The sequence below is a fragment of the Pogona vitticeps genome, chromosome 2 (genome assembly GCF_051106095.1).
Source record: "Pogona vitticeps strain Pit_001003342236 chromosome 2, PviZW2.1, whole genome shotgun sequence".
Taxonomy (NCBI): Eukaryota; Metazoa; Chordata; class Lepidosauria; order Squamata; family Agamidae; genus Pogona; species Pogona vitticeps.
The window spans coordinates 195533135-195668266 of NC_135784.1; the positions used below are offsets into that span (position 1 = coordinate 195533135).

Consider the following 135132-nt stretch of genomic DNA (forward strand, 5'->3'; position numbering starts at 1 on the left):
AGGATCTGTCCTTCCATTGAGCACTCAGGGTTGATTTCCTTCAGAATGGATAGGTTTGTTCTCTGTGTAGTCCAGGGGACTCTCAAGGGCCTCCTCCAGCACCACAATTCAAAAGCATCAATTCTTTGGCGGTCAGCCTTCTTTATGATCCAGCTCCCACTTCCATACATCACTACTGGAAAAACCATAGCTTTGACTATGTGGACCTTTGTTGGCAAGGTGATGTCTCTAATTTTTAATATGTTGTCTAGGTTTGTCATCGCTTTCCTCCCAAGAAACAGGTGTCTTTTAATTTCGTGGCTGCTGTCACCATGTGCAGTGATCATGGAGCCCAAGAAAGTAAAATCTGTCACTGCCTCCATATCTTCCGCTTCTGTTTGCCAGGAGGTGATGGATCCAGTGGCCATGATCTTAGTTTTTTTTATGTTGAGCTTCAGACCATATTTTGCGTTCTCCTTTTTCACCCTCATTAAGAGGTTCTTTCATTTAATGTATTCGCGAAGGCTTTAATTCCTCCTCACTTTCTGCCATCACAGTGGTATCATCTGCATATCTGAGGTTGTTGATATTTCTTCCGGAAATCTTAATTCCGGCTTGGGTTTCTTCCAGTCCTGCCTTTCAAATGATGTATTCTGCATATAAGTTTAATAAGCAGGGGGACAATATATAGCTTTGTTGTACTCCTTCCCCAATTTTGAACCAATCAGTTGTTCCATATTCAGTTCTAACTGTTGCTTCCTGTCCCACATATAGATTTCTCAGGAGATAAGGTGGTGAGGCACTCCCATTTCTTTAAGAACTTGCCATAGTTTGTTGTGGTCCACACAGTCAAAGCCTTTTGCATCGTCAATGAAGCAGAAGTAGATTTTTTCTGGAACTCTCTGGCTTTCTCCATAATCCAACACGTTAGCAATTTGGTCTCTAGTTCATCTGCCCCTTCAAAATCCAGCTTGTACTTCTTGGACTTCTGAAGCCTACCTTGTAGGATTTTGAGCATAGCCTTGCTAGCATGTGAAATGAGTGCAATTGAATGGTAGTTGGAGCATTGTTTGGCACTGCCCTTCTTTGGGATTGGGATGTAGAGTGAGTGATCTTTTCCAGTCCATAATCCAGCACATGTTAGCAATTTGGTCTCTAGTTCCTCTGTCCCTTCGAAATCCAGATGTAGATTATCTTTTCCAATCCTCTGGCCACTGCTGAGTTTTCCAAACTCGCTGGCATATTGAGTGTAGCACTTTAACAGTGTCATTTTTTTAAAGATTTTAAATAGTTCCATTGGAATGCCATCACCTCCACTGGCCTTGTTGTTAGCCATGATTTCTAAGGCCCACTTGACTTCACTCTCCAGGATGTCTGGCTCAAGGTCACCAACCACACTATCTGCGTTGTCCGGTATAATTCCTCTGTGTATTCTTGCCACCTCTTCTTGATATCTTCTGCTTCTGTGAGGTCCCTACCATTTTTGTCCTTTATCATGTCCATCTTTGCACAAAATGTTCCTTTAGTATCTCTAATTTTCTTGAACAGATCTCTGGTTTTTACCTTTCTATTCTTTTCCACTATATCTTTGCACTGTTCATTTAAGAAGGCACTCTTGTCTCTCCTTGCTATTCTTTGGAATTCAGCATTCCAATTTTTTTAACTTTCCCTATCTCCCTTGTTTCCCTCATCTTCTCTGCTACTTGTAAGGCCTCGTTGGACAGCCACTTTGCTCTCTTGCATTTCCTTTTCTTTGGCATGGTTTTTGTTGCTGCCTCCCGTACAATGTTACGAGCCTCCATTCATAGTTCTTCAGGCACTCTGTCCACCAAATCTAGTTCCTTAAATTTGCTCTTCACTTCCACTGTGTATTCATAAGGGATTTGGTTTAGATTATACCTGAGTAGCCCAGTGGTTTTTCATACTTTCTTCAGTTTTAGCTTGAGTTTTGCTATAAGGAGCTGAAGATCAGAGCCACAATCAGCTCCAGGTCTTCTTTTTGCTGGCTGTATAGAGCCATCTGGTGATGTCCATGTGTAGAGTCCCCTCTTGTGTTGCTGGAAACGAGTGCTTGTGATGACCAGCTTGTTCTCTTGACAAAACTCTATTAGTCTTTGTCCTGCTTCATTTTGAACTCCAAGGCCAAATTTACCTGTTGTTCCTTTTATCTCTTGACTCCCTACTTTAGCATTCCAGTCCCCTAGAATGACAAGAACATCTTTCTTTGGTGTCAGTTCTAGAAGGTGTTCTAAGTCTTCATAGAATCAATTTCAGCCTCTTCAGCATCGGTGGTTGGTGCATAAACTTGAATTACTGCGATGTTGAAAGGTCTGCCTTGGTTTCGTATTGAAATCATTCTATCATTTTTGAGATTATATCCCAGTACATCTTTTCTCAATCTTCTGTTGACTATGAGGGCTACTCCATTTCTTCTACGGGATTCTAGCCCACAATATTACATATGATAATCTTCTGAACTGAATTCGCCCATTCCTGTCCACTTTAGCTCACTGACACCCAGGATGTCAATGTTTATTCTTGCCATCTCCTGTTTGACCACCTCCAGCTTCCCGAGGTTCATAGATCTTACATTCCAGGTTCCTATGCAGTATTTTTCTTTGAAGCATCAGACTTTCCTTTCACTTCCAGTAAATACAGTAAATACATTGCTACTATCACAGTGTTTCACATTAATAGTGGCCAAAAAATACCCTTGGCTAGTACAGTACTGAGTCCATTAAAATGAGTTTTAAACATATGTATTTTTTTATCTCAGCTGTATCTTTCTGGATTCTTGCTCTGTAATTTTTGACTGAGCCATCCAACCACCTATAGGTTATAATACTATTTGCTTATACAATAAGAGAAGGGCAACTGCATAAGCATATGCTCACTTACACACGCCTGATCATGTACTACCATCTTTCCCCGAAAATAAGACAGTGTCTTATATTAATTTTTGCTCCATAAAACACATTAGGGCTTATTTTCAAGGGATGATTTTGTGTTTTTTTCCTGTATAATAATTTATGTTTATTCAAATGCAGTCATGTCATCTTCTGGTTGCTGTACAATGGTGGAGGGCAGGGTTTTACTTAACTGGAGCTTATTTTGGGGGTAGGGCTTATATTACAAGCATCCTGAAAAATCATACTAGGGCTTATTTTCAGCTTAGGTCTTATTTTCGGGAAAACAGGGTAGTTCTCCTACTTCACTGGAACATTGCCAGGATCTTCCACAAGGGGTCACCAATGTGTTTGTGAAGTCGCATTTGGTAAAGCTGTGCTTAATGGTGCTCATTGTGCTTCTGGATGCAGAAAGCAGAACATCGACTCAAGAGCACTTTATATAGTGTTATAAATAAGTTGCATCCATGCAAGAGATAGTACATGATGGCTAATGCATGGTTTTGTTTCCTTTATAGGCATCAACTCGATTGTGGCCATAGGGAAACAGGGTAGTTGTGAAACTGGGCATGTGATCAGTTGTGTATTCAATCCTGTGAAAATCAGCCCATTGAAAAAGGAAAAACTGCTGCACAATTACCTTTACCTGCACATATTAGGAAACATATTAGAGGGTGTGACGTTCGCCCTTCGTGGCCCGTTTTTCTCCCCAAACACAGAGCTCAGAAAGGCAAACCAAAACACCTCATGACACGCTGCCACCAGTTGATTTCCTTATCAAAGTACTTTACTTAGAAAAGATGAAGGTCCATTCAGTACTGACTTTTAATAGAACACGTTTATTGATTACAGATGGTTTCCGGGATAATTCATAAGCACATTCTTCAAGTTTCATTAAGTTTCAATATTAATCTTTTATAATCTTCTAAACATAATTGTTTTATGAATAATTTTATTGTGAGCTGCTCTGAGTAGACATAGTCTAGAAGGGCAGGATAAAAATTTAATAAATAAATAAATAAATAAATAAATAAATAAATAAATAAATAAATAAATAAATAAATAACCACAGTTCTCACTCAGACTAATCACTCCTCAGACTCCAGACTCCTCTCTCTGATTCCTAACTCTGACTCAGACTCTCTCTGACTGACTCCTCTCTCAGGCTCCGCCTTTTTAACATCTCGTGTGGCTCCGCCTCTCAACCACATTAGCATAGAACATGAATAATACATGACTTATACTACCTAACAAAGGGTGAACGCTACAGAGGGTAACTCCTCTGGAATTGCAGGACCATGAGACTTCAGGAGGCATTGCAATATAATCATTGACCAGTGGGAGGCATTGCTGGGCCATACTAAGTAGGAACAATTTCAGCTATTCTGGGAGTGCTTTACAGTTTACACAACCAACCTCTAGCAAGAGATTAACAGTGGTTTCCAGAGCAAAGAGTTCACCCATGTGCGGGCAAAAAGAAAAGTGTATGCCTTAGATAACACAAGGATTGTTTTGCTGTGAGGATAACAAAAAGCCATAACACTTTAACCTGGAGTCATGTTGAGATGGACGTTTTCTCTATATGGCTGATTTAGATAGTGCAGTGCAGTGGGAGAAAGGTAAACAATGAGCCAAGAAAAAGGCAGAGTCAATGCAACAACCTCCCTCTCCATTACTCTGAAACGTCAATAGCATACAGTAGAATTTTGTACCTTGCATGGATCCTTCAAACAATATGAAGCCAAATTCTCTGCACTAGAACATTTTCCTAATAATTCCAGATGAATTGCTGTGCCACTATATTGCGTTTGCTCAGTCATTAAAATTTTTTTAATTTAATTTTTTAAATATTTTTTTAAAAAATTAAAGCCCTCTGTACATGCTCAGCAATACCCTGTTTTCCCTAAAATAAGACCTAACCTGAAAATAAGCCCTACTATGATTCTTCAGGATGCTCGTAATATAAGCCCTACCCCCAGAAAAAGCCCCAGTTAAGTGAAACCCCACCCTCCACTCTTGTGCAGCAACTAGAAGAAGATGACATGATTGCATTTGAATAAAGGTAGATGGTTATACATAACAAAAATAAAACATCCCCTGAAAATAAGCCCTAATGCATTTTTGGAGCAAAAACTAATATAAGACCCTGTCTTATTTTTGGGGAAACAGGGTACTTTAGTATTTACAAGGATTGGTCTGAGGCATTTGATGCAGGCACTGAAGCCAGATTGTGGAAGCAAATCCTGGCTAGGTGAACAAAGGAGAGAACCCAGGAGCTCTAATGTCTTACTGAATATTCTTTTCCTGCCAGGAGAGATCCACAGGACTCAACTTAAGTTCTATAGTTAAATCCTGGCCGTAGGAAACAGAAAGGTTATGTCTATATCATACATTTTGAGTCAAAATGTTTTCCCAATTCCTAGTAATGATGTCTAGTAGTCAGGTTTGATGTCTTAGTATATTGCAGCAGCAGCAGCAAACGATCCTTGTGAACCATTACAGACTCACAAGTTTAATTTAGCACTAAGAAATGTACCCATTTTGTCTCCATTAAAAACACACTGGTTCCACCTGCCTCGCCCTTTTCTCTCTCTTCTTTCTCTTATCTTTTGAGGCAAACAAGCATTTGAAAATATTTATAGAATTGCTTAGTTTGTAACCAGAGGGAAAGGCTCTTGTAACTGAAGTTTTTCTCTAATTTATAAAATATTTCAGCATATCCCAACGATCAAATGCTATTTAAAAAAAACCTTGCTATCAATAGGGATGCAGGAGGAGTGAGCCCATTTGGGACATAACCAACCCAGTTATTTAAGTTGGGACGGTATTCATGCAAAATTTTATGTTTCTAGCTCTTACAGTTTCTGAGATCTTTTGGAACAACAACAAAAAACCCTTTCAAAATATTTATAAGACAAGTCTTCTTTAACTTATACGTGATATTTATCAAAGCTTGCTTCTTCAGATGCACCTGATATGAGCAGCAGTCCACTAAAAACCATGCCAAATAAAACTTGTTAGTAGTTAAGATTCCACAAGACTCTTCATTATTATTTTAGGGCTAGGGTTGCTATAAGTTAATTATGACTCGACGACAGAGAACATACTCACACGTCATCCCAAAATCTCTGTCCTGTCATAGGTCCCATCTGTGCCCACAGATTACACCACAGAAATCATGGATCTTTCAGTACATGGTTTTGCAATGGAAGAAAACCATGCCTCCAAGGCATGGCTCTTCATACATCCACATAATTTTTAAGCCATCATCAAGTCATAAGTTATATCTGCACACACAGACTTTGAAGGTGCAAGTCTGTATACCTTTGAGCAAGCAGCACAGTACCAAGGTTCTCATAAAACATGTTTATGAGAAATATTTTGTCATGGATCCATTTATTTCTTTTATGTCACTCTTACTAAATAACTGTCAGATCAGAGGTATCTTATATGAGCACAGAATACGTACATTTCTCATTTCCAGGGAATGTAATGATGCAGTGACATGTATCCAAGGTATGGATCTTCATGGATCCAGAGGATTTCAACACATGTTCCTTCTGAACTCACCTAGAATCATGTTTCACCTGTCCACACAGACTGAATTATAAGAATCACAGATCACTGTACTTCCCTGGGTCACCATAAAAGAAAATAATGGATCCAAGCTGCCGATATACATGAACCTGTAGAATCCTTGCCTGGATTCTATGGATGTCACCCATGCTTTGTACTGAAGTATGAAAATCACAGATAGTTCACAAAAATATGAATCCAAAGCATGGATTTTCCAGGATACATGCTTTGCCAGACCACAGTCTCTTTTGTTTCATGATGCCAGCATGGGATAATAAAATGGAGCCCAGACACACGTCTTCATGGACCCTTCTGTTTGTTTGTTTTTTCATTGTCATATACTATATACTAAATCACCATCTTAATCATGATCAAGTCACATATAGCAAGCATATTCCTAAACTAGCTCATAAAAATAAGTTTCCTCATTTCCCGGCACGACTACATGTATCTGAGGCATGGATTTGCATGGATCCATATGATGTTTACATGGGATTCTTCTCAAACCACCACAACTTGTATATCTCTTCCATGTATGCACAATGATTAAAAAAGGAAAGAAAAAACCCACACAACTACCGAACTACAAATGTGCCATGGAACACAAAGAACTTGGTGAAGATTGTCAATGATCTACATGAATCTAACATAGAATACCTACCTAACCGCCATTTTGTTAGGGGTCCTATCAGTGTACACAGTCAAAAAAATTGAAATCATGTGTCCCTCAATGCATGTCAGCATTGTGCAAGATGATCTTTTAACTAAAATATACAACTTGTCCCTTAAAAAGGCTACAGTGCCAGAGGACTGGAGTATAGCACATGCCACGCCAATTTTTAAAAAGGGAAGGAGGGGGGACCTGGGAAACCACAGGCCAGTTATCCTAACGTCTGTTCCAGGGAAGATGGTGGAAAGCTTAATCCAAGATAAAATCTTAAAACCCATAGAAGAACAAGCCTTGCTGAGGGAAAATCAGCATGGCTTCTATAAGAGTAAGTCTTGCCTCACAAACCTTTTAGAATTCTTTGAAAAGGTCAACAGGCATGTAGATGCGGGCAAACCAGTGGGTATTGTCTATCTTGATTTTCAGAAAGCGTTTGACATGGTCCCTCACCAAAGGCTGCTGAGAAAACTCCACAGTCAGGATAAGAGGGCAGGTCTTCTTATGGATTAAGAATTGGTTGAGAATCAGGAAACAGAGAGTAGGTGTCAATGGACAATTTTCACAATGGAGACACGTGAAAAGCAGTGTGCCCCAGGGATCTGTCCTGGGACCAGTGCTTTTCAACCTGTTCATAAATGACCTAGAGAAAAGGATAAGCAGTGAGGTGGCCAAGTTTAGAGATGACACAAAACTTTTCCAGGTGGACTCTCCAAACTGGGAGAATGGACGGCAAATATAAGAAAATGTAAAGTAATGCACATTGGGGTAAAAAATTCAAAACTTTATCAGCTAATGGGTTCTGAGCTGTCTGTGATGGATCAGGAAAGAGACTTTGGTGTGTTGGTGGACAGCTTGATGAATGTGTCAACCCAGTGTGCGGCAGCAGTGAAGAAGGTCAATTCCATGCTCGGTACCATTAAAAAGGGCTCGTCTTATGTAAGTGCCTGGATCTGAGCCTCTGGTTCTTACAGAACCCGATTGGACACTCACTCTTACAGAACCAGATGACTATGTGTATCCAAAGCACAGGGTTTTGTCGATCCATACAATCATTATATGGCATTCCCATGTAAGGAAGAAAAAAACCAGCCGCTCACCACATGGCATTTTCATGATGGGAAAAAAATTGTGGCACAGATCCTTGTGGACCACATGAGTTTAAATTGGGATCCTACCCAAACTATGATCAAGTTATGCATCCCATCTCTGCCAATAGACTGAACCATCAAAATCCCAAATAACCAGATGAGCCCAGTACGTATCAAGCCTCTTGAACATGAGTCCTGGGCAAAGATTAATATTGACCAAGATTTTCTTGATGAAGCACTCACACTAACTTTCATGCTCAAAGAATGAACCACTAAAACCCACAGGTCTTATACTTCCCTTCACTACTAGAGTGGGAATAATCTTAGATCCCTGGCAAGATTCCTCTTGAATCATCTTTGTCTTCAGAGGGAGCACCTGTAAACATGCTGAATCACTAAACACATCTGTGTCAATAAACTTCAGAATAAACATCACATATAACTCAGTTCATAGCACCGGTATACAGTAATGCAAAAAACGTGGGCATGATAATCTAAGGTGAAAATCAAGTGGATCCATGCGCTGGATCTATGTTTTGCGCCATTGCAGAGTCATGCACTGAGGGACCCACAATGTCTGTGGTGTGATCTGTGGGTGCTGATGGGGCCTATGATTGCACAGTGGCTTCAGGATGATCCTATGTAAATACGGTAGCAAATGTGTTCGGCCCATGTGTTTGCTCTGCTGCAGAGCCATGCACATGATTTCTGTGTTGCAGTCTGTGGACATAGACGAGGGTTTCTATGATGTGAGGGTTGTCTGGGGAGGATTTCATCGAAAAATCATATGAAATCCTGCGGATTCGTGCCTTCTCTACTAAATTTGTCCAAATCCGTCTTTTAACGTCGGTCAGCCTGGCTTGGCACACATGAGGTGACCCTGGCAGTGTCACTCGCCCCCGCCAATGTCCCTCCAGAACCCGGTACCGCCGCATTCCTTTGGTCGACTCGAAGTAGGGATCGCACAAGCACTTTCTGTCGGCATCCAAGCGGATCATAATTCCTGTTTAGGGCGCCTCTCGCATTCAGGCACGCCGGCCGACGGGCGTGGAGCGGGGGTGGAGTTTCCCGCCCCGGGTCTTTCTTGCTCGCCTTAACCCAGCAAGTAAAGCTCCAACCCCGGCACCAAGCAGTGCCAGCGGCAGCGTCTCCTCCGTTCACTATGTCGGGTCTCTGGTTCGCCCCGTCCTGCCTGCTGCTCCTCTGTTACTGCTGCTCCGCGTCCCCCGGGGAGCCGAACGGCACCGGCTGCCCGCCTTGCGCGCCCGCCGAGTGCCCCGCGCTGCCCGCCCGAGGCTGCCCGCTGGGCAAGGTGCGCGACAGCTGCGGCTGCTGCTGGCGCTGCGCCCGCGGCGAGGGCGAGGCGTGCGGCTTCGGCGTCTCCTCTGGCGGGAGCCCCGTCGGCTGGGGACGCTGCGCCACCGGCCTGGAGTGCCGCCGCCGCCCCCCCAAAAGCCGGGCCACCGGCGTCTGCGTCTGCAAGAGCCGCTACCCGGTGTGCGGCAGCGACGGCCTCACCTACCCCAGCCCCTGTCAGCTGCGGGCGGCCAGCCTGCGCGCCGAGAGCCGAGGCGAGCGCCCCGTCGGGCAGCGCAGCAAGGGGCCTTGCGAACAAGGTAGGGCCCGGGTCGGTGGGTGGGTGGGCGCGGCGCGCGCAGGGAGCAGCCCGGGCCGCCGCCCTGGGCGCGCGCCCTCCTTTATGCGCCCAGGGCCCACGCGGAGGGACTTGGCGCCAAGCAAAGGTGCGGAGGGGGGGGGGCGCCGCGCAGGGGCGAGGCGGTGGCCTCTCATCTAATCTGGCTTCTCAAGCAAGGTCTGTCAGGGAAGCCGGTCGTTCAGAAATGCTTACTTTTAAAAACTACAAATACTGTGGGAATAGTAACAGCAAGAATAGTAAAAGAGCGTTTAATCTTGTGCACAATAGGGTGCTACTATACTTACTACAGAAAAGTCAACGAAACCTCAGAAACCTCTCAGTATCCGCTTCTGGGCGTGTTTACATAAAACCCACGAATGCCCCCCTGCTGCACACCCTGGATAGTGGTGGTACCTCAAGCAGGATTGTTACCGGCATCAGGTGCAATCAAGTTGCATTCAACTTAAAATAATAGTGGTGTGCCGCCAAGTCAATTCTGACTTTCGGCAACGCTTTTCAGGGTTTTCCAGATAGAGAATACAGTACTTGGAGGTGGTTTTCCATTGCCTTCTGCACAGGCTGGCTGTACTTGCAAGAGATCATAGTAGGGAACTGATGGCCATCCAAATAGGGTTTTCAGTTTATGCGACATATATAGAGAGTGATTCTATCCCTGCCATTCCTTGGAGACTTTCGATGGCAGAGCAAGGATATGAACCAAGGACTCCTCCTGAGTTGTAGTCTGTCACTACACCACACTGGCAACCCTGGTTGTTATTATCTCACACAATGTTAGGGCTGCCCACAGGAGGTTAGCCAGCAGTGGGAAGAGTTGGTGCATGTCTTGGGTGTTCCATTTAAAACAGTTATCGCATAATTGGCACGGTGCTGAATAGCACCAGGCATCGTTTGGCACCACTTCAGCGTCCCGCCATGCTCCAGACCAGCGTTGCAGCAGGGATGTGGGAAACTAAAACTGCAGCACCAGGCATCTGTTTAGAGGACTGCACCTTATTGCTTGTTGTCCCAGTGATATGGGAGCCTGAGGGAGGCCAGTTTGCTGAGGATCCCTTGGCACTTGAAGCTGGGCAGTGAAAGGGTTGGCGCTGTGCGCTTGTCTCAGGCTGAAGGAGTGCCCTCCCCACCCTCAGGCACAGTCTCGCCAACTCTGAAAGCTGAAGTAGCAAGCAGGCCAGATTCGAAAAGGAAAAGATGCTCCTGGAGTGTGAATCGGTAAAGTCTGGCCTAAACTCCTCTGTATGCACTAAAAGGCACTTTACATTCATGGTTCGCTTGGGCCAAATGCAGTCTCTTAAGTGCAGAGATTGAGACCTTTTACCTTAGAACAATAAGAGAACAGCAAAGGGCACAGAGCAGTGTTGACAGTTTCAGCTCTGAAATTCCTTTCCACTTGTGATTTGTTCAGGCATCCTTTATAGTGGCTAGACTTTGGGGAGAATAATTAAGATATTCCATTGTTTTCCCAGATCTGTTGGGATGGCATGTTTTGTAAACAGCATTACATTGTCAGCCGATGCCCCGTTCTTCTGCAAACATAGGTGTGCTTATCTCCATTGAAATGAATTCATTTCAACACTTCTGAAATAGTGTGTGATTTAATGTTATACAGTGTATGTTCAGGCAATGAAACCTGGAAATTAATAAGGATGCAAGGCTCCTCTGATCTCCGACTTCACAATAAAGGTTGGCGAGCTTATTGTGGCAAATGAGGGAAAAGACACTGCTCCCAAACATGACAAAAATGTGTGACGGAACTAAGAGGTCCATAACAGGAAAGTAAGAATTGTTCTCATAATAATACTGTCAAGTTGATTCCAATTTATAGCCACCAGGATTTCCTTGGTGGAAAGTACACAGCACTGATTAATTCTGCATTCTGGTGGCACTCCAGAACCATTCAACATGCCTAGAGCCACACAGGACTTCATCACCAGATGTGCTGGTTGGGGTTTCTGGGAGTTGTAGTCTGAGAACATCTGGGTGACCCAAGTTTGGGAACCACTGTTATAGATTACAGATCTCATCATCTCCAGCAGACATTGCCAAAGGTCCTGCTAGCGGGTGATGAGATGACCATAGTAACTCAACACAACTAGAAGACAGTGGATTGGAAAACACAGTTTTAATAGGACTGCTTCCACTTTCTGTGTGTTTAGGATGAGACTATGTTTGAACATGTGGTTTCCAAAGAAGTCTATTTTAGCATGTTGCCAAAAGAAAAGAAAACTGCGGAGAAGCATCTGCTTCCTCAGGCACAGCAGTGCAAATACTGTCTATTTGCACAATATTCCCATGAGCAGATGAAGATACGGATAATAGACAAAGTGAAAATAGTTTGTTATCATGCTGTTAATAACTTTGGCAGGTCCTAGCCAGGGTTTCACCTGTACGCCAGTTGGACATGACTCTCATAGGAATTCTAAGTGTTTATGGGACAGAGATTGACCAGGCCAGATTTGATTTAAATCAGCTTGATTTGAAATCATGATTTCTATTTTAAAGAGTTTTTAGTTTTTTTTTCTGGCAATTTAAATCAAAATCAGTTTTTAAAATTAAATGTTGATTTAAATCAAATAGATTTTTTTTAATCATTGATCTTTATCATTCCTACCAGAAGCTGTCTTGTAGCCACCTACCGCTGTAGTTGGCAGGTACCGTTGTTTGTAGTCTGGGTTTCAGAGCGCAGTAGTGGTGAAAGAGATACCAAGAACCATTGCATGCTCTAAGGGTTTAATTAAGTGTCTTAACTGTTTAAATACCAAGATTGTGTTCTCAGAAATCTGTCAAGGAAGTGTTTAGACCTTTTATCATAGAAAAATAACCTTGGAGGCAGGAGGTTTCGGAAAGGGTGTTTATTCCTTTAGCAGAGAAAACATGCCCACACATGAGCATGTACTGTAAGTATGGAATCCAAAGTGATAACTTACAGGTAGGCTTTTGTAGAACAAACAAAGATCAGTGGGAGAGGTATAAAAAGTCATGATTCTTTCAAGCAAGCATAGCTGAGGATGGAACTTAAAACAAGACATTTCTTAGGCATTTATCTGTCAGCCCAGATTGTCATGAGCTTTGTCTTTTCTGTTTTGAGGACCAGGAATACAGTATTCTTGGCCTGGAATAGAACGTTAACATGACAGTGTTAATTACTTTATTCGAATTATAGCAGAGGAAATGCAGAGACCATGTTTATGATGGCATGTTTTGCTTTTTCATACGTTGAGTTTTCAGTAATATGCTCTCTATGTTCATTGGTTTAATACTGAATATGTTAAAGAGTGCTGCTTTAACGAAGACCAGTAGCAAAGGTATAAATGTATATGTTAATGAGGTTCAAGGAGGAGAAACTCCTTAGAAGGGTGTTCTCAAGAATGGTGGGGGTTAGGCTTGTACCAGAGCCCTACTTGATGTTCTGGGAAGAAGCCCTGTTTTTTTTTTCTTTCTTCCAAGCATGTGATGATAGGCTGCAGTTACTCCATGCTGGGTAAAAAGTGCAGGCAAGCCTTTCTTTATTCAATCATAGAGCTGTGTGTGTCTTTCTTTAAAGCAGAGGTCTCAAAAGAAGTGGGAATGAAGGGATATGGTTGGAAGAGGTGGAAGACTGGGGCCACAAGAACAGCCGTTCTCCAACTTTTTTCTTGACTGACGTCGGGATCATCTACACTCGCTCTTTTGAAGCAGGCCTTTGCAGTCTAAATAGAGTTTCTTGAGGTCAGGGGGAGGTGTGATATGCCATTGGGTGCAATCCTAACATCCAAATAGAATCTAAACTGAACATTTCGCCTGCTCCTCAGCAGAGGGGCAGAGGAAGTGAAATTATTGTTATTTTCTCTGTTGCATTATTGCTGATGCACTCCATCACTTAGATTTTTTAAAAAAATTCCTTTGCCTTGCTGAAAGTGCTGATCGAGAAGCTGCCCACAGCCAAAACCACTCACTTCTTGGTCCATTCCCAGTTATTGCATGTGCTGGAAACAGACCAAACTAGGGCGAACTTACCCACACCACAAATAGAAATCCCTGACGGGCTCAGTAAGGCATTGTAAGGAGTACTCGGAGGACAAAATGGTTCACAATAGCAATTACATTGTCTGATCATCAGGGGCGGCGGGGGGGGGGGAATCAGCCTATCCTCATAGCACACCAAACAGCAGAAATGTCTGTCTGATCGAGCCCTCAGAAATATACTGCCCCTGAATGTGGAAATTAGATTCATTTGCTGTGATTATTAGCCATTGAATGGGCCCATCCTCCATGTATGCATGTAATCCTTCACACAGTCTTCTAAAAGACAGACACTTCCTGGGGGAGTAAATTCTCTAATTTAATTAGAAATTGTGGGGGCAAATATTTCCTTTTGTTTCCCTTGAGTTGCAGCTGTCCAGAAGGCCTGTTTTAAAATGTTGAAAGAGCTAATATTCTTCCCATGACTTGGCACTAATGAAGCTAAAGGCAGAGAGAAAACAGTTCAGCCAGAAGAGCACTCATATCAGTTGGTTAAGAATGATAAAATTTCTTAAAGACGAAGTGGTATTAAATTATTTCACCACAAATTCACATCATTTTAATTTGAGTCACATTGTTTCTTTGTAGACTTTGTTGGCATTGTGCATATATATCTTTAATAAGACTCATGTTTCATTACAAATGTCAGAATCTGGAGGTTGAATAGTTTAAATCATTTATTTCTTGTTAATTCCTTGGCTTTTGTGATTCAAGAACATCTTCTGTGCTAGTGTCTTATGATTAGTTAGTTCACAGGTACAGATCCACAGACTTTCGTCATTTCTTGTTGGTGCCTCACTGCAACTCTCCACAGCCTCTATTAACTAGTATCATAGGTAAAAGCAAAATAGAAATAACAAGTTTTTTTAAAAAAAATGTGGTGGCACCTTAAATACTAACTTAAGTATATGTTTTTTTATTTGAGCTTTCACAAACAAGTCCACTTCATCAGACTATTTTGCTCTTGCCTATAATGCTTGCACAGGCTAACATGGCTACCCCTACAACTACATTTATTAACAAGGTGTGCCATGCTAAGCCTCACTTAGGGGCTGGGAGTTTGGCCAGAGAAGGAGAATGGTTTGAGGACTGAGGAGAGGCTGGCTATTGAAAGCACTTGGGGGAAACTACTGTATGGTTTCTGTTGCTGGGAAGGAGCAAATTGGTCTGATGTGGCAAACTTGCCAGTGCAATTGTGGGAAACGCTGCATGACTGCCTGTCTTCATGGTACCATGAGCTCTCCATTACTAAAACCCTTTTGCTTAGCATAATAAATAGCATTAGAGAAAGCCCATGAAATCAATGTGGATATAGTTCTGTTGATTCAGATAGGCATACTCTAACTGTGACTTACTTTAACATAGTAATTTGCCATCGGAGTGGGCCCATTTAAATCAAAGGAGCTTACAGAGGAGTTGATTCACTAAATCCCCATTCATTCAGTGGGCCTGCTCTACTGCCCATTGAATCACAGGATTTGGGCCAGTTTGTATTTCACTTGAGGTAGCCATCTGATCCACACAGTGTGTCCTGAAAATATGTATTTCTCACTTTTCTGTCAGTTCATTTGAGTGGAGAGGAATGGGGTAGCTACTCTACTATATTATCATTTTTTCCCCGTGTTTGCCTTACACACAAACAGTGCATATGTGGATATTTGTCACGGAAGGTTAACATTTTTCTCAGGGGTCACCTGATCTAGTTCTGTTCAGTGAGATCTGTAAGGGGACATTTAACAAGAGAAAGTCATCCAAAACACATGGCAGGTTAGACATCGATGTTCAGGAAGACAATGAATTGAGTCAAGGGCTTTCCTTCCAGTTCCAGTGAACCTTGGGGAGCTCACTGGCGTTCGTATTTTCCACAGGAAACATGACAGATTAGAATGTGCAGACTCTCTTTATGAAATAAATAAATCCCTTTCTTCATTCACGCTAAGCTGCCTGTCATGCTATGAATTTGAAACAGCAGCCCACACTGGAAGGATGCTGCCGAACTCTTGGAAAGCAGCATTTCCATTTGGCCACCCATCAAATGTTCATATTTATGAGAGCTGGCTGCCCACGAAAGCGAATTTAAGTAATTCACAATCTGTCTCTTAAGCAACATGAATAAAGCTGGATTTTACCCAACATTGGTAGTGCCTTTTTGAAATAATGAAGGAAGTGCAAATTAACTTTGGGCAAAATCCAATTGTCAGCGTTAACTAGAAGAGGCCTATTATGAATGGGACTTGTTCATTCACAACACACATGCAAGTCCCATTGATGCCATGAGACTACTTTTGTTGGGATTGCCAATTGGATTTAGCCCTTTATCTTTAATAGAGTCAAGGCCAGGAGCTGGCTTGTACACAATATAATGGAATGGCATCCTTAAACCAGAATCCAGACTCAAGCCAGAGTGATTAATATCTTCTTTGATTTTGTTTTTCATTCACATTTAATGCAAGTCTACCTAATCAACTGACACAACCCTTGTGCCAGTACTTGAGCATAGCGCAACGTCAGGTGTCAGTAGTAGGAATTGTGGTGTTTTGCTCTGTGATCTTGTCTGGCTATTCTTGCCTTTAAAAATGATTTTGAAAGAGAAATTCCTGTATGGCTATCTGTTTGTTTTCATCCTGTTGTTCGTATGTGTGAATTTCCTTATTGTTAGTATTGAGAGATGTTTGTGCACTGCGATGCCATCGAAGATGAGTGGGGAAGATTGTCCAGATCAGAAATTCAAAGGAATAATTACTATGACGAGTTAAATGCTGGGTTTAAGGCAATGCAGATTTGCCTTCCATAGTATTCTTGCTATTTGTATTTAAGAAGAAAAAGTTTATGACAATGGAGATGTACCAGTTAATAAGTGTGCATCTGATGGCCCTTCCTTGAGCATGACACTGAATCTTGTATTTGAGGATAAACTGTAAGGGAGATTTCAAGCATCTTCTCACAGGGTCCAAGTAGAATTCTTGGAGGTGGCATTTTCAAAGTGTAACAAAATAAAATTAGTGCTCATTGTTAAGTGTGTCCTGAAAAAAATATACAGATCAAAGGAAAATATGGACAGGACCACACAAGCTAGAAATATGCTTGAAAATGGCCAAAGAAAGGGGCCTTGGAGAACCTTCAGTATCTAAGCAGAGCAGTAGCAAGTTTTATTGCTCACAATAGGTCAGTAGTGACCTGAAAGTGGGAAATCTGCTAGCAGTGTGAGAGACTTGAAGTCATGACTGGTGAGCCATTCTGGTGGTACATAAGAACATAAGAAGAGCCCTGCTGGATCAGGCGAAGGGCCCATCTAGTCCAGCTTCCTGTATCTAACAGTGGCCCCGTCAGGTACTTCTTAGACGGCGATCCGTCTGCCTCACAGAGCTAAATCTCCAAATCTTTTACCAGTTCCAGGTCTCAGACTTGAATTGGTTAAGCAGTAATACCAAGAGGATAAATCTGTTCATATGTAACTTTTGGTTGCCTCATCCCAATGTAACCACTAACAATCTTTGATTGGGGAAGACAGGCTTCAGGCTTGAGAATCTGGCTCCCAGAGTGGTTCATGAGGAGCCTTGAGACTCTGATAAATGTGGAAAGAATAATCACTGTCTTGTTCTTTATAAGCAACAAACAGCGTCACAGCACATGTAAATCTATTGCATTACCAAAGGTTCAACAGAATAACACGTTAGTGTCATACTAAACTGTGATCTCAGTAGCTAAAGTGGCAATACAATTAAAAGCGAGATCAATTCAGTGATTAGTACCTCAGTATTATTACTAGTCAGAATCTAAACTCATCCAAGAGCTTCGTAAACAATAGCATCCCAATCTGAATGACTGTAATGGATCACTAGAGCCTTCATTAGCATCCCTGCAGTTAGATTACATGTAATTAGTTTGGCAGACATGTGTGTAATACTGTACAGTATCTGTATTGTGGTCTTTTGAATATAAATGCAAGTCAGCATCTAATAGTTACTTAGGCATTTTGTAGCCATACTAAAATTGTAATAACCTGTTTAGTAGGTCTCTGTATAGTTGGTATAAAGCAATAGAAGAGATGATGGCACAGAAAAGACAGAAAAGTTCCTGCAAAGTGTGACACAACATCTGGTTGTGTTAATATTTTAAGGTTCAAGATCCTGCAATGCAGATTGCTAGGGAGAAACAATCACATTTAGCCACCTTTTAATTTAACAGTTAGGATTGTTAATGTTTTGGGGAAATGAAATTGCATACCCCTGCAAGTCAGAACCTGCACAATGGCTCATAATTATTATTGTTTTGCTTTCAGTGGTCACCCCCACCAATCTGGTCACTTTTTATTAATGCCCCTTGTAGATCCCCTGAGAAAGATAATAAACACAGTTCTTCAGGTTGCAGCACAGGTTAAATGTACAGTAATTGAATTGCCCTCTACGTTGGCCCCTCAGATCACTCAGTTTAAAAATTTAAAATCCTTTTAAATCACTTCTGCTCAATGGCACGTAGACATGCTGCAGTCCACTTTCTGTCCTGCAGATGTCTTGTGATGTTATCCCTCCCACAATAAAAATAAACATTCCTAATAAAGTTGGAAGAAAGTCGGAATATGTGCCTTGGCTAGCTATCTCTGTGGGAAACTTTAGGTTAGATATTGCTCAACAAAAATTGGGGGGGGGGGAGAGCCATGCAGTCACTGTACACAATTTAAAGATGAGAGTAGGCAAAACCTGTATTAGGCCATTTAAAAAATGTACAGCCGAAGCTAGCTTTCAACCTGTACATGTCTTCCTCAGTCGGGGCACCCCATTGATGTGAATAGTGCAGGAAAAGAAATCCATAAAAATGCCAAAAATCATGGTGAGGTCCACAGGCCAGGTTCCTTTATTAGAAGTCAGTTTCAGGAGGAGGACTGCAGAGTCCAAAGCTGGAAGTGTGGTTTCAGTTTTCACCTCTGCTGATCTTGATTGAAATGTTTCTCTCTGTCCTGCTAGTTAGAGGGTTGCCAGTCCTATAGCATACCACTCCTTCCCCCAACGCCAACATCACCCTATATTGAAACACAAGTTTCCTTTCCGGCTAGGGGCTGAGGCACACAGAAACGAGGCAAGCTTCCTATCAGAAAAGGTAGGAAAACATTTATTACACCCTCTAGGTGAGCCAACTGGGGCCAGATTAATCACATTGCCTATTGGCTGGAAGGAAGATGTTGCTCTTGGGTCACAATCCCACTTGAGTGGTGTTAAAAATCCATGTTTGATTGTATATGGTGCTCTAGTTGGCTATCTTCCATCACTGAACAAAGGGTATCTTCCATAGCTGAACAAAAAAAGGAAAAAGACATACAGTATTTTTGCACACAATCTAAAAATGAGTCTGAGTGATATTAGACCACTAAAGCAATGTTGGATTATGGAAGAGACCCCAAATAGCTATAAAGAAAATTGTTAAGTGTTAGGCTTGTTCCATCCCGTTATCAAATGTGCCACATCATGTAAGATTTGGAATTGCAAATATTATAGGACAAGATGAAATAGCAAAAAGATAAGTTCGTCTTGAAATGCACTTAACATTCAAAATGTATTAATTGGCAAGGCAGGGTTCAGAAAATGTTTCAGATTCCTGAGTATCAAAAGAGGGATTAAAAATGTTTTGAATCTTTAGGGTCTTTAGAGATCAGGCACTTTAAATTCTTCTAAGTTTTTGTCAAGGAGCTTAATGAAATGTTTCATGTTCAGCAGTAAAAGTCTCAGGATCAGTTTCCATGTGAGTATAAGATGCTTTTTGTTTGTTTGAAATATTTGTTAATTCACAAGTGTATTGGTTTAGCAAATGGAAAGCAAAAGTTGTCACAGAGAACAGAGGAATTGTTTTATGAAATATGAACAGAGGAGGACTCAGATCTTCATAATTTTTCTAGTGTTGATGTGTATAATCATATTTTTAAGAAATATTGCTTGTAACTTAAATAGGATAGAATACAGTATTTTAAAAGTCCATAAAATGATCCTTGAAAACTCCCAAGGAGCAGATCCATTACACAGTACATACTTAACTAGTCCATCAGAGTAGAGATAGAAAGGATGTCTACCACAGACTTGTGTCTTGAGAGGTAGGTTTTCTCTGAAGAGCAGTCAGACGGTGGGAAATCCAGATGATTTCCAACAGAATGCCATGGTTCACTAGCAGAAGGATTAACATTTCAGGGCTCTGTGATTTTTGAAACTGAACATGGAGCCTTTGCTGACACCTAGGTATTTTTCTGTTTGGTAACTGGCCTGCTTTTACAGATGATTGCTGATGCTGAATGTCTTGTCCCTCTGGGTTTGTTCTATCCTGTTGTATAATAACATTCATTGGGGAGAAATTGTAGCAGAGAAATAGACGGAGCTTTAAAATAGATTGTGGTTTGATTTCTTTTGAACTATGCCTTGTAGAATATCCCAGCCGGCATAGATGCTAATTGGAGACTTCTGAGAGTTGTAGTCCAAAAAAATAAATTATCTAATCTCTGGAAAAGTTACTTGTGGACCAAGCTTTATCCTACCTGACACTGCCCTTGAGCCTTCCTGTCAGTCCTCTCCTGGATCACTCTGTCCCCACCCAGCTTATTTCCTGCCTCCTGTAGAGTAAGGGTGGAAATTGCACTTGGTGATAAATACGTCAGAAATCCTGTTGCATAGTTAGGCAAATGGCATAACCTTTGGAAGCAAATTGGCATAAGTTAAGACATCTCTGTAGATGTTACCTGTTGCATATTGACTTACGTACCTCAGCCTGAAGCAGGCAATGCCTTCAGTGATTTTTTTAATTTATACCAGTTTGCAGCTGAAAGCTGTGCTGTTTCCATAACTATGTGATCAGTGGCGGGTCTACATTTTTTTGTGCCCTGAAGCTGGTTGTGAAGGGGGCTTCGCCACCAGAAAGAAGGTGTGGGTAATCACTGCTGTCTTCTTCAATGGGCATGTTCCACAACAGATTACCACAATTTTTTTTTTGTTAGTGGGCTAAAGTCATTTCTGGGGCCTCTCTAAGTTAAGGAGCCCTGAAGCTTAGTTTCATAATAGATCTGTCCTGATTTGCAATAGGATTTCAGCCATTAAGTCACTGAGCTACCATTCTCTGCCCGTGATGTATAATCATTACAAATCGTATTATTTAATTGCATTGTGTTTCCTTCCCCTTGTCCAGCAGCTAGTGATACAGGGTGGGAACTGCAAATGCATGGCATTACGGTGCAGAACAATCGTAATGATACCCCCATTATCAGGCTGGAGACAAAGAGTGAGACATTGTACAGAATTGCTGTTTGCAATCAACCTAAGAAGTTCCATGTGAAATCCTTTCCACAAACCTGATGATATTAGCCTAACAGAGGGGCAGAAGAAAATCATAAGCCTTTTAACGACCCCTGACTGTTGTATAATGCAGTTAATGCCTTATCACTCAGGGCAACGAGGCTTTGCTTCCAGTAATCCTCTAAACATGTGCTTTCGCTCTAAATGTTTTCAGGCAAGCAAGCATGTATCCTTTGCTGAATCAGGACTTTGGAATGATGCCCAGTGCACAAGCTCCTTGAGGTTATTATAATAATATTGTTCTTTCTTCTGCATTTAATCCATTCTTAATTTTTGTTGGGACTAAACATTTAGTGCTTTGGGGGAAAGTATGTAAGAGAAATTACCGATTTTCTGCAAAATTGGCCAACATTCTGTTCACACAAAGTACTTTTTAATTAGTTACAGATCAAGAGATCTCCGCGCCCCCCCCCCCAGTATCCTCCAGCTTGCATGACCTGAGGGGGCGGTGTTTTGATGGACTCGACCTCCCAGGTGCGATCACATAGTTTCACAATAATGGGGCCCTTGCATGTTAAATCTGCTGCTTGTTATCCATGGTTCACAAGATAGGCTTGGAGTTCCCAGGGATCCAAGGTCGATGAAGTAAGCAAAATAAATTAGTTTGCTAGAAAAAGTCTTGTTGACCTCAGCAACTGGAATGCTTTCTCAAAGATACATGGCCACTCTTAGTGAGAACCTGTATCTAATACTGTATACAGTATTTGACAAGGAGTTCCAGCAAGTGCAATGGAAGTTTATAACTGCATCACTGCTGATGATTTTCTGTCATGTCTGTTTCCTTGATGCAGATTTTTTTTTACAACCGTACTATAATTTTTGGCTTTGTAAATGTAGCTGCAGAACGTGGTTCAAACTGCATGTGCCGTTAATCCTCCTGCACCAGACAGTTTTGGGTACAATTTTTGCTTTATGTTAGGAAAAAAATGGCCATGGCAAATAGCTGGAACTCAGAGGCATTTTTTACAACTTTTCAGGTGGCAGTATCATGGAACACCAATGACCAGTTTAGTTAGTTTGTTTTTTTATGAATTCTGCAACAAAATTCTGGTGGAATTAATTTCAGTTCAGTCACAAAATACCTCAGAGCTCACTCAAAACGTTGGGTAGAAGGAACTTTTCGTTTTATCTTGATGTATTGTTCAATATGTATTGTTGCTTTCCTCTTATTGCTTCTGTCAACCAGCAGAAGTTCAGCACAGTATTGGATGGAATTATACTGAACATTCATCTAGCTCTAATGATCAGTTTGTCAAGGTGATGAAAAGATCATCCTGACTGCCCGTGCTCTGATGATAAAGAACCAATTACCTCCAAGGGTTAACATCAGGAATAGGCACCCAAATGAATAATTACTTTTCATAATTTGAATAAAATCGTTTGAGTTAGAACCATATTGGCTGGGCAGCATTTCATTTCTCCAGTTTCAGAAGCTAAAGGAGACAGTTGAGTAACTCATGGAGGAACTGAACATGTCAGGAAACAGTCAGAAGCCTTGGAGATTATTAAAGTGGTTTAAGAATGACCCTACTAAAGGCCATACTGATGCAAACACTTCACCAAATCCAATAGCCCATCAGTCCTTCATTAATAGCAGATCTGAACATCGCCATAAGAAATCAGGACTTAAGACTTGGAAGGAGCAAGCAAGTGAAGACTAATCGCAAGACTATTCAGATTAAGCAAATTGGAAAAATCTGTTTGTAGCTGCAGAAATAGCAAGACATCAAGCCTAGATGATATCTGTGTAGAACAGATAAAATATTTTGACAAAGTAAAAAAAGGGAGGCTGCTTAATTTTTTAAATAACTGTCTTGACTGTCTTAGGATCCTGAAAATTTGGAGGAAGTCATCAGTGGTTGCTGTTTTGAAACCTGGTGAAAAACTCATAGATTAAAAAAAAAAAACAGGCCAATCTCACTATTTTGTCACATTGCAGAGTGTTGAAAATAATGATTCTCAAGAGTTTAATGGAAGAGGTGAAACCACTCCTCATCTTACAACAAGTTGACTTTAGATGTCAGAAGAATAGTACAGCACAAATCCTACAATTTAACACAACATATTGAAGATGGCGTTGAAATTAGGGAGATCGTGGGGATAGCTTTTGTTGACCTCTCAGCTGCCTGTGACACTGTTCACCATCTAGTATTACTGCCAAAAGTCTGTAACCTAACCAAGATTATAAGCTGACTAACACAATAGCAACCCCTTTTGCAAATCAGCAGATTTTTTTTGGTTAATTTTCAAAGACAATGAATGCAACTGATGGAGGACTTGAAAGAATGCTCTGCTCCAGTGGCTCCCAACTGGGGCCCACAGATGTTCTTGGACGACAGCTCCCAAGAATCCTGACCAGTACAGCTTAGTGGCAAGGGCTTCTGGGAGTTTTAGTCAAAGAACGTCTGGGGACCCAAGGTTGGGAACCACTGGCCTACTACCCTAAGGCAGCTTGCTGGCTCCTATTTTGTTTAATGTCCACACACCAATGATTGTCAACTTCTTCATGGCACTGAAAGTATTATTTGTGCAGATCATATCACACTTGCTGCTCAGTCAAACAGGTTTGAGATGGTAGGAAAAAATATTAAATGCATTGAGAGAACTTGGTGTATATTATGTTAGAAATCAATTTTACACTCAACCCTGCCAAGACTCAAATATGTACTTTTCATCTAAGAAATAAGCAGCCATCTCAAAATATCTCAGGTTAACTTGAAAGGGTGCCTAACTAGATCAATGCTTCCCCTCTAAATACCTAGGTGCTGTTTTGTATCATATGCTGGCCTATAAAAAAACAATGCCCAAAACAGGAAGCAAAAACCTGCTGAAGGAACAATATTTGCAGAAGCTGTTAGGAACCAGCTAGGACATGCAAACACTGAGAATTACAGCCGCAGGCCCCATGATACTTCACAGGTGAATACACCAGTCCAGTGTGGTATAGTTAAACCCATTCAAAACAAGTAGCCTTGGTTCTCAATAAAAATTGCAAAGTCATTACTGGGTGCCTCAATCCAAACCCCATTGACAAAGTCAATTATCTAGCAGCCATGGCTCCCAGTGACATACAGTGAGAGGTGGCACCTAATAGTGAAAGAGTCAAAGCATCTGCATTGAATGTGTATCCATTCTTTGACTACCATTCTGCCCTTCCCAAATTAACATCAAGGAAAAGTTTTCCCCCCAGAATCTTGAGGCAGAGACTGCCAGAACTATAATGTGGAAAGAAAGTGCTGTCCACCTCTTAAAGTGGATGAACCCCAGGAAAGTCTAACCTGCAGCCCTATGGACAACTGAGTTAAGTGGAAGTCACTTCTTAGGCTACAGAGTGGAGTTGGCAGAACCAAGATGAGCCTGAGAAAATAGGACTTGTGCACTAATGTGCACAAGTGAAAAGTGTAAAGAAAAAGATGCAACCACATCGGTATCAGTGTACGCTATGCCCCTCGACCTGCATCATGAAAGACTTGAAGCTACCTGGCCCAAATACTCTTGATGCTGCCCACTATTGCATGAAAACTACGTAATGTGTTTATTGATTGTACTATGGTGGTTCTGAAGTGAACAAAGAAGAAATGTAAACATAATTTAATTGGATTTGTATTATTAATGGTTAAATTAATAATTTCCCACTAACTTTCTGATTTCCAGTTCTGTGCCTCTGATACTGGAACCAGAAGGTTAACTTTTTTTGTCTGCTCTGCAGACTTTTAGACATATTTTTCTGCCAAACAGGATCATCCTGTGCAGACCTAGGCACTTCCTAAACTCAGAAACCTGTAATTTTCGATGTTGCTTAGTCTGCATAGGATTGCAGCTGATATCATCCTACTTTGGCATAACCTAGGAGCTGTTTGCTTGACTGCAGAATTACTTAGATTTGCCTTGCTTCAGATGGTATTGTTTAAGCAAGACATTGGGCATTTTACATTGACTGTTTTTTTTGTCCTGGGTGGTAAAGGTAAGGCCAGAAATTATTAGAAAACCTTCTAGAAGGCAGGGACAATCAAAATCTCGGACCAGTTGTCACTGAGACCAAAGAGCTTCCGCTTATGTTTCCTGTGTAATGAACAGGAATGTCCTTTGTTGTGGAATATTGTAGCCTTTCACAGTTGGATCTCTGAGCACAACACAACAGGATACAAGTGCTCCACTAACATCCTGCAGTTTTTGTAACTATTTCACACAAACGTAAACTGTAATTGGCATTTCCTGTCCCAAGAACAAGACAGTATTGCTAGGATATTGCTTTTAATGCATGAAAAAATAGCACTTATTTTAAAACATTCCAAAACACTTAAAACAATCAACGTTCATTACAGATCATGGGGTTTCAGCAACCATCTGTGTGTAACTATTTCCTAGCTAGATCCATATACAGGATTTCATTACAGGATTTCTAATTTAGGGGTCCTGCATTGCCTCAAATAGTATAGTAACCAGCATCAAAAGAAGTAGAAACAGCATTTGTCATGCACTGTCCCTTCTAGAGCAGTTGTCATGATGGCCTATTTTTGGGTCATGGTGACCCAAAAGCACACATTGTTGGGAGCACACTGTGTATGGGGCTGACATTAAAAATAGTTTGAAATCTTTGTTTCATCCAGAATGGAGCAGCTAGAAATTGTCAGGTTGTACACGGAGATCTGAGAAGAGAAAACTCCCTGGAAAAGACCCTGGTGCTGGGGAAGTGTGAAGGCAAGAGAAAGGGGGGGATGACAGAGGACGAGATGGTTGGACAGTGTCATCGAGGCTACCAACATGAATTTGACCAAATTCCGGGAGGCAGTGGAAGACAGGAAGGCCTGGCGTGCTCTGAACCATGGGATCATGAAGAGTCGGACACCAGTTGTTTGGGTGCTAAGTGAAAAAAACGAATAAAAGGCACCTCCAGATGGGGGAAGTTGGAGTGGTCTGGTTCACATTTAGAAGATTCTTATCTTTCATGCGATCTATTTCACTTGAGCAAGCCTTCCGTTCACACTGATTGATGTTTTTTCTCCTATGAGAAGGGTCCAGAAAAGTGTTTGTATTACTCCGATTTGTTCCCCTTTCAATTAATGGCAGTTCTCTTCCTGCCCTGACTTTCCCTGCAGATGTTATTCAGCAAGCCATGTTGATTTTCCTTTAAAAAAAAAAGTAAATTATAGAGCAAAACAGCAATATATCTACCTAGCTCGGGTCACATAATACTGCCAGTGTATCTTGTTTATTCAGAATAGCACTGCATCAATAGACAAAAAGAAAAAAACAAAATTTGGAATGGTAGAGTAGATGAAAATAGAGGAGAGGGGTTCTTTACCATTCCTTTCAGTGCCACAATCCATCAAATCACAGGGTTGTCATCTCAGATAACACCACTCACAACTCTATTTTGTGGACTAACCATCTGCATGGACTACAGAGTGAGCTAATTAGGAGCGCTCTGAATCATACCAAAAAACTGTAGCCCTGGCATTGTGCCGCAAAGGAGTAGGACAACTTTAGAAAGGGGTGTGGTATATTGTTCTAAGTCAAAACACACATGGAAGCGGCAATTTGATTCAAACCAAACAGCACCAAAAGCGATCCAAATAGCGTGCTGTACGCCTGTCTGGATGTGTTCTTAGTGCGGAAATGACCCTTCCATCAACTAGCTTTTAAGTACATTTTAAATTTCTAGTTTAGTATTGTTTTTTTCCCCAGATTAAAAGCAGAACAGTGGTTTATTTTAATGTTGAGACAACATTAATAAGAGTGCGAGCACCTCCTGGCCATACTGTGAAAGTGACAAAACTATTGAAAGTGCTCTTTTCCCTGGGAGATTCCCTGTACATGGTTCAATGCACCTCCCCATCAGCCCTTGCTAGGGTAGCCAATAGTGAGAGCTGACAGGAGTCGTAGTCAAACAAAGTCTTGAAGGATACATGTTCCCCTTCCATGTCCCTGAGAGTCTTGCGAGAAATACCTCACCCCTTGTTACTTAAATGCAGTAACCAGACAACTGCAAATACAAGCAGCTCTCCTTTATTGAAAAGCACTTTTGCAAAAGCAGATGTCCTAACTGGGTAGGCACACCCATCAATACAGGTCACATGATATTTATCATCTATTCCTGGCCGCATGGTCCCTCCCTTGTTTCCCCATTGGTTAGGTACTCCAAGGTGTACAGCCTATCCAGTGCGCCTAAACTTATCACAGGAAGTCCCGCCTCTGTTTACATCTCCCACTCCTCTCTTTACTTGGACCCCAGGCTCTTACTTATTCCTATCCTTATTTGGTATATGTTCCCTTTTCCTAACCTCCATGCAGTCATTCTAACTGACTTATTAAGATCCTTCCTTCTTACCTAGGCCTACTCGCTCAGTCTTCTTGCCAGTATAGTAGGGCACCTCCCTTATTTGTACTTTCCTCTTATAATTTCTCATGACTTCTCTAAATTTCTTGTGTTGGCTAAATAATTAACAAAGAGTACATACTGATTATTTTACCATGACCATTTACTCAATCATCCTGTCTTTGCACGGACTTTCAAAAGCAGCGCTGATTCCTCTATTTCTCTCAGTCTGAAATAAGGGGCTGATCTAGACTAGCCGTATATCCCAGTGTCATCCCTAGGATATAATGCAGTGTTTCCTTCAACTTGAAGCTCTCATGGCTTCCTTTTTTCCGCATATGGACTTGCAACTGGTTTTGAAGATGGTGCTCTTGACTCCACTGCAGGTTATGTGGAGAATGAGGAGAGCAAGCAGGCCTTTCCATGGTTAATGGCGTGGCTCTGCATTGTGTTTTTACTTCAGCCAATCACAAGTTTTCTCTCCAGGCTCTTTGATTACTCTGCCTATTGCCTCAGTTCTGGCAATAGCTTTAGCTACCCAAAGCTGATCTTAACTATCTGTTCTCGGTTGACTGGTTTATTTTACTTTAATTTATTTTAAAATTACTGTATGTACATTACACAGTATACATTGTTCAGCAGCCCGAGGCAAAGAGGCAGTCCCAAAACCAGCAAAATCAAGGAGCTGGACGGGGGACAGATTGTACTGTATTTTTGACTGTATACAGAATATGGTGACATGCTAAGACTCAGAAAACCTCAGTTTGAATCCCCACATGTCCATGGAAACCCACTGTGACACTGATAAAACCACTCCTTAAATATCTCATTTACCTTGAAAGCTGTATTAAGCTTTCTATAAGTCAGTTCCAACTTGACAGCACAGAACTCACACATAAAAACATAAGAGAAGCACAACGATTTGAAGTTGCAAAAAAAACTTACTTAGCGGAACAGTTAGGAGGAATTAATGGGTAGTTGAGGATGCCTTTGTTGTTTCAGTCATGGCCCAAATCCCCTGAGCTGTTACTTTGAGTTTCTGCTTTCAACATGAAGACTCATGGTTCAAAACCAGATTCCTAACTTCAGTTACACCTGAACAGCTCAGGTCTCTAAGAGAACCTTATAGGAGACATAGCAAAATTATGAGGTGTTGTTTTTAAAAGTGAGTAAGGTACAAGGAGAACAGGGCTCTTTGATAGTTGGGCAAAAAGAGAATCTTGACTAACATGCCTTTTGTGGTGACAAACGGGCCTGGTGTCATCTTTTGGTTATTCTGAAACAGAAAGGCAAGAGAACCTGTACCCCTAAAACAGTTACATAGAAGGTAGCTTGCCAGGATGTGTCCAACTGGAAATTAGTTTTGCACGCATTTGCAAACCAGAATTTACTATATGCTTGGCTTAACAGTGCATCACATTGCTCTTCAACTATTACCGAAGACATATGGATAGGTGTCTTTTTAATAGGAGAGCTAAAGAAGTATGCAGAAAGTCTAGGACAGAAGGTACAAGTGTCATGCAAAAGTCAGTTGTTTCCAGTGCAGAATCCTGAGAAATTCTTGGTTTCCCAGCCTATGAACATGAAAATTTGAGTTTCCCAGAGGGTCCCAGCCAGTCTGGATTCCTTTCTGCCTCGGGAAAACTCTTCAGTTGCTTGTGTTCTTCTTCCTGATTACAAAAAGGGGGAAAAGTCAAAAGCCCATGATTGGTAAAGAGATGTCTTTAGCTCCAGGGATTAAAGTCACTTTGTAAAAGTAATTTGTTTTAGCTTATTTTGAAACCCCTTCCCTTAAGTAAGTGAGTCATTGCTTCCTGCATTATTGTTTCATTTCATATCTTGGAAGATATCCATCTTAAGAAAATGGCATGGCCTAAAATTTAAAAACAAAATCCCTTAAAAATTGCAGTCAGAACTTTTTGTCCTGAAAAAGCAATGAGAAAAAGTAATAACTGAATTGTACCCATTACATAGGGGAGACACAGCTTTACCGTACTAAGGGCTTGTTGTCCTCCAAAGCAATGTATTACAGGTAGCACTATTACCTGTTAATATGTTGCTTTAAAGTTTAAACCTCTGCTCAGCTGTCTAAAATATTTCACAAATGCTACAAGGTAAATCAAAAGTGGCTTAAGAGCATTGAAGGGGATGTTACCTTGGTAACTACTATCTTTTCAGTATTTGTTGGAACCCTGTGTCTAAATTCCTGAAAACAAAGAACTCTGTGCAAGATCAAAGGAAAATAATAAATAATAAATAAACAAAATAATTTTAAAATCTAAAATATTTCACAGATACAAGCGGGAACATCTGGTGCATTTAGGGCACCCTGATTCTCCTGTAGTACAGTACTTAATAATTAACCTCACCAACTGTAGTGTGCAAAAACATGGCTCTCCACCAGGTGGTGCGCCAAGCATTCATGCCCAGAGTAGAGTCAAGGTGCATCTTTCCCCTATGTAATGATTTAAGTCATTGGCTGTGATAGTGTTGGTTAGTATAGTTAGTTGTAACTAGACTCAGCCCATTGACTTGGTGGGAATATGGTGAGTCAACATCTCTCTAAGTTCCACTGATTCAGTGTGTCTGCTCTAGTGAAATGCTGAAGAGGAAGCTGAATGCAGAAAAATGACACTTCTAGCCATTCAGTCAAGCGGTGAGATACCAGGAGTATGTGATTTAAATTTGTGCCAGTATCCAGTTCAGTAAAACCACATGTGCATTGTGCAACAGACTGTGCTGCAAGTGGTGTGATCTTTTCACCACTAACACAAGGAGATACCTAATAGTTGTTGTAGGTTTTTCGGGCTGTTCGGCCGTGTTCTGGACATACCCAATAGCCTATGAAATTGGAAATCCCATCTGTTCCAATGGGGACTTGCACTTCAAAAACACCAAGCAGGGAGATTATTCACACAGATTTATTGTGCAGTTGGGGCTTTCCAGTCTGCTGGCATTCAGCAGGATGCCAGACCTGGGCATTAAGCAGGCAAGGTCTGGCATGTACTTCCCGTGCCACTAGCATTCTGCCTCCCCTGCAAACATTCCAGGCAGCTTTGTGATGGAAATGCAGAGGATTTCAGAACTGATCCCATTAGCCACGTTTGCCAGGGACCGGTATTGCTAGACCGGAGGCTAAAAATCTCTCACTTGCCACTGAGAAAATTCTGAAGACAAGGGGTAGTTGTGTCAGTCGGTCCCAACAAAAATAATAAAGAGTCTTCCGGCACCTTAAAAACTAATATGTTCCACGTTGCTTAAGCTTTTCTGTCTGGAGGAAATGGCTTTCCGTCCATGACATCATGTCCCCAAATAAGACATCTTCCTCTTTAATGTGACACAGGATTCCAAGTTGCCACCACTAAGAATATCACCACACATTCAAGGTGCCTTGCAACACTGTCTCTTCCCTGTGGGCAAAGCCTTCCCCTGGTTCCTTTCCATGGTTTCTCACATCCTGATCTGCCTCCTCCAGAATCTGACTTTGCTTTTGCACTGATTATGTCTGCATTTGCCTCTTTGGGATGATCACCGATTTCTATGTATCTGGGCACCAGCAGCCTAAAAGCCTGTCTGCACTGAGGTCTGACAGCATTATGTTCTCACGTGGCCATCATAGATTTTAAAAAAAAAATTTAAAGGGGCAGGTACCAGGGAAAGTGCACCATCTGAGTAGTGACTGAATACGTGCTCCATATCTTTAATAAATTAGAGCATTTGGAAGAGAAGATAAGAATTGGCTTCATTAAGCAACACAGGAAAATTGAGATTTGGACAAATCATTAGTCCAGACTTATTAATAATATATCAATGCAATGGACAATGCAAATATTTTTATGTATTTGGACTTCCCTTATTTCTGCAAATGTAAGGCCCAGATCAAGGAATGTGGATGCATTTCTTTGTTTTGGTTTCTACGTACAGCATCCAGACTTGTTGAACAACACATTTCTACATTAATTTCCTTTTAATTTTTTTAATTTTTATCTAAATTCCTGCATGAAAAACCATACCACCCCCCTTTTTTTACACTTCTTCTATAGTACTCATTTTTCATTGGAAAACTTTGTCACAAAATGTGGAGACCATATAAAAACTGAAGGATAATATATACTTCCCACCACCATTTTGTGGTGGTGGGAGGTATACTGTTTATGTTCGGGAGACATGCGCTGATTCGTTCATATTGCAATGCAGACTATACCAGTTTCTCTCTCGTCTTTAACCGGACGTTTGCCCATCATCCACATCAAGTGCTAGTGGGTTTGGGTCCCAGGTCTCAGGCAGAGAAAGGCCTTCCCCTTACCTGACATCCTTTGCAATGGCAGGGGCTAAACTTGAGACCATTGTCTGCCTGTGTGATGGGATTTCACAGAACTTGACGGCATTTGTACACAACTCAGTTCACTGGCAACAAATACAAACGCAAAACAACTTTAAGGAAAACAGAGCATCAGGCTTCCCAGAAATGTTTGTATACACTGTACAGCTGGAAGAGAAATTTCAGCTGGCTCTGGAATCAGAGCCAGGTTTCCCATGAGGGAAAGAGAGGCAGCTGCCTTGGACTGGAGAGCCGATAAATCCGGCCTGCAGAGGAAAAATCCGCTGGGAGATTCTCCTGATCTGCCTTATTAACATGAGCAGGAATTGCCGCAAGAGAAGAGGACGGTTGTGGACTGTGAGCTCCCTGACCTCCCAATTCATAAGTATATGTCAGATGAAGGTGGAACCATTCATACCTTTTTTTTTTCCCCCAGCAGCACTGGCCTTTCTTGGGCCAGCTGGGTCTTCAGTAGCAGGTGAAGCTTAAGATTAGGATGAAGGTTCTTCTCCTAAGCATAATTGCACTGAGGAGGCTACAGGCACTTCTGAGATGGGCAGCTGCCTTTCCCTCTCCAAAGCGAAGGAGAAAACAGCGGACAATCTTGTGCGTTTTTTGGTAAAGCCTCATGTCTCCAGGGCAGCCTCTGTCTGGGACTGCCTGACTCATGGTTTTTGGATGCCTGATGGGGTTGGCAGTACTTCTTCATGGAAAGAGTTGGAGCCGCCTGAAGGTCTGCCTCTTCCCATGGCAATTATGCTCCCTCTGGGATAAGACTTCCTCTTCCGTGCTGAAACAGATCCGAGCAAATGGGAACAAAGGGTCACAGCCTATTGCATTTCGGCTCGCCAGAGCAAGAGGCTCTGTAATGAGACCCACAGTACGAAGAACAGCAGTGTGTCTTATGCTACATAAAGCTTTGGAGCAGGATATTTATAGGGTGTTATTATTCCTAGGGCTCAATGTACAGTATATTTTTAACCTGAAGGCATGGGGAATAGTCATGTATTATCATATTTTACTGTAGCTTTTGATGAGAGAAATCTCTTTTCCCCAGGAATAGAATCAAAATGGAAACCTGATGTTCCTTTGTGAGAATATGCAATCTCTTACTCTCTTTTTTTTTAATGAGCAGCAAACCTCTGTGTCCATTAATGCTTCTAAAAGCCATGTTGGTCTCCTCCTTTGTGCCAAAAATGAGCATGCAGAGGGAGGTGATATCAGAGATTACATCAAAGGGACCTGAAGCATTTGCAAACAGGAAACAGCTGCTCATACTTACTCTCCCCATCCTACAATTTGGTTGAAGTTAACAGTGTAGACTGAAGAAACAATATCCCCCCCCCACACACACACACACACATCAAGTGCTAGTGGCTTTGGGTCCCAGGTTTTAGGCAGAGAGAGACCTTCTCCTTCTGACATCCTAGAAAGTGATATGAGCATTATCTCTAGTGTGCTTGCAAATACTGCTAAGACACCGAATGTTGTCCTACTTGTACAGAATATCAGCCACCCAGGACTGGGGGATAACAGGTCCATGGTGCCCAAGAGCTAAAGACTGCTTGGACGCCTGGGGGTCTGGTTTGGGTTTTGAAACTTTAAAGGAGAGGAAGAAGGGTTCACTCCTTGTCCTCTCCTTCCATCATCAGGTAAAGACCTTTTGTTTTCAGGCCAGCTCTTAAACAATTGTGTCACAGTAATGCCTTGTTTCTTAAACGTAAGAGATTTTTAAATGTGTTTAAAATGTTTTTAAAATTGTTTTTAATCTTGATATTTGTTCAATTGTTGTTTTAAAACTGTTCGAGGTTGTATAGTGTGCGGTTGTGAGCCGCCTTGGGTCCCCTGTGGGGAGAAAGGCAGCATATAAATAATATATTTTTTAAAAAAATTAGCTACATGAATAACTAAACGGTGGGATATTTCCTGAACAGCAGCTGGTTGAAAGAAAGACTCTTTGAATATAGGCTGATGCCTGTGTGTTTACATTCAGATTATACACTATATCTCCCTGAAACAAATTACAGGGACTTCGCTTAATAGGGAAAGTCAGACGGGACATGATAGCTTCTTTACAATGAATGACTACGAGGTATTAACTGTTCACTGTCAGTAGTCAGTGCTTTGGGGAAATGATGGTATTGGTGCATTGGGTTTTGATGGTTTTTCTAATAATTACATGCTTGTGATCAAGACTTTGCAGATGAGGCTGTTGTTGAACTGAATGTTCCCTTCATAATTTTGACCTTTTAAAGCTGATGCCTTAAGGGCAACTTTGTATTTTTCAGCAAAGCCAGCATGTTACACATCCCATTGTCTGACATCCAAAGTCTTGTTTGCCACTGAGAACTTTTCTGCCTGTTTCTCTAATTTTCTCCTGTTTCTGGAGGGGTGCTCAGTCCCCTGGAGTGGCTTTTCGTGGAGGTCTGTGGCATAAAGAGGAAAACTCCAGTGCCATTGATGGACTATCCAACTGGCTTCTCTAGATCAAAATGATTGTTTGTAGGATTATTCTTGCTTCAGACACATCCTGTGGCTGGGGCCCAGAGAAGACCATCTTGGGTTTATTTTTCAGATATCAGAAAAGATAAGGGGGCACACTCCATCACACCCACCTCCCTCAATTACTGAGCCTGTTGAGAGGGCAGGGGGGAGCTGCAAAGCCCTTTGGATCCTAGCTTTACATAATATCACCTCATGCTTCTCCGCTCGCTCACTCCTTTTTCTGAGCCAACATAAGAGTTACTTTTCATTTGTTTGAATGTTGCATTTGGCCGACTCATTACTCTTACCTGACAGCAGATAAAAGAGAATTCTGATGCTGAATTACTTACAAATATATTTATTGTTGGCCAGCTGTGGCTCTAGTTCAGGATTGGATAATATGTGGCCTATGAGCTGCATCTCTTTCCACCACCACCCCAGGGGATGGGGACCAGCTGCCACCTACCCTAGAAAATACTAAAAACTCTCAAAAACTTGTTTTGTGAAAAGCTCTCTGTTAGCTCAGTCTGTAGGGAGTTTGGGGGGGAAATTTTGCCATGTTTTAAGGGTTCCCAGCACTTTTGAGGGCCCCATCATTACCCAATTTTTTTATTTAACCATGAGAGGGTACAGTGGCTTTTTTTCATTAAAAAAACTTCTTAGGGTGCAACTAGATGAGGATTTGTCCTGATGCTTGATCTGAGGATGGATTGGTTTGCTCCTTTTCCCGATCCCTGATGCACACCTACCTGCACCTTTCTGGTTCTGTGGCAGAGACTACTCTTTTTTTTTTTTTGGTGCGGTTAGGGTTGCTCCGTTTTGGTTCCATTCCAGCACTTGTAATTGCTGGGATCAAACCAAAGTGGACGGCTTAAGTTGCTGAACAGTATTGTGAAAGTGAAAGTTTCCTTTGCTCCTCCAAAGAGGAAACAAGGTTGGTTTTTTTTTAAAAGCTTTGTAGGGCAGCACTGATGCACTACTGTATTTACAGTATTTTTTAAAAATGTTTAATTGCATCCAAGGAGGAGGAAGGAACAAGAAGGGAAATCTTTTTTGTTTTATTTTCTTCCTCTTTAAAAGGAGGTGGAACCGATAGGGTTTCTTGAGGTGCAGAGTGGTTTCCTGACCCAAAACCACCCAATCTTTGCATGTCGGTGGAAGGATTGCAGTAAATTCCATACGGAACCTCTATGCGACCGTAAGCAACCCTATTTAGACTGATCCAGCCTACTCCAATTTACCTGTCTAGTCGGATAACAGAAATTTGTTATTGCTATCTTTACAGTACATCGTCAGTCCATTAAAAACAAAATAAAAATATAAAAATATGCAAAATAGTTCCACTCTTCCCCTTTAGCCCCAGCCACTTGTCTTCCTTAGGCTGCTAGCAGACTTGAAGAACGACCCTTGGTTCTGTTGAGATTAGTCATCCCATTCTGTCTGTGCATAGTGGGAAAGAATAGTATCTATTCAAGCATCATTACAACATAGAACTCACACCCTAAAGACCATACTAAAGTTAACCCAAGGGCTTGGGCCTGTCCTAATATTTTTGTCTTTAAATATTTTTAAAGACAAGCCTCAACCCCCCAACAACCCATCTTACTAGCTGCTTCTGAAAGTACCCTCCATTTCAAAAGCAGCTCTTTTCCATGAACTACAGTACCAGCAGAGAAACAGAGGTGTAAGGCCCTGCTTGGCCCATAGAACTGAATCTGTGCCTATTTGGCCTCTAGAATCATATATTTTCCAGGATCCTTAGAGCATTTGTGTTTCTTGTTGAACAAGGTCAGGTTAACCAATAATAAAATGATACCCAGTGTATCTCCATGTTTAATCAGTTTGCACATTTGTTAATTTCAAAGTCCCTCACCTTGATGCCTTTGTCCTATTAATGCTTGCGCTGCTCAGCCTTCTGAAAAGGTTCTCTCCTTTGTAGGACCATCCATCGTGACACCCCCAAAAGACATTTGGAACATCACTGGGACCCAGATTTTCCTGAGTTGTGAGGTCATTGGAGTTCCAACCCCAGTCCTCACCTGGAACAAGGTCAGTGCATGTTGAAGATGGGCCACCAGCAGGTTTTCTGCAAGCCAACCTGAAAGGAATGGAGGTCATGACAGAGAGGCTACCGTGATCTCCCTTGGAAAATCCCATGGAAAGGAATAGGATCCAAACCTAAGCACAAATGTTCTCTCCTCACATGCATTTCATCAGGTCTTGTGTAGGATTTCCTTGTCGATTGTGCTGTTTGCCCCACCAGTGCTTGTCCTTGTGATGGCACAATAGATAATTATTACATCTTGAGGGACGGATGAAGGTGATAGGGGATCGTAGGCAGTAGGAAGAATAATTTCTGAGCAATCAATCATGCTTAAAAGTTCTCATACAGGCATGCCGGACACAAAAAAGGGAGAGGGTTAGAACAAAACAGGGCAAGTTGGGGAATGTTAAATACATTGCCAAAGCAAACACTCTTTCAGAGCCCTCCAAGCATAACTTAAATTTCTATGATTGGTTTTCAACAGTAGTTATAGTATTTGCAAAAGCAGTGCAGCTATATCTTCAAGGAAAACTTAAGATGTAGTTTTTGTCCTTGTTTCTCAGCATGTCTTCCCTCCAGCTCCTTCCCCAGCTCTTAAGTTTTCTGCAAGCTCTGCTTTTTTTTCTCTTCATCCTTATACAACAAGCTCTGTTGCACTTTGCCATATTAGGCTTTCATGGGGAAGAGGAGCTGCATGAAAGAATCTCTTGTCTGTGAGCTCATGCCCATTCCCGGAGGCACTGAAAACATTTAAAGAGGCAGGAGCACCAGCAGTCTCCCACTGTGTTCTGCTGTCTACAGTCCTGCTGGAACCAAGTGAGGGACGAAGCATCTGCAAGGGGAGAGGAATCCAGTACTGCTAGAGAGTGGAACTAGATAAACTCAGTGGACTTGGCTCATATTGCAGTGGCTGAAAGCTTCGTTTTTATGCTGGAATGTTCTTGTTCCTTGACTTCTGTCCAGTCCGTTGTGGTTTCCCTTTTGCCTTAAATAAGGATTCCGCCCCTTTTGGGTGTGGTAGCACTCCTCTTGAAAATCCAGATTTGCAATTGGGAGTTTTCTTGGACGAACCCCTGTTCTTGGATGTTCAGCTAGCAGCTGTATCCTGGGGGGGACACAAAACTCCATTTCCCTCTGGGTTGGATGGCTACTGCACAGTCTGTACAGGACAATTAATATATATATGGACCATGTGAGGTTTTTATATACAGTATATATATATAAAAAATACATGGTCCATAATGCTCCAACAAAGATCCCAATCATCATTGGGAAGATGCTGCGCCTATCTTATAACAACTGCACTGGTTTCAATTTTATTTCTGAGCACAATTCAAAATACTGTTTTATCAACTTTTAAAACCCTAAAATGATTTGGAACCAGGATGTCTGAAGAGATGTTAACTCCTTTATGAGCCTGCTTGATCGCAAATATCCGCAAGGGAAACTTTTTCTTTGCCCTGATGGGCTGTCCTTTCACATGGAGGGACAGGAGAGAAGCAGATCATCCATTTGTTTCAGTGTTGGAACTATCCATGCACTTGGTACCTAACTTGCACAGTGAGGGACAGATACTTACTGTACGTAACTTTCAAGGCCGAAAGCCACAGTCTGTCTTCCTCTGTGCAGAGGTCCTTGGGGACAAATTGTAGTCTGTTCCTCCACATCAGAACAGCATGATCATTTAATAATAATAATAACCTTAGAACTGGAATGAACCTTCTGGATCATCGAGTCCACGCCCTGTCAAGAAGGCACTATGGAGAATCAAACTCCCAACCTCTGGCTCTGCAGCTGGCTACCTAAACCACTGGGCTAGCCAGCAGTTCTAGTCAATGGACAGGATTCAAAGAGTCACTTAGGATCATGAAGATGATTTATATTAATTCAGTTGTTATTATTTTACATTTTCTGTTTGAACAGCTAGCACTTTCCCCCATACAATCTTTCAGGAACTTCTTTCAAAACTCATCTATTTAAAACAGCAACGACAGTAACAACAAAACAAAACAAAAAAATCTGTTTACATATTTTTTAAAGGGGAGAAAAAGGCTCCTGTTTAAGGCAAAACAAAACCCTATGTAAAGTCCTCTGGGCTTATAGAGCTAATTTCGGAGTTCTTTGGGTTTTGTTCAACATTAACAATGTCTTCTCATTGGCCAGTCTTCTAATGAGCTTCCACTAAAGCAAAGCAGAAGATCCTGCCAGCATGATAACATGGGGCCACACGGCATGCCCAAGAGTTGATATTGTGCAAATGGTGGTTTCCATGAAGAAAACCCACCCTCCACTTTTGCAGTGGCAATGCTTCTGCTGGTGGTAGTGATCCTGTGTTGCTACGCTGGTGGACTTTTTCCTCAGCAGAAGTTCTCTCATATACTGCCCATAAGACTTGAACTTATTTAAAGCATGTGACCTGTGCAGGCAACAAAATTAAATACAAGACAATCGAGAGATTTATTTTGAGCAAGGGGAGGAGGGACTAATTCTTTCAACCCTAATCTTTTTCTCTCTCATATGCCAGATAACAAGGAGCCAGTATGGTGTCCAAAGAATGGAACTTCTTCCAGGAGATCGGGAGAATTTAGCTATCCAGACTCGTGGTGGCCCGGAGAAACATGAAGTGACAGGGTGGGTATTGGTAAGTTCCCCCTTTATTTTTATTTTTAACTAGTTGAAACATTTCTGTATTATTTCAATGGAACAGCGATGTGTTTTAAGGAAGTAATGTCATTCTCAGACTTTGGGGGCTGGTTGAGATTAATTATGGCACATTGAGGTGACACAGTGGCAGTCTAAGATGATGCCTTTTTTCTCCTGTCCTTTGGTGTACCCTTTGCTTTGCATTCAGTAACATATAATAAAAATAAACACACCTACGTAAAATGTGCTGTTGAATCCTAGGTTGTGGTACAACTGCAGTTGAATAATTCAGTCCTACATATGTTCAATTTTGTGAACCCTATGCAAATGTTGCATTCACATGATGACATTCAACCCAGACTAGACGTACAGTGGTGCCTTGCATTACGACGTTAATTCGTTCCAGCGAAATCGCTGTAGAATGAAAACGTCATAATTCGAAAATAAAAAGCCCATTGAAACGCATTGAAACCCCTTCAGTGCATTCCAATGGGCTGGAAACTCACCATCCAGCGAAGATCCTCCATAGGGCGGCCATTTTCGGTGCCTGTGCAGCGAGGAATCCGTCGCAGAAAACAGCGCGGAGTCATTTTATTTACCCGGAGGCCATTTCGAAACTGCCGATCAGCTAGAGGAAAATCGTTGTTTTATGAAGAATTGGTTCCCAAAGCAGGAAACCAATCATCACAAAGCGAAAAAACCCATTTAGACCATCATATTGCAATTGCAATCACAAAAAGATCATCGTAATGCGGTTTCATCGTAATGCAGGGCAATCGTAAAGCAAGACACCGCTGTAGTAAGAGCAGGCGTTGGAGCACCTGGCTGCAAAACCAGGGCTGGACAGTTCAGATCCCCACCATGGCTCCTGCAAAAGAGGTCTGTCAAAATCACCTGGAGCTTGTGGGGCTGATGGGGTTACATGCCCTGCTCCCAGTATAGCAGTGGGTAAGCAGTACAGTCCAAGAAGGAAAGAATGGCAAACCATTTCTGAGTGCTTTTTAATCTGCAAAAATAATGTATCCATTTTTTAAGCTGATTCCACAGTGTATTTAATTGTTTGTGTGTGTGTATTCAGCATAACCGTTGGTCTTGACTTGAAGAATGCATTTAGGGTTATTTCTGCCTGACAATAACTGCAGAGGAGTAGGCGATGAATGATTACTTACAGCTGAAGACGGTTCACTCCCAGTTCTCCACAGCTATGCAAAGAGCTAGGGAAGGTCAAAGGTACTGCAGGATCCACACTCAGCTCACCCAGTGTGGTGGGAAAGCAGCCAGACATCCCGTCTTCCACACAGCAGAAAGTATGTTGTGTTCTTATGCCTCTCTCTCTACAAATCTACATCAGCACAGCTGACGTGGTCCCCCAGTGAGTGTGTTGAGTGTCATACTGTCTTCAAAACACACGTGCTCCTAAATAGAGCCCACTCCTGATCCACCAACTACGTTAGGACCGGGGGTGCAGGGATCTGTATTTTTGAACCACACTTCCCATAATTTTGCAAGTCGTGGTCCAAAAACACAAGCCTGCACATCTCTCCTTACAGACTTTCCAAGTTAGGTCTCCCCATAGGGACCTCGACCTTCTGACAGCCACGAGAAGCAAAGTGGTTTGTATAGCAGGCCTTTTTGGTCTTTGGGAGATCTTCTCACAAAGAGGCCCATGAAGCTGACTCTAGGGGAGCATTCAGGAAAATTATTCTTTGGCGGTATGTGTGGAATCTGGCTGGCTTTAGAGAACTTTGTTGGGTTTTTTTAAAAAAACTACTGCCAATTTATTACACTTTGGGAAAAAAATGTGTTTTTAAAATTAGTCTGCTGTTTTTAATTACTGTATTATAAGCTCACTAAAAGCTCTGGAGGGCAGGAACGAGTCCAAATTCCATGCCTACACTGGGACTTTTCCTACCCCCATTCTGTATATATCCCTGGCCCTTCGAAGTTCTGTAGATAGAACAGGGGACGGCATGGAATGGCATATGATTGCAGGAAGGAAGATTCAGAAGAAATGCCCATAAAAATAAATATCTCTTACTGCCCCACGGGACATTTAGGAGTCATACCCTAAAGCGGGGTGGGGGGAGGAATCTGAGAATACATTTTGGGTTTCGATGGCCGGCTTTCAAATCTGATTTGCTGCAGATGTTTTAAGAATAACAGCAATGGTGGCCTTCCAGTTGTTGTTCTGCAGCTCTCATCAGGTCTAGCTCAGACAGCCCATTTTAAAAGGTCACAAGAACTGCAGTTGAGTGTCATCTGGAGGGTCACCAGTTTCCCACACTCATTCTGGGGAGGTGGGGGGGGACAAAACCAGAAACAAATCAAATGCCTTAACCTCTAACAAGAAGGGCTAGTGACTTCCAGAAGTCCTGGGTTGCTCCTTCCAGACACCTGCTGCACTTTGCTTGCATCTGGGTAAAGCTATTTATATGTTTACTAAATTGATGGAATGACAGGAGGGACTATCAAGAGAGATTATTGGGAGTTTGGAAAGATGAAAGGGCCAGCTTTTATTAATGAATGCTTTCCACTAATGAAAAAAAAACAACGATAGTTGTTCCTAACTGGTAACCTGAGAGCTGGACTACAGTGGGTGTGGAGTTAGATTGTCCAGAAGTGTTGAGAACTGGACCAAATACTACACAAGGATGTTGTAAAAATCTTGAGAAACACAACATGTTAACTATGGTCCTGCTTTAACAGATATCTCCTCTGAGCCAAGACGATGCTGGAGAATATGAATGCCATGCACTAAACTCTAAAGGAGAGGCCACAGCCTCTGCAAAGATCACCGTGGTTAATTCTATAAATGAAATACCTACAGGAAAAGGTAATGTTGGTCTGTCTCTCTGTGTGTGTGTGTGTGTGTGTGTGACAGAGAAAGAGGGAGGGAGGGAGGGAGAGAGAGAGAGAGAGAGATCGCCCCCAGAAGAAGGGAATGGTAAACCACTTCTGAGTACTCTCTACTTGGAAAGCCTTGAAAAAGGCTGCCATAGGTCAGAATTGACTGGATGGCATATGATTAAAGTGGTACCTCGACTTACGAACTTAATCCTTATTGGAATGGCGTTCATACATCGAAAAGTTCATAAGTCGAGGCAAGATTTCCCATAGGAATGCATTGAAAGCCATTTAATCCGTTCAGGCTGTTTTTCCTTCGTATGTTGAGGAGCTGTTCGTAGGTAGAGGCATTAGTTCCCATAGGAACTCATGCAAAGCCGGTTAATCCGTACTCTATCACTAGGGGGTGAATTTTTAATTTTTTTTCTTCTTTTGACCTACGATGAACTTCTGTCAAAAAAAGGGAAAAATTTTCGGGGTTTTTTTCTGCCCGTAAGTCGAGGCTCCGTTCACAAGTCGAAGCAACATTTTGCGAATGGAGCTGTTCGTAACTCAAATCATTTGCAAGTAGAGACGGTCATAAGTCAAGGTACCACTGTATTGTTATTAGATGAATCCAGAAGATAACCATGTGATATGGGGAAGGTCAGGACCAAGAACAGTTGGGATGTGGCTGTAGTCCCTCTGTGCCAACATATTTTGAAAAGCTGTTTTGGATTTAATGGAAGATGAAACCAAAGCATAAGTGGGTGCAACACATACAACAAAGAAAGATGCACATCCTTCAGCTTCACAGGCAGATTAATGTTGCACCATACCTGCGCCCCACAGTGCAGACCAGAAAGTGATCTTCTAGTTTCCAAACCCTTGATCTACAAACATTTTCCCTGCATGTTCTCAAAAAAAAAAAGTCCCTTTGCTTTATAATAGGCCTGTGACTTGCCATGGGAATTACCAATGATTGTCAGTGGAAACTATGCTATGTAAAAGATGGACAGTGAAGAAAGACAGGGTGGGATGAAATTAACTCATTTCTGGAGAAATGTCACTGCATTACTCGCAAGTAAAACTGCTTTTTTTACTCTATAATGGTGAACTTTTATTGACCTGTAATTCTTTACATCTTTACAAGCAGGCTCAGTATGATAACAAAATAGCTATTTCTCCCATTGGAGGACCATTGGGTCAACCCTTACAGTCCAGATTATTTCCAAATACAGTGGTGCCTCGCATAACGAGTGCACCGTTTAACGACGAATCCGCATAGCGATCTATTTTTTGCGATCACTAATGTGATCGCATTGTGATGTTTTGAATGGGAAAACATTGCATTGCGATGATTGATAAGTGTTTCGCTTACCGATCTTCGCATTACGATGTTTTTAGAACAGCTGATCAGTGGTTCCAAAATGGCCGCCGGGTGCCCAAAATGGCTGCCGCAATCATTTTCGCACGGTTTCCTCGCTTACCGAGGCGGCGAAAATGGCGGCGCTATGGAGGATCTTCGCTGAACGGTGAGTTTTCGCCCAATAGGAATGCATTAAACGAAGTTTAATGCGTTCCTATGGGGTTTTTAGTTCCGTTTAGTGATGATTCCGCATAGCGACGATTAATCCGGAACGGATTAATGTCGCTATGTGGGGCACCTCTGTAAATGAAAAGTGGTTCGGACTAACCATTCTCTTTCAAGTTAAGCAAGACTGGTCTTTTCAATGTATATGAGCTATTTTAAATCTCAGGTCATTTGGGGTTGCTTACAGTGGGGTCTCTACTTAAGAACGTCCCTACTTAAGAACAATTCCACTTAAGAACAGCTCCATTTGCTAAATTTTGCTTCTACTTGAGAACAAAAATCCAAGATAAGAACAGGAAAAAAAACTTTCCTGCTCTTTTTTTAACCTTAGGTCATCTTAGGTTAAAAAAAGTTCTCCCCCTAGTGGTAGAGTATGTATTAACCAGCTTTCCTCCCATAGGAACTAATGCTTCAATGTACGAACGCACCTCTACATAACAAAAAAACAGCCAGAACAGATTAATTGGTTTTCAGTCCATTGCTTCAAAATTAGCTTCGTCAGAAGTGCTTTTAACACTGTTCCCTGACCTAAGGGAAAAAAAAGAAAAAATATCCCCCTCTAGTGGTAGAAGGCGGAATAGCAGCTTCCCATTAGTTTCTATGGACGGAAAAGAGCAGATACAGATTAAATGGTTTTCAATGCATTCCTATGGGAAATGCAGATTCTACATAAGAGCTTTTCCACTTGAGAACCACCTTCCAATACGGATTAAGTTCTTAAGTAGAGACCCCACTGTATTTCTGAATGGGGAAGTTTTACTTTAAAAAAATCATAACTTGAAAACCTTTATCCAAATGTCTCCAAATTTGGAACAGGGCCAGGGAATAGGACCAACTGTGTCACATTTGATGCTGATCCAAAACCCAGTTTCAAAGTACAGTGGGGTCTCGACTTACGAACTTAATCCGTATTGGAAGGCAGTTCTCAGGTCGAAAAGTTCTTAAGTCGAATCTGCATTTCCCATAGGAATGCATTGAAAACCATTTAATCCGTATCTGCTCTTTTCGTCCATAGAAACTAATGGGAAGCTGCTATTCCGCCTTCTGCCACTAGAGGGGGATATTTTTTTCTTTTTTCCTTTTAACCTAAGATGACTTAGCTTTTTAAAAAAGGGAAAAAAGAGTTCGTAACTCGAATCTAAGTTCGTAAGTCGAGTCCATATACTCCTGTGAGAGCGGTTCGTAAGTCGAAACGTTTGTATGTCGAGCCGTTCGTAAGTCGAGACCCCACTGTAATAAGTTCTTGTTTGGGCCCCCATTTTTAGAATTGCTTTGTAGAATGTTAATTTGTTCTGCTACACATGATATAGGTCTGCTTGATACATGGTGTAGTCCCCTCCCAGACTAGGCTTGTCACTTCTTAAAGCATCTTTCCATTAAAAGGTTGGACATCAGTCATTAAGCACACCACACCCAGTGGTTAAAGGATGAAAAATGATATTCTTTTTATTACAAAGTAACGTCAACTTGGCAAACAGATCTGAGCTTCAGATCCAAGTCAGTTACAACCCAACAGCGCACACCTTCTTTCTTTAGCCCTTCAGCCCCCCCCCACCTCCTTCAAGCTTCAGGATAGGCTGGCCACAAGCACCACCCAGCAGATTGGACAGGGTTTCTGTCACAAATGGCAATAAGGATGGGAATCATGAATGAGAATTCAGAACGTGACCAAGACGTCAGAAAATCAGGTTGGGTTTATAAACAGTAGTTCCTTAATGTCAGATGACTGTGAATCAAGAGGATCCTTGGAAGACACATGCAGAGCCTACCAAGAAGAACAGGATAGACTTCTACTCATATCTGGCTCCATCTTCAACTAACGTCAAGGAGGAGCAGCAAACCAGAGAACTCACTTGCTTTGGTGATTACAGGGGAGCACACAGCCTTCCTTACTGGAAGCAATCTTGTATGAAGCAGCCTGCAGGAGTATTGGCCTCCTCAAGGTTTGCCTTGGTAATCCTAGACAAGTCCTCTCTTCATAAATGCAGTCTTAAATATCTTGGTGCAGGTGTGACTACTGTTCTCTCTCATGTGAAGCATATTTTATTGCTTCTAAGATATATGTTGAAATATTAATAGAGTTTTTCAATCTAGTGGATGTTTCAAGGAAGATATAATCCTATTCATTTTATGGCCTTATACCATTATCTTTGCAGGTGAGAGTGCCGAGCTGTGAAACGTGAAGAGTATATAATGCATTTGAAGAGGTAGAAGCTATTGTCTATGCCAAGTTTATGTTAACCTTGTGGGGAAACTCTACCGTTTACTAAACCATTCAAGCTTCTCTAGTCACTCATTTCTTGTGCAACTTTTACTGAAATACCAATAAACTATTTAACAACTAGACACGATTGAAAAGCTTTTATTTCTATTTACAAAAACACACACCTCACATACTAAAGCATCAGAAAACATCAGCAATAAAATATGTCCATTTAAAGAGACACCTACATCTGGAAAATGCACGGCAGAGATCAGGGAAGAGCTATAACAAGAGGGGATCTTTTGAAGGTTACACACTCATCATTCGAGGTGCAATACTCATTGACATCAGCTCCTGGAAAAGCAGTTTGCAGGCATATGGCATTCTTACCAGAGAAATCTGCGAAGAGATGGTTAACAGATGTTAGCAAAAATACATGCACATTTCGAAATACAAAGCTCAAGTTCACAGCAGTAAAACCGAATTCCATAAATCAGCATTATCCTCAATACAGAGCAAAATAAACAATACAGTGGCTAAAATCTTGTTGTTCAGTGTAGCAAATCAATCTATAGTTGTGTCACTGAATCAACTGGAATTTGGTGAGTCAATTTCTTCATAAGTTCCATTGATTCAAATGGGCCTATGACTTGCTATGCTAAACTGCAGTTTAGCTAGGCCCATTTGAATCAATGGAACTTATGAAGGAGTTGCTTCACTAAATCCTCATTGATTCAACAGGCCTATGCTAGTGCAATTTGATAAGCTCCAGCAGACAAAAAAGAAAACCATCAAATTAAATGTATTCGCGAAGGCTTTCATGGCTGGGATCTAATGGTTGTTGTGGGTTTTTCGGCCCGAAAAACTCACAACGATCATCACATTAAAACCAGTTTCAACTAACGTTCTGTGAAATAACTGGAAAATGACAAACTGCTTAGTGTCAGCACCATGTCAAATTCAGCATTGGGCAAGATTCTTGAGAATGCATTCTTCTTCATGCTACAATTGAGAAAGTCTTTACAAGTCACTATGTGCCTAAAATTGGCAGGGGGACTGAAAGGATGGCCTACAATCACAAATGTGCTATTTTGAAGGACCTGTGCGGGATAACAAAGTGCTTATGTGGTAAGCTTTCAAGCCAATTACAACTTAACAAGGACATCAGATGCATCTTGAAACATGACACCATGCACATCATATTGTTAGCAAATCCATAGGTTACAAGGAGATCTGTTTAGCTAAAGTGGATCCTTTAGAGAGAGTGCAAAACAATGCCAAAGGATCTCAACACCATCTTCCTAGTCTGATAAACAAGCTATCCCAAAAACCTCCACTCAATCTTGACCTGAGTTTATTGGACTTCACCCAGTGATCTAATACACCAATCAAAGTATCGGCTGCCTTATCTGAATCTGATGCAAAGGAGCAGACTATGATTCCTTAAGTTTACATACCCAATAAGTACATTGCCATAACTAGGAAATATCAAATCTGCATTTTATAGTTTGAACACGGCTGTTAAGTTACACTACATTAAGGCTGATGATGTCGTTAGCCACAGCAAATATTTTGGAAACAAAATACTTCTGATTTCTCCCCTAAAGATCTCAAGGCTCCTAAGAAATCCCTTTCATTGCCAGGAAGCCAACAGGAACTGTGGGACAGGAGGAGGAGCTCTTCAGCTCCTGAAAACTGCTGCTGTTGGGATGACTGCACCAGCAACAGCAATCTTCTAAAATTAAAGACACTATCTGCCCCCTGCCTCCGCCACACCATACCAAGGCCCCCCAATGGCTTCCTGACAATGAAGAGGATTTCATAGGAGCCTTGGAACCTGCAAGGGGAGAACTATTTCCAAAATAAATAAATAAATCACCTTGGTGGGTGACATCTTAGCCAGGAAGTGACAGAACAAATACTCTGCGGGTATACAGCAGTTCAATTTTTTTCCAAGTTTCACTTTAATCCAAAAATCTGATCGTCATTATTGTCTCTATACTGCAGATGGGGCCAAGACAGCAATTGCAATTTGCTCAAGGTCTTTAGAAGAGTTCACAGCAGCAGACTATCCTGGTCATTTTGGATGGCTAAGTCATTCATACAACTAAGGTGATACTAGCTTTACGTGAACTCTAAGACCCAAAACGTTTGTCATGTAAAGAAACCCAACACAGCCCTGTTGTGACTAACAGAGAGCAGATAGCACAAAATAGATAAGGCTATGCTCCTCAAGACAAGGGTTTGGTAGAATAAACTGATTTTGCAGCATGCTTTAAAGAGAAAAAGAAATGCTGCCACAGAAGGCCAGAAGGCAGGACCAAGATGGAACTCAAAGAAGCTGGAGAGGACCAACTATGACAGCTGCAGAGTTGTGGCGAGCAGGTTGTGTGCTTCAGTTCTTTGCATACCTGTGTTTTATTCCGGCAGCCTCTGCACTCGTATGTGTGCGTCCGGGTATTTGCTATTGCCATTAAACCACACAAGTTGCACACATGAACCTGATACGGATCTGATGCCTCAAACAATCTTTCCCTTAAGAACTGTGCTGCTCCGTGAGCAATCTGACAGTCTCGTTCCATTTCTCCAAAACGAAGACCGCCATCGCTGAGAAAACAAAAACAAGTTTATTTCCATCTTTTCCCAAACTAGGCTACCCAGTGTGCTGACATCCCACCCCCCTTCACACACAAACAGTCCAGTAATAAACCAACAGAACAGAATCTAGCTTGTGTACAAGGTGCATTTTCACAACAAATGTTCCACAGAATATACTAAAAGCGGCATAAATATCTTTCATGTTATTTGCACTACGTATCAAATGATGTCAGCACAGATGGAGCATGAAGGAGAATCAAAGGGGCGCTTAGTCACACACTTGTGTGTTAAAATTATGTCAATGGGCAAACTACAACTGGGGACAGAGCATGAATTCTGTACAGTAAGTCAAGACTTCTGAATACATGACACTCACACACTCCCAACTGCTTGGGGGCAGTGGTAGGAGGTACCCACTCCTGGGTAGCTCCTTCACTACAGAGAATCCAGGTTATATCCGTTTTCACTTTTGTTTCTGAAATCAATTTTTTAGCTGTCACGTTTGGCAAAGATGTGTTGGAAAATTCATGGGCAAAACTGAAGGAAATCTCAACCAGAATTACTGCTAAGTCGGATTTCGAGGAAGAATGGGGCCTCTGTGCCCGATAGATCTCACAGGTTTTGCTTATGAGAAGTGGAAAGGAGGAGAGCACAAATCCATTTCTTACCGTGATCGACCTTCCATAGGTTGCCTGTTGAGGATCTGAATTGGCCCTCTTGCGCGGGAATGGATTTTATCATCCACCATGTGTTTCAACCGCTGATAATAAGTAGGGCCAATAAAAATCTGTGATGTGATTTTGCGACCCGTGAAGCCATTGTATAAAACCTAGAGAAGAGGAAATGCGCAGTGAATGTTAAACTGTAGTAAAATACCACTGCAACACAAACAGGGAGACATGTAATCACTGCTGTGACTATAACATACCTCATTTCCTCTCAGATGATAGCCATAGTCAGACAGTAAATTTGAGATTTTCTGTACATTGACTGCATCATTGAAAGGTGTGGCATCACCAATTTCTCCTTTGTTTGCAGACACCTAAAAAAAGGATGGGGAGGGTAGTTTTGCTGAGTCGCAGCAACGTTTGGAAAACAGAAGACAATTCTAACACCTGCCTATCGCCATTCTACAACTCAAAAGCATTTTAAAGGACACTATGGTGTAGCGGAAAGAGTGATGGGACTAAAACTGAGGAGACCTGCGTCCAAATCCCCTTTCAAGTGTGAAGTGCACTGAAGGTCTGTTACTGGAATAAAAATGAGGGGACGGACAAAGTGCACTGAACTCTAGGGAAGAAACACATGATAAAAAAACGAATACTGATGTTTTTTAAAGGACCTTGGGACACAACTACAGTGGTTTGCTGTTCGTGCCAAAATTCCCACAGGGTGGTTTTGAGTCTTTGCCTGTGCCTAGGATTATCTCTCTGGATTGTGACTTTTGTGCCACAAGAGATCAAGGCTGAATCTCAGCACAAGAATACACTTATGTTGCGTTCCGGCAGATCAGGGGCTTGTCCAGCGTTTTGTCTCATCAGTGCCTAACCAGAAAACTCACAAACAGGGCAAAATGGGCAATGCCTCAACTAGCACCAACATGCTCTTACCTTCCCTTGCAGACATTCAATCAAGTGACCAATGGTCATACGTGAAGGGATGGCATGGGGATTGATGATTATATCTGGAGTTATTCCTTCACAGGTGAAAGGCATATCCTTAGGAAAAACATTAAAAAACACCAGTTGCTATCTCCTGTCCTCAGCATAACAATACATCTAAGCCTTAACTATGGATTGCTTGATGCTTATTGACTTAGTGCAAGTCACCAGAGTTCTGAGGATGACTGTAAAATATTTTTCTTCTAGCAGGTTCTCTGACCCATGCTGCCTGTTCCAGACAGTTTAAATACACTTTGATTTTATTATACAGTGGTGCCTCGCTTAGCGATGTTAATCCGTGCAGCAAAAATCACTGCTAAGCGATTTCATCGCTAAGCGATATTAAAAAGCCCATAGAAACGCATTAAAACGCCATTAATGCGTTCCTATGGGCTTAAAAACTAACCTTAAGCGAAAATCCTCCATAGGGGCGGCCATTGTCGGTGCCTCTAAAGTGAGGCAACACAGCAGGTGGCCATTTTGTTTACCCGGCGGCCATTTTGGAACCGCCGATCAGCTGGCCGAAAATGGGGGCTTTGCAATGATCGCTTCCCTGAGATCATCGCAAAGTGAATTTTCCCCATAGGGACCATCGCTAAGCGATCACAAAAACATTGTTGCAAAGCGATTTCTTCGTTAAACGGAGTGATCGCTATGCGAGGCACCACTGTACTTGTAAGCATTATCTGTTGGGCTGAGAACTTCATCCAGAATTTTTCAACCACTTCAGAATTCTTGCATAACATGGACTGGTTGCAAGAAACATGAAACTGCTTTTTGCTCTGCAATTGCACAGATTCAAAGTATATTTCCATGCCCAGCTTAAGACGGTGGGTTCTGTCCTTCAACTTCCTAAATGCTTAGGCCCAGTGTTGCTGCATGGGTATCTCTTTTGGTGGGACCTTTTATATCCCTAAAGCGTCTGGACTGAAGTGCACCATTCCTTCTCAGTGGGGTTACCAAACACCTTCTTCCTGTCAGAGGACCCACAGAGTTACTTCAAGGTCATCTTGAACTGACTGGTAAAAAACAACTTTTTAAGAATATGCTTCAGGCTGAATTTCTGAATTTTGTGACTGTTGCAGTCTTGTGTTTAAAATTGTTAAGCCTTGAGTGTTAGAAGGTGAACTCTAGCTCATTCAAGCAGACGTGGGCAACACGGAATCCACAGTCTGCAGAGGGCTGGCCACTATCCACCCAATTCTGCAAGCTATGGAAACAAAGCCCCTACCCAAAACATTTCCTTGTAGACAAAAGGGAGCAATGCATCTCTGGAACCCTCCAGGAAACACAACTGTCCTTTAAAACAAGACATAAAAACTCCCAACACCTCGCTTTGCACAAAATCAAATTTTCTATGAAGCCACTTTTGGTTTGAAGGAGGAACAAGCGGGTCCTGGCAAGAGAAACCTCCCACAATGGGCCCTAGAAAGAGATCACGAGACCTGGCCAATCCTGCTGTTGCTGATATAAAGGCTGATCATTCATTTCCATCCCAATTCTCCCTCACACTCATGACTGGAGCTTTTTACCTCTTGTCTATACTGGATACCACAGGTACCTTTCTGACCATGCCTGCTGGCAAATTTATCTCCAATCTGTGGGATCCTCACAGAGCGCACCTGGAGGTAAAAGCAACACAAGTAGTGACTAAAAACTCTTCATGAATGCTAGATATTTTTCTTTCTTGCCCAGCACCGCTCCTACACTTACCCTAATTTTGCAAAACTTGTACCCTTCCTGATTCAAGGTAACCATGACCTGATCAACAATGCCGGTTTCGCTCGTGCGCAGAAAAGTGCTGCAGTCTCTTTTGGTGTAGCGGCGGTTGGTGCTCTCCAGTTCATCTTCGTTCTCCGGCAAGGTGACAGTCTTGCCAATGATCACGTCGTCTCCCGAGACACGCACGCCAGGGGCAATCAAGCCATCATCATCCAGCTTGTCGTAGATGGCATGCCTCATCCCTAAGGAAACGAAACAGAGATTGGAGGTCTACCTTAATTGGCCCTGCAAAGCTTGAAACTGGCCCACTTGGACACAACCAAATCAGATTACCAGCCCATTTTGCCCCCCCTCTCTGGCTAGGGTTTCAAAAACGTGCGAGGAGGGAGACAGGATATGCTCTCACCCCTGGCAAGCTACAATACAGTGGTGCCTCGCTTGATGATTACCTCGTTAGATGAGGAAATCGCTTGATTAGTTTTTTGCGATCGCTACTGCGATTGCTAAACGATGACTGAATGGGCTTTTTTCGCTTAACGCTGATTGGTCCCATGCTTCGGGAACCGATTTTTCGCTTAATGCCGATCAAAAACAGCTGATTATCGGGTTTCAAAATGGCTGCCTGCTGTGCAAAATGGCTCCCCGCTGGGCTTTAGAACAGCTTCCTCGCATTACAGGCACTGGAAAATGGCCGCCCTATGGAGGATCTTCGCTGGACACTGAGGTAATTTGCCCATTGGAACACATTGAACCAGTTTTCAATGCATTTCAATGGGCCTTTTCATTTTGCTTGACAAGGATTTAGCTTAACAGCGATTTGAACAGAACGAATTATCCTCGTCAAGCAAGGCACCACTGTACATGGCTGATGTTCTGCACATTACAATTCATGCATACTAGATTTAAATTCCTCTGTCTTTAAACAAGCCAACAGAGGGGTTTCTTAAATTTGGTTGTATCAAAGACCATATTTTCTTAGGTCGACTGGGTGACAGTGGAAGATTTTCGAAGGGAAACCTCACTTCTGCACTTGTCTTTATGGCCATGATGCCATAAAGCTAAGAAACCTCTACAGGTATATTGGTATGTATAGGGGAAAAGAATAAGAACCATCCATAAATCCGGGGATCTGTCACTTCCAACAGCAGCCAGTGATACAAATAAACAGACACCGCAAATGAAGTATGTAGTTGACATTTCTCATTCATCAGCAGTTACCTGTGTCACCCTTTTAGTGGTATCTTAGAGACCAGTTGAAAGTTTCTAGTGGAGTGCTGACTGAGGGAACACTTAACTGGCATTAGGGTATTTACAATGCCCAATTGTGCAACAATTAAATAAATTCAGGTTAGCATGTTTACAACATAATTTAATGGGAAATCCCTAGAAGTCAGCTGTTTTTTTTCTCCCAGACCATGGCTGTGTTGGGATAATCACACGTCATTTCACAAATCCAGATGTGAATAAGCTTCTTAGCCCCTAGATGCAGTTTCTTTGCTCCTCCCTAAGCATGAATGCACCCACAAACCAAAAACTCTCAACTAAAATAAAATGCTACATACAACCAGCTTTTTAACAAGCTAGTATATGACGACACCGTTTCCATTTGATTTCACACCCTGGCTTGCTATGAAACGGTTAGCTACTGCTTCCTACAATGAATTCTAATTGATGACAATTAACACATCAAAAGCAATTAACTGAATTAACGACTGTTCGTGGGACGCAAAGGGCTGCCAGCCAATGGGAGAAAATAAGCCATTTCCTTGTTCTCGGCAATGGATAAGAACTTAAGAGTCAAACTAGTCAAGTTCTATGACAGAACAGACACCTGCCAGCCCAGTCCTCAAGAATGGCCCAGGGCAACTTCTGTCTACTCTCACCTTGACATGTTTCACGAGTGGGTTTCTCAAACACTTCCTCCTGGTCAAATCCTTTCTTGGACTCCTGTTCTTTGTATGAACGATAGAACACTGATCTGATGGGGGAAATAGAAACACAATTAGCTCCAACAGCACTCTCCCTATTCAGACAATGTTACAACAGGGCATGACCTGATGAGCATCAATAGACCCCCAATATTGGGGGAGCAGAAAGGGGGGCAATAAGCCATTTAGGTAAACAGGATAGTGATAAAATATTCATATTACTATCAGTAGCCTGATGTCCCAGATCAAATCCATTCCTCTAGTGCATCCATTATTAAAAAGCTAAGAAGAAAGTGGAATGTATTGTAACAAAATCTTAAGACAACAAAGGTTGCAGTGCTGACCTATCACCATATTCTGCAGAGACTGGGAATGTTCAGCCTGTGGGGGAGAGAAAGGGGGAGAGAATACCCAAGCTGCAGCTTGGCTGTTTTACTCCTGCTTGATGCTCTCCCTGTAGAGAAGGAGCAATAAAACTGAATCTATTCGTTCATGATCTGGCAATCTCCTGAAGTCAGGACCCCATGGCACCTGAAGGGCTAGATGAGTCTTCTGCATTCTTCCTTTCCTCACTCAGAAGAAGTAGAAAAATGGAGCCCAGGATCCCCTGTGAAATTCCAGCAAGGGTTTTGGTCAGGGAGCAAATGGTATCCTGGAGCAGTGGTTCTTAACCTTTGTTACTCAGGTGTTTTTGGACTGCAACTCCCAGAAACCCCAGCCAGCAGTGCTGATGGTGAAGGCTTCTGGGATTTGCAGTCCAAAAACATCTGAGTAACAAAGGTTAAGAACCAGTGTGCTGGAGGATCACCTCACCCTCTGATATTGGGCCCAGGGAATGTATGGGAAACCTGGCCCCAGTCCAGATATTTCACCACCCACTCCTTCCAGGCATCAAGTGAAATGTTTTAGGACAGTCTCTGGAAAGTTAGGGTTTGTCAGGCCAGACCTGAAAAAACCTCTATCCACAGCAGAACGATTCATGATGACAGAGTCCTCTTGATTGTATCCAGTATACGAAGCTATGGCCACAATCGAGTTGATGCCTATAAAGGAACCAAGACCATGCATTAGCCATCATGTACTGTCGCTTGCACAGATGCAACTTATTTATAACACTATATAAAGTGCTCTGATGTTCTGCTTTCTGCATACAGAAGCACAATGGGGGACCATTACGCACAGCTTTACCAAATGCAACTTCACAAACACAAGCAGTGACCCCTTGTGGAAGATCCTGGCAACATTCCTGTGAAGTAGAAGAACTACCCTCTTTTCCTGAAAATAAGACCTAAGCTGAAAATAAGCCCTAGTATGATTTTCCAGAATGTTCGTAATATAAGCCCTACCGCAAAAATAAGCCCCAGTTAAGTGAAACCCACCCTCCACCATTATGCAGCAACCAGAAGAAGATGACATGACTATATTTGAATAAATGTAGATTATTGTACCTGAAAAAAAAAATCCCGTGAAAATAAGCCCTAATGCGTTTTTTAGAGCGAAAATTAATATAAGACCCTGTCTTATTTTCAGGGAAACGTGGTTACCTTGTTCTGACATGGGGCTGCAAGGATTGTGCTTGCAGTTCTTAATGTCTCCCTCTTTGCAGACTGTGGTAAAGAAGTGCATACCCAGGTACAACTAACAACTAGTGTTCAGAAGACAAGTGTGCATAAAGGTAAACTGCCATGAATACAGTTACCAGTGTATCACTGTGGCTATGCTATTGCTGAATGCCAAAGAGCAGTCTGTTCTGAAAGATATTTGGGGCATCAAATGAGGGTAGTCGTCCACTTGACAGAAAACCTGGACGTTATTAGTAACAAGGGATGGTAATTAAATATAAGCCACACACTCTGGTGATGCAGTTTTTGCAGTAGCTCAAAAAAAGAACTTAATTTATGTTATGAGACAAACCTCTTTAGCACCTCTTTCTGCTATGATAGAAATAAGGTCATGGGGGGGATGGGGGGGGACAGTGACCATACAAAAGAGCAATGCTCTCGACTAGCCAATCAGATTAAAGTTCAGAACTTTACAGACATCAATAAATGTGCCTCTACTCCCAGGGACAGCAATCCCAAAGCTGCTCCCATTAAAGATCAGTGTAGCAATACGACCCACATCTCGCCCATCAAATTTATCCATGCTCATTTGCTATTGGTACTTTTCACCCTTTCATATTAAAAAGTCAAGAACTGGAGGGCTCCAGGCCCTCAACAGAGGGAGCCAGGCCCCTTTCCTGACCACCCAAGAACTAAAAAGCTCCAGAGAAAGTTGTGTGTGTGTCAAATAATCTGCTTCTAGGTCCCCCTCAGCTCTAGGGGCTGAACTGAAAGCCGTGGCTGCCTACACAAAGCTGTCCTCCTCACGAGCACATTTCTATACACAGAACAAGAGCTTGCAAACGTACCAGCTGGCAACTCTCTGAACCTGAGGTATTCCATAGAGCGCGTAGTCACCAAGGGCTTTTGAGGATAATACAGCACATGGGCAAGGGTGTCCATGCGCACATGGAAATTGGTAATGTAAACACCCATGGCCTGTTTGCCCATAGCAGACTGGTATGTATTCCTGGGAGACTATGAAGAAAGCAGAAGAATCAGAATTAAGAAGAAATTCTAAATATATGCATACGCACTGTCCCATACTCACTATAAAGGTAAAGGGGGCAGTGCTCATCCCCGTTTCCAAGCCACAGAGCCAGCGTTTTGTCCGAAGACAATCTTCCGTGGTCACATGGCCAGTGCGACTTAGACACGGAATGCTGTTACCTTCCAACCAAGGTGGTCCCTATTTATCTATTCGCATTTGCATGCTTTCGAACCGCTAGGCTGGCGTGAGCTGGGACAACCAACAGGCGCTCACTCCGTCATGTGGATTCGATCTTACGACTGTTGGTCTTCTGACCCTACAGCACAGGCTTCTGCGGTTTAGTCCGCAGCGCCACCACGTCCCTTTTATACTCACTATAGGCAACCATCAAATCATACAAACCTGGTTGTGATCCGGAAATGGGATGATAGATGCACAGACTCCCAAGATCATCGACGGGTGAATCTCACAATGTGTGTAGGTTGAACAATACGCAACACCTTTCTCCTGCAAGTCATCAGGAGTCATGGCCAGCATAACCGTCTCCTCTTCCAGAGTGTCAATGTATTCCACCACACCGCTGGCCACCAGATCCTGCCAGCTAAACAAAACACCTTAATTATTTTGGAAGTCAAAATCTGATGCAGATATTGCCCTTCTGCGACAGGTGAAATCCAAAGTCACCATGATATCTCCCTTTCTCCTCCTTTGGCTGGTAATGGGAAAGTATGTCTAAGCCTAAAGCTTTAAATATGTTTTACATCACAGAATGATTAGTGAACACATAAATGTTCATTTGCTTTGGCTATTCCAGGCTGGTGAACTGTGCCTCAGCTATCATTTGGGATAGGGACAAAAAAGACAGGATAACACACCCCCAACAACTCAACTAATTCACGCTCATATACACTGAGGCTGACTTTAGCCTCAATACTGCCATTTGTTTAAGATCAAAGGCTTTAGCCCACTGATTCCCAATCTTGGTGCTCAGATGTTCTTGGACTAAAACTCCCAGAAGCCTTCATCACGACCTGTGCTGGCCAGGATTGCAGGGAGTTGTAGCTCAAGAGCATCTGGAGACTCAAGGTTGGGAACCACTGTTCTAGCTACACACGTCCCCTCTTGTCAGTCCCGTGGTGACCAAGGCCTGGCCAGCTGGCATCCTGGCCACTCCCTTTCATAAACAGAGGGAAACACATCCCAAACGGTGGCAAGAACTCATTTTAAGAATGGCATTGTTAGTGATACTTGAACTGTGACATACAAATCCTTCAAGGGCACACCCAAAGTCATTTAGGGAAATGCTCCGGTGTGGCCAGTGCATTTGGCAAGCTGCTCAGGTTAGACCCAAGGCAAAAATGCTCAAAATGTTTGCCAACCATAACACTCTGCTTTATATGAGGGTGGAATGCCTTCATCCTTTGACCAGGCCAAATCTGGCTTGGCAATCAGTGATATAATGCCATTTTTGAACCATATCCAAGGACCAGCATGTGTGTGGCAATGCACACTCAGTAGCAAAATATCTTCTATCCATGCTAACAGAGATGCAGGAAAGGGCCTGGTACAAAATCCCTCCAAAGAAAGCTAAATCCTTCGGGAGCTTCTTACCTGTAGTTGTTATACTCTCGCTCCTTCAATTGGTCAATATGCCTTTTTTTCAGCAACAACTTTTGTTTTTCCACAATCAGAAGTGGGCGGCAAATCCTGCCAGCATCTGTATAAATGCGGATTTCTCGCTCCCTGATATCCCTGATCATGGACACCTGGAGAAACAAACAACATTCTCAAGCACAACTTTTAACAGCAAATATTTAGCACAATAACAGGAAGTACTAAAAATGTAAAGGTTCCCCTTAACCATTTTTGTCCAGTCGTGTTCGACTCTAGGGGGCGGTGCTTATCCCTGTTTCCAAGCCACAGAGCCAGCGTTTTGTCCGAAGACAATCTTCCGTGGTCACATGGCCAGTGCAACTTAGACACGGAACACTGTTACCTTCCCACCGAGGTGGTCCCTATTTATCTATTTGCATTTACATGCTTTCGAACCGCTAGGTTGGCGGGAGCTGGGACGTGCAACGGGCACTCACTCCGTCACATGGATTCGATCTTACGACTGCTTGGTCTTCTGACCCTGCAGCACAGGCTTCTGTGGTTTAGCCCACAGCGTCACCACGTCCCATACAGGAAGTACTAGAACTGGCCATTTAGGTCTGTGAATGGATTCAGCTGAAATCTACATAAAGGAACAAGTTTCATTTAAGGTTTGTAAATGGATTCAGCTGAATCCATTTACAAACCTAAATGAACATTCTTCCTTTAAGTAGTTTTCATAAGCCAAGAAATATTACTATACTAGTACAGTGGTGCCTCGCTTAGCGATTGCCTCGTTTAACGATGCATTCACTTAGCGATGAGGTTTTTGGAGCGATCTTGCACGTCGTTTAGCGATGTTTTCAATGGGGAAATTTCACATAGCGATGTTCGGGACCTTGCTTCGCTTAGTGATGACAGTTTAGTCCCCCGTTTCGCTTAGCGATGTTTTTGACAGCTCCGTTTTCGCTATTTTTAAAAGGTGTTAAATTGTTTTAAAAGGGTTTAGAGTGCTTGAAATCGTTAGTGCACTTAATAAACCCTTTGTTAACCAAATTTGGGTTTGTTCTGACTCTTTTTGAATTTTTGGTGATTTTTTTCCTCCCCCATTGAAATGCATTGAAAAGGTTTCAATGCATTCCAATGGGAGAACTGTGTTTCGCTTAGTGATGTTTCCTATGGCTATTTTCGCTTAAGGACAGTAATCCGTTCCCATTGGAACGGATTATCCGGTTTTCAATGCATCTCTATGGGAAAACGTGTTTCGCTTAGCGATGTCTTCCCATAGCAATGAATTTTTTGGAACCAATTACAATCATTAAGCGAGACACCACTGTATAGCTAGAATGCCCACTCAGTATTTACCTCTGACACAATGATGTCCATCTGACGACGTAGTTTCCTAAGGGTGCTCATCAGCTGTTCTGGGTCTTTGTGTATTCCAACCCAGCAGCCATTCACAAAGATCTTTGTGGCACTTCAGAAAGAAGAAAAAGTTATGAGTAGGGTATACTAGACTCGGCCACCGAGAACATACCGAAATGCAACCACATTTTTCACTTACTCTGCAATAGCTGCTGGAGAGATTTCCTCCAGGTTTTCCATGCTCCATTCTTCTAAAAACTCTAAAATGGGGGATGGCTGGGACCCCACAGATATATACGCCATTAAAGCTAGATTCTTCACAAGCCCCACAGCATGACCCTAGGAACAGATGGAATTCCTTAGCATTCACACTGAAGTGTCTTCAAGATAATTCACTAGCTTCATGAGGCCCATAAAACACAAACATTCTGGCACTTATTCTACTAAGACAGATTGTGCTTAAAGCAAAGTTTTCTCATTTTCTACTTCATGGAACATCCACATTGACCCTTCTGCTAAGAAAATTTTGCAGGGGACAGAAGTTCCATGCAGAAGATTATGGGGTGTGTTGTGGACACACATTTAATTTAGGCAGCGTTTAGCACTATTGGGCCTCGCTACCAACCTGTATCAAATGAACATATGCCCTAAAACCTGGTCAGTACTCCACGAAGCTCTGCACCAGAAAACTGATAGCCAAGTGCAAGTTCTTTTTCAAGAAATGACGGCTGCCACTGCTAGTTTTCACTATGAAGCATTTCAGAAAGTCAAGGATTTCTGGAACACATTTCTCTAGGGCAGTGGTTCCCAACCTTGGTTAACTCAGGTGTTCCTGGACTGCAGTTCTCAAAACCCCAGGCCAACACAGCTGGTGCTGAAGGCTTCTGGGAGTTGCAGTCCAAGAACACCTGGATAACTCAAGGTTGGGAGCCACTGCCCCAGGCCAATGGTTTCCACATTACCAAATTTGACTATGAAGTCAAAAATCGGAACAAATTGTCATTGCAAAATGAAAACAAAAAACCCATGGACGCAAGCTGCAGCAATGCATAAAGGTTACTCTTGCTTCTTGATATCATTATCTAAGCCATTTGTGAAATGATAATTTGGCCCTCAAACGTGATGATTCACACAATAGCCAAAACCAAGCCCTAACTGCCAAAATAGAAGTCCCAGTAACATACTACTAAAAATGTTATTAGCAGAACAATCTCTGTTTATCTATACTTCTCTTTTGCTATAGCATTGAGTAGCACTATATTATGTGCATTCACCCACACACGCAAAGTTATTTCAATAGATTCTTTGTTACCTCTGGAGTTTCAGCAGGACAAACCATGCCCCACAAGGTGTTGTGCAGCTGCCTTGGCTTTGCTAGCTTGCCATCTCTCCCAATAGGGGAATTCAAGCGACGTAAGTGAGAAAGCGTAGACGCAAAGGTGAGACGATTCAACACCTTGAAGATATAGGATATAACAACATTTTTAAGTATACACATGAGAAATATAATCCAGATCATATCAATATCAAGTATATTTAGTCACCAAAAATAGTCAACATAAATTCATTTGCACTATTTCCCATACCTTACCTTGACTATTTTTTCTACCTAAGACAAAAGAGCTCAGCTCAGAAACAGAGAAGGACTAGGATGCAGTGCAACCTCATAGGTACGCGTAAGTAAATGTGGGTCCCATACAAGGAGAATCCACATCCTTCTGTGGGAGTTCATGGGAAGTTTCATCAAAGGTCTTTTACAATGATTTTTTAAAGGACTGCTCTCTCAAAAGAGTTCAGTTCCTTGACTTAGTTCGGTTCTTGCTGCCAAGATGGGCATCATGCTACATTTCCATTATAAATGCTAAGGAAAATTTTGAGCAAATTCTTTGGTCACTAAAAAATAATCAGAATGAAGCTGGTAACCTCAGTTGTTGACTAGACAAGCATGGGAATCGGGGGAAGGAAAGACAGCTCTCTAGTAAATGAAGAACCCTACCCGTCCCGAAAGGGTTAAAAACCTGACACTTGCTGCTTTGGCTTAATTTCTTACAGGAGGGTGGGGAAGAGTCACACAACCAACACACAAGGCAGCTGACTTTCCACCTACTATCCAAAAACAGAGGGAGGAACAGTTCAGGTGGCAGGAGCGAATGCTTAAGAACAGAGGGGCTCTGCGGCTGGCCAGGGGGAGTCTTCAGAGCTACGAAACGAAGGCTCTCAGAAGCGAAGCTCAAGGAAAAGCAACAGAATAAACTGTGGACAGAGGGTGAAGGGAAAGAAGACAAAGAAGCAACAATTCAAGGGGGAGCTGGGATTCTTAGCTACAGTATAAAATAGGCTGGGGTTTTTTCTGGAAGCTAAAACTGGCAGACTATAGGCCAGGGAGAGAAAATGAAATATTGTATATTGCTTTCAACCAACAAATCAAACAGCTCTCATTCTCCATTCCATCACAACTACAGGAATATTCTTCTATGATATAGGCCAATAGTTCCCAACCTTGGGTAACCAAGGTGTGCCTGGACTGCAACTCCCAGAAACCCTGGCCAGCACAGCTAGTGATGATGGCTTCTGGGAGCTGCAATCCAAGAACACCTGAGTTAATCAAAATTGGGAACCATGAATACAGGCAATAATCTCTAACAGGATGATGAATATGAGACCTGAAACCTAAACACAATTGTTTGGCTGAACATAACTTCGGAAGGTTGGCAGAACACTTACTTGAGATACGCCAGCTCTGGCCTGGTGAGCTTTCTTCTGGTCTCCCCAATTCCCAGTAGCTAGGGAGTATTTCAGACCATCCGATATGATCCTCGTTTTAATTGCCAGCTCCAAGTTAAAATCTTTCCCTCGGTCAATAAACTTCTGTGCGTATATTCGAACTTCTTTCAACAAGTTCTTAAACATTCTGTTGAAGGAATCAGAAAAAGAAATTGAACTGAAAGTTTTCTGTCAATCCCCAGAAAACTCCATGCAAAGTACTAAACAAAACGGCCCCAGGTCAGAAGGTTACTCCCATGCAACTCCACTGATTTCAATGTGACTGTCATTCATAGGAACTGCGAAGTAGAGCCCGGCTGCATCAGAGCAAAGGCCTTCCAGAGTCAGCAGTCTGTTCCCAAAGCAGCCAATCAGATGCCTCCGGGAAGTCCACAAGCCGCCAATGACTGCAAGAGCTTGCATGCCCCAGGAATTGGTCCTGGGAAGCATATTGCCTGTGATAGTGACAGTAACACAGCCATCACCACTAGTGGAGGTTCATAGAACCGTTCTCTACAGATCTGTCCCACTATGGTCTAAATAGGGTTTTTTCGCTTTGCGATGATTGGTTCCCTGCTTCAGGAAGCGATTCTTCGCAAAAAGATGTATTTTTTAAACAGGGATAATCGTCATTAAACGAGGCGCCACTATAGATCTCTCTCTGTGACCACTCAAATCAATCCCCAGAAATAACAGACAAAGGCTCAGAATGACATCACGTTCAAATATACTTTGGTATGCTACCTAGCAGGAACACAGGAAGCTGCCTTCTACCAAGTCAGAGTATTTGTCCATCTAGCCCAGTATTATCCTTTCTGACTGGCAGTGGCTCTCTAGCGTTTCAGGCAGCATTCTTTCCTACCTCTACCTAGAGGTCGCAGGTACTTCCTTGAGATCTCCAGTCCACATAACGACCAGAACTGACCTTCCTTCCCTTCTGACATCAGGCCAGACCCAGTCTGCTCAGGGTAGCAGAGTGTACCACTAAGAGGCTATTATGAGGGACAAGACCAGCATTCACATCAGCTTGGGAGTCCTCCAGACACAAAGTAAGAGGCCTTGAACTCCACTACAAAAACGTGTCCAGAACATATTAGCCTTCAAATTCATTACCAAAATAAAATAAAAGGGTTTAGGTATATTGTGTGCACAGCCTTCCCCATGTCACATGCCTGATTTGAGGCAAACCCACCTACCCCCGCACCACCCAGTTACCATCCTATTCACCAGAGGGTGGGGGAGAAAGAAAGTAAGTCACATTCCATCCATATCCCTCCCAGGATTCAAACTGATACGGGCCATCATCAAATAGCTACAGCAAGCTGTTGGACTTACCCTCTGAACAGAAAAGCAAGCAAGGGCCCCGCAAGGTCCAGCCGTTTGTTGCCGTAGTGATCTCTGTCATCCAGCTCCCTTCTCCCTAAGGCTGCCAGCAACAGCCGATGAACCATGTAGCTAAAGGAGGCAGAAAAGGAACTGAACAGCAGCTGGACCTCCACATTTTTTAAACACGCATGATATAAATAACATACATCACTTGGTTTTCAAAACATTGATGAATAAGATGTGTCCCGTCCCCCCGCCCGATGAAGGACTTCTACCTGCCCCTACTCCAGATGCAGAGAAAAGAAAATACATCTTTTTGAGCCCAATTACATCATAACATCCCATGAAACAAAAGGCGCTCAAAAGCCTCCAGTTCTAATACAGCACCATCCCAATCCAAAATTTCATCTCCAGTAGGTAATGGCACCGATGTCTACCCTTTGGCTTCCTGTATCAGTGATGCGCCCAGCGGATTTATTTTTATTTATTCATTTGATTTATACCCTGCCCCCCTAGACAGCGTCTACTCGGGACGGCTTACAAAATCATAAAATATGATTAAATAACAATAAAAACAGCACAATCAAAATAAACATTGCCCTCCAAGACCTATTTCCTGAAGGTTTACACGTTCCTGTCTCTTTGTGACTGCAAAGACAAGCAGAAGACTAAAATATACTTCGCTTGTCTGCAATAAAACACTCAGTCACTTGGACTACCAGATGAACAGCTGCATGTGCTTTTGTACAGTTTCTAACAGACAATGTTTTTTCACCTTACAGATAAAGAACAGAATTTTAATTATGCTACACTTTTAATTGCATTGCTTCAAACATTTATTGGAAAGGAAACCAATGCTGCATATTTTACAGACCAGTTACTGTGGATCACTATTTCTTCTGGTTTCTGGCTTCACATCTTGACTGCTAATTCAAACCACAGGCAAACAGGTTTTCAGGTGTACGCTATTATTTATTTTTACATACCCAAGAAAATAAGCCTTTTTGGTTTCACAAAAGTCACTGACACCAACATGTGGAAGCATCTCTTTCTGCAAAACTTCCTTTGCATATTTGATTCTTTTCTCTTTAGTGACGCCAGGCTTAGCCCCTCTTGAACCAATGAAGTTCAGGGCAACATTCTGTTCCTGGATGACAAACGCCTCATCCAAAGAGGGCTTAACCTGCCATATATAAAAAGAAAAACACAACATAAAGAGGGTGAGGAACTTCCCCAACACTTATGACATCAAACACTGGCAAATGAGCATGTGCAGAACAGGATCACACAAGTGAAATGTCAGCAACCACCTTCTCATCCTGGGCTTCGTACACAGAAAAATGTTTCAAGTACACACTGTTCTATGACAAGAATGAGTGTAGAAAAATCAATGCAATTACCATTTCCATCATCTCAGGATCCTCAAAATCATAGATTATATGTTCTAATATGTCTCTGTCAGAGACAAAGCCTAAGGCTCGGAAAACAATAATGATGGGTACTTCCTGCTTGATATACGGCAAGGTTGCTACAATGCGCTGGCCTATGGCACTTTTCTTTGCACCCTAAGGATAGACAGAGAAACACATTTTCAGAATATTGGCATTCAAACAGTGCAAATTAGATCTCTACATACTGTTATGTTAAGCCAAGGTTAAAGCAGATTTGTCCTAATATATGTAACGTTCCTTCCCCACAATTTTTAAGCTACTGCTCAGATACTGTGATACTACATCTGCATAACTTCCCAATTGTCTTTCCGAACAATGATTAAGTTATCAGATCTCTAAATCAAGAGTCAAAGAGATCTTTTATGATTATGAAGAGCTGATCTTCCTAGTATTTTCAAAAATTAGAGGGATTCAAAATCAGCATGAAGAAAAAAAAGATTCATATAACAAAAAAGGAGCTCAAATGTTCATTGAGCATGTGCAAAGAGAATAAAAGATTGCAAAACTTTCTCTTATGTTTGATTCCACAAAACATCTTGAAAACTGAATCCAACAGTAGTTTGAAGTTTTTTGTTTGTTATAGATTTGAATCCCCACTTAGCCGTGGAAACTAACTAGGGGAGAAGAAGAACTAGTAAAACCACTCCTTAAACATCTCACTTCTTGAAAACCCTATTAGAGTTGCTATAAGTCAGTTCCAACTTGACAGAAGTAACAACAACAAGAAATAACAAGCTGTTTATGTTTGAGAGAAAATGTTCAAGTGGTTTATTGTAAAGTCCTATTAATATAAAACTTGATCAGTGCTGAGTAAGCATGGTTAAAACTGGGCAATAAATCAAAATGGCTAAGTTCAAATGTTTATCAGAGCAAGGTTGCTCAATTGCAGTGAAGAGGATCTGGCCGTTCTTGCCTTCTTTCTCTCAAGAGGTAAAGGGGCTGAGCGAAGGCAGAAGAGGCACTAAATAATGCAAGACAGTAGAAGCCATCAGTCGACAGAAAAAGCTATAAAAAGTACAAAACAATAGAGAAGGATCCTAGGAAAATGCAGAGAGGTTTGAAAATTTATATACAATTAGTCAAAAAATTAAAAGATGCCTGCTTCTTGGGAGGAAAGCAATGACAAACCTTGACAGCATCTTAAAAAGCAGAGACATCACCTTGCCAACAAAAGTCTGAATAGTCAAAGCTATGTTTTTTCCTGTAGTGATGTAAAGTGAGAGCTGGACCATAAAGAAAGCTGACCGCCGAAGAATTGATGCCTTTGAATTGTGGTGCTGGAGGAGGCTCCTGAGAGTCCCCTGGACTGCAAGGAGAACAAACCTATCAATTTTAAAGGAAATCAACCCTGAGTGCTCACTGGAAGGACAGATCCTGAAGCTGAGGCTCCAATACTTTGGCCATCTCATGAGAAGAGAAGACTCCTTGGAAAAGACCTTGATGTTAGGAAAGTGTGACGGCAAGAGGAGAAGGGGACGACAGAGGACGAGATGGTTGGACAGTGTCTGCGAAGCAACCAACATGAAATTGACGGAACTCCTGGAGGCAGTGGAAGACAGGAGGGCCTGGCATGCTCTGGTCCATGGGGTCACGAAGAGTCGGACACGACTAAACGACGATGACGAGTCAAAAAATTAGTATGTGATCTTATATGTAAATGTACAGGAGAAAAGCTATAGTTCAGAAATTGCCAGTTACGGCAGACTACCCAAAAGGAACTTAAAGAGGCACGGCTGCTCCCACTGAACTGACAGGAGAACTGAGCTGAGGAAGAAGTCCACAACTCTGTCAACTCAAAGGAAACCCAATGCAGGCTGGGCGGGACTCAGAAAACTACTCAGCCGTCACTCGCCCCACAACTCAGGTCTGGTTATGGAGTTCCAAGTTTAAAATCAAAGCCATTCAAAAACACACTGCTCATCCTCCAAAGATCCCCAAAGTTCAACTATATGTGAAAAATGCTCACCTGCCCACCTCTGGCCAGCATGCTAACCCATATAGTACTTGTGGGCCGCGAAGAATTCTCCAGGCAAGAGCGGCATTCTCCTGTGTATGCATATTTGGAGTCCTTCTTTGCAAAGACATATACTGTGTTTGTAGCCATCTTCTCTTGGGCAATCAGAACCTGTCCACAGAACATAAGGAGACAAAGATTAAATCATTTGCTTTCATAAGGAATCACTTTGACTCACTGAGTTATTTCCACTTGTGTGGGGACATTTGTATTCGTATACGAATACCCCCATATCTACTCTGCGGTTTAGGTATCTGGCTGTGGAGCCAGAGGTTAGGAGTATGTGTGAATGACAGGTTAAAGTGTCTTTCAACCCATGTAGTCCTGGGTAAGTTGCATGGCCTTGCAGTGCTACCAAAAGGATGTACTTCTGAGTACTTTGCAGCTAACAGGACTGCCGTACGTCGGAAAGAACTTGATGGCACAAACAACATTAGCACATTAATGATCTCAGTTCTTCTAAAATGTGGTGGACCAACCACCGGAAATCTCTGAAAGATGGTCTAAAATCTTGGTCCAAGGTCACCTCAGTTCAAGTCCATTCAGCAAAAAGAGCAACTCCTATGTGCCTTAGTATCTTTAAGTCTAGCTTTCCTCCCTGCTTTGTTCTAAGCAGAAGATGGAACTGGAAATCCCATCCCACCCCCACGTAACCACACAAGGAATAGCCCAGTGTTCAGACCAACCAAATACAGTGGTGCCTCACAAGATGATGTTAATTCGTTCCACGAAAATCACTGTCTTGCAAAAACATTGTCTTGTGAAACACGGTTCCCCATTGGAATGCACTGAAATCTATTTAATGTGTTCCAATGGGGAGAAAACTGTCTTGTGAAGCATAGACCCAAACATCATCTTGCGAAAATTGTCCATAGGAAAAACCGTCTTGCAAAGTGCAACAGCAATCGCAAAAACCCATCGTCTTGCTGATTAATTGTCCCGCGAGGCAATCGTCTTACAAGGCACCACTGTAGGGGCAACTAGGAAAAACTCTGGGAGCTCATTTGTAACATCCCTTCAATAAATGTGATACCACCCTAGAAGTGGTGGTTGGCATATTACCTTACCTTTTCTGAGCCATTAATAATGAAATAACCGCCAGGGTCAAGGGGGCATTCGTTCAGTTGACAAAGATCACGGTCAGTCAAACCATTTAAGAGACAATACGTTGATCGCAGCATGATAGGAATTTTTCCTATAAATGTTTTTTGATGTTGTGTCTGCAACTGGTCTTCTCCTTCCTTAATAACTGTTTTAGTTATGTCCACATACAACGGAGCAGAATACCTGTGAAATATATTAAACATAATTTTGTGTTATTGTTTTGGCTTCGGAGAGAGATAACCAATTCACCAAACCATGATGTTCACAACAGAACAGGCATTTCTTACGTAAGGTTTCTCAGCCTGGCCTCATTTGGCATCATCGGCGAAGGAGCACCATCCCTTTCCCAATGCGTAGGCTTGGACAGATAAATTTGTTCAAATTTCAGAAGATAACGTGGCTGAAAATAACCCAGACACATAGTTTTTAATTACACATTTCATATAGCAAGCAGGAACCTCTATCGTTCTCACATAATTTCTTTTAGCAGGATTATGCAAAATTTAGTAGAGAGTATCAACTAATCCTCAGACCTAGAGATGGGTAGAGTGGGCCAATAACCCCCTCACCAGTCGGAGCACACGCACTCTTCTCCTCTTCGGCTGTTCGGACAGTCCCCAGCAGGAGCACGAGTTTGCCTACCTTGCCTCTTGTCTGAGGGGCCGACCAGCCAAGGCGGCAGGGCATGGAAGCCTGTGCTCCTGCTGGTCGAAACGGGTTGAACAGCCAAAGAGGAGGAATGGAGGGCGCACCAGCTGGTGAGTGGGGGGGGGGGGGAGAGCCAACTGAGGAGGCAGGGGACAGGCACCATGCCTACAGGTGCCATGCCTACAAACTGACATGAATCTCCAAGCCACCTCTACTCATGACTGCAAAGACAGATCTGAACATTCACAGACAACTGGTACTCGTGAAAGAGCCTCGTGGCGCAGTGGTGAAACTGCTGTACTGCAGCCAAAACTGTGCTCACAACCTGGGTTCAATTCCAGGTAGCTGGCTCAAGGTTGATTCAGCCTTCTATCCTTCCGAGGTCGGTAAAATGAGTACCCAGCTCGCGGGGGGGGGGGGGGAGACACTGTGTAGCCTGCATCATTAACTTGTAAACCACCCAGAGAGTGCTTGAAGCGCTATGGGGCAGTATATAAGCAGCACGCTTTGCTTTTTGCTTTTGTTTTTTGCACTGAAATCTGAGATGTCAGAAAGAGGCAAAAAGAAGATCCCAACAACCAGAGGAAGAACTTTGTTCATATTTCCTGTAACATGAATGTTAGCTTATTCTTAGCTTATTTTTTTTCTTATTCATTTGTTTCTTTACTTGCTAATCTGGGGTATGGACCCTGTAACAGACTCAATGACAGCCAGTAAACCAAAGCTAATTCATGGGCCGTGTGGGTAGGTGGCCCCCATGTCTAAGATGTGGGTGTTCTGCCAGTTCTCCGTTGGGTCACATTCCCCTCAAAGTGTCTGAAGAAACAGATCATAATGCACAAAAGCTCTCACTAAACTGAATCTGTTAGCCCTTAAGTTGCCACAGTTCTTTTGTCTTTGCAGCTATTTTTGTTTCTGCTAGACATCCCATTTATGGAACACTCTCCCCCCCCCAGGAGGTGCGAGACTGGCACCGACGCTGCCATCCCTTCAACTCCAGGGCCAAGACTTACCGGCTCTTCTACTTCTCCTGTAGCGTGTTGAGCTTCTGCTTGTAGATCAATTGGTGGGGCATCTTCAACTATTCTCTGCACAGACATCTGAATGAACTCATCAAAAGAATCCAGCTGTTGTCGCACTAAGCCTTTTTCATCAAAATAGGAGCTTTGGAAAACAGACAAGGTTCAGTTAATAAAGTGAATTACTGTTTCAATCCATTCGAAATACATTTACTTCAAGCACTATCACTGGAGCACTCACCTCATCAGTACAGAAGTATTAGTCAACCAACTGATTACATTTGCTCATAAGCAAGACCAAGAGCTTCAAAACAAAAAGGCATTACTTTCATTTTTAGATTCATGTATTGCAGCATGCATCATCTTGAAAGAAGCTTTCCCTCTGACACCACACAGAAAGATGAATCTGTCTCTTAAGACATCACTTAGTTTTTAAAATGTTGAGAAGTAACTGAATCTTACTTTTTTTCAAAAGATCAATAATTAGTAGTGCCTTCTAATTCAACTGAAAAATTTAAGGACATAAGCAACTATCAATTAAACATTTCAGCTTTAATGACTACTACCGTGGAAACAGAAGCTTCTGTGCTTTCAGCTCTCCCAGAACAATTCTCAGATACCTTTCTTATTTGTGCCCTCCTTACAGCATGAAATCTATTCTGTGTCTACAGGGTGGAAACATTCATCAAGAACCACAGCTGTGGAATGTGCACACTTGTACGGTGCTCAGTCACAGAGTCCTGCACTGTTTACTGTACCCATCAGCAGCTCTTCACAGCTGCTTCACACATCCACACTTTGTGATCTTTTTAAATAAAAAATGACCAGGACTGCACTTGGGACCTCCTGCATCCAAAGCATTCAGAACTACTTTGTCTAGCAAATAATCAGAAAGTTGCAAGTAGTTGGTGGTGCTTTGCCTACAAATTAAGACTGAGAAATGTAGGCACATGTAAAAGCAGGGGAGATGGTGCAGTAGGACAAGTGAAATAGTGAAGAAAAAGGAGGGGGAAGAGACCATGCACAAGTGTTAAACTGTTTGGTGATTAATTCTTAAGAGTCCTAACTGCATCTGAGTAATATGACTAAACAGCAGAGATAAGGAAGATTTCATTTGGCTCTTGGGTGCACTGACAACCTCTACATTCTGTAGTAGTAGGGAAAATCAGAACGCACGTAGGCCCTTGACTGTGCATTTATAACACAGTTTTTGACTCAAAAAAGCATAGAAAAATGTGTATATTATGAAAAGGTGCGCACAAAAAGTAACACTCTCTTAAAATGCAGTGTGTGGTAATCAGATTGAACAAATCTATTGAATTGAACTGAACTGAACAGAATTGAATTTACTTTATTGTCATTGTACTTCCGTACAACGAAATTAAATGCCATCTCCAGTACACATAATAATAAAACACACAAGAACATAGCATCCATAACATGAAAACATAGCACACTACACATAAACACATCCCTCTCATTCACATCCATATCCTTCACATTCAATTTCCCATCGCACAACACATTAATATTGCACTATACAGTGGAATTCAATATAGCTGCAGCTCTGGGAAATCTATCACTAGATACATACACAGCTGACATGCTGCAGAAACAGATCAATTTTTTTCAGTTCTTATACAGGGAAATCTTTATCAAGAGTACAGTGAAAATCTATTTTTCACTATAAGACATAAAAATGAAGTGACTTTCTGTGAGGGTCCGTTATTCTTCGCCTCCCCCTTCCCAAATAAAGTCTCAGACGCATCTGAACCAAATAACTTGTCTTCTTTATTTAACTGTGGTAACGGAATAGAAACGTCAATTAGGTTGGGGATAAACTTCTCCTGTTGAAGTAACGGTTCATACAGGGGCACCCAATCTTCGTCAAAAGGGTTACTGGACTTCGATGCCCATGGACCGGCCTGAACCTGGGAGGGTTCTTCGGGATCGAAGTCATCTCGCTCTATCGTCAATAATGGGGTCGTCTCCTCGAGCCCTGCATATCCCCAGGGTGAAGCTGCTGTTGCCCCGAGGGGTTCCCAGGGTCCGGATGGTACCCCAGCCTCCTCAGCTCCTCCAGATGCCATCGGGTCTTTTCCTCTCTTTCCCTCTCTACCCGTTTCTTTTCTTCAGCTAGCTTTCGCCTCCACTCACGGGTCTCTCTTTCTCCCCAGTAAGAGGGACGGACCCGAGCCTCATTCCTCCTTCTCTCCTCAGCTTCTTGCTTGGTCATACACACCTGTTCCCACCTGCCCGACCAGGGATCCTGGATTGAGACCCATTCCCATTCGCCTTCTTTCCCCGCCTGTCTCTCACTGACTTCTCCCACAGCTCCCTCTTCTGGATCTTTCGCCCCCCTCCCTGCCCAGACTAGAGGAGTCTGGGTCGCTATGCTTAACCCCTTCATGCCCTTTTCTAAATCAAAGGTATCCACTGCCTGGTGCAGCATCCGTGGTGGAAAAGGCTTGGGTGCGGTCTGGGTGCCCACGGAGGCTCTAGGGCGAGACGGCACTCCTAACATCACCTCACGACCCGGGGAACGGGTGTCACACTTTCACAGAACAGAAGGAAATAATTTTATGTATTTCTAACATTTAAACCACTGTCAGTAGTTGGCGTCAATATACAGTAGATAAAATGTTGTTAAAATGTATGTCTTCCTTGAACAAAATAATTTGGAAACTGCTATTACAAATGTGCTATTTCAATTGTGCAGTCTTATAATGTCATTGTATTATCTCCTATCATATTATCACAGAATGTTACTTGCATCAACACCTAATAATACATTTTAAAAGTTGTATAAAATCCAACCAAAGTTAAGAGTTTTATGTCTGCAATACTATGTAATTCTCTTCAGGAATAAATCCCATTGAAATCAGAGGGTCATTCTTTTCAGAAAATGTCCATTCTGTCAGCTCCATGCCCCACTGATTTCAGTGAAAGAGGTTAGGTAGATGTTTTTTATTTTCACTGAAATACAGTGAAAGTATAAAAAGTGCTTACTTTTGGTTAGATCACATTTATTTTATATTTACCTGATGACAATCCAACATGCTTCCTGCCACAAGTCTGGGGTAATTTCATCATCGTCCTCATCATATTGCATATCTGCCAAGTAAAGACCAATACATTCAGCTGTTATTTCTTCAGTCGTTGCCATGTAAAGATTTGCACAAGATCTATACAAGTTGCTTGTTTGTTATATTTATTTCTTAAACCTATGGCTGATAAATCCCAATGGCAACTGTTTTTTAAGATCTGTCAGATATCTTTATCAGACCTGCTATTCAAGATACTTAAGGGAATTAAATCTACTTTATCTTGTGTGCCAAGGATTCTACCATGTGGTCTATGACTGAATAAGAGCATCAGTTTGCTTTTCATATGTTTAACTGTTCAACTGTAACAGTACTTAAGCGTATAATCCTATGTGCGCTTATATGGAAAGAACACCCCCACCCCCTGAACTCAGTGTAATTTAGTTCCAAGTAAACATATACAGGGTTGCTCTGTAAGAAAGCTGTCTCTAAGGCAAATCAAAAAATTAAAAAAGGACTGCATTTCTAGTTCCACTTTACAAGGGTTGAGAAGGTGATCACAACTGCAATTCAAAATTCTGCTTTATACATCATTATTATGAGGGTCAGTTCAGAATGTACAGTTCAAACCTCACATGAACACCTCTCACCATTACGTATCTTTTTGTTCCTAGTATCAGGCTCAACAGACTCAAACTGATCTTGGACAAAACAGAGATTTTGCTTCTGGGGGGGACCTCCGATAGGTTAGGGGGGATGGTCCCTAGGCTGGATGGCACTCCCCTGCAGTTTAGGGACGAAGTGCCTAATTTGAGCATTCTTCGGGACCCGGCTCTTTCTTGGGAGTCCCAGATCGCAGCCGTGGCCTTTAACCAGCTTAGGCTAATCACCCAACTTCACCCTGTTTAGATGAGGACTGCCTTAAGAATTTGGCACAGGCCCTGGTCATCTCCTGGGTCAATTACTGCAATGCCCTCTACATGGGGGTCCCCTTGAACCTGATCGGGAGACTTCAGTGGGCGCAGAATGTGAAAGCCAGATTGGTGATTGTTGCAAGTAAATTTGACCAAATCACACAGTTCTGGCTCAACTCCACTGATTGTCTGTGGCATCCCAGATCAGATGCAAGGTTTTGACACACACATACAAAGCCCTGCATGGCTTTGGGTCCATGTTACTTGTCAGAGTGGCTCTCCTTAATGTCATCTGCCTGACCCACAAGATCATCCCAGTCAAGGCTCCTCCGGGTGGTCACCCCAAGGGAGGCCCATAAATTCTCTACAAAAGGTAAGTCCTCTTCGTGGTGGCTCCAACTTTATGGAACCAGCTTCCAGGGGAGCTCCACCTAGCCCCCTCCCTGTGGACTTTCAGGAAGCAGTTAAAGACACTGCTTTTCAGGGAGGCTTTCTACACCGACCCCAGCTAATCACCTTCCCCACGCTATTTTCTCTCACCTCCTCTTCTTCCCTCCCCTTTTCCTCCATCTGTTCTGAGATTAGTTGGTGCCATCTGAGTTTTTTTAAAGGGTTATTGCTATCGATTTTAATATTTCTATTTTTACTTTCTAATTTAAGAGTTGTAATCTGCCTAGAGTAGTGTTGTGACACTATTGGGAGCAGGATACAAACTGAATGGATGGATGGTTGAATAGTATCAGTGAAGCTACTGTTGGTTTTGAACACCATCAATTATTTAGCACTGGTGAGGGCACTGAAGATATACCATGTTTTCCCAAAAATAAGACAGGGTCTTATATTAATTTTTGCTCCAAAAAACGCATTAGGGCTTATTTTCAGAGGATGTTTTATTTTTTCATGTACAGCAATCTACATTTATGCAAATACAGACATGTCATCTTCTGGTTGCTGCACAATGGTGGAGGGCAGGGTTTCACTTAACTGGGGCTTATTTTGGGGATAGGGCTTATATTACGAGGATCCTGAAAAATCATACTAGGGCTTATTTTCAGGGTCTTATTTTCGGGGAAACAGGGTATTTTTAAAATCTGCACCCACACAAATTGTGAATTGGACATTGCTGCACAAAAAGAGAGAGAAAGCTGAATGTGACACACTATCTTAGATTTAAGCATTTGACAACAGTGCTAACCTGAACTATTGTTTACTGAAACTAATCAACTTCATAAAGTTGTGACTTTGCTTACTTCCCGATATGCTTATTTCCTTTCCTTACAACTGACTAAATTTGATATGGTGTAAACTTTGATGGACTGCAACCACAAAAGCACATGCCAAGGACCATTTGTTCATCTTTAAGGTGCTACAAGACTCTTTCTCAGCTTCATCTCTCTGCACTGTTCATCCTGTAAATAAAATCTAAGCCAATGACTTCATAGGCCATAAATCTTTGACTCTGTGCTACTCTCTCTTTCTCTTTCTCTTTCTCTCTCTCTCTTCCTATCCCAACCCTATAATATGGGCTAACAACACCAGCCGTTCATACAGTGGTGCTGTCAGTCCAACTCCTGTAATGGAAGCGAACGATAACGAGACTGGATGAAAAAGAGGGCAGGATTCCTGCGCCTTTAACAGCTGCTTAGAAGAAGCCATTTCAGGAGGTGCTGCTTTCGAAGCAAGCGACACCTGCCCAAATGTCCGCCTCCAGCCTGTCCTCTTCTTCATCGGGTCACTCTGCTCAAGAAGAATTTTTTACTCTTAACCGGCCTGAGACCCCCAGGAGAGACGATCTTTAAAACCCAAGAACAGCATCCAACAAAGGATCCTCCATGGACAGAGGGAGTCTACCTGACCAGCCCCAAGCCTCCAACCCGGTTCGGCTCACCTTCGTCCGCATCATACATCTTGGCGAAGGAGCCTTACGGCGAGTCACCAACTCAAAACGACGGAAACTGGCGGGAGACGAACCGATCTCCTTTCTAGCCACACTACAAATGGAGACAACGTAGATGTGAAGCGCCAAGCGACCAGTGCGCCGGCGCAAAAGTCCAGCGCCTCCAGTCGCTTCCTTCCCCCTTTAGACGTCACTTCCGCTCAAAGCCCATCGAGACGAGCTAGTCGGGGTCGGACTGGGTATAGGCGAGTTTAAGCCGTGGCGCCTGCGCAGTTCGGCCAACCGCCCGGCTTGTGTACTCGTTCTCGCAAGGTCGTCTTTCCCAAGAGAAGGGGACGCAAAAAGCTTGGGGCGAGCGCGCGCCCTTGTGATGAATGCGCATGGAGCAAATGAGGGCGGGCGTCTTAAATTCTGGCTTCTAATTGTCCCCATGGAAATAAATCGTGCCGTTTTCCCTCTCCTAGGCAGATACTTTGACAAAATTCACTATTTAGCCGGTTCCAGGAGCACTTCTCACTGACACTTTTATTGTGCAATAATAAAAGTGACAGACACGGATTTTAACGGGGAGGAAGTGATACCTACACATCGCCCAAGTCACAGAGGTATTGGACGTAGGCCTACTGGATGTTTGTGCTAGTGCAAGCGCAGTTGCATAAATGCCAATTAGTGAATTGCCACTTGTCAACGAGCCAAGGGCTGCGCTCTTTGCCCTTGCGACCTGGCGTGTGCTGAGGAATGCCTGTAGCGACTTGTCAACAAGTGGCAATTTGCTAGGACAATTTAGGCTGGTCGAAAGAACCACTAGAGTTCCGGCAGTAAATCTGAAAACCTCCACAAAGGCCATCTAATATAATCCCTTACATCTGTAACTACCGAGTTTTTTGGAATTCTCCATTTTCCACTGATTCTTCCATCTTTTTATTTAAAAGAAGGGAAATGGTTCAGAAAAGGTGGTGATCGCTACACCATGCTTTTTGAATGTCAGTACTTCAGGTAATAGAGTTTTGTCAAGAGAACAAGCTGGTCATAAAAAGCACTTTTCCAACAACACAAGAGGCGACTCTACACATGGACATCACCAGATGGGCAATACCGAAATCAGATTGATTATGTCTCTGCAGTCAAAGATGGAGAAGCTCTATAAAGTCAGCAAAAACAAGACCTGGAGCTGATTGTGGCTCTGATCAGCAGCTTCTTATAGTAAAACTCAAGCTTAAACTGAAGAAAGTAGAAAAAACCACTGGGCTATTCAGGTATAATCTTAACCAAATCCCTTATGAATACACAGTGGAAGTGAAGAACAGATTTAAGGAACTAAATTTTGTGGACAGAGTGCCTGAAGAACTATGGATGGAGGCTCGTAACATTATACAGAAGGCAGCAACAAAAACCATCCCAAAGAAAAGGAAATGCAAGAAAGCAAAGTGGCTGTCCAACGAAGCCTTACAAATAGCAGAGAGAAAAAGGGAAACCAAATGCAAGGGAGATAGGGAAAGTTACAGAAAATTGAATGCAGATGTCCAAAGAATAGCAAGGAGAGACAAGAGGGCCTTCTGAAATGAATAGTGCAAAGATATAGAGGACAATAATAAAGGTAAAAACCAGAGATCTGTTCAAGAAAATTGGAGATGTTACAGGAACATTTTGTGCAAAGATGGACATGATAAAGGACAAAAATGGTAGGGACCTAACAGAAGCAGAAGACATCAAGAAGAGGTGGCAAGAATACACAGAGGAATTATACCACAAAGACCTGGATGTCCTGGACAACCCAAATAGTGTGGCTGCTGACCTTGAGCCAGACATCCTAGAGAGTGAAATCAAGTGGGCCTTAGAAAGCATGGCTAACAACAAGGCCAGTGGGGGTGATGGCATTCCAGTTGAATTATTTAAATTAAAATCTTAAAAGATGATGCTGTTAAGGTGCTACATTCAATATGCCAACAAGTTTGGAAAATTCAGCAGTGACCAGAGGATTGGAAAAGATCAGTCTGCATCCCAATCCCAAAGAAGGGCAGTGCCAAAGAATGCTCCAACTACCGTACAGTTGCACTCATTTCACATCCGATCAAGGTTATGCTCAAAATCCTACAAGGCAGGCTTCAGCAGTATGTGGACCAAGAACTCCCAGAAGTACAAGCTGGATTCCGAAGGGACAGAGGAACTAGAGACCAAATTGCTAACATGCGCTGGATTATGAAGAAAGCCAGAGAGTTCCAGAAAAATATCTACTTCTGCTTCATTGACTGTGTGGACCACAGCAAACTATGGCAAGTTCTTAAAGAAATGGGAGTGCCTGGTCACCTTATCTACATCCTGAGAAATCTATTTGTGAGACAGGAAGCAACAGTTAGAACTGGATATGGAACAACTGATAGGTTCAAAATTGGGAAAGGAGTATGACAAGACTGTATATTGTCTCACTGCTTATTTAAAGTGCAGAATACATCATGCGAAAGGCTGGACTGGAGGAATCCCAAGATGGAATTAAGACTGCTGGAAGAAATATCAGTAACCTGAGACATGCAGACGATACCACTCTGATGGCAAAATTGAGGAGGAATTAAAGAACCTCGTAATGAGGGTGAAAGAGGGGAGCACAAAAAATGGTCTGAAGCTCAACATCAAAAAAACAAAAATCATGGCCACTGGTCCCATCACCTCTTGGCAAATAGAAGGGGAAGATATGGAGATTTTATTTTCCTGGGCTCCATGATCACTGCAGATGGAGACAGCAGCCACGAAATTAAAAGACACCTGCTTCTTGGGAGGAAAGCGATGACAAACCTCAACAGCATCTTTAAAAGCAGAGACATCACCTTGCCGACAAAGGTCCGAATAGTCAAAGCTATGGTTTTTCCAGTAGTGATTTATGGAAGTGAGAGCTGAACCATAAAGAAGGCTGACCACCAAATAATTGATGCTTTTGAATTGTGGTGCTGGAGGAGGCTCTTGAGAGTCCCCTGGACTGCAAGAACAAACCTATCCATTCTGAAGGAAATCAACCCCAAGTGTTCACTGAAGGACAGATCCTGAAGCTGAGGCTCCAATACTTTGGCCATCTCATGAGAAGGGAAGAGTCCCTGGAAAAGACCCTGATGTTGAGAAAGTGAGGGGAAGAGAAGGGGACGACAGAGGACGAGATGGTCGGGCAGTGTCATCAAAGCTACCAACATGAATTTGACCAAACTCTGGGAGGTAGTGGAACACAGGAAGGCCTGGCATGCTCTGGCCCAGGACACGACTAAACAACAACTTCAGGTAAGCCTGAGCTGAATTTGAATGTGGAAGAGCTGAGAGTTCTGTTCAGTATAAGGTCTCTTTTAAGTTCTAAGCGTCCGTCTTGCATCCACCTCACGTTGCTGGATATTAAAGTTCCATAATGATAATGATAACAATACAAAGGTAAACTGTGAGCCAAAATCCTGCCCACCCACCAGGAAAGCAGCTAGAAAAGGAAGGCCGCCCCTCGTTTTGCTGAACCCTCGCTTTTCCGGCAGGGGGCGCGGCTGGCCTGGAGGACCGCCCGTCAGTCACCCTGGCCGCTCTGGCCGCCCAACTAACTCCTTCCTCTCTGCCCGTCCCTCCACCGGGGACGATGCTGGGCCTCCTCCGGCGCGCTTCCCTGCTGGGTGTTCCCGGCCTTTGGCGGAAGCCGCTTTCGGGGCCACGATGGGGCAGGAGGAGCCCGGGGCCGCTTCGGCATTCCTCGGCTGGCGGGAAGGAGGCCGCCCGCCGTTGGGAAGGGGCCGGGACGGGGTGGTCTCAGTCGGCGGCCGAGGAGCCCTTCGTCTTCCCCGAGTACCTCCCGGAGAAGCCGGAGGCGGCGGCCGACGCGAGGCCGCTGCCGGCGCCCGAAGAGGAAGCCAAGGCGGAGCCGGAGCCAGCCCTGCCCGGGCCACGCCGACCGCGGCTGCGGAAGGAGCACCGAGTGACGGGGGCGGCGGACCCTTCGGTGCCTTCGAGCGGCGTCCCGTGCTCGGGCTGTGGGGCTGAGCTGCACTGCCGGGACGCCGCCTTGGCCGGCTACCTGCCCAGCGAGAAATACCGGAGCCTCGTGGGCTCGAAGAGGGAAGAAGAGGAGGAGGAGGAGGAGGAAGGCGGCGAAGGCGAGCGAGGCGGAGCGGGGGAAGAAGCCGCCTCGGCCGCGGGGCAAGCGCCCCACGTCGGGGCGGCCCTGGAGGAGGCGCTGTGCCAGCGGTGCTGGCTCCTGACCCACCACCAGAAGGCCCTGCGGGTGCGGATGTCCCCCGAGGAGTACCGGCAGCGGGTGAGCGCCGCCCTCCAGCGCCGCCCTCCGCAGCCCCACGGGCGGCCCCCGCTCGTCCTCTACCTGGCCGACCTGCTGGACCTGCCGGACTCGGTCCTGCCCGACCTGCCGGCCCTGGTGGGGCCCTCGGCCCACGTCTTCGTGCTGGGCAACAAGGTGGACCTGCTGCCGGGCGACTCGCCGGGCTACCTGAGGCGCCTCCGGGAGCGCCTGCGGGACCTCTGCGTCCAGGTCGGCCTGGTGGAGGCCAGCCGGCCGGGAGGCGGCGACGACGACGGCCGGAGCAGGAGCAGGAGGAGCGCCGGGCGGGTGGTGGACGTGCACCTCATCAGCGCCCGGACGGGCTACGGGGTGGAAGAGCTGATCAACAAGCTGCAGAGCTCCTGGAAGTTTAACGGGGATGTCTATCTGGTGGGAAGCACCAACGCGGGGAAGTCGACCCTCTTCAACACCCTCCTGCACTCGGACTACTGCAAATCCAAAGCCTCCGATGTCATCCGCAGGGCTACCGTCTCCCCTTGGCCAGGTCAGGGAGGAAGGAAGGAAGGGAAACGCCCGCTGGGGTGGATTTTGTTAGCTGCCCAGGCGCTCCAACAGGCCACTCAGGGGAAGCTCTGGTGGGCTCCTTCCTTGCCAGCGGTAATGATGGAAGGCTTTGGTATAGCACCGGAGAGAATGAAGGTGCCCCACACACAAGCAAGAGCGCATGTACATTGGTCAAGGGGTACCTCTGCCCAGGAGCTTAGGTCCTAGCAACTTGTGGGGCTGTGCTTTCTTTCACACAATCAGGTCCAATGAGAAAGCACATTTGAGATGAAGCAAGTGTCAGTACACACAAAAAAAGAGCTAGCATTACAGCAAACTTTAGTCTTTTATGTGTGGTGTAGTGGAGCTTGGGCTCACTGGTGTGGAATACTGGGACTTTCTCCTTATTAGGGTGGGTTACCATCAGTAAGTCCTACACCTTTGATCAGGAGGCACTGGTAGTATAAATGCTGTTTGTTTCTTTCAGCTCTTAAATTCCTGACTGATTTGTATCAGGCAAATTCAGGTTGTGATGGGTTTTTTTAAAATTTGTGGTGCATGCAAACCACACTTTCGTGTTACTGGGACAAAATCATAAATTGTTGCATGTTATGAATCACATCAGGGATGTTCCTCTTATGTTATGCAGAAAGTGGGCAAAAGGGAGAGAAAGTGTTCAAGGCTTGCTGTAGTTTCTCAAGGTTTATGGTTTGTCCTTACATCTAAGTAGTGTAGTATAGACAATATTAACTGGAACTGCCAACGGAGATATGGGTCTGATACTCAGTTGCTTGCCAGAGACCAATTACCTCATTAGGTTACAGTTAAGGTGAGATTTAACCAGTAAGGGCCAGCACTTTCTGGCCATGGAGGAAGTTGGAAGACATCCTCTCACTGCCTGTTAAGTTCTATAGAGCAGAGGTCCCCAACCTCCAGTCCACAGCCCAGTGCCGGTCCGTGATCTGAGCCGGACAGGCCACGGAGACAGACCTCCCCTGCCATACAACCTGTTTGTTCCTGCGCGCATGCACCTGCATGTACATGAGTGCTTCCCCACCCCTTCACGCATGTGCACAAATGCCCCCTGGCGCTGTGCCGCCCTTTGCGCATGTGCCCGCCTTCCCCAGCTGATCCGTGGGGCTAAAAAGGTTGGGGACTGCTGCTATAGACTGAGGATACCTTCTAAAAGACTACAGCTCCCAGGAGACACCATGACAGCTTCCTTTTTAAAAAAACAAATTGACAAATAGAAGGAAAAGTTGGAGAACCTATTGGTGGATTCTCCCGATTCTAACCATGCACGTTGTGGGGTGTGTGTTTTTTTTTTCTAGGAACTACCTTGAACCTTCTGAAATTTCCAATCATTACTCCTACACCTTATAGAATATTTCAGAGGAAAACAAGGCTGCAGGAAGATGCAAAGAAAACAGAGGACGATCTCAGTGAAGAAGAACAAAAACAGCTCCAGAAGCTCAAAAAATACGGTTACTTAATAGGTATGTACTTCAGCAACAATAACTTGAAGTAATCATTTTCTCTATTACTTTATCAGTCTCTCACATCATTGTGGAGTTATTTTACAACCTTGCTTCAGTTCATTGAGGCTTGCAGGTATTTGTTTAGTGCACAGCGGTCTTAAGGTCCCACCACAGCATTTCAGTCAGGTTGACATCTGGATTCTGACTGGGCAACGGAAACACCTTGATTGTCCCCTCCCCCCCCCCCAAAAAAAGCCATTCTGTTGTAGATTTGCTGGTATGCTTGGGATCACTGTCCTCTTGCATGACCCAATTTTGGCCAAGCGTTAGCTGTCAGAAAGTTGCCCTCACATTTAACTGTGGAATACTTGGGTATACAGAAGAGTTAATGGTTGATTCAATAACTGCAAGGTGCCCAGTGGGTCTTGTGGCTGCAAAAGGACCCCAAATCATCACTCCTCTACCACCGTGCTTGACAGTTGGTATGAGCTGTTTTGTGTTGATTTTTTGTATTTGGTTTTTGCCAAACATGGTACTATGCTTTATGGCCAAACATCTCCACTTTTGGTCTCGTCTGTCCAAAGAACATTGTTCCAGAAGTCTTATGGTTTGTCCAAATGCAACTTTGCAGAACTCAGCCATGCTGCCCTGTTCTTTTTAGAGAGAAGAGGCTTTCTGCTGGCAACCCTTGCAAACAAACCATTCTTGTTCAGTCTCTTTCTAATCACACTGCCATGAGATTTAACACTGAACATGCTAAATGTTCACATGCTGAGTTCCGTAGAGTCTGATACTTAACTCTTGGGGTTTTTTTTGCAATTTCTTTGAGCATTGCATGGTCTGACCTTGGGGTGAATTTGCTTGGACGTCCACTTCAGGGAAGATAGACAATTGTCTTGAATGTTTTCCACTTTTGAATAATTTTCCTCGCTGTAGATTAATGGAATTTAAGCTGCCTTCCTTGGCATTGCATTAACATACACCTGATTGCTCCAGACCAGCAAACTGATGATGATCAATTACTGAAGGGTATTTGGTTAGCAGCACCTGGCTGCTACTTAGACTCTTAATTCTTATGGAAGGACTAAGAGTGTACTTATCTTTTCACACATGGCTTCTTCATTTTGGCTTTATTTTTGGAAAATAAAGAATGAAACAGTGCGATATGTCATACGTTGTTCATCTGAGGTTGTATTTACCTAATTTTCAGACCTACTAAGGACCAGATGATTTTTAGAATGTCCTGATACCGGTACATAAAACCATAGAATTCAAAGAGGGTGTACTTTCTTTTTCATGTGATTATATGTGATTTAGAAATGCATACAGTATCTTGTATTTTAATAGACTGTATTGGGCTTCTGTAAACCACAGTCCAGTACTGTGTTAGCACGTTTACTATTATGGCATCATCAGATTTCCCAAAACACTGCAACATTTCTGCAGTGTCATGTGTGCAAAACTAAACATACTTCATACATCTTATATTTCATATAAAGTATTGAATATATGCTTTTCTTTGCAGAATTCTAGAATTAAGGCGCTAGTCCCATACATTTGAGAGTAAATGCCATTAATCATAGTGTACTGTAGATGTAATATCCATACAATTCCACTGTAAGTGTGGCATTTGATTCAAATTCTGATTCCAAATCGACTGCCCCTAAAGTAGGGTGTATTGGTCAATAGCTAGTTTCCAAATGCAATGAAAACACTAGCCCATTTTGTATGTGTGTGTTTTGTTTTCTTTTTAAATTCTGTCAGCAGAGAAAGGACTGTGAGTGGTGTCCATTGAAGTTAGAATGCCCAGAAACGATATATTAAGTCCAGAAATCTGAAGCTGCACCGTCTCTGGACTGCTAGACAAAGGAGGCAAAATGGAATAATTTGTGTTTTTCCTTTCTCATGTAGGAAGAGTTGGAAGAACATTTAAAAAAACACAGAGAGAAACTTCTCAGTTTGAATTTGATGCTGAGGCAATGTCCTACAGTCTAAATGAAGAACCTTTGCTTCCGTGCAAACCTCCTGCCGAGAAAGTTGAATTTACAGAAGATGAAGTGAAATATTCTCGCTGGTTCTATGACACTCCAGGGATTGTAAGGGATGGTTGTGTAAGTAATCACTTCTATTCCTAAGAAATTTTGTGCTTCAGAAGAGGAGGGCAGTATCTCACTGGCTACCTTTGCCTTGGAGATAAGTTCTCTGTTGCTCCAGGTCATGGGATGTAATCCAAATGTGTCTTCCCTTTATGGAAGGACAGTGTTAACATATCACAGCAGAGCACTGGTTCCCAATCTTTTGCCTTCTAGATGTTTTAGACTTCAGGTTCCAGAAGAGGCAGCAAGGCCACCAGTCAGGATTTCTGGGAGTTGACGTCCAAAAAACCGGAAGGATCAAAAGTTGAGAAACAATGGAGCATTATGCAAGAAAAGTGAAACCAAGTACAAATAGTTGTTTTTAAGTGTTATGGCACCTTTAAGACTTAATAGCTTTATTTCAGTGTGAGCTTCTGTGTATTGTCATCCATGAAAGCTCAAAGGGAGTAAATACTTTAAGTCTTAAATACTTACGTTTTTCCTGCTGAAACACTACTAACAGCTACTTTTCTGAAAACTATTAAAGCACACAGTATAGGTCTTCTTGCATAAGGACTTGTGCAGGAAGTTGTACAATATTTTTATACAATGAGAAACGAGAACTGTAGAACCTATTTACTATAGCCTTGTGTAGTATCCTATTCAAACTCTTAAACAAAGGGTTTCAGAATAGTGGTAACTGTTGCTCTTTTTTAGCTTAATATCATTCGAATACAAGCAGTCACTTTCTTCTAATGCAAGCACATCTTTTTGAGTCAGTTTATCATACGTGCTCAAGCAATTACCTGCACTTCAACCATGCATCATGAGCTCTGATGCACAGTAGCTCCTCAGAACGTAATAACTGTACTGTTTGTTTTTTGCTTAGCATAATAAGTTGCAATTAGAATAGACACACTAAATAAGCAGAGATTTGGTGCATCAGCCCCTCCACAGGTTCTCTTGATTCAATGAGCCTACTATAGTCGTGACTGACCTACTCTGAGCAATAGGGTCACAGCCAATGTGTTGAAGTATTTTCTCCCTCATTTTAGAGACTTGGTAGGAGGTCCTAAGTGAAATACTAAACGTGGATTTTGTAGTAGTCATACTGCCAGTATAACTAACCAGTATCATTTTGGCCAGCATATTCTCCGGATGCTGCCTAAAAAAGCAAGATCTACCTGTTCCAACTTTATAACAAAAATGACAGTGCTGTGCAGTAACCATAATAAATATATTTACTCAAACATGACAATTCCTCAAGGTGCTCTGTAAGAAATAGGATGAAATCAAAAAGTTTACCAACCTAACTAGAAATGGATTAGAGTTACAAACAGCAACAGTGCTCAAAATTCTTGATCATTACAGTTGCTTTTTTTTTGCTCCTTGTCTGTAGAGAACAGGAGTTGTGGGGATCAGAGAGCTGCTTCACAGAATAAACTTGTATAATGTCAGTATGGTTTGGCAGCCTGAATTAGTTATTTTCCTAATCATCCTGATGGTAGAATTGCCTTTCTTTCATAGCAGCCCCATGGTGGGTTGACATTTGCATTGAGATCCCTGTCATAAGACTTTTTCTTAGTCACCATCTCACACAGATTGGGGTGTGTCAGCTTTTTTGCTTCAGTGTGCCTCATTTTACACTTGCTTCTATTGAAGAACATTTGCGATTTTAATGCCTCTTTTCCTCAGTCTGGAAAGATTATTTTTAAGCGCTTAGCTTTGTGTGCGCATGTAAGAGAATAGCTTTCTTTCTCATTATCTCTTCCCCACCTCTTTCAAACTTGTTCCCAAAGCCAAACCTTCCAAGGAAATCCTGCTACGCCTGTAAGTGCAAAAGGTGATTTTTGAGCCTTCATTGTCACTCTGTTTAAGCTACCTACCAGGGTGAGTGAACAGAAAAGTCTCTATTCTAAGTCCCTCCTTGGAAGGTAAAGGTAAAGGTAAAGGTTCCCCTTGACAATTTTTTGTCCAGTCGTGTTCGACTCTAGGGGGCGGTGCTCATCCCCGTTTCCAAGCCATAGAGCCAGCGTTTTGTCCGAAGACAATCTTCCGTGGTCACATGGCCAGTGCGACTTAGACACGGAACGCTGTTACCTTCCCACCGAAGTGGTCCCTATTTATCTACTTGCATTTGCATGCTTTCGAACCGCTAGGTTGGCGGGAGCTGGGACAAGTGACGGGCGCTCACTCCGTTGCGTGGATTCAATCTTACGACTGCTGGTCTTCTGACCCTGCAGCACAGGCTTCTGTGGTTTAGCCCGCAGCGCCACCACGTCCCTCCTTGGAAGGTAGAATATAAATATAATCTGGTTTCCAAAAAGCTATGTTATACACATTCTGAAGGTTCAGCCTGCACAGTGACTGTTACTCACTCAAGCATTCTGGACACACACAAACCTTTAAAAACAAAAGAAAAAGAAAGTTGTTGAAGGGCATCATTAGGAAGCTGCTAATCACTAAACATAAACGCAGTGCTTCCTTGAGTCCACTGAACAATATTTAGAAGGAAATGGTTTTGAAGTGTTTGGTCTTGCAAGACTGTACATAGCTGTAACTTTCCTGCATGCATATTCTTTACTCCTTTGGATTGTTTGTTTTTTATCAATTCTGTCCTAACTAGATGGGCATTCTTCCATCTGAACTGCATTTATACAACAAGCACTATCCTGTCATGGATAGCAAAAGGAGAGTTATTTATACCTCCTAGCAACTGTGTGTGAAATAACTTTCAAGGGCCATACAACTATGCAGGAGCTTAAGTCACCTGTTGGCTGTGAAAAGAAATCAAATGAAAACGCATGTACTTGTCTTGAATTATCTGTATAAAGTCTTTGACTTTGCTTTTAGATTTTAAACCTCCTAGATGAAAAAGAAGTCAAGCTTGTTTTGCCAACTCAAGCTATTGTGCCAAGGACGTTTGTGCTGAAGCCTGGGATGACCCTGTTTCTGGGTTCACTGGGACGCATAGATTATTTACAGGTAAGAGGGACAGAAGACACTCTTAGCATAGCATTAAGCTATGAAGTGTGGATGTGTTAGAAGATGTAGCAACAGATGGATGGTATGTCTGCATCCATTTTTAATTGCTGACATTACCATGTTTCCCTGAAAATAAGACAGGGTCTTATATTAATTTTTCTGCTCCAAAAACACATTAGGGCTTCTTTTCAGGGGATGTTTAATCTTTTTCATGTACAACAATCTACATTTATTCAAATGCAGTCATGTCATCTTCTGGTTGCTGCACAATGGTGGAGGGTGGGGTTTCACTTAACTGGGGCTTATTTTGGGGGTAGGGCTTATATTACGAGCATAATCATACCATGGTTTATTTTCAGGTTAGGTCTTATTTTGGGGGAAACAGGGTATAAATGCCAGACAGGCTGTTAGATTACTAAAGCTCAAGATTAGTTACTTTTTTCTTCCATGTCCTGTTCCCTTGCTGTGGATGAACAAGTTTGTTGTGGTGCCTGAGTATGAGTTCTGTATCTGTGGTTTGTGTCATTGGAAATGTTCTAGACCTAAAAGGCTTTGAGTGAGAAGCTTGACCTCCACCTCTGTGTGCAAATCCTGAGTGTGGCACCCAGTTTCCCACTCAGTTCCTCATTGTTATAGTAGTACTACTGTAAGGAATGTCCTTTCCTCTTTACTTCAGAAGGAGGTTGACCTGTTTCGGCTTAGTTTTTCTTATTTCATTTTCTTTCATGTTGTTAATCTCTTCTTCGCTGCCACTGTAATTTTATGTTTGGCATATACTTTTCCCTCACAACAACTTTAGCACTCTGCATTTAGCCAAAGTGTGCAAACTATGATACTAAGGACATCAAGATGGATGTTAGACAAGGCAGAATGAAATGATTCCATCTATTTAAAAACTTTGCTCTGTGAGAAAACTTCAGCCAACGGACACAGCAGCTGAGAAAAACCTACGCAACCCCTGGTCCGGGGCTGTGTGCTACTCTGATGCCTACAATGGTTTCTTTTACCACAGGTATGGCTTTGCCTTCACTGTCTGTGACAACTGCTACATTGGACCATCCACTACCTTGGGGACTATGGTAACCACCTTGACTCCGAGCACTTTTAATCAGCTGGTGGTACCAAAGGCCAGCATGACCTCAAGATGATATAGAACAGTTTTCTTGGCCGTGCCCGGGGGGGGGGGGGAGTCTTGATTTGTACAGATGTAAGACATAAAGCACAAACACCTCATGCCTCCTTTGGCCTCAAAAACCAAGAAGAAAGGAGAAAAAAGATCTAGAAGCATGAAGAGCTGACATCTTCAGTAATGATTGCCTCACCACCTGATCTGTCAACTCTTTTATTTTGGGACCAAGATCTCAGTCTCACACTCTTCATCAGAGGTGTGGAACAAGGCACTCGTTTTTCCACTGGACAGTTATCTGTCTACTCTGACTTGGGTTCCCTGCTTGTCCACATCTTGAAAGCGCAAGAGGTTCTCTCATACATATCAGTCTCCAAAGCACATGTCACCGTTTCAGAGGGAGAAATTCAAGAATTGTTCCCTTGATAGTAAGGGTAGACTGTCACTGTGCATTCTTCAGGAGATTTTCTGGCTCACCTTCCTCATGGTGATGAGGCTGGCTTTCTTTCAAAATGCATATGTTACTCATGTAGGCAGCTACCAGGGAACCATGGAAGAAATGCAGGTAGACACCAGTTCTCCAAATCCCCTTCCTGTATTTGAGAGCAGATTTCCTAGATAGGGAGATAGAGATTGTTGTGGCTGTAAAAAAATGTTGTTACTCCTTACAGGGAATTGTACTGTTATGGCATCTGCTATCATGACCGTGATGGTTGCATCTGGAAATCCTGTGATTAAATGAGGTCATGGTTGCCGTTTCAGAACTTCTGCGCCTGTCTAGCAGCATGCCTTCTCCATGGTAGTGATTGAATAGACTAGTAGTTCCTCCTGTTTGACAGTGATTCTGATTCTAAAAAAACTTGAGTTCTTTCAGGGTTAACATTTTACACATTGCTACAGTAACCATGATCCAAGCCTGTGGTGTTGTATCATATGATTATCACCTACCAGTCTTAGTATTCATTTCAGTCTCAAAAGCCATCCTTTGCTCTTTGATTGTCCTACGTAGGCCAGCCTCTGAGTCCAGTCACTGCGGAGGATGCTGTTCTGGATATGACACTGATTCTAGCCTAGAGGCTTCTTTGCTCTATTCTTTGATCTATTCTGACGGTACCTGCCAAGCAGGACATTCACGTGGCCTTCTGCCTTGACCAGAAGTTAAACATCCTCAGTCTTCCATCAAGGAAGTACAAGTACTTCATCTGGTCCAGTCAAATGCCTCAATTCCTTTGGCCATTCCAGGCCTTCCACAAGTTACAAGAGAATCTTGGCAATCCTTTTTCTCCATTCCTTCAGTAACTAAATGTTTGGGAAATATTTGTGGTAACAAGAGACAACGTTATTTTTGTCAACCAGAGGTAAACTCAGTCATGTGGAAATGGCTGTGGAAAAAAAGATTAGCTGAAACATAGATTGGGGCGGTGAAATTTGGCACCACGGCGTTAATCCCTTACAATACAGTGGGGTCTTGACTTAAGAACGGCTTGAGTTAAGAACATTTTGACTTAAGAACTGCTCTCATAGGAAAATATTGACTTGACTTACATACTTAGATTTGAGTTAAGAACTGAAAAAAAACCACGCAGGAGGCAGGGAAAGTGCAAAATGTGAACTTTCAGTTAACTGTTGGCCAGTGAAAAGGGTGCCTGTCTGCTTCCTCACTCCTCCCAGCGTTTAGAGAGTGGATTGGGAGACAGTCTTCGGACTGCCTGGTACTGTACTGCCTGGACTGTATTTTCCCTGCCTTCCCTGAACCTTTCTTGACCTAAGAAAAAAAGAAATAAAATATCCCCCTCTAGTGGTTGAAGGCAGAATAGCAGCTTCCCATTAGTTTCTATGGACGGAAATGAGCAGATACGGATCAAATGGTTCTCAATGCATTCCTATGGGAAATGCAGATTTGACCTGAGAACTTTTTGACTTGAGAACCACCTTCCAATACGGATTAAGTTCTCAAGTCAAGACCCCACTGTAGTCACTCAATTCAGCAGGTCCCCTCCGTGCTTTGGGGGATTATTTTTAGGGACTGCTTTGGATCTAACCCAGCTGGGGAGGAGGCGTGAGAGACAAAAAGGATGTAAGCTTGGTTCATATGTAATAGCAAACCATGGTGTGACAAGATGACTCAAGCATGTGCATTTTCCCATCTTTTTCATCCCTTTGTGTACTCTGATCTCATGCCAGACTTTTGTGGCATATTGTGGGATACTAAGCTTGGATGTAGTAAGAAATAATGCTTTGCTGTGAAAGAAGAAGCTGAATTTGGTGCCGAAAAAGTATGGATGTTACACAAGATGATGTTTTGCCATTTTATGTGAACAGAGCCTTTTTCATCATCTGTAATGTATCAATAATATGATGGATTATTAGTCAATAAGATAATGTCTCTTCAGTTCTTCAGTTCATGTTTTTCCCATCCTTTGATTATTGTCTTCATGTGCCTGTAATAAACTTTCTCCCTTCTGTATTCTGTATGCAAGTGGGAGGTGGGGGGAAACTAAGTTAACTATCCCAAACTTTGAAAGTTAATTTTAAGGATCTCAGCATGTTGAGAAAGTGTTAGCCTGCTTGCCAAATTCAGAGCTGCCATGATGCAATAAAAATGTCAGAATAATACAGCATTGATTAATTGATTTTAAAATACAGAAGCTTGTTTGTAACTCATTTTTTTTATCCAGCATGACTCCATGGGCTGGCTCCAGAATTATTTGCAAGCTGGAGACTATATAATGATTTCTGACATTTTCTAAGGATGATGCATTAAAGACAAGATTGAAATAAGAATACAAAGAAGAGTATCAAACTCAAAATCCTCTTTTTCTACATTATTTTAAGAAATTGTGGATTTAGGAGTGTTTAAAGGGGTGGAAACCTTTGCTACATCAGAATAGTAGCTTTCAAAATCTAGACCACTAGCAGCCATAAAGGGAATTATTTGCCAGCTGCACTTGTTTTAAACTTTTAAAAATGAAATTGGTCTTTTAAACCCAGAATTTATTTCCGACAATTAATTGTCTGCTTCTTGTTCCTTAGGGGAACGAATGCTCCTGGTTTTCTGTTATAGCCTCAAACTTTTTGCCTGTGCATATCACTACACTTGAAAAAGCAGACGCTATCTATCAAAAGCACGCGGGTCAAGTGTTACTGAAGGTAAGCCAGCACTGACTGTACACCACTGGGAGAATCTGTGAGGGCTAATGCCTTGTGATCCCTCTTCTTCCACGGACATTCATTATTGTGCCTCTTGGGCCCTTGCACAAGGCAGACTTTGTTCTGCTCTCAGCCAGCACCATGACTGCATTGTCTCATATGAGTTCTCCCTGTCTTGGTGGTCTTGCACTTTATGCCAGAAGGGAATAATACTTCACATTGTTTTGCTTCTGTCCAGTCTCTGGAAAGTCAAAGGTAGAATAAAATGAGATTGTGTGAGTTCTAGTCCAAAAATATTTTTTCCCAGTTAAAAGACTTGGTCTCTCTGTATGAGGTGCTCCACAAAGGATCAGAAATACATATATTTCAGATCTGTGAAGTGCATTATGGTCTTAGTATTATTTCCGTTTGGAAACGCTGAAAAACAGCGCTAACATGTAAGGATTTGGCCAAAGCCATCCGTTTAACCAAGGTTGTTGAATGTGAAAAACAAACCTGTTTCTGCAGCAGCATACATTGGATGCAGTACACAAAATGCCACTCAACTCTTTACTTTGGTACATGGGAGAAATACCTTTGAATGTTGGACTTCATTTGTTGAACTGTGAACTGAACATCATGTAATACTTCCAGCCCTTGCCACACCAGATACACTAAAACAGTTCAAGCAGACATTTTATTGCTAGCAAGACAAATTTGTGTTCTTTACATAATTGTTTTCTATGGTAGTTAACCTACATCTTATTAGCTTGGGACCACTGTGGGGAGAAGAGATGGATCTGGAAATGAGGAACACACAGAGAAGATAGGAAAATAATGGGTCCTTTTTAAAGCAAAGTCAATATGCAGGCATGTTTAAAAGAAAGTACACCCTCTTTGAATTCTGTTGTTTTACATATCAAGACGTAACAAAAATCATCTGGTCCTTAGCAGGTCAGAAAAAATCACCCCAAGGTCAGAGCTCACAATGTTCAGATAAATTGCAAACATCCCAAGAGTTACAACTCTGGTTCTACAAGCCTCAGTATGTTAAATGTTAACCTTCATGATAATTCAGTTAGAAAGAGACTGAACAAGTATGGTTTGTTTGCAAGGGTTGCCAGCAGAAAGCCTCTTCTCTCAAAAAAGAACATGGCAACATGGCTTAGTTTTGCAAAGTTGCATTTGGACAAACCACAAGACTTGTGGAACAATGTCCAGTTCGGCGAAAACCAAACACAGCATATCAGCACAAATACGTTATACCAACTATCAAGAATGATGGTGGAGGGATGATGATTACTGAGTTGATCTTGATTTCGATTTGCCATCCAGGTTTCCTTTTGAGGATACTTCGGGTTTTTAATGTTTCTTTGTTCTCTATGTCTTTGTTGGTGGTATTGGGTTGTGGTATTTTAATAGTTGTTAGCCAACCAGAGTAGTGTCCCAGCACTAAATGGGTGGGATATAAATTCCATCCATCCATCCATCCATCCATCCATCCATCCATCCATACATCCATCCATACATACATACATACATACATACATACATACATACATACATACATGATTTGGGGTCATTTTGCAGCCACAGGACCTGGGCACCTTGCAGTCATTGAGTCAACTATGAACTCCTCTGTATACCAAAGTATTCAAGAATCAAATGTGGGGCCATCTGTCCAACAGCTAAGGCTTGGCCAAAATTGGGTCATGCAACAGGACAGTGATCCCAAGCATACCAGCAAATCTACAACAGAATGGCTAAAAAAGAAAAGAATCAAGGTGTTGCAGTGGCCCAGTCAAAGTTCAGATTTCAACCCAATTGAAATGCTGCGGCAGGACCTTAAGAAAGCTGTGTATAAACAAATATCTGCAAACCTCGAAGAGCTGAGGCAAAGTTGTAAAGAAGAGTGGGTCAAAATTCCGCCACAGCAATGAGAGAGACTGATGAAGTAATAGAGAAAATGATTACTTCAAGTTCTTGCTGCTAAAGGTGGTTCTACAGGTTGTTGAATCATAAAGTGTACTTTTTTTAACCACACATAGCTTTTCCATTTTAGCTTTATTTTTGTAAAATAAATCATAACACGGTGCAATATGTCATATGTTGTTCATTTGAGGCTGTAGTTACCGGATTTTCAGACCTGCTAAGGACCAGATGATTTTTATTATATCCTGATACATAAAACCATAGCATTCAAACAGGGTGTACTTTTGTTCTCATATGACTGTATCAGGTTTATTTTCAGTCTATGGAATCCTACAGTTGCAGTGAGATATTGGATTATATGATTATTTCAGATCAGAGTATTCATAAAATTTGTGGCTCATATGTATTTCTGTGTCCTTGCTTGATTTTTGACTAAAAGAAGGGGCATTCATAAGCTAGCACTGATTGTACACTGATGGAGAATCTGTAAAGGCTAATGCTTTGCTTTTCTCATGTCTCAGAAGTATCTATGACTTTGCTATTTATCAGATACAGTTGTTGTTGTTTAGTCGTGTCCGACTCTTCGTGACCCCATGGACCAGAGCACGCCAGGCCCTCCTGTCTTCCACTGCCTCCCGGAGTTGGGTTAAATTAATGTTGGTCACTTCTATGACACTGTCCAACCATCTCATCCTCTGTCCTATACAGTAGGACCTCCTTATCTGCGGGATCAGTATCTTCCGATTCACTTATCCGTGGCCAGCAAATATTGATAAAAGTATTAAAAGAAAAATGCAGAAAAGAAATTCTGTTTTACCAGAACTGGCCACTAAAGGGAGCCAGAGAGACTGTGAATACATAGCTTGGTCTCTTGCTGTTTAAGGCCTCTCCTCTTACAAGTTTTCTCCCTGGAGGCAGCAGTGGAGCATCCTGCTGCTTGCTGGTTTAACTTAGAGGTTTAAAAAAAAGCTTCAGTTCCCAGCAATCTAGGTGAGAAGCAGGGCGGGGGCATCTCCAGCCAGCTTGCTTTGCATTGAGGCTTGAGAGCATGCCTACAAACTGGAAAGTGGCCCTCCCAGGGTGGTGGCAGCGACCTCCACACTCTGCCTTCCCTTCCTGTAACCATTAGGTTTGCATGCATCAGAGGGAGGCGGGGGGGCTTTGTCCCTATTCCTTCTGCATAGTTGGCGAGGGCCACGTGGAATGGAAGCTTCTGCTGAACTGGCGGGAGTTCAGACAGACTTTCAGCTGCTGAAGTAACATGGCCGGGCCATTGCTTTAAACAGTTCCTACTTAAAATATACAATAGTAGTTTTTGCTCCCGTAGTTGTAGCTATTTGTACTTGATTTCCTTGTTTTATTTCATGTTTCAGGTATTGTAGTATTTTTATTGACTTGCCTGCTCGGCTCCCAACTTCTCTTTTTCTTTATTCAGTTAATCAGTCTGTTCTCATCTCCAACTGTTTTGATTATACTACATCTGTGTTTTCTTACTATCCGAAAGTGCTGCTTCTAAATCTCTCCACCTTTCTGCTTTCATTCTAACAACTGGTTCTTCTGCCCACTCTGTTCTTTTTTCATTCATCTCTTGTTGTTGCTGTATGTTCATGGAGTTCCCCTAAAATCTCTGTTGATTCATCCGTATCTGCCAAAGACCCTCTATATAATTCTACTTTTTCTCTTGTGTTTTTTTTATTAATTGGAGTTTCCTCCCAACTGATAAGCTTATTTCCAAACCGATTTTCAGTTTCCCCTGCCCTCTCCCCTTACTTTTCATACGTTTTGTTTCTACTCCAGGTGTACACCTGTGGAGATAAAACACCTACCTGTGACAATCACTTGACGAATGGTCTTGTGAAAATAATTGAATGGTTGCAATTAGAGATGAGGGTATTCATATGGGGGATATTCATATGGGAATATGAATATCCCGCCACAGGTCCAGATAACGAGGGTCCAGCCCCCTGGGGCCAGACTGAACCCTCACTATTTTGCTGCTGCCGCGGGCTCTGCGCTCCCTATCGCTCCAGAGCTCGTGATGGATTAGCTACTCTTCGACCTGGCAGAGGCTTGTCAATCCCGCCTTTTGTCAGGAGTGGCTAATCCACCACGAGCAACAGAACAACAGGAAGGGAGTGCAGAGCCCGTGGCTGCAGCAAAATAGTGAGGGGTCAGTCTGGCCCCAGGGGGGTGGACTCTCGTTATCTGCACCTGTGGGGAGATATTCGAATACAAAAAGCCCCATCTGTACTTTCAATCACTTTGTTGGTTTTATGAAGTTACTTTTATTAGCCACAGTTTCAACTGTAGATAGTTTTTACTGCTGAAACCCTATTTCTAACTTTTAACACAAGGTTCCTATCGGAGGTGAAGAACGGATGAAAGATTTCCCACCTTTGGTATCTCACGATGTGATTTTGGAAGGAATTGGTGATACTGAGGCAGTAGCTGACATAAAGCTTTCATCTGCAGGTAACTGTGCAAATCTTTTATGCATTCTTTTATGTAGGTTAGCAGCTTGTGCCAGAAGGAAGGCACTTGCTTTGCTATGATCAGTCACAGAGAGACAGCTACCTTTGTGAAAACGGGATTGTGATGTTTCCAGATCTTGTTAGCACGTTCTGCTGATCTTACAGAATGGCAAGACTTTGGGATAACAAGGGAGTATTTTCTTATTATGTGTTTGATTTTGTTCTACTATACAGGGAAACTAATTTGATTTATTTTTTGTGTAGACGGTATGTAATCTTGTGTTTGCTCTGCACAGGCTGGGTTGCAGTTACATCACACTTGAACAACAAAATCCATCTGAGGTGCTACACCCCTGAAGGGACAAAGCTGTCAGTACGCCAGCCTCCTCTGCTGCCCTACATTGTTCAGGTCAAAGGAAAACGTTTAAAACGATCACCAGCCTATCAGACTGTAAAACCACCTTCCCTTGTACAGAATTTAAAAGCAAGGAAGAAATCCTAGGGAACCTCTAGGTCTAAAGCGCAAGACGTTGTAAATAAAATTTCCCAGGGTGACATTTATTCAGATAGCAAACTGTGAATTGCACAAAATACATCTTTATTTTTTTACAAAACATGTACAATATTAACTTTGTAAAATGTTATTAGGATTTAAAGTTGTAAGAATCATGTATGCAATAGACATATATTGCTCATTTTTAAACTTCTTTCTTATAAACACTGATAGGATGCTCTGGCAGTGCTTTATGTATGCTAGAGCTGTAACACAAGTCATCTTCTGTACTATCTCCACTAGATCCTCTTTTTCTGTTCCTCACTTTTTATCTCTTAACTGCTTTAATCCCTCTCCAATGAGTTTTGTCCCTTTTTCTCCTTCTGGGCTCAGAGTTCCCCTTGTTTTCAAGGCTGTTTAGGTGATTACATGGCAATAGACATATACTGCCCATTTTTAAACTTTCTTATAAGCACTGATAGGATGCTCCAGCAGCGCTTTATGTATGCTAGAGCTGTAACACGAGTCATCTTCTAAATTAATCTGAAAGGACTCTAGGGGAATTGCCTAAATTGTTTAAGGCAAGGCACTCTCAGCCTAATCAGCAGTATGTGTGTGTGTGTGAGGAGACTCCACAGGGTGTACCCTGTGATGTCTATATGATGTCTCAGGTCTCTGAGCCGAGAAGGAGAAAAAGGGACAAAACTCATTGAAGAGGGATTAAAGCAGTTAAGAGATAAAAAGTGAGGCAACAGAGGGTGCTAATTGGGCGGGGAGAAAGGAGGAAAGGGGCAGAGAGGGAGACGAGGAGGAGGCAGAAGCCTGTTGGGGAAGAGAAGAGCGAGAGGAACGGAAAAAGAGGATCTAGTGGAAATAGTACAGGAGGATCCGTGGACAGGCAAATGGGTAGAGTTCAGAGTACCCTGTGAGTATGGAGAAAAGGAGTGGAGTAGATAGGCACACAGAAAGCCACCCTACTGGGGGGAAGCGGAAGAGAGAAGACAAAGGAAATAATATGAAGCTTGGGTTAGAAGAGAGGAGCAGCAGCAGAGAGCAGAGAGGATGCATAGCGAACCCTGGGAGAACCCCTGGGCATACTCCATTCAGACCACGCCTGAGACAAAAGCCAGGCCAAAAGGTAGGGCAACCACAAGTGGGGTGGATTTATCACTCTCGGAAATAAAATCCTCAAAGCATACGACCCCAATGTGGGGCATCGAGTCCAAATGGGTTCAAAAGGCGCCAAGTTCTTCCCCCTTTTTTTACAATGAAGAGTTATCTGATTTTAAGAAAGTTAAAAGTTATGAACTGTTGTTGAAACCTGAAGCAAACGAACAAAATACACATACAACTGAGAATATGTTAAATAATAAACAAATTTTATTTGAAGACTTTGGTCTACCACACTCTTTTTCAGTGGAATCCTTAAAGAAGGGAGGTAAAGGAGAGTGGACACAATCACAGTGGGGGAATGCAAATACAGTAAAAGTAAAGACCTGCCCTTCTTGCTTAAGAATTTCAAAACAAGATACATGGAGTACTTTGAACATGGAAAGCACTTACTTATTTGATGTGAAGTATTTTATTAGCCTTGATAACTTTGTTTTTAATGTGCTACCTTATACCAACCTATACCATTTGGTACCTTATACCAAATGCTCCTGCATGACACCGCTGTCCGCTCGGTAGCAAAGAAACAGAAGGGAAAGTTTTATCTAGGGCATCACAGGAAGACAACTCAGACTTCAAACTTGCTGTAATCCATCTGAAAAAGTACACCACACCAGCAAAGGTAGCAAAGAAACCCCATGTTTTTGTGTTTGCTCATGAATGATCAGCAATGCTTTTTCAAACTGCAAAGCCTTCTTCACTATTGTACTGGACAAGGGACGCTGGAGCAGTCAGTTACTCGGCAAGAAGAATTTGCTGTGTTGTTTGCAGACAGTCCATTTGATTCACCTTGACTTGGTAAAGCACGTTCTTTTACTTTGGCACTTACTCTGCTAGGTAAGATTTTTTTTCAACTTGTAGTTCTTGAAAATATCAACAGTGTTTGAAATGGTGAGGGCTACCACCTGCTTAACAAGTCCTTAACATTCCTGGCTAATTAGATCTGTCAAGAGTTGGACCATTGCCACAGTTAAGGGAAGTGAGAAATGCATCTTTACAGGTTATCTTTTATTTCTAAAATAAGCTGTTATTAAGACCCTTTTAAAAGAAATTTATTCTTAACCCAGAAGTTCTAATTAATTCTAGACTAGCTTCAGATTTAGTGTTTGGCCAAGGTAGTCCAGAACATTTTGGCCCTGCAATTTGAATCACTCTCCAATGACCTGGACCCATTTCCGTTGGGCTTTTCATTGGGATACTGGATGAGTTCTAGGCAAATTCTGAGATTTGGGAGTCCTGGAAATATAGAAGTCCAATCTTTAATCCCCTGTATTATTTAACATTTACAGTGAAGCCATTGGAAGAGGTAATTTAGTGTTGTGGAGTGGTGTTCCATTAATATGCTGATGATGCCCAGATCTCTACTGCTCCTTGTCACCTAGTACCAATAAAGTAATTGTGACTCTTGAACACTATAAATTCAGTCATGGGTTGGATTAGAGAGAGCACGCTGGAATTAAATCCTGATGCGGTGAATGGGGCCTAACTAAGGGACTGCTGGTCTCATTAAACCTGACCAGATATTAAGATCTTCTGGAGAGGCCTTAAAACAAACAGCTGCAGAAGCCCACCTGACAAGCATATAGGAGGGCTTTCTCATCCGTGTCTCCCAGGCTGTGGAAAACATTACCCTCAGACCTGCAATTAGCTTCCACTCTCAGTTTTAGGAATGATTTGAAGACATGTTTTCAAACTAGCAGTGTCTAATTTACTGTCTTTTTTTACTTGCACTTAGTTGATTTTAATGAGGTTTATGGTAGTGTTCATTTTATTTTTACTGATTTTATGGTTACATTTGTTTTCCTTGTTTTATTAATTTTCAAAGATTGCAAGCCACCATGAGCACAACCTTGTCGTGGAAATGATAGATCTGCCAATGAATGCTGGCATATCTGACCACTCAAGGAGAGGTTGCAACAGTTCAATAGGGACAAGAGTGGAGTCTGCAACATGGTTTAATCAAAAGAAGACAGAATTGCCAGAACTCCATGTAAAGCAGAATCAAGTCATTATGAATTGCTTCTAAATATATATGGTAGAAAATGCGGGTCTTGGGTATATGATCTACAAGTGACTTCTTAGCATTGCATACCATTGGAGAATAAATGTGCATGTCAACACATGTATTCAATATGAAAAAAAATCAATCTTTCTGCTGACAAAGAATTGCATTTTGTCTGACAAGGCAGGAACTGGACTCTGTGCTGTGATGTTACAAGTACAGTACTCAACACTGCATACTCAAGAGTCAATGGCACTTAGCAGCATTCCATGTATGCTGTCGGTTCTAGAGAACAGAATGTTGACATTCAGCAAATCCTAATCATCGTTTGAAAAGGAACCTATTCCTTAGGGTTCTAAAAATATGTTTGCAAGTACATAGGTATTTCTAGGGCAAACCTCTGAAGGCAGAAGAGTTGCTGTGTGATCATTTCTTGCACCTCCCAATTATTAGCCAAACCAGTAATGTTAAACATCCAACATATCTCTTTGCAGAAGGTATACGGGTAAGGTGCCCTCTGAGGTGCATGCTTGTGCACCTCTGCCCCACTTCCTCCTCCGCCACACACCAACCACGACAGTTTGCAGCCTCTTTGGTTCCCGTTGCAATGGAACAATATGTGCTGGGGGTGCAAAGTCAGGTACCCAAGGGTCAGAACCCCACCCAGCAGAGCTGAAAATCAGAACGATGGAATACAGGCCACAGAATGCAACACTGTCTCAAGGAGGAATTTGGGCTACTAAACTTGAATGTTATACCTTTGAAAACATTTTTAATCTTAGATAATCTTCAAATTGCAGAGCTAAGAGGGACCATATGGATCATCAGGTCCATCCCATCAAGGAGGCAAACTGGAGAATTTATATCCCAGTAGTTATCCAGCAATTTTAATATTCCTGGATATCACTAATTATTTTGTCAGTGGAAATTCTTATTTGTAAATTCTAGACATCTTTATTACTCTTGTTACAGGAAACCCAATAAATGTAGCATTGTGGCACCTTAAAGATGCATAGCAAATATTACCATACATCAGCTTTCATAAATACTTCCTTGGTTTGCATCATAATAGGCGACTTGTGTCAACAGCTGATTTTTAAGATTATGCTTTTTTTATAACCATATTTTATGTACATGGCCCAGTTTTGCTGGATTTATAAGATCCTCTGGTGTTGCTCCCATCCTCCTTACAAGGACTGCACTAGGCATTAGGAAGTATTTTCCCTTAAGACTGCAAGGTCACTTGGGAGAGTAGAAACCAGGAGAATTTGTTTCTTCAGTTAAGGAACAAGTGAATAAAAAATATAAATGTCCAGTGAGGAAACAAAAGAGCAAACATGTAAGTGAAGAAAAATATATTCGCGAAGGCTTTCAAGGCCGGGATCTAATGGTTGGTCTGGGGTTTTCGGGCTCCTTGGCCGTGTTCTGAAGGTTGTTCTTCTTAACGTTTCGCCAGTCTCTGTGGCCGGCATTTTCAGAGGACAGCTGTCCTCTGAAGATGCCGGCCACAGAGACTGGCAAAACGTTAGGAAGAACAACCTTCAGAACACTGCCAAAGAGCCCGAAAAACCCAGAACAACCATGAAGAAAAATAGTTGGGCTTTCACTAAAGCATCTTCTTTCCAGTCACTATTTCAGTTTTTGCCAATCCAGCTCTCAGCTTTTCAATTCTTGTTATCCCACTTAACGTAACAGTTTTTAAAGACAAATCCCCACTGACTGACTACATTTCAACAAAACATAAGGTTTTGAACTGCCTAGCAATTTGATGTCAATGGAAATGACTGCCTTAGAACTGATGTCATCACATATGGTTTGTTATGATCTTGAATATTCTGCCAGATGCCCAGCAGAGACAAATGTCGCACATAGGGAAGTGGGAATATTCCAAAGTTGTGACAGAAGATACTGTTTCTGTTATTGCACAATCTTTTGCTTCAACACCCTCCAATCTTCCCACTTGTTTGGCCTGACTCAAAGGGAGAGAGTCAACCACCTCAGGGAGCAGATATTGGTGACAGCTATGACAGCCATTCACCCAGTTATTCTCCTGAGCCTGTAGCCATTTCCCTATCTTGGGCAGAGAGGTTGTTTTCACCTCTGCTGCTCTCAGTTGTGGAAGGGGATGCTATCAGCACTGAATTAAGAATCAACTGCCAGCTGACTCAGTTTCTGTATCTGGAATAGAAACTGTCCTATTTTTCCCATTGTCTCCAGTAACAAAGCATCTTAAATGGGCTAATCCTGTCAAGTAGCCAATAGAATCCCAGAAATTCCTCTCTGGGTGGCTTGAAGATGAGAGGATCCAATTGTCATAAAAAAGCATGAGATGGAAACTGAATGCAACTTCAACACATTTTTGGGTCTAGCAGTAAAAACATTAGGGATCAAAAATATTAGTGTACTTTAAAGAATAAATGCGCTCTGAATCATTAAACACAACAAAACAACCACTAATTGGATGTAGTCCCACTGTGCAGTTGCTACTAAATCACTCTCAATCGTTTCACAGAAGTTTTGAATTTTGGAAAAATACTAGCTCTAAAAAACACTAAGCTACCTTTCTTTCTACAAGGAGAATAAATACAAGTTGTGTGTGGATTTGTCCTACTTCAATGCAGAGTTAAATACCACAACATGTACAATCCCATTCATATTTTTAAGGAGAATTACACACTAGGACTTCAGAATAAATTGTAGCGTTGTCCTGTTCAAACATCCCCAAATTATTTCATACTTAATTACCGCACTATCTGAATCAGTAAGAGGCTACAGCAGGACTGAATCCAAAGGACCAGGAAAATGAGAACAAAGCAGCATGGAATATATCTGGACAATAGTTCAACTATTCTGGCATTTGTACATGAAAAGCATCTCCATCTGCTCCCAACCATTAAGCCAACATAGGTTTTGGTGGTTGCATAATGATACAATGCTATCATTTCCAAAATACCAATAAAAGACAGATCAAAGCCATGTATATTCCTTAATAAAGTTTATTGACTTACAACTATGCTTAGGAAAATACACTCAAGGGTTAATACGCAATTTAGTTTAACACCTTACATTTTGGACAAAGACTTGTGTACAGTTTAGGTAAATAAAAAACCCAGGACATGTGATCTGTTCTGATTTTACATCTATTACAAACGTATAAAAGCTCTTCATGCACTACAGTAGATAGAAAGCATGAAAAAAAATTACCTTTGGTTTAAGTTGAGAAAATAATACAAGTATTGCACTGTAAAAAGCTTCAAACATGGTGCAACCAAACAAAATGTTTCAGTGCCAGCTTACAAAAAGTTCTTTAGCTAGTGTGATTTTCTTTTTAGGGAAGGAAAAAAGTATATATACACATATGTGAAACTTCCTTAAGCTAACTGGATGTAATTAATATCGTATCTCAGCATGTTAGCTATGCAATTGATAAATCTGACTGAACCTGTGTTTGCAACCAATCAACTAATAATATAGCAAAATCAATAATGTCTTGAGAAAACTGACCTGTCAGTTTGTTCTGTAAAAAAGATTTGAAGTTCCAGCCCTTAGGTTAATGAAGCCCCAAATAGCAGCAATATTCAGGCAAGTTGCAAGTTCCTTATTTCCTATTCTTCAGTTACTTGCAGCATTGGATTTCAGTGTTTATCTTTTAAAATACTGATGTTCTCCTTAGCTACACTACCCAACAGGGTACCAACAATGTTGGATACCGCATTATGTGTCAACTGTTGGGATGTCTTTGATAAGCATTGCTGCCAAGAGACGCCCTTTAGCTGGAAAGGTATATCTAAATTTCCTGTGAACCCTCATGGCCAATTTTAAGAAGCTAATTCAAGCAGAAACAAAGTAAATTATCTACATTTGAACCCTAATTTTGCTTATCCATTAAGAACATGTATCCTTACTTTCCATCTTTTACTGGTATACCCTTAACCATTCTGCTTCCTTTATTCTATACAAACAACATAGTAAAAATGTATGGGAATTTCTAATCAATCACAATATCCAATACATCCCAGACCATAACAAGCATGTCATTTGTTCTTTTAGCACATAACCATTTTGTATTCTCATGCTCATACCAAGTGCCCAACACAGGCACTTTCTTCTATAGCCTTTCCAAGTGTGAAATCTTCAGTCCCAATTATTTCCTAGTATCAGTTTTCATGTAATAAAGTTGTCTAATATAATTAGCACTATCTCTTTTCAACAAGTCTGGTTCTAAAATTTTAAGCACAAAAAAAGCATCTCAAGGCCAAAAAGTTCTTATAAGATGGAAGCACCTATTTTAAAAAAAGGGAGATTTAAAAAAACCTTGTCTGTATAGTACTGGAGTTTCCAGCCTCTGTCCAATCTTCTCTCACAACGATGGCAATATATACATCTGACACTAATGTTGTGTCTAATTTGATTTCATATAAACTGGTTAAGAAGACATTTCAACAGTGTTTAATGATTCAACATAAATATAATTGCAACTTGATTCTCAGTTGACAATGATTGTCACAGCGAAGGTTAAGTCTTGAACATAAACTATTCACACTCAAACAACTAATGTTACACAATTTATTTCCACCCTAAAGGGATTACTGTCCCTTAGATCTTTGGCCTCCTATTACCACTCTCCCACCTTACCACCTACAAAAGAATCATCAGCCTCCTCTATTCATTTCTATGTTGAAATGGTACTATCAGCAGAAAGGGAGGGGTCAGGGGAACACTAAAAACAATTCAAACTAATGCAAGCTTAGCGGTCTCCAAGAGAGAGAAAAATAAATATAGTTGCTTTACTAGGTCTGCAGCAGGACATAAAACTATCTTGATAGTCCTCTGGGCTCAATCAGTCAGGATGTCCTCCTGCACAAGCTGCCCAAATGAACTAGAGAACACAGTAATGAAGTCTGTGTTGTAAAATTTCCTTTGACAGTGATGTTTTTTATTTCTGCTGTTATGTTACTGGAAAAAAAAACCCAAACTTGGGAAAACAAAATTATCAAACAGGAATGGGGGTAGCAGAAGGGTAGCTGGTCAATTTTGCTAATCACCTATGAGGTTCTCAATGCTTATATATTTCAAAATGTTCAGCTAAGTCTGAATAGTTAATAAACCAGTTCTAAAGTTACCTATGACTTTTCTCCAGATGTCTACAGATTTACAATTTAAATATCTAATTATATCGATGTCTCTTTATATCAACTATAAGATTGGAGTCATTAATTTAATTAAAATTTGACTGAATAATGAATGAACAGGAATTGCTACGTTTGCCCTAACAAAAGATTTGTCACTTATCAGGATTTTTCTGATGCATATTATTTTAGATGGGATTATTTCAACACAAACATTTATTTCAGGGAAGCAGAGAGATAACATGATCCACCAGGAAGTTCTCTTGCACAGCACCTACCCAAATAAATGCATGGTGTGCAAAATGCAAGGTGTCTAAACAGATTTTGCTTTGATTTTTTCCCATGCAACTATCAGGGAATTTTTAAAATAACATTCCACTTTGTGCTAATTTGGATATTCTGTTCATAAAGATATTCACTAATTTCTTAGAATTTACAGAACCATAATCCATTAGCTGCCAAATTTCCCTAGAAATTACTCACATACAAGGCCCTCTGCAAGGAAAAGAAGGAAAAAGACAAAAAATTCTTGGGTATTTCCTCTTCATTTTAACAGAGTCTGTGGCACCCCAGAACACATGACAATGCAGCAGAAATATTAGCTATAAAAAGATTTGCACAAACCCTAACACAGGAGCTGGGCAAAACCTCCACATAATTCTTAAAAATAACCAAAATTATTTAAATAGGATCTCAGCGAAACAACTTCCATGGGGAAAGCACAAGGTAGCATTTGTTTCAAAATTATATAATTAATGCTACAAAACATCTCTAGTCCATACTTTTAAAAAATCACACATAACCAATACAGAACCAGAAGGTTGTTGTCAAAAGAAATAGAGAACACTAGCCATGGTAAGCAACAAACCTGAAAGTATCAAGGAAGGAAACCCTTTAACAAAACCAAACATGCATATATAAACTGTATTATACAACACAAATACTAAGCTCCTAAAGGCTTACTGCATAGGTAAAAATAAAAACAATTATGTGCAATATTTTTCTTCTCTTAAAGCACAAAAGGAAATAATAACCTTATCTTGAAGTACTTACTACTTACCAAGTAATAGATTCACCAATTAACAGTTGGAAAGAACTTCAATAATTTGGCTTGTGATCATAATTGTGGAACCTGACATGTACATGCAAACTGAAAATATGATCATATGATTATGTTTACTGCTAGACAACCTTAACATTTTCCCAAAGTGCTCTTTCTGCAAAATAAACTGGTGTATTTTTGTAGTTCAGCTAATGAGTTAAGCACCCATCATGTCAACCAGATAAACAAGAATGAAGACAGCAATATCAGAGCAGTTATCGTTCCCATTTTAAAGATTCCATTTATATAACACTTTTATCAACAAACACAGATGGCCTGTGTACTTGATACATTCCAGATAGATATTAATGTGGAATGAGCCTCAGGGCATCACTCCTTAAGGCTCAGACCTTCCCTTTCAAGGAGAAAGTCAGAAGTGAGTAAGGTTGTCATATGTTTATTAAACACTCTGTCCCACAGACCACACATTCTGCTTCCAGAAGAGCCCTGTCCACATACAGGTGTGTACTCCAAGGAGCAAAAACAGTGCAGACAGAGCCAGTCAAAGGCCTTTCCCAATTACCAGGAAAGACCCATGTGACCAGCCCTTTTGATGTAATACATATATCACAATGGCATATAATTAGACCACTGTCAAGGAGTCCCACACTGTGGCAAGTATGCAGAAGAAATTGGACCAAATAAGAGGGTCTATAATGAGGTGATCAGGAAGACATCATGTTCAAAGAAGGCCTGATTAAGAGGAAGAAGGGAGGAGCACAATATGCCTCAAACCCATAAGCTGAAATGGCTTCATGGAATGTAATCAGTGGACAGATCTAGACTGTGTACTTAACAGTCAACTGGTAACAATCCTGCTCAGGCCCTACATTTTTAAAAAGTCTGCAACTATATGGGAGTTCTGTTATTCCATTCATTTTTACAGAGCTTATGCAGGAGACACTCTCAGGGACTTAAGTCCAAAGCTACTTTTCCTAAATAAATTGTGTATAGTTCCGCTGCAAGGCAACAGCAATACTGAAGTAATTCCAGGGCTATATCCCAGGGATTTAAGAAATTTAGCAAGCCACAGCATTACATACCCTACTAACCCTCTCTAATCAGAGATACAAATAATTAATTCAACATTTCTTCAAAGGTCAGGAAAAAACCAACAACTTAAAAGTATAAGCAAACTGAGCTTAAGCCAAGATTCTACAAGAACTGTACCTAAGCTCTAAAAGATCTTATGGAGGCAGAAGTAATATATAAACCACCATTTAGTTAAACTTGCCCCTTCGTTGCCTTCTCAAGATAATATACATTTACCAAATGACGGTTCAGGTGCTTACTGTATTCACCTTCTTTTTTAAATGAACGATCACAAAATATACACACATAGTTCTCTTTTGTAGCCTTGGTTTCTGTCGTTTCTTGGGATGGTTTCTGACCTGTTTTTTCTTGTGCCGTCCGAGCACCATTTAACCCAGAATCATCACTGCCTTCTGATATGTTGTCACTTATATCACTGCCATCATGACTATGGATGCCCTCATCCTCTTCGATTTCCTGACTTTCATTCACTACTGTGCTCTTGGGTGATGCTGAAGTCAGGTCTCCTTTGGGGCTTTGCTCGTGTTTTTCTGGCAATTCTGATGGTAGAGCTCCTATTGGGTCTATAGCCTGCAATTCTTTTGTAGAGCTGCCATCTTCTGCATGGGGTTTAGTCACAGTTTCCATCTCATATACTTGCGTCTCTTGTATGACATCTGGATTAGACACCATTTCTGTTTCACAAGTTTGTGTTACCTCAATATTTTGTGCCAACTTTGGTAGAGTGTCTTTTAGCACAGCTCTCTCTTCTTCCATGTTTGCATCTGAACCCATAGAGGTGACACCATTCGCAACTGCCAGCTCTATTCCAATTTCATTCTGAGGCACAGTTCTTGTAATCTCTACTTCCATGGGCATTTCTTGGTCTTCTACCTCTATGTTTTTTCCTACATGCTGTGCAGGCAGCAGCTTTCCATCAGGCATGTTCTCCTCAAGGATAAACTGCTTCTCTCCATCATCTGAAGAAACAGGCTGCTTCTCATTGTGAGGATCATCAGATGTCTTAGTTTCCTCCTTCTGTAAAAGAGTTGGTGCTTTAAGGATTGGATCCTCACTTGTCATTTCTTCACAATCCGGCTTTTTGTTATTCTTACTAGGCTTACTCTTTAGATACTTCTTTTTTTTGTTTTTCTTAAGGCTAGAATTTTGCTTTTTGGTGACCTCCAACTTACTTTCATCTTTCTGAGAGCCCTGACATTTGAGAGACTTTTTCTCTGACTTCTTTTTCTTTTTTGCTATTAAGTCAGTGTCTGTTACAAAATCTTCTGTCAAAGGAATGGTATCTGCTTTTCTTTTTGCTTTCTTTATTTTAACAGTTTTCTCAGTCATTTTCTCAATTTTCACACTTGCTTCCTTGCTTTCAGAACCACTCTTGCGACTTCGTGTTGTCACCTGGCCTGCACCAACACCACTGGTTTGTTTCTTTTCTTTTGATGTGTTGTCCTTTTTCTCTTCTTTTACATCTCTCTCACTTTTCTTTTCACTCAACTCCTTCATTTGTTCTTGTTCCATTTTGTTATTATCATCACTAATGTTTTCCGAAGTGTTAACTTCACTTTTTTTGGTCCGTAGCCTTACTTTTGAGACATCCATGGTGATGTCACAACAATCGGGATGTCTGGATTTGATGTGATACTGCAAGTTACACTTCTTAGATGCAGCGTACTCACAGACTGGGCAAAGAAACTGCCGTGGGCTGACATGGAGCTCAACATGCTTTTTGAAGTTGCTTCGGTCAGCAGTTTTGTAGTCACAGTGTGGGCAGGTCAGCGGTTTTGGACCATCGTGAACCTGTCTTGCATGTCGAGTCACTTCATGCTGGTTTGATGCCACATAGCTGCACTGTTCACATTTAAACGGCTTCTCGCCTGAATCAAAGAAGGGGGGAAATTACATAAATTTGTTGCACAGCTACAGATTTCTACAGCTCTTCATGCTTTTTTTATTTCTTGAACATAAAAATCAATTGATTTCACACATAGCACAGTCACGAATACAACAAAATACATAAAATAAGGAAAGAAAAATATACATGCAAGCCACAACTAAACCACATATTCCATCTATGAAAAATACATACCAGGAGAGATCACTCTACAGTAATATTAGCATTTGGAATCCAAACCAAACTGGTCCATTGAAGGCAGTGTAGAAAAATGGAAATTACAGATGAATATTTGTCTTATACATATATTATACCACAGCCACATACCCCAGAATTTATTATGTTTATAAAGTTAAAATGTTTTTGCAATGCTTAACCCCCAAACACCACACCCAGCAATCGCATATAACCTAGTTCCAGAAGACAAACACAAAGTGTTGAAGATATCGATGGTTCTAGCTTTATTAAGCTCAGGACACTAAAGGTGAGTGCATATTAGCAATAAAAGCATGTGTCAATCACATTAATCCTTACTGCAGCAACTCAACTTCAATTGTATTCTGAAATAAACTAAACATGCACTACCTGGAAAATATTTTTGAGATTAAAATTAATTTATTTTGCTAAATTTGTTGTGCCTGCACATTTCTCTGCATCATATTTTGCTGACTTCCCATCCTTGCCTAAATCCAAGACTGTTAATGTCAAAATGCCTTAGCATTTATCTCAATGGCACTTCAATACAAGCAACTGCAACATGTGTATTTCCCCAGAAGGGTCTCTCCTCTCTTCTTCTCTGAACTGATCTTTCACCCAAATCGGTGAAGCCAGTTGAGATGAGGACCAATTAAATTGAATCCAAAAGACTACACTCTGTACAGTGTGGTGTAGCAGACTCAAGAGACATGGATCTGAATCCCCACTGAACCTACAAAAACTTGCTGGGGGGATGCAACTGGTAGAACATTCTTGAAATATCCCACTTACCTTGAAAGCCCCCATTAGTCAGTTCTGACTTGATGGTGCATGACATGACATAACACATCTGGAGCAAAATCCCTTCTAACAAGTTGTGTTGTCTAAGACTCTAGCAGATAACCAAACAGCAAAGGATGCAGAGGCCAACAAAGAAGCAAGGTACAGTGGTGCCTCGCTTAACGATGTTAATTGGTTCCCAAAAAAACATCGCTAGGGGAAAACATCGTTAAGCGAAACACCATTTCCCATAGGAATGCATTGAAAACCGGTTAAATCGTTCCAATGGGAACGGATTGCCGTCCTTAAGCGAAAATCCCATAGGAAACATAACTAAGTGAAACAATGTTTCCCCCAAGGGAAAGCCATTCAAAAGCATTGAAGCCGGCTTCAGTGCTTTGGAATGGCTTTCCAATGTCTGTTTTTGCTCATTTAAGTGTCTTAAAATGTTTGAAACCTGTTTTAAATGCTTGGATTCGGTAGTGCACCTTGTGAAACATGTGCAAACTTAATTTGGCTCTGTTCTGAGTCTTTGTTAATTTTTGGTGATTTTTTGTTTTTCCCCTTTAAATCCATTGAACTGTCCGTTCAATGGATTTAAATGGGGAAAACAAAAAATCACCAAAAATTAACAAAGACTCAGAACAAAACCAAATTAAGTTTGCACACGTTTCACAAGGTGCACTACCAAATCCAAGCATTTAAAACAGGTTTCAAACATTTTAAGACACTTTTAAATGAGCAAAAACGGACATCGTTAAGTGAAATTCCCCTATAGAGAACATCGTTAAACGATGGGGAAATTTCCTCAAAGAAACCCATCGCAAAGCGAATACATCGTTAAACGAAGCAATCGCTAAGCAAGGACCACTGTACTAGATTAAAGAGGACGTTATACTAAAATAGTATACTAAAATGTCTTAATGCCAACTATCTTTACAACTATTTTTTAATACGCCACTGTTTTATGGGGTTATGCTTTCCTACTGACATATAACTCTGCAATCTGAATTTTTAAACATATTAAAATAACCTATGGAAGATAAACTGCTTTAAGATAGGAATTTATTTTTATTTTTTTAAAGGAAAGAAAGGGAAAATTAGGTCTAACTCACAAGGTTTAAAAATCTTGCTGCAGCAGCTTCTAAAAATTATGATTTAACAAGACAAAATAAACACAAAATGTAAATCTTGTTTAAGCCTGTGACTTTAAAAAAAAGTAAGATCTGAGGAAACACTCTCCTATCACCCAAAGCAAGTTGAGTTTATATAATAAAAGTATCCTTAATTTTCATTTGGCTAAGTGTCATTAAAAAACCCTCAAGATTACTTAAAGTCAGGTTACTTCCTAGTAATGCTAGCTGAAGTGTGACCACCGCTAAATTACTATTATGTAATGGAGATTAGCAGCACAAAGCACAAAGCCAGCCAAAATTTTTCTCTTGGTCCACATAATGCTATATTATCACCACTTCAAAACATGTTATTTCAGGTATCAAATAAGTTGGCCTACACATGTGGCCTGCTCACACCTACATTGGCCAATTAGGCATGTTAAAAAATATAGCAACTATCTGGCTCAACACAGCTCCTTTGAATTCCATTTTTACCAACCTGAATGAGTACGCATATGCCTTGTTAAGTGAGTCTTCTGAGAACTTGAGTAGGGGCACATGGAACAGCGATAGGGACGTTCTCCTATAAAACAGATAAGAACAATGAATTAACTACAAAATATGTCATATTAAAACATTTAAGATGCTCATAAAATGTTGTGCTGCCTGTGAATACACAAATCTGAGAAAGGTAATTTTGGGATAAAAGTGTTAGTAAATGTTTCTCATTAGAACTGAACATGGACTAAGAATCTTGATGAAACCTTCCTTTCTCAATCACTCCAATCTATCTGGCAAATACTTCAAATATAAATTATTCTTTGAAAAGCTTGCATTATTCTCCTAAAAACTATCTGTCTTGCTCTTTATATATAGACATTTCTGGATATATATAATTGACATCAGAGAGCTTTTTAAGAGGTCTTTGGAGCCAGCTTTAATCATGCTTAGAGTAAATTCACTGAAATCAATCCAACTTTTTTTTAATGTTAAAAATATATCATGCAGCAGGGTGACTCAATCTGAATGTTAATAGAACAAGAACAATCATGAGTTTTTTAACAGCTTGCATTTCTTTAAAGTACATATTTAAAGCGAGGCATGCCAATTATACTTGTAAATTTTACAACTATGTGAACCAAGTCAGTATTATCTCCATACTGCAGATTAAGATAGTAAGGGTCTGTTGCTAAAAAACAGTGTCTTGCCTAAGGCCACTTAGTCAATTCATAACTGAGGCAAAATTTTATTTGGGAACTTCCTGCCTCATATTTTTATGACAAATCCAGTCACCAGAACCACAGACCTCAGGCTTTCTGGCAAAGATAATCATAAGCCTTCCACATGCTTTGATTTCTGATGCAATCCAAAGATAAGAAACAGCATTTCTCCTACTTCCAACATTTTCCACACTGCAACATGATAGATGTCTAGTGCCTCCTCCAGCATTTTAAGATCGGATTTTCTCTCATGCATACAGGAAATCTGAGGACAGTAACCAAAGGAATCTACCATATTTCACTAGCTAAGGTGAAATAGCAGCTGCCTCCTTGCCAGGCAAGCCTCTCTAAAACAAGAGTATGTCTACTTATTTGTCATTACTTGAAGATAGCAACCATTTTCTGAAGGATATGTCAAATCCTCCTCCCTGCACCACTTTTCGTACTTCAGAGCCATACTGTGGCCAGACAACCTCACTTTGGGACTGAAGTGGTGGTGTTGAACCATGTGCTATTCGTAGGACAATCTCCAGATACCAGATGTCCTAGGAACTGGAAAGAGAATGCATGGAAAGAACAAACTGAAATAACTATTAAATCAAGCAATTGTTTGTGAACCTCTAGTGACTCTGCTTCATTGTTGTTGATGTTGTTATGTGATGGCAAGTTGTCTTTGACTTATGGCAACCCTATTAATGATCTCCAGAATGTCCTGTCCTCAACAGCCTTGCTCAGCTATTGTTAACCCATGGCTGCAGCTTCCTTTGGGGAGTCAACCCATCTCACATTTGGTCTTCCTCTTTTCCTACTTGGCAGCCATGCAGGGAGATTTCTCCTCCCTCCACCTGCCTGGAGTGGCCAGCCGAGCGGGAAGAGAGCAACGCTTCAAGTGTGATTAGAAAGACAAGCGGGATCAGCGCCACAGCAGCTGCATGGGGATATCCGTGTATGAATACCCCCATCTCTAAAGCAAAGTCATATCTACCTAGCTAAATCCAAATTCTCTTTACATAGTAAGGCATTAATACAGCACACTTAGCAGAAAATAAAATACTCTGTGTGCTTCAATATTCAATGTAGGTTGCTTAAAATGCACAGCAAAATCGATACTAAAAATTAAAATTAAGAGTCCTTTCTACCTCAGAAACCATCAGTTTGGAAAATGGAAGGATTAGAAAAAGGTTTTTTTTAAATGTGCATTTCCTGCTTAAAAGGATATACAAGTGATAGCCAAATGAAATACAATTTTGAAGCAATTTAAACTGATGGCAATTAAATGCAACACAGCCAGTTTTCTTCAACCAAATAGCTTCCTTTAAGATCTTCCTTTGCGGATCAATCACTATACCATTCGTTGTCTTGCTACCCTTCTTCCTACTAGTGATCAAGAGAATTGCTTCTAATGTCACTCAACATATACAGTATCTCTCAACATAGTGTCTACCTCCCTGCAAAAAAAAAAAAAAGCTTCCCACCAGTTACTTTAATTTGCTAACATCTATTTTTGACACAGGGCCAAACTACAGTCAATAATCAGGAGTGTAAATATGACAGTCATATAATCTCACTCTTCTGTCTGAGAAACTGGACTTGATCCATGAAAACTCACATTAAAATATACCAGTTAGTCTTTAAGATGCCACAATATTATTGTCTCTTGTTGCTGTCTTCTATGCTTGCACAGACTAACACAGGTAGTCCTGTGATAATTACACAGGTTGTCCCTGCATGCAGCATTTTGCTCCTGCATCCCAAGGCAGGTAATGTGGTACTCCTGATCCAAATCATAAACTTAGTGATGCTGATAAGGGCCACTGGCCTCCCAATGTGATTCTAAGTAACGCCTGCAACATAGCAGAATATCCCTATTCAATGTGAGTTTTGCTATCATGTGAATTAGAGGTATGCAACCCCAATCTGAATGACAAAAGATTCAGGCAAAGAGGCTTAATGTCACATAGTTTTAATCACAGTATTCAATTAACATATTACGGCACAGAAAAGTATATTTACTCTTTCAAATGATCAGTCTTCAATCACTTGAAAGTCTCTCACTTCTGTTGAAGTCTGATCCGCAACATCTGAAGGTATATCAACTATTTTTTTCACTCAGTAGCTGAATCAGCACAAGGAAAGACCACACTAATACAACAAATATCACTCAGCTGCTTATCACAAACTTAACCTTCTAACCAGCATTTTATTTGTATGTAGGAGAAAAAAATGAATCTTTTATATGCACACTCTTAAGGTAAGCACAATATACTCTCAAATTTACAGCAGCTCCACTGTTTAATTCAAAATACAAAGCTGCAAAAACAATCAGGCACTGTTCCCAGTTTTCTACATGCAACTACCTGCCCTAGCAAGTATCTCTGGGGAATGGGGAAGCTCTACACTAGTTTGGAACACAGAACTATCCACCTGAACATCAGCATAGAACCACCAATATTTGGACTTGGTTCCAATGCTGATGGAAACATCAGCTGTAGCAGTGATTCTTAAATCTATGTATATTGATTTGTAAAATTTAATAAGCAAAATACAGATAAGGTTACAACCTACATTTTAAAAGATTCAATGACACTACGGATGAATACGAGCACATGTAAGAAAACAAACTTGAGGTCTGTAGTTGCCAAGGAAGTTGACTAAGAGATTAGGCAATAGATTTCATAACAAAAACAGGTTTCAATCATTTTTGAAGGTTTGATCATTTGGCAAGTTGTTGGTGCTGTTGTTGTCATGTGCCATCAATCAGCTTCCAACCTATGGTAATTCTGAGTCAATGATCATTAACAACACTTCTCCATCCTGAAAAGTAAATGCTGTGGTTTCCTTTGTTGAGTCAACCCACTTCATATTAGATCTTCCTCTTGCCTTCCACATTCCTTAGCAGCATTATCTTTCCCAGTGAGTCTCATCTTCGAGACATGTCCAAAGTACAATACCTCTAATTTAGCCACACTACTACATAGTTCAAAATCAAGTTTGATTTATCTTTGTTATGTACCATCAAGTCACCTCCCGACTTATAGCAACCCTATGAATAAACAATCTCCAGAATGTCCTGTCCTCAACTGCTTTGCTCTGTAAATTCAAGTCAGTGGCTTTCTTTAGGAGTCATCTATATCATATTTGGTCTTCCTATTTTCCTGATGCCTTCCACCTTCCCAGTATTACTGTCTTTTCCAGAGAATCTTTCCTTCCCATGATGTGACCAAAGCAGAATAGCCTCAGTTTCAACATTTTTGCCTCCAGAGATAGTTCAGGCTTGATTTGATCTGGGACCCACTTGTTTGCCTTTCTGGCAGTCCAGGGTATCTGCAAAGCTCTCCTCCAGAATCATATGATTTAATCTAGAATACTCTTATTTGTCTTTCCCATGGTTCATGGTACCCATAAAGCTCCCATCCAACAATACATTTCAAATGAATCATTTTTTCTTTGTTGGCTTTCTTCATTGCCCACCTTTCACATATAGTGGGCACATTTTAAAATTTGTTATTTTTTTATCCATCTATATTTCCTTTTCACCAACTGCAGGTGATGCCGTCCTGTCCCTCCAGCACTGCCTGGGGGCCATACAGCAGTGGATGCAGGAGAACGGGCTAAGGCTGAACCCGGACAAGACAGAAGTTCTGAGGGTGGGTGGCCCTGTGGATGGTGGCTTGGGAAACTCCCTCATGTTTGGGGGGGGGGTGGCCCTGGCCGCGAAGAGTAGGGTCCGCAGCCTGGGGGTACACCTGGACCCAATGCTCACCATGGAAACGCAGGTGGCATTGGTAGTCCGCACCGCCTTTTTCCACCTTTGGCAGATTGCCCGGCTGCGACCTTACCTAGACATGGGGCGCTCACTACCTTAGTACTTGTGCTCGTAATTTCTAGATTAGACTACTGTAACGCGCTCTACGTGGGGCTTCCTTTGAAGCTGATGCGGAAACTTCAAGTGGTGCAGAGTGCGGCGGCCAGACTCCTTACTGGAGTGAGAAAATACCAACATATCTCTCCTACTCTGGCCATGCTGCACTGGCTGCCCATCCGTTTCCACATTGACTTCAAAGTGTTAATGCTTACATATAAAGCCCTAAATGGTTTAGGACCTCGATACTTGGCGGAACGCTTACTCCCAACTAGTTCTACCCATGTCACCCGCGCGAGGCAAGAGGTGAGGCTGAGGAGCCTGACGCTGAGGGAGGCCCGGAAAGAAAGAACTAGAAACCGGGCTTTCTCGGCGGTGGCTCCTCGTCTCTGGAATAACCTACCTCCGGAGATTCGCGCTGCACCCTCGCTGGGTACTTTTAAGAACCAACTAAAAACATGGATGTATAGGCAGGCCTTCCCTTCCAGTTAATTCCTGTCCTCTTTCCTTTTTTTTTCTCTTTATTTGATTTATTTTTATTTTTCCCATCTTATAGAATCATTTAATTAATTAATTGTTATAAATTTTTTAGAACTTGTTATCCTTATGTTGTAAGCCGCCTAGAGTGGTCGAAATGACTAGATAGGCGGGGTATAAATACAATAAATAAATACAATAAATAAATAAATAAATGTGTGTTTTTAAAACATGGATTTTTTATATCATACACTGCATATTGTAAAGGCCTACAGCCATAAACAATAAAATTTTGACTGACTGTACATTACAACTGATAGTACATATGTACATTACAACTGATAGTACCACAGTATGAATGATCTTCGCCTTGGTCTTCAGCAACACATTCTTATTCCTAAGGAGTTTTCCTAGTTCCTTCATAGATGACCTTCCAAATCTTATGGTTTCTTGGCTGCAATCTCCAAGAAATTAGTGTCCAGGGAGAACGGGATTGATGATTGAATAAAGCTATAGAATGTAACTTTAACTATTTTAATTTCTTCATTGTTGCCTTTAAAGCTATGTAACTCTTCTGCAATAATGATTTTGTATTCTCAGTGTTCTACTGTAATCCTGCTTTTCTACTTTCTTCTATTTCCACTGGTAGTAATTTCATTACATTACTGTTTTCTGCCAATAATATGGTACTATCTGTATACCTTAACTTTTATAAGTTTCTTCCACCAACTTTCACCCTTCCTTCATCTGAATCCAGTCAAGCTTTTTGTATTATTTGTTCTGTAGACAACTGAGCAAATAAGGAAATACTGTAAAAGACATCACTGCCTGATGCTTTTGCTACCACTCTGTTTTGTCCTATTCTGTTTTAACAGTAACCTCTTGTACAGAATAGATTATGGATCACAAAAAGTAAACTTTCATTTCTTTCCAAGTTATCCATAGCTTTTCACAACACACACAACTAAAAGCTTTACTGTCATCTATTAAAGCACAAACTTATGTTCTTCTGAAATTCCTTGACAAGCTACAGTATTCAACATGTATCTGCAATATGATCTCTAGTGACTATTCCTTTTCTGAATCCATCTGAAATATGTGGGGTTTTTTATTCCATATACAGCATGGGTCTGTGATGTAAAATCTTGAGGATCACTTTGCTTGAACAGGAAATTAATGTATTCATCCTATAGTTTCTGCAGTATTCGGCATCTGCTTTCTTTGGAATTAGAATAATATTTTCAGTGAGTGGGCCATTTCCCCCCCATATTTGTTGAAATATGTTTGTAAGTACTTTGACAGATTCAACCTCTGTAACTTGAAGAAACTCTATTGCTATTCCACTAACCTGGTGATTTATTTCTTCTAATTGCTTTCAGACTAGCTGGGGATTTCAGATTGCTTGTTCTACATCAAAGGATTCTGTTTCAAAGGAACCTGTCATTCTTGCATCTCTTTAGTTTATCATGGTCAGATAATATATTGGCTTGTTGATTTTTCGGCACTGCTAATCTAGATTAAAATTTTCATTTGATTTCTTCTACCTTCCTTTTTCTCTTGTTATTTTGTCATTGTTGTTCTGCTCTGTTTCTTTGTAATGATTACAATAGTTCTCTTTGTCTCTTCATTCAAGTTGCTAGCAATTTGCTTTCAGAATTCAGACAATTTTCTGTCACCTTTTACTTTTGCTTCTTCTCTATAAGATTTTTAAGAAATTCATCAGTCATCTATCAAGGCTTTAATTTCCTTTTGACTATAAGAGTAGTCTCTTTGCATTATTTGTGGATAATATATCTAGTTTCAATCCATAGTTGTTCTTGCTCACATTTGGGAAGTGCAAAGGAATAAATGAACTTACCTAATGCTGTCCCCTTTTACTCAGATAAATTCCGATCACATTTTAAGACTACACAAGTTTCAAGCATCACATCTATTTTTGGTATTTTCTGATAATTCAGTGAGGGAGGCTGTTTAGTGCTTGTTTTAATAATTTTATCCTAAATGTTTTGTAAGGGATTCACACAAACAACAAGAGAAAACAGCTGAGCAGAGAAAAACAAACTGGCTGACTCTGTGCAAACGATTTTATCTAAAGCACAGACCATCATTGTTCATTTAGCTAAGCTAATTTTCAGTATACGTATAGACATGTATTTGAATGATGACATTTAGAAAGTTTAATTACCCATACTACAACAAAATTCCACTATATTTTCTAATGTGAATTAATGTTAAAGCACAACATTTAAAAGTATGAATCAGCAGAACCTTCATATATTTTATAGTGCTTGTATTGTTACCGTTCCCATTAGATCAAGCACAGTTCACAGTATTTTCAGTTCACAGAATGTACCAATCTAAATTGTTAGGTCAAATTGATACAGCAGGTGGTGTTTCTTTTAGAAATTTCTTTTGAAATAATAGGCAATTCAATTTTTATATGAACACTTATTTCAATTATGAAAATATATGTACAGTATAAGACAATAATAGCTTTCTGCATCAACCCAAATGTTTCATACACTGGTCAGCTGGATACCTCTACAAGTTCCTAAACAAAGCATTATGGTAACAGCCAACCCCTGTCATGTGGTCCCTAATGCCTAATACTCTGACTGCCTTTGTGAAGAAAATTCAATTTAACATCTGCCAAAGCAATTGTTCAAAAGTTGATCTGATTCTCTTTAAAAACCACTGTTGTCAAGATATCTGAATGAGATATTCTCAACAAATTTTTTTTCTGGAGAACCTCTATAAAAATCAACCATTTCCCCCCACAATAGTGATTTTCCAACTGATCTTTAAGATCTTAATGCTAATCAACATATTTTGAAACACATGTGTAAACATATTTTGAAACACATGTGTAAACACCCTAAGTAAAGACACTGACAGACATGAACTCATGGAGGAGTTGACAAGCAGCTGTCCAGCACTATGATACTCCATGTAGTAACTAACAAAAATGTATCTTCCAAGTTCTGTTCCTAATGAGTGTTACACAAATCAGTAAACATGAGTAAAACCAACACAATGTTCTTTATATACGCAAGCAGTTTTCCCCCATTCATTAATAAAAACAGATTTAATAGCAAAAACAGAATTATTTTTAGAATGAATTTTTTGTCCTGTAGGATATTAATATACTAGTAGAGTAAGAGAAATCCGCAGTACAGGTGTGGACTAGACTTTGCAAATGATACCAACTCATGTAACAGCATAAAAAACAATACACTGGTGATATATGTAATGAAAAGCAGCACATACAAGCATGCAGCCAATCATTTACTGCCAACCTTAAGACACAAGTCACAGTCCTTACCTGTATGAGTTCGAATATGTTGCACATAGTTATTCTTCCGGTCTGAGAAATAGGAGCACTGTGAACATGTGTACACTTTCCGTGGAAAATGGTTTCTCAGGTGCTTCTTCCAATGGTACTCACTTACTGTTGTGTATGTGCAGATGGTGCATTTGTAGACTCTCTCATTTTCTCCCGCTTTATTATGGTGTTTCAAGTGAGCAAGATAGTGATCGTACCTGTTAGTGTTGTAGCCACAACGATCACATCTAATGGGCCCCTTGGAGAAATCAACCTCATCTGTAGTGTTTGAGTCAGTTTCTTTAACTTGTCCATGCTTCTCAGCTTTTTCTTCTACAATGAATCTCTTGGCACTGTGTACCCGAATATGATGGACAAACTCCTGCTCCGATTCTGCCTCATACTGACATGGCTTACAACGAAACGGCTTGTTCTTCAAGCTTTTACCTTTGTCATCCACACCCTCTGGAGCTCCTGGCACTTCTATCGAGAAACCCTTGTCTTGATTAAAAGCATGAGAACTCAAAGACTCTGTCAATCCTGCAGTCTCACCATTATCAACTTCAGAAGATCCAAGGACTCTCAGATCTATATCTTCCAGGCCTTCATGGTCATTCTCCACAACTTGTGTATCATCTACTCCTTCTCCATCACTGTCTGAAAAGTTGGTGTTGCCCACAGTTGTCAGTTCAGCCATTTGCCTATCTTCACCAACCATGTAATCACAACAGTTGCCATTAACTTCTCCTGTTAGAGCCACATTTGCCAACATAATAAGCTGAGGAGCTGCCAGCTCAGCTTTGGAAAGTTCAGGAAAGTCATACATGTCGTTTGACAAGGCCATGCTCAGATTAGTATTGCCAGGAAACAGGCTGCTGCCACCAGTCTGTCCCAGGACTTGCATTGCCATACTAACAGTTCTGTTAAAGAAAAGGAACACAAGTTTGTTTAGAAGTTGCACTCCTGCGAAAAAGCCATTCTATAATCAGCAAAACCAGGAATACATCATAGAACAATGGCATTATGTTTTAAGACAGACCGACTGCATTTCTGCATGGGGCTATGCCTAGATTTGTTTCAACTGTTGTTTACTGAAAGCATGCCATGGGTGATTTTACAAATAAGCACCATAATCATGGCCAATTCTTGATTTGTTCTCTGTCCACCCATTCTGCCATTATTCAAACTATGTTCTAAAAAAACAAGCAGCAATATAGGACTGCTCTACCTATATGTTTATTGGTGTATTGATGTTCTGTTTATTGTAGGGTGTCTTTCTCTCAGTGGGAATGCTGCGCAAGGAGATGGCAGCGTTTCATGGGAGTTGGTTTTGGTGTGTTTCTAAAGAGCATAAATATGGTTAATCATCTGAAGAACAGATAGCTTCCAGGAAGAAAAGGAAAAATGGGAAAAAATAGAATACTTGAGAAGCAGAAGTTTGCAGCTGTTTTTTTCCTCATTTCTGTGCAGTGTCAAAGAGGACTGGGTAGGCAAAGAAACTAATCACAAATATGGCAGGATCCTGGGCTTAAACATAATGCCAAACAAGTTAATGTAAGTCAGGGTTGGTAATCCAACTTCAAACCATGATTTTACAAAGGACTTTGCTGCTAAAAATTAAACTACAATAAGCCTGCAATGGATGTTCAAATAAATACAATTAAGCTAAACAAATCAAGGCTTAGCATTATGTTTCAACCAGGGCGTTCTGATCAACTATATAGCCAGGCCTTTAAATCACACCCTTCAGCTGTCTGAAAACTTACTGCGACCCTCCCACCCATTTAAGTACATCATTGTGAGCAAGCATGCACTCCTGTAGTACAGTCATAACCTTATTTTATGAAATATGGATTTGTTTGAACAAGCAATTGCAAGATTTAATTTCTGGAATAAAAACCCAGGAAAATTATTTAATATTTTTTTAAATATACATTACTAGTATTTTATATTTGCAAATATTTTTATTACAATTGTTTATATGTCACTTGGAATTCGCCTTCTTTTCATAAAAATAAACTGAGGGAGGGAACCATTCTGCAAACCTTAAAGTAGACAGCTAATGTAAGGCTTTGTTGTGTGAGTTTTCAATCACTTCACAGACAACAAATAAATCAGGTTTTAATTTTGCGTTTTCTAGGGCAAGGAAAGAAATCTAAAGGGAGGGAATCTACAAGAACACAAGTTTATTAAGTCAACACAAAGGTTGGCCACTCTGCCTTATCTTCTATGTACACGACGCTACTGCTCCTCTGCTTAAGAATAACACAAATTTCAGCACCAAGTACTGAGAAGGTGCAACTAAGACTAACCATTCTTCTGCATATCACTGCCTTCTAAGCCATAGCACCAATCATTTGCTAAGCTGTAATGTGCATGTTCCACCACAGAAAAGTCCTCAGCAAAGAGCTAGGTCCTATACAGAAGGGTTTCTTACTACAACAAGCAGAAATAAGTTTTGGAGAAATGAACAGAAAAAGCAAGAGTCATGACTAGTTAAGGGTCACAATGCAGGACTTAAATATTCAGGTGTGGGTACAAATGGAAAACTAACAAGGGATGCCCCAGTGAATATATGCTGCCAGTATGAAGACAGTACCTCTATGTATTATCTACTTGTACATACATTTAATGGAAATAAGCCTCCAATCCCAACAAGACAATGAACTTCAAATCAGAAATAAACAAATTCAGACTCTAGTCCTGGCATCACAATTATTAATGCAAATTAAAGCTGCCATTTCATGGGCATGCACTTATTTCTTTGAAAAGAACCTTGTACCACTAGCTATTCATAGCAAAGCTGATTAAAGTGCACCAAAAGCTACCTAGTAACTCTGTGTTAAACCAAGTTGAACATATATCCATGAGAGCTGAAATCAAGAGCGAGAATTTTTGTCATTCTCTATAGAGTAATGCAAGTATCAGAACCAAGGGTCCACATAAAAACACAGCACAATGCCACCAACAGGATCAGCCAGACTCCTTTAGGAAACTCACAACCAGTGCCTGAAGGGAACAGCTGAGTCTGACCTACATTTGAACAGCTACTGCATAATGGCTATGTGTAGTGAGCTATCCACAACATTTTAGGACAGGACTAGCCCTTATTTCCTGTTACTTAAAAGTGTAACTACTACAAAAACCTTTCCAGAAGACAGATTTCCTAAAAATGTGTGCCCATGGAAAAGTAACACCTATTCTGTGTAACTGCATTAATCTTGCACAATCAAAATTAAGCACACTAAAGATCATTAAGCCATGATACCACACAAACAGGTATACAGTACTTTAATTCAAAGTATGTTCATCCAAACCAAATGCACCCCCACCATGCAGAGATTTGCAGAAAAACTGGGTGATTATCCATGAGACACACTATTGTGTGGTGACAAGGGATTTATTTTAAAATCTTTCTTAAAATCTCATAAGTTTATCTGTAAAGCAACAGAAAAAGAATCTAAAGAAATGCACACATTCTGTTGGGAAGAGTGAATTGGAAATGCGCAAACTAGCTACCAGGGAGAGGAGTCCTACAACCCTGGTCTCCTTCAGGCCTAAAGGCAAGCAGGCTCTATGATTCCCATACAAAACAGAGCTCACTATAAAACAAAAATAGATCTTCAATTCCAGACATCTTCAAATATCAGAGAAAGTGTGTGGGGTTTTTTTTTAAGTCAAGGCAACAACAAACTTTGGAGCTGTTTATCTGGAAGCATGTTTATCTGGAAGTTAAATATAACCAAACATTTTACTCCCAAGTAAATATGCATCGGAATTTCAAGTTTAAGACCACAGATATTGGCTAGAAAGTTCACAATTTAAAAAGAAAGAAAGAAAGAAACCTTGCTAAATTAACGTGTGCCATGAGCTCAACCACTATCGGCTGCTGCTGTTGCTGCATTCCAGAAATAGGCATTCGGCCATTTTCTCAAATACCAAGTAGAAGCACAAAGCAGCTCTTTGCAAAACTCTTGCCTGCAGCACAAACACAAACTCACCGAAGTCGATGTTTTCTCCTGCTCAAGGTCCCCACTCGGCTTTTTTATTGTTCTTCCACCCCACTCCCCGAAGTTATCGGGGCCCCCCGCAAACTTTTCCTGATGGAGCTCTCCCAAAAAAAAAAAGCGAGGACGAAGAATTCCCTAACTTTCTTTTCCCCCAGACAACCCCCTCTCCTCCTCCGCCCCCCCCCACAAAAAAAGCGGCAGGGAGGTCGGCGCGAGACTTTTCCTCTCCCTTTTTTTCCCCCTCCTGGGACCAACTCCCAAAAGCCTAGAAAGGAGGAGGAGGCGGGGAAGGGAGTTGAGGAGAGGAAGAAGAGAAAGAAAGAGAGAGAGGAGGGTTTACCTGTGGCTTCTGCAAGGCTCTTCTTCTTCTCCCCGCCCGCCCTCCACCCCCCACAAATCCCCACACAGACGCTTTCCTCCCCCCCCCCCTCAACGCCTCGTTCCCAGCCCTAGCTCTTCCTCAACTGCTCCCTTCCGGCCTTGAAGCATGGAAGGCGCGGGGGGGGGGGTGAAGGAAGGAGAGAGAAAGAGTTGGCGAAGTCTGCTCGGCTCCTCGCCTCCAAATGGGGGAGCCTTGAAGTCTCCGTTTTCCCCCTTCCAAGGAAAACTGGGCGGCGGAGAGGACGAGTCCAGGCCCCACTCTCCACCCCGACCGACTTGCAAGGCGGCGGCAGGGGGAGGGGGTTTGCTGTGGGGGAGCCGCCGCCGAAACCTCGCTTCGCCTCAGCCCCGTCTCTATAACCCACACACTCGCCACCCGGAAAAAACCCAAGGCCGACCTCCCTCTCCGCCCCCACGCAACCCCCGCCAAAATAGATACATACACACCCACCCACCCCCATCAACTCCCCACCAAACTCACGGCGACGGGGCCCCCAAAAGCGGGGAGGGCAAGAAATCGCTGTCCAGCTCCAACCCGGGCGGGCGGGCCGGCTAAGCGAAGCGAGCGAGCTGGCGGCCTCCTCCTCCTCCTCAGCAACTCTCAGCCCCGGAGTCGGCGAGGAAGGCGGGCGGCTCCTCCCGACGAAACTTCCTGCCTCCCACAGGGAACTAACGGCCCGTCGGTGGAAGAGGAGGCGGCGGCAGGGGTGGGGGGGGACGGATGGCGGATCTCCCCAGCAAAAAAAGGAATACTTTTTTTTTTTTACTCCTCCTCCTCTTCCTCGGGGGCGCCTCCAGGGGCTTCCTTCCTGAGAGGCCCCGTAGCCACCCAACCAGCCAGCCAGCCAGCCAGCCAGTCACCCACCCCTCCCCGCCGGCCGCGCCTCGCCTCGCCTGCTTGCTTCCCCCACCCCCTCTCTCCACCCCCTCTGCCGCCGCCGCCGTCCCATGCGCAGCAGCAGCAGCACCAGAGCAGCACCGCCACCACCAGCAGTAGAGCGGCGGCAGCAGCAGCAACCGCCTCCAGATCAGCCCTGGACAGCGCCACAAGCGCGCTCCCGCTTCCCCCCGCACTCCCCCCCCCCAGCCCCAGGATCTCCACGACGACAGCAGCGGGCCGTCGGCGAGAGTCAAGCTCGCGACCCGCCCCGTCCCGTCCCTCGCCCCGCGGCTCACCCCGCCCGCCTTCTCCCCGGCTCAAGGCGAGGAAAGGAGGCCAGAGGCAGCGCCCGGGCGACGGAGACGAAACTTCTCCCGAGGGCCCCCGGCCGAGCGAGGCGAATCGGCGGCGGCGGCGGCGGCGGCGGCGGCGCGCATTCCACCACACACTCACCACGCGCGTGGCGGCAACGCCTGCCTCCGCGAGGCGAGGGAGGGGGTCGCCCCGCCCTTCCCCGTCCCAGCCAATTCAAGGACGGCGTTGCCCCGCCCCGCCCTCTTTTCATGGCTGCCCCTCACAGTGCCGCCGCCCCCGCCCCCCCCTTTCTTCATAAACTTGTGCCTCGTCAGGGTAACGAGCGGGCCTGTAGTTTGTAACTCGCCGCCCCGAGTGTTTAAAACCACGGCCCGCCATGTCTGGCAAGGCCTGCCGAACATTTACTAGAACCTCGATCCCCTTTCCGCCCATCCAACCCCGTATCTGGATTTATTTATTTATTTATTTGCAGTCCCTGCCAAAGAACAACAACAACCAAAAAAAAAATCCCCTGTTGGGGAGGGGGCGCTCGACCTGGTGACAAAGTCATGTGGTGTTGAAGGAGATCGGTCCTCAGCTACCTCTTCACAAAAAACAAAAACGCACAACTCACCTCTCACAAGGGAGCCTCTTGCTTCCTCAAGAGGCTCCCTCGAAGTTTTTGGGGTTCCCTTGCCAAGCTCCCTGGAGCCTTGGGTTAGAGGTCTGGGATTCATTCTCCAGATTTTAGCCTTTGGCTGTGAGACTCGTTTGGGGCTTCATTCTCATTCGGATTTTGAAGTGCTGAACTCGTACGCTTTCCCCCCCACAGCTGAAGAATAGTAAGGGGGGTCGTTTTAATCAGCATATTGATTTGAGTAGTGCTCAAACAGAAGTCTGCAACAGCAGCAAAAGAAAATGAATGATTAGAGGTTCAGAAGAGTGTTGAGCAGGGCTCAGCATGCGAAGATCACATTTTAAATTAGAACTCCAAGCTCCATCAAACAAAGCCTAGCACAAAGGACAAAACACTTCCAATTAAGTTCAGACATCTGGTTTGCACACCAGAAGTAAATGAACTTCACTGTCCTTCCACACAAAGACCTACTCCTACTTTTTTTCAAGCATTCTTCACCTAAAAACAGTATAATTAGGCACGAGAAGGTTGAGCTAGAATTGCTAGAATATTTTTTTTCTCTTACCAGAGGTTACATGTCAGCCTGGTTGCCTTGATTGAGATTCTGCAGCAATAAACAATGAGGCTGTGTTGCATTGCATCCAAACTCGTCTCTCAGGTTCTTCAGCCAGTAAGTTATTTTTTTTCCAGCACTTCCTTTCCTATTTATTTCTTCCAGCAGTTCTTTCTCCGTTTATTTTATCTTGAATGATCAGTTGCAACAATCTGTGCTTTTCATTCCTCATTACGTGAGCAAATTATTCTATTTTTCTGCATATTATGTGATTTATAATTTCTTCGTCTTTATTTATTCACTTTAATACTTCTGTGTTCAACACCTTTGTGAAGTAGAATTTTTTTAAGATCTTATGATAAATCTAGATTCCAGATGCTTCTGTCTTTTTCAAAGTTCAGTGTTACAACCTCTCAATTCAAAGCCATACAGTCAAACCAAGACTGTATCCTTCCATAAGGAAGACCATTTGGGCCACTTTTATTACATAGTTATGATTCTATTGTTCGTTCAGTCAAATTTCAAGTTATATTAGCTACCATACTCCACACTTTCATTCTGGATCTTTAATTATATATTTTGGGCTGTTCACTTTTTACTGATGACAGCAAATCTGGTTCTGGCAATATTCATGTTCATCATTTATTTAATTGACTTTCCTGAATAACCTAATAATGAGATACTCTCTATCAGATGTTATTGATAACCATTCACAATGATGCCAACATTTGAATCCACATACAGTGAACCCTCTACTTAAGGAATTAATCCGTATTGGAATGGTGGCTGCAAGTCGAAAAGTCTGTAGGTCGAATCTCCATTGACCTACAATGCATTGAAAACCGATTAATCCCATAACCAGTGGTTTTTATTCTATTTTTGTTCCATTTTGTTTTTTTTCTGGTATGTAAGTCGATTCTCCGTCTGTAAGTCGAATCTAAATTTTGCAGCCAGAGAAGTCTGTAACTCGAAAAGTCTGTAAGTCGAGCCGTCTGTAAGTCGAGGGTCCACTGTACTTCTCTAAACATTTTCTCAGTGTGTAAACGAAAAAGCACCGACATGTAATAATTATTTCTGGTTTTCCACATTTTTAAAATAAAAAACATCAGGCACTGGCAAAAATAAACCGATTTATAAAAACTAAGTTTCACACTCTATGTCAGTAGTAATACGACCTAGCATTCCTCAAAATCACTTTTGACAGGTGCGCCACCCCTGCAAGGTGGGACAAAGGGTCAAGAATCAACCCAGGGCCCTCCTCCTGGGTGGGCGAGGCTTTAGGGTGACATAGGGGGTTGGTGAGGCCACCATGTGTCTATAGGAGGGGTTCATAGATGCTGGGGTCCCCCGTGATCAGAGCGCAGCCTCAGGATTGGCCCCCAAAGTGATGTGTCACTCCCGCAGCCCTGTAGGCCAACGGGGAGAAGTTGGAGGGGTTTGGCTGGAAAAGGGGTGGCTGTAGGCTGTCTGCGGCTGAAACTCCACAGTTGCTGAAACTCCACAGCGGTGGCTTTGGGAGCCTTCTGCGCATGCTTGCCACTCTTTGTAGAGACCGGTGTGGCTTGGAGAAGATGGAGGACAAGGAAAACCAGCTCCCTGGTACCCAGGGGCCCCCAAAGGAGGAAAGCCAAAAGGACCTGGATGCCAAAACCCCAGCCAACCCCAGAAAGTGGTACACCTTTTCTAGGTTGCTAATTATACAAATATTTCTATCAAGACCCTTGATGTTTACCAATGATTTCATCCGCATGCCATGTTGGACTTTATCCAAAGCTTTCCCCTACTTGGCAAAACAAGCATGTATAACTATGTTCATGTTTCCCCCAGTACATTTAGACTATTTCGCAGTAGCAGGCATTGACATTTTTTTTCAAACAGGCCTACACGCTTCATGGTGCTTTTAGTAGATTACAGGAGTTCTTGATCTCTTCCATCTTTACAATGCTTGAATCATCATTTTAGTTGTCTTACATAACTATGTTTTTTTGTTGTTATATATACCGCCCATCTGGCCCATGGCCACTCGGGGCAGTTTACAACAGATAAGCAACAGAATAACAAAATAATACAATATCAGTGCAAGTGGGACATAAATCAATTATCATAAAGTGCAGCCCCACGTAGAGGGCATTGCAGTAGTCTAATCTCAAGACTACCAGTGACCAAATGTGATGAGGGACCCAGTGTCAAGGTAGGGGCAGAGCTGGGTGACCCACTTTAGGTGGAAATAAACGGAACGGACTAGAGGTGTTACCTGTGATGCCATTTATAGCGCTGGGTCCAGACGTACACCCAAGCTACACACCTCATTCTTCGTAGAAAGAGTAATTCCCCCGAAAGACAGGGAGGCACCCAGACCATAGGCACTAGGGACCCCCACCTGAAGGATTTCTGTCTTGTCCAGATGTTTCAGATATTCTTGTGCAATTCTTTGTATTTGACATCATCTTTATTTTCTATTTTTGTCTTCCATTAATTCTATTATTCTATTACCCACTTCTTTTTAAGTAATAGTTGTACTTTTGAAGTTTTTAGTGGAAACATTTACTAATACTTTGGTTAGTTTAGAGCAAACAGCATTTATAGAAGGTATGTGTACATGTGCAATCTTACGGATGTCTTAATGAATCCCGTTGTTAGAAACAGTATGTACACTTGGAACAGTTTAATTTCTATTTCTTTCCTGCTTTTTGTGTGTTACCATTTATTTAGAACAGTGATAATACAATTACAATCTTAATTTCTGTCAATTGTAGGATAAATTTTCACCGACTCAACATTGTTGTGGCATCTCTGATTAACTAGGCTATATTTTATCTAGTTTATTAAAACAATGCTTTTTCTCTTAAATTGTAGGAATTCATAAATATGCATTTATATTACATTTGGGGGTTAACTTGAAAGTGGTATTGGCAACTAAAAGTTTGTGTTCTTCGCATGTTTGTGTGATTCCTTGTCTGCCTTTATTCCATGTTTTTAGTCCACATTCACCCCACAAAATCCTGCAGTCTCGTTTCCATATTTAGTCTTCAAATCCGCCATCATGAAATGTTGGTGCTGCTTTTTATATGCATTATGACTGTTTTGAGTTCCTCATAATTTTTTTCTGTGTTGTCTACATTTTTATCAGCAGTCAATGAATACATATAGAATGTTGTTGTCTACTGGATTTCTCTTTAGCTGAATGAGCATTATCTGGTCTGAATATGGAATGAAGTTAACAGCTGCATTTATGTCTTTTACTATTGTGACTGCTGCTGCACAACTGTGTGTTATTACTGCCCAAATGAAACGTAACTGGATGGATTCCTAACTGCTATTCATGAAAAATTTGTATAACTTGCTATGTCTGATTTCAGCTAATTGTTAAGCTAATTGTCTCAGTCATATGCCTGATTACACATCCAACTGTGCCGCCAAGGTGCACCCTGTCACCTCATCAATTAGCCATTATTAGCAACAGCATCTAACTCAAATCTTACACAAACATTAATAAAAGTCCTGCCAATATGCTCATTATCTATTGGTATTTCACTGCATCCTGATCAATGATCTTCACGTACTCCAAGGATCTGAATAGTCATTCTTATTTATTTTACTGTGTGAGGAACTTTTTCCTGTCAAATACCTACTTCATACAATCCAAGTTCCTAGTCTAACCTTCAGTCCAGAAATTCCTATTACCCTTTGGCCATCTGAAGTGTGCCAGGGACCAAATATATTTTTTTGGCATTCTTGTCTAGCAATGACAAGAACGTTTAGAAGGTATAATGTGGCATTTCAGTTTTCTGACCAAGTGGGTTGACTACCATCATGCTAACCGTTTTCTATACTAAAGCCTGACCTCCTTTGTCTCTGGCTTCAGATTAATACCGATATTGGTGCTACCCAAGTTCAGGCAAGGTTTAGAGAGAAATTCCTCAAGTCTCCATAGGTCTCCAGGTCAAGCCTGTTTGCCCAAAGCCATTGGTTAATTAACAGCCATCCAATATGTGGTGGTGGTGCTATTCATCAAAGTCAGTTCAGAGCTAATCCATTAGTACTGTATAGTTAGAACACTTTCCAGTTAGCAGTCCTTTTGGATCTATTGCAGATCACCTAGAAATCTACCAGTAGATCCAAAGACACTTCTGCCCCACCTATATATTAGAAAATCATGGTCCTTTTAGCACTGCACACCTCCTCTTGTTTGTGACAGCCTTTAGCTTACATGTCTAGCTTACCAGATGCTGAGAGTTGGACCCTTGATAATGGGTTTATAGTTGTGTCTCCACATTGTTTGCCTCTTCATGCACGTGCTTTTTTGCATCTAAAGGGGTTTGCAGAAGTTTTTCTTAACAATGAAGAACATTTTGAGGTTTAAAGGAAAAGCCTTTATTTTGCAGGTAAACAGACCACAAACACACACAAAGTGTGTTTACTGAAGAACAAAAACAACAGGCAAACACTTTATCAAATTTGAGCAAAGACTCATTAAGGAGGATCTCCATCCCCTCTTGTTTCTTATTTGAAGAACTTAACTAAAACATTTTACAGGATTCACAGATCAGTGGCCCCATCAATTATGCCCAGGCATATCAGTCCCAAATCACATTCTAAATCATTACATTGGTCCATTCCTTTCTTACAATTTTCCTCATGTCATTGTGTTACACATAAAAAAGAAGCTCTTTTGGGGGAACTTTTCGCTTTTAGCACTTTTTCCCCCAAATATAGTGAATGAAAAAAAAATGACAATTTGAATGCAAACATCTAATAAGGAGAGCTCCAGAAATTAGCCACCCCAAAGACAATCCCTGAGATCCAGGAGAAGGATGCAAGAAACCCTCCATCCATACTGCCTGGGCCTGGGTGACAAGCTTGATATTTTTAGCATGCTTTTCTATTTCTTTGGTGGTATAATTAATAAATGGACAACAGAGTGTAAATAACAATGCAGATTCCATCTTTTGCCAGTATTGGCTTGAGGTAGTCTGAAGCCTTTCTATTTTGTAAGAATGGTCCCATACGTGCCCCACTTTGGTGGAAATCTCTGGGACAGTTTCTGCAGCCTCTTTGCCTAAAGTGTATAGGGAGGCATTAAGTCTGCACTAGCACCATACCAGGGAAAGAGACCTCAAATAATCATCTCCCCATGTAGCTGGATATGCAAATACAAGCTAATGGGTGTGTAGTTCCTGATACGATGCCCATGGAGGGAATGTGGAAAAACCCCAGCAGGACTTAAGACAATTACAGGACAATAATGTGCGCGATTGGGAGGAAGTACCTTGTGTTATGAACAACCACTTACCAATATGGCCCATCTTCCCATTCCTCAGGCCCTTGACTTCTATGAAAATGGGAGTGCTTATGAAATCCCTGACAGGGTGCAAGATAGCCGGGAAAATCATTCTCCACACAATCTTTTTGTGGGCCTTAAGATATGGGATATGTCAAAAACAATTTATATGATGTAAAAGCAACATAACTGCAACAAGTGCCAACATATAAAGAATGGAGTGTGTTCCAAAGGCCAGTCTCAGGATGAATGGCAGCATCCTTTTTAGACCACATTCCACTGCTTTAACCCAGAACCCACACTGATTAAGCCAGTCTACAGTGCTATAGATATGAATTAAATAATTATAGTAATACCATTCACAGATTGGTGTCTGATTTGGCATTCAAAAGATTTATGATGTATCCAGACTCAGGAAGAAATGATGTAGCAACCCCTTGGTTGCACAGCATGGTAAGGTACCCAACTATTATAGAACCAGTCTAGGGTCATTGAGCATTCTATTGTTCTGGGATGACGTAAATACACAGGGGATTGGCTTAATGGGCTTCAATTAAGCCAATAACCTGTGTTTTTACGTCAACTGTAGACTGGGATAGGGGAATTAAGGACTGCCCAACCCTTCCAGAGGTCAGGATACAGTGCTGGTAGCTTTGAGAACCAAGAGCTGTTGTGAACTATATCAATGAAGGAATCTTTTCTGCAGGTTCAGAGAACCAACAGTCTAAAACTGGAAGAGCACTTCATGGAAAACTGTCTTCAGGGGCCATATAGACATTACCAGCAATTAGAAATATTCAGACAATGGGCTATTTTAGTGTTGTAACTTATAAATGTATTATTCAGATTGAAACCTGAAAGAAAAGGCAGGATGGATATAAAATTCATTGGGAACCAGATCAGGAGAATTTTGGTACAGGATCAGCAGCCAGGCAGGAGATGGCAGCAGAGGGCAAACCCTAAAACGAAAAGCAGGAACAATTCAGCTCAAAAAGCAATTAGCCGATTGCAGCCGTAGGTAATAAACTGTAGTTTCAGTGCATATCAGGAATGGTGAGCAAAGTTCAGGAACAAGCCAGAGAGGTTTGGAAACCAAAGGACAGCAGATCAGGAATGCACAACCCAAACCAACAACAGGGAGAAATACTGCAGCACACCAGGCGCACCTATGGGCCTATAGGGCCAGTGAAGTCTCACCATCTCTGTGACCCCCTTTTGACCCTCCAGCATTATATATTGGTTCTTTCTCTCTACACAGTTAGCCTTGTTGCTAGAATCATCCGGGTGATCAAAAGACATGGAAACAACTACCAAGGGACTGGAATCATCTAGAAGAAGGCAGTTACCCAAAGGGGCATGGTTATCATGAGAAGCAGGAACAGACATGTTGTGTTCAGCAGAGGCAGCATCAGTGAATCAGGAAACGGTCATGTTGTCTTTGGGGTTGGGGGATGTTGTTATCAGGATCAGAACACTCTGGTAGCAAAGTGGCATGTTTCCAGAGGCCGGCATGCTTCCAGGGGCACAGACCATCATACTTTACAGCCATTAGGGTGGTCAGGAGCACCTGGGAAGGATCCTTCCACCAAAACTGCAGACACAAAGAATGCTGGAGCTTCTTAACATAGACCTTTGGTCTACTGTGTAGTGCTATTGTGTCTATTTTGCAAGTCAGATGAGGCCAAAAGTAGGTAATCAAAAATCGCACCAAAACCACCATGTGTGTATGTGTACATGAAAAATTCCAAACCATGCAACTTGCAAAAATACGATCATGGAATGGGAAAAAAAACCCTGGTGTAAAATGTACCATGAATATTGAAAACTACTGTGAAAGCAAACAGGTGTAAGTTTTTATGAACAGGTATTGGTAAGAAAGCATTGGTGAGATTCACAACAGAAAATAACTTGGAGTCAGAGGGAATCAAGGATAAGATAGTAGCCAGGGTTGCGAACAACAGGGTGGCGTGGGACCACATACGTGTTCATTTATTTCAAGTCATGGATAAAGAGATAGTCAATCAGGATTAAAGCAACCAGGTTTTCTTACTGGCTAAAAGGGAAATTGCAAGGACACATAATGGGCCTCATAATCCCCTGGTCAAGGTGAGCACGGATGAGGGGCTGGACCCCTTAATGGCCTCCCAAAAGGCGGATACTATGGCACAAAACATGAATCCAAGTTTGGTTTGACAGGCTGGGCATGCTTTAGCCTTCTAACTGAGACTGAATTGCTGGCCCAGACAGACATAGGGAGGTACCTCTGAGATATCAGGCAGATCTGCCTCTACCGATGTAGTTACCAGTTCTATCAAAACAGCCATTAATATAGATGGAGTCACAGTAGCAAGTGCAGTAGTTCCAAATATAATCCATCAGGAACAATAAATAGCAGCACTGACTTTGCATAACAAATCCTTCTCAAGTTAAATTTAGGTTTCACCTGCTTGGGTTAAGGAGGAAAAAGTGTTCAGCCAAAATGAGCCCAATGCTAATAGAAGTAGGAGAAGAAAAGATTCATTGGAGAATTCTCCACACCCACACACATTATGATGTTATGTTCTGGATATTTAGTTGTTTGTGACTTAACCCTCCTGAACTCAATAAGAGCACTCGTCTCGAAATGTACAGGCTGACTGCAGCACAGAGTTCAGTTTTCCTTGCTCCCTCAGTTCTAAGGTGTCCATCAGTTTTGCAGTAGTGACAGAATCTGTTTCCTTCTTCAGGAAAAGGCTGATGTGAAGTTTGGGAGGGAGAGAAAAAGGGAGTATTCAATCATATTGGGGTCCATGCAATTGGCAGTGCTGGATACAACCTTGAGTCAGGAGGTTACAGTACAGTTCAGAGATATTTGTAATAGAGCCAGCTAATAAAATCAAAGGAAAAAAAAACATGTATTCTTGAAAGAGCCCCCAAAAAAACCACCAAAAAAATAGCTAGAGCTATAACTGCTTCAGCCACTTAGCAAAGCATCAAATTTTTGGCCAGAAAATCACAAACTGCAAGGCACCAATCAGTCCTGTTGCCATCACAGTCATACTGCTTGGATTACTGTGAATCAGAGGCACTTCAAAATGTTAATGCTATTTGCTACCATAGCCATACACAGGATCTGGATCAGGACCATGGAGGAGGCAGATGGTTAACTACTGCCATGCCAGAGTCCCAGCTCAGAATGCTCTCTTCCTCGGCTACTATTCAGAAAAGAAAAATTAGCATGCAAGAACCAGTCTCAAAAATCAATGTCACATCTAGTTAGACCCCATGTACAACTGAACAAAGTAGGATATACAATATGATAGTATTCAAGTTTACTTTGAAGTCTTACAGAGTTCAGTGGGATTTACTGATGGGTAATGTGCATAGCTCATCAGTAAATATGATGAGTAATGTGCATTACTCAAAGTGTAAACTATGTCTAGGCAGACTGTGGTTACTAGTTTCATTCATGACTGAAGGGAAGCCAAGCCATGTTCAATCATTCCTCAGTCCTCAAGTGTGCAATATTAGAATGTGGGTAACCTGATAAAAGTAGTGTATGGGTTACTGAGGCAACATGCACAAATTCACTGTGAAGAACTAGATAAATGCTTGCCAATGTTCTAATTAAATAAGTCTACTGTAGTTGCTTAGACACTTCATCTGACTACACGGTCAGATACCACAGGATTTGTTCCAGATATAAAATGGACGAATTCACTGTTTTACTGAGCACATGACACAAAGGTCAATTCAAATCAATCTGGCCTTTTTTGCTCTCAACATGGAGTTTATATATTTGTGTATATATATTTCAGTGTGCATTATGAGGAAATTTGGAAAGTTGTCACCTTTTCCCTAATACTATACAACACTAAAAACCAGGTGGCTTGACAGTGAACCATAAAAGGACTGGCAGAGGTGGGAACAGAGGAAAGAAGGAGGTGGGGGCTGAAACGTGGATTGCACTGAGGAACCAGTGTGGACACAGCTGCAGCTCAATCTATGGTCCCTGTTGGATCCCTAAAAGCAAACTGGCCTGTAA

General features: G+C 41.9%; 4 protein-coding genes and 1 long non-coding RNA gene across 11 annotated transcripts; 2 read left to right on the forward strand and 3 right to left on the reverse strand.

Moving 5' to 3' along the window:
* The first annotated feature begins 9199 nt into the window (after positions 1-9199).
* IGFBP7 (insulin like growth factor binding protein 7) lies at positions 9200-45777 on the forward strand. Its single transcript, XM_072991849.2, has 5 exons — positions 9200-9832; positions 36267-36376; positions 38896-39012; positions 41721-41847; positions 45588-45777. The coding sequence occupies exons 1-5, from the start codon at positions 9379-9381 to the stop codon at positions 45605-45607; spliced, it is 828 nt and encodes a 275-aa protein (XP_072847950.2). The 5' UTR covers positions 9200-9378; the 3' UTR covers positions 45608-45777.
* LOC140704773 (uncharacterized) lies at positions 29089-32353 on the reverse strand. The gene is made up of 2 exons (XR_012084191.2): positions 32262-32353; positions 29089-29192 (listed from the first exon to the last, which is right to left on the reverse strand). It is a non-coding gene; the product is annotated as an uncharacterized LOC140704773 (long non-coding RNA).
* POLR2B (RNA polymerase II subunit B) lies at positions 45778-75475 on the reverse strand. The gene is made up of 25 exons (XM_020814920.3): positions 75265-75475; positions 72460-72532; positions 69413-69563; positions 68039-68151; positions 67715-67934; positions 66600-66758; positions 64583-64747; positions 64169-64365; positions 63192-63311; positions 61818-62004; positions 60406-60549; positions 59293-59432; positions 59094-59205; positions 57747-57901; positions 56538-56736; positions 55954-56122; positions 54490-54586; positions 53499-53593; positions 51607-51857; positions 51426-51515; positions 49843-49950; positions 49161-49274; positions 48901-49061; positions 48046-48241; positions 45778-46033 (listed from the first exon to the last, which is right to left on the reverse strand). The coding sequence occupies exons 1-25, from the start codon at positions 75281-75283 to the stop codon at positions 45944-45946; spliced, it is 3525 nt and encodes a 1174-aa protein (XP_020670579.1). The 5' UTR covers positions 75284-75475; the 3' UTR covers positions 45778-45943.
* A 3344-nt stretch (positions 75476-78819) lies between these two features.
* On the forward strand, positions 78820-97149 carry NOA1 (nitric oxide associated 1). 3 transcript variants are annotated; one of them, XM_020814921.3, is made up of 7 exons: positions 78830-80072; positions 81403-81567; positions 83461-83660; positions 86478-86609; positions 90769-90885; positions 95151-95268; positions 95564-97149. In XM_020814921.3, the coding sequence occupies exons 1-7, from the start codon at positions 78875-78877 to the stop codon at positions 95767-95769; spliced, it is 2136 nt and encodes a 711-aa protein (XP_020670580.3). In that variant the 5' UTR covers positions 78830-78874; the 3' UTR covers positions 95770-97149. The 3 variants fall into 3 exon arrangements, with proteins under 3 accessions (XP_078240913.1, XP_072847951.2, XP_020670580.3); XM_078384787.1 differs by lacking the exons at positions 90769-90885; positions 95151-95268; positions 95564-97149 and adding an exon at positions 87409-87593 and having other exon boundaries at positions 78820-80072; XM_072991850.2 differs by lacking the exons at positions 90769-90885; positions 95151-95268; positions 95564-97149 and adding an exon at positions 87622-89090 and having other exon boundaries at positions 78821-80072.
* Positions 97150-101910: 4761 nt separating this feature from the next.
* Positions 101911-124842, reverse strand: REST (RE1 silencing transcription factor). 5 transcript variants are annotated; one of them, XM_078384786.1, is made up of 4 exons: positions 124797-124842; positions 119073-119992; positions 110691-110774; positions 101911-108084 (listed from the first exon to the last, which is right to left on the reverse strand). In XM_078384786.1, the coding sequence occupies exons 2-4, from the start codon at positions 119980-119982 to the stop codon at positions 106388-106390; spliced, it is 2691 nt and encodes an 896-aa protein (XP_078240912.1). In that variant the 5' UTR covers positions 119983-119992; positions 124797-124842; the 3' UTR covers positions 101911-106387. The 5 variants fall into 5 exon arrangements, with proteins under 5 accessions (XP_078240912.1, XP_020670588.2, XP_020670590.2 ...); XM_020814929.3 differs by lacking the exon at positions 124797-124842 and adding an exon at positions 124640-124767; XM_020814931.3 differs by lacking the exon at positions 124797-124842 and adding an exon at positions 123945-124258.
* Between the last annotated feature and the right edge of the window lie 10290 nt (positions 124843-135132).

What these genes read in the sequence shown, in the direction of transcription:
- POLR2B (XM_020814920.3), bottom strand. An exon ending in GCATGTTGGATTGTCATCAG is followed by an intron (nt 69,564 to 72,459) that starts GTAAATATAAAA and finishes TGTTTTCCAAAG; the next exon opens with CTCCTATTTTGATGAAAAAG. An exon ending in GTGGATAGAGGTTTTTTCAG is followed by an intron (nt 53,594 to 54,489) that starts GTCTGGCCTGAC and finishes TTCCCCCATCAG; the next exon opens with ATCAGTGTTCTATCGTTCAT.
- NOA1 (XM_020814921.3), top strand. Translation starts at nt 78,875, where the DNA reads ATGCTGGGCCTCCTCCGGCGCGCTTCCCTGCTGGGTGTTCCCGGCCTT. An exon ending in TACCGTCTCCCCTTGGCCAG is followed by an intron (nt 80,073 to 81,402) that starts GTCAGGGAGGAA and finishes TTTTTTTTCTAG; the next exon opens with GAACTACCTTGAACCTTCTG. An exon ending in CATAAAGCTTTCATCTGCAG is followed by an intron (nt 95,269 to 95,563) that starts GTAACTGTGCAA and finishes TGCTCTGCACAG; the next exon opens with GCTGGGTTGCAGTTACATCA.
- IGFBP7 (XM_072991849.2), top strand. Translation starts at nt 9,379, where the DNA reads ATGTCGGGTCTCTGGTTCGCCCCGTCCTGCCTGCTGCTCCTCTGTTAC. An exon ending in CAAGGGGCCTTGCGAACAAG is followed by an intron (nt 9,833 to 36,266) that starts GTAGGGCCCGGG and finishes TCTCCTTTGTAG; the next exon opens with GACCATCCATCGTGACACCC. An exon ending in CAGTCCTCACCTGGAACAAG is followed by an intron (nt 36,377 to 38,895) that starts GTCAGTGCATGT and finishes CTCATATGCCAG; the next exon opens with ATAACAAGGAGCCAGTATGG.
- REST (XM_078384786.1), bottom strand. Translation starts at nt 119,982, where the DNA reads ATGGCAATGCAAGTCCTGGGACAGACTGGTGGCAGCAGCCTGTTTCCT. An exon ending in ACATATTCGAACTCATACAG is followed by an intron (nt 110,775 to 119,072) that starts GTAAGGACTGTG and finishes TCTGTTTTATAG; the next exon opens with GAGAACGTCCCTATCGCTGT. An exon ending in GCATATGCGTACTCATTCAG is followed by an intron (nt 108,085 to 110,690) that starts GTTGGTAAAAAT and finishes TCTTTGATTCAG; the next exon opens with GCGAGAAGCCGTTTAAATGT.